The sequence below is a fragment of the Poecilia mexicana genome, unplaced genomic scaffold (assembly GCF_051168715.1).
Source record: "Poecilia mexicana isolate PSO_F unplaced genomic scaffold, ASM5116871v1 scaffold_9, whole genome shotgun sequence".
NCBI classification, from domain to species: Eukaryota; Metazoa; Chordata; class Actinopteri; order Cyprinodontiformes; family Poeciliidae; genus Poecilia; species Poecilia mexicana.
In genome coordinates, this window is record NW_028263378.1 from 30,426,400 (window position 1) to 30,570,578 (window position 144,179).

General features: G+C 40.6%; 3 protein-coding genes across 6 annotated transcripts; all 3 read right to left on the bottom strand.

Annotated features, from left to right (window-relative positions):
* Positions 1 to 21,745: 21,745 nt before the first annotated feature.
* Positions 21,746 to 45,359, bottom strand: LOC106912527 (dual specificity testis-specific protein kinase 1). Of its 3 annotated transcripts, XM_088009126.1 has the most exons (10): positions 44,631 to 45,359; positions 42,976 to 43,047; positions 32,919 to 33,112; positions 32,165 to 32,286; positions 31,687 to 31,735; positions 30,846 to 30,995; positions 26,923 to 27,096; positions 25,211 to 25,294; positions 24,722 to 24,808; positions 21,746 to 23,735 (listed from the first exon to the last, which is right to left on the bottom strand). In XM_088009126.1, the coding sequence occupies exons 2-10, from the start codon at positions 43,004 to 43,006 to the stop codon at positions 23,631 to 23,633; spliced, it is 996 nt and encodes a 331-aa protein (XP_087865252.1). In that variant the 5' UTR covers positions 43,007 to 43,047; positions 44,631 to 45,359; the 3' UTR covers positions 21,746 to 23,630. The 3 variants fall into 3 exon arrangements, with proteins under 3 accessions (XP_087865252.1, XP_087865254.1, XP_087865253.1); XM_088009128.1 differs by lacking the exon at positions 42,976 to 43,047 and having other exon boundaries at positions 44,631 to 45,357; XM_088009127.1 differs by lacking the exon at positions 42,976 to 43,047 and having other exon boundaries at positions 32,919 to 33,109; positions 44,631 to 45,354.
* Positions 45,360 to 48,659: 3,300 nt separating this feature from the next.
* LOC106933974 (beta-1,3-galactosyltransferase 2-like) lies at positions 48,660 to 52,632 on the bottom strand. The gene has a single exon (XM_088009129.1). The coding sequence runs from the start codon at positions 52,374 to 52,376 to the stop codon at positions 51,435 to 51,437; it is 942 nt and encodes a 313-aa protein (XP_087865255.1). The 5' UTR covers positions 52,377 to 52,632; the 3' UTR covers positions 48,660 to 51,434.
* Positions 52,633 to 54,764: 2,132 nt separating this feature from the next.
* On the bottom strand, positions 54,765 to 119,403 carry tncb (tenascin Cb). Of its 2 annotated transcripts, XM_015013563.2 has the most exons (23): positions 119,055 to 119,403; positions 99,825 to 100,387; positions 95,816 to 97,408; positions 92,590 to 92,853; positions 92,394 to 92,509; positions 91,771 to 91,924; positions 87,047 to 87,316; positions 85,715 to 85,900; positions 84,164 to 84,253; positions 82,606 to 82,869; positions 73,968 to 74,243; positions 68,676 to 68,948; positions 66,879 to 67,001; positions 66,217 to 66,360; positions 65,857 to 65,976; positions 64,489 to 64,632; positions 63,332 to 63,462; positions 63,099 to 63,231; positions 62,256 to 62,407; positions 59,934 to 60,030; positions 58,874 to 59,035; positions 57,203 to 57,366; positions 54,765 to 56,138 (listed from the first exon to the last, which is right to left on the bottom strand). In XM_015013563.2, exons 2-23 carry the CDS (start codon positions 100,321 to 100,323, stop codon positions 56,028 to 56,030), a joined length of 5,466 nt encoding a protein of 1,821 aa, XP_014869049.2. In that variant the 5' UTR covers positions 100,324 to 100,387; positions 119,055 to 119,403; the 3' UTR covers positions 54,765 to 56,027. The 2 variants fall into 2 exon arrangements, with proteins under 2 accessions (XP_014869049.2, XP_014869051.2); XM_015013565.2 differs by lacking the exons at positions 68,676 to 68,948; positions 73,968 to 74,243.
* Between the last annotated feature and the right edge of the window lie 24,776 nt (positions 119,404 to 144,179).

A 144,179-nucleotide genomic window follows, 5' to 3' on the forward strand; every position in this document is an offset into this window, starting at 1 on the left:
ACTCAAACAAGCATAGGCCTTTAAATGCTTTTATTCTCGATGTTTGAGTTTACAGTGAATGTTTATAGCAAACCCAAAAAGAAAAAAATAAATAAATAAAAGATCAACCTTTCTTGGACATATATCAATTTTAAACATTTTTTAAAAATCCAAGAAAAAAAAAGATGACAAAATTTCTGTAAATTCTAAGGAGCAAATGCCACGCTAACTAGCCTAGCATTCACAACAGGATCTAGGAAAATATGTTGTGCTACCAGAGACCGAGGGGGCAATGGGAGATGAGAGGCTGTGATTGACAGCGCTAAGACCCGCCTCCTGGCTCTGATTGGTTGTTTCTTGTTTGCACTGGGAGAAGACAGAGAAGCTCATTTTTTTTTCCACTGATTATCTGTCTCATAACAAACTGTCAAAACATGGTGACAGTTTTAGCATATATATTAGCTGATTTGGAATTAAAAAACTATTTAATGATTAAGCCGTACCGTAAAAAAATATTAGAAATTGGTAAATTTTTATCTTTTAAATTAAAGCACTTATATTAATATCTTTATGGCCCTGTAATAAGATAGAAATGTGACCTTATTGAGTACTAGTTCTCTTGTTAACAAGCTAGTTTTTTGTTGTTGTTGTTGTTGTTGTTTTATTCTGCTGGATCACAAAAGGAAGATGGCGACTGGCGAGCTTCCCTGTTGAACTAGAGTCATTTTGATTGGTCTGGGAGAACAAAGTGATCTTCAGGACTGCACTTCTCACAAACTGACTCTTTGCATCAGCCTGGACATTTATCTGAGCTCAGATACAGACGCTGTGTACAATTATTATATTTCATATTATATTTTCATAATGTTGAAAATAGAACATTATGAAATTTTGTTCATAACACAACAATTCATAATGTATTATTCTAATACCTGGCAACTTATTTGTGATTCCAGTCATAATTTTTACATCATATTGTTTACCTTAAGTAGAAAAGGCCTTTTCCTACCTAAGTATCCTTACTTTATGCTAAATAGGCCACAGTAGTTTCTTAGTTTTTGTCCTTCTTTCACCTTTGCATAGTAGTTTATTTGAGTGTTACTAGCAGTTGAGTGTTACTAGCATTAGTGAGTCTGTTGATTAAAGTATTTAACTGTAAAGCTGAATTCTTTTTATTAAACTCTTATATATCAGAGAAGTTGTTTGTGTCTTGCTTTTTGAAGAATTTCAGTGCTGGACAAATTCTTTCATCTGCTGTTATTTTAATATCTTATTCAGCAACGTGTATATAGATGGTAAATGAGACTGAACTATTTAGCTCCTATTATTTAAACCTTATGTTAGTCTTTTTTTTTTGTTCACTTAAATTAAAAATCCAAATGATTTTGGTTGTTGTTGTTGTTGCTGTATTAGCTTAACAGAAACAATACAACCACATTGAATTTATTGGATGGAAAATTCCATATTTGTGAAAAAAATGAGAAAAGCATGTTGTTTGTTGATTAGTGAAAATAAATCATTGGGAGAAAAAGTTATTCTTCCTTATTATTATTATTATTATTATTATTATTATTATTATTATTATTAATCCTAATATCATCAACTACAGGGTCCAACTGCCTCCATCCTCAAAGTCTTTGTCTATCCCACATCCACCACTGTTGGTTCACCTGCCGTCTCCAACACCTGCCGGCTGGATTCAGCTAAATAAAACATGAACATTTTAATGTATCCCAGTTTTCTGAAGCAGCCATAAAACCCTGACAGTTCCTTTCATGTCTCCACTGGGAATCCTTGAATGCAGGGAGCTGTCACCACACCATAAACTACTGACGGTGCTAGCATGTGGGGCAGAGGTCAACTAACAGCATGAACTAACCTCAGGCTGTCAGAAATCCCTCCTGCTGTGGCTTACGCAACAGAACAAAGTGACCTTTCAGGCCACTACACAGGTACGGGTTAGTCATGCATCTCCCAAACTCCCATAGTCTGGGAAAAGTCTCAGATTCCAGCTCCTGTTTTCTTTAATAAATCGTGACAGTTGGAGTAAATACAAACTGTGACTGCTGTGATCATCATCATCATCATCATCATCATCATCATCATCATCATCATCATCATCATTATCTCTATCTCTGGACTCACTTTATTAAAATAAATTTAAATGTTCCAACCATTTATTTCCTAAACCTGAAAAATACACTCAAAGCTTGGCACATATTTTATATGCAGTATTATATGAACCACACATTGATTCCAGTTCAGCCATTGTAATTTTATTCATTTTTTCACTCCCCTCCAGACGCTGACACCACGTTGTGTTCCAGTGAACAGGTCAGCAGAGGAAGCCCTTCCTGTCTGGCCTCTCTGACAAAGTTTTTCAGCCCTGCTGCTTTTCCTACTGAGATTAAAAACAACCTGATCAGGCAAAATGAGCTGTGCAATCAAAACTGTGAATTAGCAAGTGGGCACAGCTGGAAGAGACACTGAAGAGATTACTTTGATTATATCACTCAAGGAGAGTTTTATCATGACTCAGTGGAAGACGATTGTGGATTTGTCATCGGTGTGGCTGAGGGAAAAATGAGGTAAAGTCGTTTTTTAGGCTGTTGCCTAAAAGTGGGACTTCTGTGCCAAGTTTTCCCATCAGGAAAGAATTGAAGCAGTGGATACTTCCAGTGGCGCCAAGATACCTGCCTCTACAGGAACATGCCTTTTTAGAGTCTAATGAGCAATGATTGCTTACTAGATATGAAGTTACAGGGTGGAATAGTTTAAGGTTTTCAGAGATGAGAGAATATGACATCCTGGAGATGGCTTTTCAACTAGGATTTTGGTTTCCAAAAGAGTCCTGTTGCTAGTGGAGCAGAATATATGAGTGAGATCCACATGACTGAGCAGAGGAGGTCAGGTCTCAGAGGAGGGGGACCGTCGGAGATCCTTTCTTCTGGAGGAAACTCTCTCTAAACAGCAGGGTCCGGTTGTTTTCATTAAGGAACAGAAATACATTTGCACCTGTTTAAGCTTTAAATATTTTTTATTTTTATTTTCCCTAAACTGTTAGAGAAAGAGTCCTTTGACTGTCTGAGGTGTGTGATGAAATGTGCTGATCTGGAGTCTCTCCCTTCCAGCCACAACTTGGTCTGTTTCTGCCAATCTCTGTATGAATTCTGCTGCTTCTCTGAGCCATCAAGTGTGGAGTTGACAGCCCTGTGGCAGTCAAAGACATATGTGACTTCAAGGTGTGATGTAGCCATGACATATTACCGGTGCATCCAGCCAGATGGCAATGAGGACAAAACCACATCAGGAACACCGTGGCGTAGAGCCCCATTTGATCCGTCTCAGAAGGCGCTTCTCCACTTCTTCACTCTAACTGGTGAATGTCTGGTTTGGTTCTACTTTATTTAAGAATAAAATGCACATCACGCCAAACTAATATTATGCAATCCCGGAGTTTTACACCGTTGGGAATGTATGGAAGGTCATCATTAGGCACAAAGCTGTAGCTCACCTCGCTATTACTGCCTGTTCTTCATAGAGACATTCTGTCTGTACCTGCTGCCTCATGGTCACCCCACTGCAGAAGTTGACCCATGTTCTTCTAACTCTGCTCATGATTAAGCTCAACTACTCAGCTCTGTGATAGGGGACAGCAGGGCCAGATTGGCTTATTGTTTTCAGCTTTATATCAACTTTGGTTCTATAAGTTCTTCTTCATTTCTGTTTTTCCTGCTCCTGCTAGTTCACTGGTCCATCTGTAACAGATCCCCCAGGAATCGGCTGGCAGCGCTCCAAAGCGCCTGCTTCATCCTACACACTGTTGGCTCATTACCTCATTTTGGTTGAGCCCGAATGTACATCATTGGTGCACACTTCAACAAGATGATGAGCTGATATAAATCTATATGTTAAGGAAATCAGTACTAAGGAACCATTCAACCACACTGTGCTCTGAAACACAGGGTCATAAAGACATGAAGTGGAACAAACAATGAGAATATAATGCTCAAAATATTTTAATCAATGAAAGCAAAATGATTCTTATTAATGAATCAAATGTGTAAATTAATTTAAAAGCTGAATACTAGATAAGTAAAACCAGGGATAAAAGTAGTTTTAAATTCTTGGGGGTTCTATGACAAAAGAGCAGAAAATGCTGGAAGACATTACATTCTGTATATGGTTTACGTTTCCGCACCGTACAGAACAAATGTGTTTGAGTGGGTCGTTTACAACCCATCAAATATGGAGCGGCAGCATCATTTCTTTGGGATCATTCCTTATTCTATTTTTATAAATTATTAAACCAAAATTATTTCTTTGAAGCTCTTCTCCAAGCAGGCAAAATTTATTGTCACAATTTACAACAGCAGCAGCAAATGTGTGTAAGTTACATTTAATTTTACTTTTAAGATATTTTTAAGTCAAGTATGTTTCAAAATATTATACCTGATAGAATGATGAAAAAGCCTACTTAAATGAATGGTTTTAATATACTATCTTCAATTTAAACTTAGCATTTAACCATTAAAATCCCTGTTTTAATCCATAGCCTCCTGAAATATACCCTTCTGAAGTCTGTCATGGCGCCTCAAATGAATAAGTGACGCAGTTGCAAAGGGTTAATAGTTTGAGTCATGCAGAACTGATTTGACCGTTTCCATAGCAACGAACAGAAGCAAGACATTCCCCCAGAACTACAGAGACTCATCGTAGCTATGACCTCATCTATGACATAGATCAAAGAACATCTGAGGTTATGAATGCTTGGATCTCAAAACAGGAGGTTATATACAAGCAGCTCTTTGACCCTTAGCATGGTGTTTTACAAGGATTATAAAAGTGGAACAGGTCGCAGCCACCATGTTTTTCCCCCCGACTTTTGGCGCTGGATATTTGATCACCACAGGAGTGAGGAAAGTTATTAACAAGCTACTTCCTGGAATCACTTTTGAAATAAGTAGTTATAAGGACGAGTCCACTGAGTATGATGAGTTTGATGCTTATCTTTTCAATCCTTCCACAACTGGGAAGCAAATTTTCCTGACCAGGCAAAACTCACAGCAAACTTCCTCGGCTGGGAAAGTTTGCTGTGGCTCATCAGGCCAACGTGGGAGTTTAAAGACCGATCGGTCTCCAATGTTACCCTTGGAGAGACCGCTGTAGAAGGGAACGATTTGGCCAATCTTCCAAAAGAGCAAACTTCCTCTGACGTTTCCTCTGAAGAGATGAGACCTGACTATCAAACCTTAACTTCTGTGCTGCAGAAAAGGGAAAAGAAGAGGATATCTACAATGTTCGATTTCCAAACAAATCAGAATTCGTCGCCTGCATTGCTTGCACTCCAAGGGCTCAATATCAGCTCAAACATCACGCTAGAAATTCTTGTTGTCCGTCATCTTCACTGACAGCATGATACATCTGTGGCTAGTTCTCAGGACGAGTGCACTTTCTCTCAGTAAGATCTTTTCTATCCTTTTCATTTTGATGCTTCCCCGGCTGGGGAAGTTTTCTGTGAAAAGGCAACAGCTGAGTCTGAATACTCAACTTCTCCTTTGACGAAAACGGCACTAGAAGAGAGGACCCCTGAAGAGACCACTGTCCAGGTAATGATTTTTCCAATCTCCCCAAAGAACAAACATGGATGGACATGTCAATGAACAGTGAAAAAACTTGCGTAAAGTGTAAAGAAGTTGTAATTACAACTGTCCATCCATTTTATCCATCCATTTTCTTCCTCTTGGGTCGGGTCGCAGAGGTAGCAGCTTAAGAAGGGAGGTCCAGACTTCCCTCTCCCCAAGGCATTCATTGGGAATCCCAAGGAATGCCTTGGGGATTCCCCCTCTGGTGGAATCCTAAGGCATTCCCAGACCAGCCGAGAGACATGGTCCCTCCAGCGTGTCCTGGGTCTTCCCCGGGCTCTCCTCCCGGTGGGATGTGCCCGGAACACCTCACCAGGGAGTCGTCCAGGAGGTATCCTAACCAGATGCCTGAGCCACCTCAACTGGCTCCTCTTGACGTGAGGAGCAGCGGCTCTACTCTGAGTCCCTCCCAGATGACCGAGCTTCTCACCCTATTTCTCAGGGAGAGCCTAGACACCCTACGGAGAAAACCCATTTCAGCTCTTGGGACGTGGAACATCACCTCTCTGGTGGGGAAGGAGCCAGAGCTGGTGTGTGAGGTTGAGAGGTTTCGGCTAGAAATAGTCGGTCTTACCTCGACGGATGGCTCCGGTTCTGGAACCAGTCTCCTTGAGAGGGGCTGGACATACTTCCACTCTGGAGTTGCCCATGGTGAGAGGCGCCAGGCAGGAGTGGGCACCTCACCAGGGAGTGGGCATACTTATTGCCCCCCATCTCTGCACCTGTACGTTGGGGTTTACTCCGGTGAACGAGAGGGTAGCCTCCCTCCGCCTACATGTGGGGGGACGGGTTCTGACTGTTGTTTGTGCTTACGGGCCGAACAGCAGTTCAGATTACCCACCCTTCTTGGAGTCCTTGGAGGGTGTACTGGAGAGTGCCCCTCCTAGGGACTCCCTTGTTCTGCTGGGGGGCTTCAACGTTCATGTGGGGAAAGACAGTGAGACCTGAAGGGGCGTGGTTGGGAGGAACTGCCTCCCCAATCTGAACTTGAATGGAGTTCTGTTGTTAGACTTCTGTGCTCCTCACAGATTGTCCATAACGAACACCATGTTCAGGCATAAGGGTGTCCCTATGTGCACTTGACACCAGGACACCCTACGCCGCAGTTCAATGATCGACTTTGTCATCGTTTCATCGGATCTGTGGCCGTATGTCTTGGACACTCGGGTGAAGAGAGGTGCGGAGCTGTCCACTGACGCTTCACTGTTGCGTCTCAGTCCAATCTGTTGTCCAGATGAACACTGAAGTGTTTATATTCTTCAACCACCTCCACTTCTTCTCCCATGATGGAAATGGGGTTTGATTTGATCCTGTTCCTCCTGAAATCAACAATCACTTCCTTTGTTCTCTGGCCACAGTCTGAATTCATGACTGTTAGGTCAACTGGTCTCTAAATTCTCCTTCGGTATCAGTAAAAAATATATTTCATGAATAAAATATCAAAAATTAAACATCAGGGCTGCACAGTTGGTAGCACAGTTGCCTTGCAGCAGTAAAGTCTTGGGTTTGAATCCTGGCCTGGGTTCTTTAAGCATGGGGTTTGCATGTTATCCATGTGCATGAGTGGGTTCTCTCCAGGTTCTCCGGCTTCCTCCCACAGTACAAAAAGTTTTTGTGCACATTAGATAATAGATGGATGATATAATTTTTTTTATTTGTTTATAATAATAATTATTATTATTCTTTATTATTATTTTTGTTGTTCAGTTTGTCACCTCATGCCGAGATCGACACAAAACCTTCTGCAATCGACGTATTGCAGCCCTTTTCAAACAAAGCACGAACAGTTTAGAAACAATATGAAATGGGAAAGGAAACTATTTATTTACCGATTAAGTCGTGTTTTAGATTGTTCTTGAAAAACCAATCAGTCACGGCTGATTAGTGGGTGAACTCATGGCTGCACAGTGGACCCATCGATTTTTTTACATCAGACAACCTCTCCCCTCTCTTACAGGTACTGCACACCCCTTCTAAATCTTTTAGGGGTACGCAGTACCCGACCTTACCCACCTACTTTCACCCCTCAGTATAACTAAGACAATAATGCAATGAGTGAGTATATAATAAGAAAGAAAAATTTTTCCAGCACTACACAATCAAATCTGGATGAAAATTCAAAAGCCATCTCAGATACAGATGTTCTATTTTCATTTCCATTTGTCTCAAGAATGAGCAATTTTCATTTATTTGATTTTTTTTATCACCCAGCAACCGGTCAGCGGGGTCTGAATGAACAGAGTGCTGAGAAGCTCTGACTGTGCTTGTGAGGTCACGCTAAGGTCAGCGATGAACTCGCTGATGATGTCTCTGCTGATGGGAAAATGATGCCATACTGCCAGTGATGAGTCTGATCCTGAAGACCATTTTATTGTTGGAAATGCTCCCAGTGATGAGGAAAGTAATGAGCTCAGAGGTAAAGAGGAAACATCCATGAGCCGAATGACTGGATGTGACCAGACTCAATAAAATAGATAGATAGATAGATAGATAGATAGATAGATAGATAGATAGATAGATAGATAGATAGATAGATAGATAGATAGATAGATAGATAGATAGATAGATAGATAGAGAGATAGATAGAGAGATAGATAGAGAGATAGATAGATAGATAGATAGATAGATAGATAGATAGATAGATAGATAGATAGATAGATAGATAGATAGATAGATAGATAGATAGATAGATAGATAGATAGATAGATAGATAGATAGATTCGAAAAAGTTCAGACTGATCTCAGCACTGTGATCTACACTCTGGATTCAAGCTAATTAACCTTCAAACAAAGGGTGGAGTCTCAGAGAAAGGGTATCTGTTTGGAATGTGTGTGTGTGTGTGTGTGTGTGTGGGGGTGTGTGTGTGTGTGGGTGTGTGTGTGCGTGGGGGTGTGTGTGTGTATGTGTGTGTGTGTGTGTGCGTGTGCGTGTGTGTGTGTGTGAAGAGAGAGAGAAGTGTGAGTGTTGAAGAGATAAATGACTGACATGACTGGGTGGGGAAAACAAACAAGGCAAAGGTTAATCATGCTGACAGCCTTCATCAGCTGTTTTCTTATTGTACGGTCAGAACAGATCCTGGTGAACAGAGTGAATTATACGTGAATGGTGCCTTATCAGGCCCTAAGGCACAGGCAGCAGCTCCAGTAATCAGGTATTGATCCTGTTCTTCTGTCATCCCACAGTGTAGATTTATCTTATATGTGTGTGTGCAGAGTTCTGTCATTAGACTTACTGGTACATTAGGTGTTAGGTTCTATTTAAAATAGTTTTAAAGATGTAGGCAGCAATATGCTTTAAGGGTCTTGTGTCATTTCTAATTCAACGTCTCTTGCTGGCTGAAAGTAAAATAGTAATGTTCGCTTGAAGGACTCACACCAACACTTTAAACTGCATTCAATTCCACTTGAGAAAGCAGGTAAGAGAACATCATTTAAATCCTGTGATATTTTCACATCCCTTCACTGCAAACTACAGTCTTAACAAGTGTTTTTGTCTAGTTTCCAGTATAAATACATTAGAACACATGAAATAAGACAAAACCAACTTACAAGTTACTTTTCCACAAGAAATTGGAGCTTGTTTTAAATCTATAATTTAATGTTGATGAAAAAGTACTTCTTCCATTGGCAGATTATTTAAAAAATATTTTTCTCATAAGTGAATTAATCTGCCAATGAAACTTGTACTTTTTCATCAATATTAAGAAAATGGTGGCTTTTTCTTGAAACCACAGAATCTACCCATCAGAACACCTTCCAGGAAGCAGGGCTGTCAGTAAAGAAGAAACAGGTTGAGAAGGTCAGACCAGCGGTAAAATGTTTTCCACTTCACTGCCTGGCCTGTCATTAATCTGCAGAACGGTGCCATCTCCACCAATCAGGAAGGAGGAAGTCAACATTCAGCTCTAATTTGTATTCAGGATTTTTAGTTTTGCGTTGCTCCATCTTGTGCCTTTGAGGCCAATGAGAGCATGTTACACTATTCTCACTTAGAGAACGCTTCTCTATATTTGTGAGGACTGATGTAGCCGTAAAAAGGTCGTCACATTAATGGAGAACAGAGCCAGGGACATATGAAAGGCCGTAATGCTGTCGCTAAGCGATCAGTCCCAACCTGTGTGTGTGTGTGTGTGTGAAGGATGGTCTCTGAGCACGAGTGGGTCTGTACGGGTTCTGCGGGACTGTGCTGATCAGCTCTGTGAGGTCCTGGCAGACATTTTCAATGTATCCCTTTTTCAAGCGGCTGTTCCCGCCTGCCTGAAGACCGCGACCATCATCCCGGTCCCAAAGACATCCACAGTGATGGGTCTGAATGACTATCGGCCAATAGCCCTCACGCCGATAGTCACAAAGTGCTTTGAAAGACTGGTAATGACCCACATCAAAGCCACTATCGACGTCACCGTAGACCCTCACCAGTACGCCTACAGGAAGAACCGCTCCACAGAAGATGCCATTTCTTCTGTGGTCCATACTGCTCTCACTCACTTGGAGAAGAGGAACTCCTATGTTCGTCTGCTATTTGTGGACTTCACATCGGCTTTCAATACAATAATACCTCAGACCCTAATACATAAACTCTTCTTACTTGGACTGCGCACTTCACTTTGCAACTGGGTCCTGGACTTCTTGACCAACAGGCCGCAGTCTGTGAAGATTCATAACATCTCCTCCTCCACCACAGTCCTCGGCACTGGCTCCCCACAGGGCTGTGTGCTGAGTCCCCTCCTGTTCACGCTACTCACATATGACTGCTCTCCTCTCCATCCTGGCTGTCATATTGTGAAGTTTGCGGATGACACAGCAGTGGTTGGAAACATCACAAACGGTGATGAGTCAAGCTACAGACAGGAGGTGGAAAACCTGGAGGCCTGGTGCAGGGAGAACAACCTCTGCATCAACGTCAAGAAGACGAAGGAGATGATCGTGGACTTCAGACGGAACACACACGTCCATTCCCCCCTGCTAGTCGGAGGATCTGCGGTGGAAGTTGTCTCCAGCTACAGGTATTTGGGCGTGCACCTGTCCAGCAACCTCACCTGGAGCAAAAACACCTCCGTTTTGGTCAAGAAGGCAAATCAGCGGCTCTATTTCCTCAGGCGGCTGAAGCGTGCAGGACTGGGGAGCTCAGTCCTCACCTCCTTTTACAGATGTGTGGTGGAGAGCGTGCTGTGCTCCAGCATAAACGTGTCGTACGGCAGCTGCTCTGTTGCAGACAGGAGAGCTCTGCAAAGAGTGGTGAAGGCGGCACAAAGGACTGTTGGAGTCAACCTCCCCACCGCAACAGACATCTACGCCTCCAGATGCAGGAAAAGGGCCTCCTGCATCATGAAGGACCCTACTCACCCAGCACACTCACTTTTTGTCCCGCTCCCCTCAGGTAGGAGGTTGCGGAGCATCAAATGCAGGACAACCAGACTGAGAAACAGCTTCATACCAGAAGCTGTGCGACTCTTAAACTCCCATCATTCTCCCTTATTGCACTGCTCTTAGCTATACACTTTTCCTACCTGTAATATTGTGCTCTTGTAGCGACTTTATATTTTATATTTTATACTTTTATATTTATATTTTTATATTTGGATGTAACTGGGGCTGTGACTCTCAATTTCGTTCCACCTCATGTGATACGTGATGTGAATGACAATAAAGTATCTTGAATCTTGAATCTTGAATCTTGAATCAGTCACGTCACTGTGGTCGTTAACACTCATAATTTAGAATCTAGTTCATAACAAAAGAGAGAAAAAGAATAAATCCATCAGTTGGAACGCCTGGTGGGAAGAAAATAAGTGTTGGAATATCTGAAGGTGTTTGTGATGTGATGTGACAGATCCTCTCCTACGGCTCATCCCAAAGGTATTCACACCCCTTCCACCTTTTCCCATGTTGGTTAGATAACATCTGGAAAGTTCAATGAATTTTATGTGATGAACACATTACTGAGAAAAGGAGGAAAATGTTTTCAAAAATTATTTTACAAGTATGGTATCTAAGTGTACTTCCTTTAGGGTCAGTTCAGTCATGTGTCCTGATCTGTGTGGACCAACAGTGACTCTGATCTCTTATTGTTTTCACCTCCATGTCTTTAGTCCGTCTCCATGGTGGCCCTGCCAGCTATTATCCCTCAGCTCCTCTGACGGCTGTTCTGTGTTCACTTAATGACTCTCATCTGTTCCTTCTATGTGTAATCACTCCCTCCCTGAGCATAAATACTCCGCTGTGTTCCTGCTGTATCCACATCTATGCTCAGAGTTTTGCTCTTTGTTCTGCCTGAGTTTTAGTAAACATTAAGCTTCATCTGGATTCTACCTGTCTTCAGCCGATGTTTGGGAGAAATTCAAAAAGTGAACCTGGCGCTGCAGAGGTTTTGTCTCGCATAGCTTTGCACACCTGGATCGTTACATTTCTGTCTTTTATTTTTTACAAAACAGATCAACCATTGAGATTTGAGTGTCTGTTTGGGTTTTAGTTCAGACTGTGACGATGAATGACTGACCTGATGGTTTTAAAAGTCAGTCCTCAAAGATCGCCTGTCTTGCATGTTTTATATTTCCTTATGTTCCAACACACTGAAGTTAAGAGTGGTTCAGTTCCACGTCTCTGCAGAATACTGATGAGAATTTTGTTTTGTTTAAAAAAGATTGCTCTTTTCTCCTATTTTTTATTTTTTGCTAAGATAAATTTATTACTAAAAATTATCTAAACTGGGTTTAAAGTCAAATGTACAAAATATTGCATAAAATATTTAATATTAGAACAGAACAGAAATATTCTTTAATGTCCCAAATTCAGAAAATTAAAGTGTAACAGCAGCATCAAGATATGTAAGTTCATACAAAAGATCAAAAAAGGATCAAAATATAGAAAAGGAAGATTTACAGTAATAATATTATACTGCACAAGAATATAAATTAAATAAAAATACTGTGCAGTTATCAGAATAGAAATAGCATACTGTGACCTAATAGATGTGCAACTGAGCAGAGGAGAATTTGATCAAATTTAAGTTAAAAAAATGGACAGTTTATTTGCCATGCATGCATGTGAAGAGAATTTAATCTGGTATTTTACAACAAAATACACTGAAGATTGTTATGTCACAAAATAAAATACAGGCCAAGCATGAATAATTTTTCCAAGCTGTTTTTTGAAGCAAGAAGATCCTGGGTTCTCTTTCTGGTTTAGTTTTTCTTCCCATTGATGTATGAGGTTCTATCTAACGCTGGTCTGCTCCGGCTCCTGTATATGATCACATCTAATGAGCCTTGAAGCGCCTCACTGGCCTGTGAAGGCTGCTGTAAGGAAATGTGTACAGTCAGAATTTTAAAACGTCACGAGGAAAAATGTTGTTGTTGTACCAGAGAGGCTGCTGAGTTGAATAAAAATCAGCACAACAACACACAAGCACTGAAGGCATGATGCCGAATCTGTAACCTTCATCTCCTATGAACAAAGGTCTGACACGAAGCTGAGGTGGATGAAGACAGTCCAGTCTCAGCTGCCGTACAGAGACGTGTGTGTTTTCTGGCTCTCTTTTATTATTCATGACATGCTGGAGGGCTGCTGGTCCATTCACATCGGCATGTTGTGTGTGGACCGGCAGCCCAACCTTACCTTTGACCCCGCATCGGTCAGACACACAGCCAGCAGTGAGTCCAGTCGTGATTCAGAGATGTGCTCCTTGTGGATGTGTTGGGATGTCATCTGCAGCCTCAGCACATGTGCTGCCGCCATCTGTTGGGATAATAAAAATTATTGTTGTTATGTGCTGCAGAGACACAATGTGCACACACTAACAAAATTGTTGGTGCTCCTCTGGGACTAAAAGCCCCACGAATGACAATGAAATAATAAAAGGCAATAATGAATTTAGACTTACTGAAAATCCATCCATCCATCCATCCATCCATCCATCCATCCATCCATCCATCCATCCATCCATCCATCCATCCATCCATCCATCCATCCATCCATCCATCCATCCATCCATCCATCCATCCATCCATCCATCCATCCATCCATCCATCCATCCATCCATTTTCTTACACCCTTGTCCCTAGTGGGGTCAGGAGGTACTGGTGTCTATCTCCAGCTAACATTCTGGGCGAGAGGCGGGGTCACCCTGGAAAGGTCGCCAGTCTGTGGCAGGCCCTTACTGAAAATGAATCAGTGAAATTCCAGGAGCTCAACATTTGTGGTACCCTTTCATAAAACAGCAATTCAATTAATGTCTCAGCAGCACACCAAGGTCCTGATCTGCTCATTTATCTGCCTGACCCTTGAAAGTGCTGACAGAGCTGGAAGACAAAGCGAAGCTGCCTGACACAGGTAATGGATAGGAAGGAGATATCTGTAGGCTCCACAGTAAAGCAAGAGAGAAGCAAACTAGAGAGATTATATAGACTACAAATGACTTCAGTGAGCCCAAACCCGCCTGGTCTGCGCAGGACTTCCATCTGGATGCTGGCACCCATCCTGTTCTGCTTCCTGCAGGTGCCAGCAGGTTTGTACATTATTACTGTTTTCTGTAATTGGAGTGCAGGTGCAGACAACGGATTTAGTGGTGCGTCAAAAAGGAGCAGTTGATGATAAATCAGGATTGGCAGAACAGCAGCAGATTGTTGTCGAGCCTTTTTATGACAGAGTTGTTTGTCATCCGTTGACCACTAGTAGAAGCTGCAACGCCAGCAGGTCAAATGCATGCAAAAGGTGATGAAGTGCTGGAAGTAATGTCTGAGCAGCAGGGGAGGGGAGAGGGGCACACTGGACACTTTTTACATCGGCAAGTTCTTCATACACTGAATTTCATCCACGTTGGAAACAGGGCATGTTGGGATGCAGCTCATTATATTTTTATTTTTACATGATTGGGGTTGTTCATAATCTAGATGTTGTGCTGACATGTAGCACTGAGTGTGAAGAAAAGTACTTTCTGATAACTGTGTTCTACCCAACCATTTTTCAATAACCTTTGAGTTTTTTCCTGAGGACTCCAAACCTATGAGAAAATATCATTATTGTTTCACAATAAAACTTCTTACATGATTTAAAAAGATGAGCTACTGCTGTGCTTTCATTCTCTGTACACAAAATATTTTAATAATAAATATTTCTGACAGAATCCTATAGATGCAGATCTGCCAGCCTTTACTTACATAGATCTGTTTATTACCATTCAGTGTTCTGGAGGCAACAGACGTCCATCTCCAGCCCCTCACTCTCGGACCCCTCCTCCCCAGAAACATTGGAGTCACCGACTGAACAATATGGCTCAGAAAGACTTCTACTGAAAGGAAGTCTTTCAGTAGAAGTTCCCTCTTCTTCATCACTCCAAAACCACAGATAAATTGCTCACATCTTCGCTGAAATCCTCACAACCTCCTTCACTGTGTACTGAGGGCTGTTTAAGGTTTGACTTACCCTGATTACATCACAAGATGGCGCCGGGATATGACTCAGAAGGAAACCGCGATACTGTTTTTATTCTGTGAGAAATATTTATTATGAAAAGCTTTTGAGTACTCAGTATGAAAGCACAGGAGTTCATCTGTTTAAGTCGTGTCAGTGGTTTAATCGTGTCAGTGACACTTTAAACATTTCTACAGATCTGTGCATTGGCTCTTCTTCAGTAACCTTTTCAAACGCAGCAGCTGCAGCTCGTGTTGCTGTTACTGCAGGTCATCAATGTGCTGAGCCTTAATCAATGGTGAACACAGCTTATCTCGGTGTCAGCAGCAGGAAAAGGACAAAACTGGATAAATTACAGTGACAGCTGGGAGGAAACGTGTCAGTTTGGCCCAGAGGAATATCAGCAGGAGGAGGCTGGGGGTAGACCGTTTCTGGGACCACCTGCACACAGGCAGAGATATTTCTACATACTAATATTTGCACATTTTTATAAAACATGGAGGTGTAGCAGGCTGTTATGACTACTACATGTTGTCATAAACAGAACAATGCTGGCAGCAGCCAGGCCAGCCGACAGCTTTGCCTCATGGTATTCTGTTACTAGTGGGAAATGAATTCATATTGACCATTTACAGACATGATTTATAGTACTCCTCCCCCCACCTCCACTCCTCTATCTGTTTGTTCTGCTTGTTGGAACCAGTTCCAGAAGATATTGCTTCTGTAAAAGGCTAGTCATTACTGCTGTTAGGGTTGATCATTTGAATAAAATAGGGAATTAAACAAATATATATTTTTTCAATACATTTTAAAGGTCTCAATTTACCACTGGTTGCCCTAATTAAATGAGGAAATCATAGTAAAATTTTAATAAAAACAAATATTTCACATTTCCATATAAACACGGAGCTGAGTGCTGTGTGTGCGCGCGCGCGTGTGTGTGTGTGCGTTTGTTTGTAATACCTTGTGGGGACGATTTTCCTGACATATACTACGTTGTGGGGACCAATTGCTCCTCGTGGGGACCGGAGCCTGGTCCCCACAAGGGGAAACCCTGTTTTTGGGTCAGGGGTCAGAGTTAGGGCTAAGGTATGAATTGAGTTTTGGTTAGGGTTAGGAAAAGGGTAAAGGTAAGGTTTAGGCTGTAGAAATGAATGGAAGTCAATGGAAAGTCCCCACAAAGATAGCAAAACAAACATGTGTGTGTGTGTGTGTATATGTGTGTGTGTGTGTGTGTGTGCCCTCCTTTTCTCCTGCAGGGTGATGGCCTGCAGCTGGTGTAGCTCCAGCTGCAGGCCATCAACCTGGATGTGCCTTTAAATAGGAGCTGGATTCCTGTGATAGACACCAGACGGTTCTCCAACATCTCGTGGTAACCTGACCCCATTGTTTCCTCAGTCAGAGTACCAACCTGCTTCCGGTGCTGTCGTCCAGATTCCTCCAATTTTATTACAGTTTTCTCATTTATAAACATCAATTTTGGGCCTTTGTAATATATTCAATAGTGTCACTTATGACTTTCCATACATGCTAAGTGTTTCATTGAACAAGAACCACCTGCTTTGCTACTTCAAAATAAAAGTCCAAAGAGGAACTAGTTAATAAAAATAAATGCACAAAGATTTTGAATTCCTAACAGAGGTGAAGAAAAGATGCTGTTTGAAAGCTGTAATGATATTTTGGTGGGAAAATGTTCATAGAGCATTAAAGGTTTTGACGTTCCGTACACACCGTCCCCAGTTAATCAAAGAGCTCTCCCAGTGGATGACTGGTTTCCTACTGAGAATCTAAGGGTGCTTAAATATCCACACACTGGCTGCTGCTGATCCTCAGTCTGACTTGGACGTCCTTCCAAAAATCCCATCCTCCACAATCAATGTGTGCTTCACTCTCTGATATTAGGTCACCTTCAGCACCTCTCTCTCTCTCATTTGCCTCCTAGCCTACTTTCTCTTTACACTCCCACCCTGTTGTCACACATACACACGCACACACACACTTCAGCAGCTCGTATTGGGACAGCTCACCGATGCTCATCCACAGCTCTGGCTGTTTTTCTTAAAACATGGAGTCACTTCATGTTGTAAAGTTAAGTAACTCTTAATTAAATCCATGTGGGTTGTTTCTTCTGTCCCTTAAAACATCTCATCAGTTAAAGCAGCAATTAATTCAATCGGCTAATTGAAAGTCATGACTGTGTCATCAAAGATCATGACAGAGATAAATTTTTTAAAAAGTATTTCATCTGATTAACATCATTGCTAAAAACAATAAAGCCCACTTTCTGGAAAGAAGAAGAGTGATTTACAGCAAAATGACGTTATGGGTTAGACCTTCACCAACTGGAACAGAGGAGAAGATGATCAAGGAGTTCCAGCTGAAACCAGGATTTTACTGAATGTAAAGATTCCCCTGTCTGACATGAATTCAGACCAATTTTATTTACATCTTTGGGTCAGTTGGGATTTCAGCTCTGTTCTCTAGGAATGTTTTTTTCTAAAAGGGAAAAGTTTTAAACTGTCTGTCTGTACCTTGTGTCTACACAGGAACTGTTTTAGAAGAAGTAAAACGGTTAAAAAAAATAAAAATGTTCTAGTGTGAAAGTTACTTTCTTGTATATTCATCTGGACCTAGAAAACTCCTCTAGAATGAACTATAACCCTAAAAGAGTCAAACATAACAACAGTGATGGATTCCATGTGGTGCTGCAGTCGAACACTTGAAGAACTTCTGCCACATTGCAAACAGTTCTACTAAACATCCAGCTTTGTTGTTCACTGTTCTTGTGGACGCTCCCATCTTCTCCCATCTTTCTGCGTTAACCAGATTCCTCCCTGTAATCTGATTTATTCTGCATCACTTCTCTTTCTCAGACTCTTTCTGAGTCATGCTAAAACCCGTTGGCCTTTATCCATCTTGTTTTACTGATGGTACGTCCATTGTCCCACGGGACTGAATGAGAAGTAGGTTCAGTATCTCCTCATCCTGCTCATCCTCGGTCTCATCTCCCCCTCCTGTTATCACCTCCGTTTTACACACAACATTAAGCAGGAAGACACTGTGTCTGCTTTGCAGTGATTACTGCACTGATGATGTCCCAGAGCAGCAGGGAGACTCATAAAAAATCACATTCAGACTCTACAGAGCAGCAGGAGACATGATCACAGCCAAATTCTGGTCAGTGTGACATGTCTCCACTTACAAACTCACAATTAAATATATGCATCATGTCAGAGACATGGAGCAGGACGGCATGCTCTCCGCTTCACTTACAGGTTTCAAAGGTGAAATGACATAAATCATTTCATTATGTGTCCAAACTGTTGATCTACCATCATTTACCGCAACCATCAGATTAGATTCCTTTCATTATGACATGTGATAAAAGGTACTCTTTTAAAATAAAACACCATGATGATTCGACACATTAGAACAGAAAACCTCACATCTACCTTCAGTTTTAAACCTATTTACACATTTTGGAGATTTTCCTTCTTCCCAGTGAGTAATTCCACTCATAGGGAGTGGAGTATACATCCCCATGTTTAAAAAAACTAGTTTTTGCTTGTTTATGTTTGTTCATGTTTGATATTCCAGCTCCTTCGAAATTCTCTAATGACCCCAACAATTTGGTCCAAGTGGATCAGACATCCAAACCTGACTGATAACTGACCACTGCTGCCAGGCTTCTCCAGCGCCCAGCGACCAACAGGAAGCTAAAATGATGATTGAAGCAGTCAGGAATCCTCCAGATCACAGCTTTGCAGACGTTGGCTAACAGGCCCCAGCTAGCATAGACAGATAGCGAGTCATAAACCCTATTTATGTATTAATCTATTTCAAACTGTTTTTCTTAACCAATGAAAGCAAGTAAAGTAGAATAAGAGAAAACATGTGCATATAAAACTAACAACAATGTAATAACCTTACCACTGCTTTTCAGTTTGAAAAGGAGTAAAAGGAAGTCAAAACTTATTTCATTTTACCAGTTACCAGGTTCTGGGTTCGATTCCCGGCCCCAGGTCTTTCTGCATGGAGTTTGGATGTTCTCCCCTTGCATGGTGGGTTCTCTCTGGGTACTCTGGCTTCTTCCCACAGTCCAAAAACATGACTGTCAGGTTAATTAGTTTCTCTAAATTCTCCCTGGGTGTGAGTGTGTGTGTGCATGATTATCTGTCCTGTCTGTCTCTGTCTCTGGCGACACAGTCTGTTGCAACTGAACATTCATATGAATATCATGTTTTTATTTAGATATTTCTGATAATTATATATCATTATATATAATGATATATATAACGACTCAGTAATTATCATTAATATCTAAATAAATTCATGGTTCTGTGCTAAAGAACCAATTAATAAATTACTTTACATAAAAGCAAAATGACAAGAAATTGACTTTCATAACAGGACAAGCAAATTCACTGATTATTATTATTATTGATTAATAATAATAATAATAATAATAATAATAATAATAATAATAATAATAATAATAATAATAACAATTGTAAATAACAACTAACAGAATCAGAATAAGTGCCAAGTTTTTGGCAGTATACTATGTAATAAATCATCTCAGTTATTTAGCAGACAAATCAATAATAATAATACTATTAGTAATGGTAATAGTAACACATATTAAAGAAGGACAAGAGAAGCTCAACATATTTGTGTTAATCCTCTTCTTCCCTGCACATTGTATTGTAGTTTTGTATTTATTTTTAAACTGGTTGACTAACTTGATCATGTATTATTAACTTGTGAAAGATCAACCTGAGCTTTTATTGAAAAGCAGCCGTTGCTCCTCCCTGTCCTTTGTGATCACAGTCATCGTTGTGTAAATCAGAGGAAACATTCAGACACACAGATCAGTGTTTAGATAATCCATCCTCATCAATCTCACTCTTTAGATTCTGATGTAGGAGAGGTGGGAGGTGCAGAGTGTTGCCAAAGCCCTGAAAGAGCATCTAAATCTTTAATGATCTCTCTGTAACGGCTGAGCACTAGGAGCCGACGCCTGCTTGCTAGACTTGAGTCTATTTGTCAACTGGGTGTTTTTATAAAGACTCAGAAGAGGCTCTTTGTTCTGTTTCATAATAGAAAACATTTGTATTATGTTTTCATGCTGATTATGCAGACAAGTCGTGCTTCAAAGAAAAATAATGAAGTCTGGCTCTCTCACAGGTGTTAAGAGCTCCAGTAACCCAACATGAAAGCAGCCATGTTTCTTAGATCATAGAACATCTTCTGTCACATCCTTCCAGCAAATCTTCTGCTTCAGTCTGATGAAGAAATTACCAGAAATCAGAGAAGTTAAAGATACAGGTTTTTGAGCTTTGCATCATGTTAGAATGTTATTCCCTCCTCAAAAACATACCTGGAGTGTTGTCTTAATTGTTTCATGGATGTTTGAGAAATCATTTCATCTCCATGGCAACCATTCAGCTGTCCAAAACACTTGGTGGGACCTAGCACCACATTAGAGGACAAAGCTCCTCCGCAGAGCTGCAGATTCCAGGCTTCAGAGTTTCAGCCTCACAGAGCAGCAATCCCCCACAACTCCCCCACTCAGCTCCTTCAGACTAGCCAGCAGCAATTAGCAAACACCTGGAGGAACTGTGCATCTGCTGGGCTCATTATATGTCTATCTATCTATCTATCTATCTATCTATCTATCTATCTATCTATCTATCTATCTATCTATCTATCTATCTATCTATCTATCTATCTATCTATCTATCTATCTATCTATCTATCTATCTATCTATCTGTCTGTCTGTCTGTCTGTCTGTCTGTCTGTCTGTCTGTCTGTCTGTCTGTCTGTCTGTCTGTCTGTCTGTCTGTCTGTCTATCTATCTATATGTATCATATATATGTATCATATGTATGTATGTATGTAGAAACATGCTGATCAATAGTTCTACGTACATACATGTGTAATTTTAGGTATTCATGAGAAATAACTGAGATTGATATCTATCTGGCTACCTTTGACACTTTGATCTCAGTATGTAATTTTGTTAATCACTGCCTTTGCATGTATTTATAGTTTTCTCATAGCCAAACCAAACCTATGTCACAACACATGTCTTTAGCATCTTTAACAGAACTAGTCTGTTTTTCTTTTGTCTTTTTTTCATGTTCTGGTCTCACCTGTTCCAGCATCTGTCCATCATTTCATTCTCACTGATTCTGTCAAACATAACGCACAGAAAGTCAGTTGAAGTTTTATTTCTGGATGATATTCATCGGACAGCTTCTTTTTTTTTTACAGCAGTTGGTCGTTAGTAGTAATCCAGGCAGGATTCCTGTCAGTAAGGAAAAGACTGCCATCCAGTGGCATGTAGTGGTCTAACAGCAGAAGGGATTTTTTTTTTTGAAAAAAAAAAAAACTGTGAAGCTTTACATATTCCTGACATATTTTAGTGCTCAAATATATTTAGCAGATGTACCTGACATCTATGTTCCATTTGGCTGGGAACTCTACCAACCATCCATCCATCCATCCATCCATCCATCCATTGTGTTGATGGATGGATGGATGGATGGATGGATGGATGGATGGATGGATGGATGGATGGATGGATGGATGGATGGATGGATGGATGGATGGATGGATGGATGGAGCCATCTCAACAGGCTCAATGTGATCATGTTTCATCAATTCTGAACTTAAACTTAAAGCATTTCACAAAAAACAAACGATAGACAAAGAATATAACTTTATTTGTTCCATCACAAAAGTCTGGCTGATGTTAGGAATAATGAAACTATCTGTCTGTTGCCTTTTAGCTGCCTTGAAATTCTGATAACATGGAAAACCAAATTGGACCCTTACAGTACCAGACGAACAGAAAACATACAGAAAGCTCAGGTTTTTTAAAACACATGTTCAGATCCGAGCATGTTTAGAAATATCAGAGAAATATATAAAAGCAACAGGATACAGACAGTCTGGAGACAAAGCAAGGATTTGTGATTTATAAGTCTATTGATGCCTCACTTTGACAGTTTTCTCCAATCAAGCCATAAAATGTTTGCACACCCCTGTTAGTGGGTTCAAAATTAGACAATGATAAATCATCAGAACCTTTTATGTCTTTAATATAATTTTCAGTACTTCCTGTACAGTTCAACTGCAAAACCAACAAATCTGGTGCATTTCACATCTCCAGGAAGCTGGAGTTGAAAATTGATTTTACTTTTTTCAGCATCACACAAGGTTCAAGCAGACATTCAAATAAACATAAAAATGGCTTCATAAGAAAAAAAACATAAATTTCTGGCATCAGAGAGCAGAACTAACTCTGACAGAAAGCTTGTTGGGTCACCTGAAGAGGGCTGAGGGTCTGAAAACTGATTTCATCTCCATCTTGTTTCACCAAGAAAAGTAGAAATGTTGTTGAAAAGTCATGTATAAAATCCCTGTAAGGTTCTACCAAAAAGGTTAAATGCTGAAATGAAAGCAAAGGCTACGTCAGCAAATTATTGTTTTAATATTGTAAACACTAGAGGTGGGCGAATCCATCCAAGGTATCAATAATATGGATCCCAAATTGGTATCAGGACTGGATCAATAAGTTTCAGATTCACTCTTGTAATTTTATTTCATTTTCATGCTGTAGTTTATCTACCTAAAAAGATTTTGCTTTGATAATTTTTGCACTTTGTTTTATAAAAAAGTAAAGACAACTATTTTGGTTTTCTATTGTTTTTGTGTATCATGTTAATATATTATTTGAGCATTAGCCACCTATAAACCTGTAAAAATTCTGTCCCAGGTTTTCACAAAATAGTTCAAAAGAAACATAAAAACAACTTAAGGTCAAAGGTTTGATGATATATCAAACCTAAATAATAAAAAGTATCCATATCGGTATCGATATCAATATTATTGATATGGGACATGGATTTACTTTGATTTGCATCAATAACAAGTAAATAGGTTTATTGATGTGTTTATTCAGTTAAATTATAATTTAGAACTGTCACATCAAAGGCTGAAGGTTTTGGAATGATTTGATAGTCTCATTTTTTCTTTTCACTCTAACAGGGGTCGTCTGTACTCTCTGTGGCCTGTTGGTTTTTCTGTACATATGTAGAAACAAAGGATATTTTCTGTAAAACTGAGACAAGCTCTCAAAAACCTTGAACATGACAGTCTGAGGTTCTTCAGCTGTCTGCAGCTGTTTGGAGTCAAAAGCATCGAAGCAGAAGTCCTGACAGAACACAGAACAGCTAAAGCAGACACAAAGACCAAAACCTATCAGCAGATCAGATGATCTGTGTTGTTGATTCCAAACGAGTAGAAGCAGGACGAGGCGCGTATGAAGAGGAGGAAACCTCTGAGTCAGGAAATGAAACTGGATCTACCTCAAAGATTAACACTGATCACCTGGAAGCTACAGTAGCAAAGCGTTCAGGGAAGCCGTGGATTGGCTAACCGCTCTCAGAAAAGACAAGCTGAGCCTCTGGTGCCGAGTGAGAAAGCAGGAAGCGTCAACAATCAGGTCCACCTTCCTTAAATTCCCCATCACTTCGGCTTCCCGTCTACACTGCGATCAATAATCCCTGCTGCTGGACACGCCCTGCTCAGCCCGCCGTCAGGTCGGGCTTCGGCGGCGGCTCCAGGCCCTCAGCAGCTTCGCTCAGCTCATCCAGTAGCTCTGTGAAGGCCGGGCGCCGGAACGACTCCACCTGGGAGCAGCAGAGACAGGAAGCTGCATGAGGCCACAGTCAGGACAGATCCAATCTGTCACTGTGCCAGGATGAACCCAGATCATTCATCAAATTCATGATCTCCATTTTATTTGTCTTGTAATCACCCCATAAAAATAAATAAAGTTTTACACAGATACCATAACGCCATTCATTAAACCAGAATATTACTGAAATGCCCTTTTATTCCAGGAACTATCACTGAATCACATTGTATAAATGAATTCAGCACAGACTGGTGTTTTCCAGCTTACATTTATGTTAATAAACATGATGATTTTCAGCTTGATGAAAACATGACATTTAAAACTAGAATATTACATCAGACCAATAAAATAAACATAATTTATTACAAAAATGTGGGTTTAAAGGTTGTTCTTTGCAAAAGGTAATTTTAATCTGACAAACGAGCCTCATCAGAAAGAATACTCAATTTATTAAATTGGACTGTTAGATTCAAACTTTGCATTCAAGTAATTGATTATTCCGATGATTAATTGAATAATCAAGTTAAAAAAGTCGACACATCCTGCAGACATTTCATTTAACCATTAAGCCTTTTTATACATCATCAGAAGTAAAGTAAGAGATGCAAATGTTCTTTGGGCAGAACATACTTACAAGCAAAAGTTTTTCTTTATCTTAAATGCAAAATGTTTATTTTTTTTTGTTCAAATTTGGTCTAATTAAATCCTTATAAAAGGATGTAGAAAATACAGATAATTTTAATGAAGGGTTTCATTTGGTCACTGTAAAAACTTGTCCGTAGGAATGAGTGTGTGCATGGTGTTTTGTGGTGTGTGTCTCTGTGTTGTCCAGTAGTGGAGTGCAGATCTGTCCATGTCCCGCCATGGTGACCCTAAATTTAATATTTTAATTTAAGTTCCGATTCGGAGCAGACAAATGATCATCTGACTTTTTTCTTTCCTTCTTTTCTGTAAGGATAGTTTCTTCCATCTACATACCATGCAGCAGCTGGCTGCTAACTCCAGGAGGCGCTGTGGGCAGTCAGGAACCAGCTCACCAAACGCCTTCACATCCAACCCGTAGTCCTGAAACACACCAACAGTATCATCACTGTGGCCAGGCTAGAGTGCAGTGAAACATTCATGTCTGAGCACCGCTGGGTAATCCCTGCAGCTGGTGGTTCTGGTCTTTACCAGGGTTCTGGTTCTGGACTGTACCTGGGTTCTGGTTCTGGTTCTGGTTCTGGACTGTACCTGGGTTCTGGTTCTGGTTCTGGACTGTACCTGGGTTCTGGTTCTGGTTCTGGTTCTGGACTGTACCTGGGTTCTGGTTCTGGTTCTGGACTGTACCTGGGTTCTGGTTCCGGTTATAGTCTGTACCTAGGTTCTGGTTCTGGACTGTACCTGGGTTCTGGTTCTGGTTCTGGACTGTACCTAGGTTCTGGTTCTGGTCTGTACCTGGGTTCTGGTTCTGGTTCTGGTCTGTACCTGGGTTCTGGGGAGGATCTCTGGGTCGGCCGGGATCCTGGCCAAGATTTCACACAGAACGATGCCGAAGGAGAAAACATCCACCTGAACCAAGCAGCAGATTAATCAAACTGATGTCGACAACATAAAGCTCCACATTTCCATCTGTCAGTTCGGTCAGTTAACACCTAGTGGAGACCGAGAAAGGTTGACCTGGATGAGTCTTCTTACACAGTTACAGTGTTGACATTTACTTCATATGTTGTGGAATATTATAACATAGAAAATGTATCTCTGGCATTAACAGTTTTTAAAGGCTGCTAGTGGTAAGTGTCCACTTCTAACAGAGCGAGTTGAGCGATCATTTTCAAGGCTGGGTTTAGGCATCAGAGCATAAAGAGCTACATAACTATCACCTCGGAAAATCTAAAAATACAACTTAATACAATACATTAATTTGAAACATTAAAGCATTTAAAGTAGAAAGTATCCAGACAGGAAGTTTATTATGAATTTTGTAGGCCTTATCATAGACGCTGTGGGTTCCAAAACTTCCTTAGTAAGAGAGCAGACAGGCAGTACGACATGGCTGTGAATATCATGCATGAAGATTCCAAACAGAAGATGACAAATTTGACCTAATTTCATGGTAAACACACATTATTTTTGCTTCAGCCTGCAGCAGGTTGTGATAAGTCAAACGAGAATCCAAAATAACTCCTAGATATTTATAAGTCAGGACAGCAGAAGGAGGTTTGGTAATGAAACGTCTTTTTTTCTACATGAGAAAAAAATTCATGCACATAGTTTTTTTTTATAAATATTAATAGTCAAACAATTATCTTGTAACCAGTTGCTGAAGATCTCCATATAACTGACTGTTAACAGATTGAATATTTGAGCCAGATAAAAAAAAAAGAACAGTAGCATCATCATGTATTAAAGCTGCAGTACATAACTTTTAGAAAAAAAGTATTTTTATTTTTTATTTTTACATATTTGTTGAAACTGTCATCACATTATGAGACAGATAATCTGTGAAACAGTTGACCTTCTCCCTGTGATGACTAGAAACAACCAATCAGAGCCAGGAGGAGGAGATGTCAATCACACTGTGTGTGATTCTGCTCATTTTACTTCCCCTATGCTCTCTGATACACTGCAGCTAGCAGAGCCTGTGGTGATAGCTCAGGCTAGTTTGCTAACTAGCCTGAGCTAGTTTTTCCTGTAACAGTAAGTTTTCCTGTAACAGTAAGTTGTTTCTCTATCATTAGCATGCTAATGGTTGTTTCTCTACCATTAGCATATTTAGCAGTGAGTACATGAGGTTGATTGACAGTGCTAAGCCCCTCCTCCTGGCTCTGATTGGTTGTTTGTGTTCAGGAGCTTCAGAAGACAATATTAGCTCAAGGAGGAAGTGGAGGAGTTTGAGCTTTTACAGATGATCTGTCTCACAGCATACTGCAACAACATGGTGACAGTTTCAACAAATATGTAAAAGAAATTAGAGAAGCTACATACTTCAGCTTTAAAGTATTGGAGTGCTTATATATTTTGGGAAGGTCATTAATGTATAATAGAAAACACATTGGGCCCTAGGAAAAAACATTTCCAATGTAGAAAAGTTTAAAAGAAGTCCAGTTTTGTAGGGGAATAGAAGCTCACAGGAGGAATGCTTTAACTTCCTGCACACAGAACTACAACTCCTTCCTGGGAAATGACTGAGGACTCACCTTGCGGTCGTATGGCTCTCCTCGGAGCATCTCGGGGGCCATCCAGAAGGCCGAGCCCACCAATGACATCTTCCTGCCAGGATCCTTCACAGGCAGCTCCACCACTTCCCTCGCCAGCCCAAAATCTGTCACCAAGGCCTCCCAGCCCCGCGGAGTCACTCGGACCAGACAGTTCTGGAGGGACCGACGAGAAGAGAACCGCACCGTGAGAATCTGACAGCAGATGGCAGCATATATGTACAACTTAAAAAAATTAAAGCTTGATGGATTCATTATGTCATCATTGTTAGAGAGATGTTTTCATGGAGCAACTTCACATTTATCTGTCATCAAAGGCTAAGAGGTTCTGACTGTCAGAACCTTTTAACTTCACTAAATAATTCAACCGGACCACATGCAGAGGCCAGACCCAGTGGGCCGCCGTGGAGCAGGGAAACCTCCAGTTCACTGATCAGCTCTTCATCACTCATTTTGCTCTTTAATAAAATGCAACAGCTTTTAATGGAAACGGAACATGGGCTGTTTACAGTGTGGGAGCAGGAGGTGTGATGACAGAGAGAAGCAGGAAGTGGGAGATGTGATTGCATTACATTAAGTGGTCCCAGATATCTGTGTGATGTCTAATGGGAGCTTTTCATGTGGATTGATGGGTGAAAGCGGGTTTGCTCTGTGTGCGTTCAAATGACGTGGTTGTAGTCTGGCTCGGATACGAGAAACCTCTTCCCTCTGCTAACCTTTCATTACGAGGCCTGACGGAGGGAAAAACTTCACTTCAAGACCTGAGATCTAAATTTAGCAGATCCGTTTAGTCACTTCTTTGGCAGTAAAATCAACAGCTTTGGAGACAGAAATGGAAAGAACAGCAGACAAAAGGAGGAAACCCGAAATCTCCAAAGAGAAGGCGACTTCTCACAGCTTCACAGAGTCTGCGCCAGTTCAGGAGTCATTTCAACGTCACGAGCTGCGTTTCATTTAACAAATGTGTGCAAAACTTTGTCAACATTCTGCCAATGTTGGTAAAAACACAATTATGCAACTGCAGTGTTTCCATAAAATAAGAAACGCAATTAAAATCACACGGGAATAAATGTGTTCACACGATAAGTCATTAAAAATCATGCTACGCCGTCGTCCTCCAACTACTTCCTGTCATCGTCTTCTTCATGGTTTGCGCCAGCGGCAACATCTGATTGTTGATCATGTGATTTGTGTGATGCAAAAAAGTGTTTTCATTGCAGTTTTGCGAAATAAACTGGTTTACTTCACAATAACAATAACCTCATCCCACAAGTTTTTATTGAAAAACAAGAGTTTTTCCAAAACTGTCATGGTTTCATAAAGCAAATTTAATTTTGAAATTTTAAATTGCAGTCTATAGAAACACAACCATTGACATTTAGGAGTTTTGAAACCATGTAGTCTGAAACTTTATATATTTACCAGATGGTGATCAGAACTGGACGATTTTCTAGCCTGATTAAACTCATAGTAAGAACCTTCAAAATTCTGATCTAGTTAGTGTTTTGTAGTAAATGCACTATAAGTAAGCATTATCAGATCTAACAACACTCTTCAGTGTGGATGCTATGTCTAATAAAAGGACTGAGGTAACCATTTTCAAAATCATTGAGGTAACAGAGGTGAACACACGAGACTGAAATAATACTGAGCAAAAAAATGTGGTAATTTATTGTTTTTAGAGTTTAAACATTTTTGCCGCAGGAGCTGAGATCAGCTCAAAAGTACTTGTGGGCCCAAAAGAGTAAAAGTCAATGAGTAAATGTGGTCCTAGTTACTATGACAACAGAAGGAAACCAGAAATCTTTGAAAAGATGATTACTTTATGTTGCATCTTACATATTTGTAAGTACATTTTAACTGAAAAGTCAAACTTTTGTCAAAATGTATTAAATTTAATACTATGCTGTGGTCATAAAATCAGTCCAGGGGCCACAAATGGCCCTGGGGCTCCAGTTTGAACACAATGGTTTAGACCAGGGGTCCCCAAGATACGGCCTGCGGGCCGGATCCAGTCTGCCTCCTCATTTCGTCCGGCCCCCTGAACAATACCAGAGAGCATTCAGTGTTTTTTTTCATATATATGTGGATTTTTCTTCAACCACCAGGGGGGCTCTTGAGCAGATATGAAACTTGGTTTCCCTCAATGGAATATATACTAGTCAGTACCAGTCACCGTTTCGCTCACGGTTTATTTCCATTTGCATTCTGGGTAAAGATCTATCTACAAACGCGAATATGTCGTCGGAAGTAATCCAGTCCCCCGCGCCCCCCCCCCACACACACACACACCCGGTCAACAAAAGTTTTCTAAGGTTTCTTTCTTGAAAAACTAAGACCGGCCCCCAACCAGTAAAGGGAACAGTTATATGTGGCCCTCGCAGGAAAAAGTTTGGGGACCCCTGGTTTAGACCATTTTCACTTTGTCTACAGAAATCCAAACTTTCTATTCTATCTGGATCAGCAGGTTTTGCCTTGTAGAGGTTTGACGCAAACCAACAACTCTAGAGAATTAGACTGGAGCCAAGTGAGGAGCCACTGGGTGACAGCCAACAGTCTGCAGTTAGCAACAATCTATTAACATAACAACAGAGGCTGTCATGATGTTGCTTTGCATTTCTGGTGGCTTCTTCTGGAAAGCCTGGCAACCGGAGGAGAGTCAGCACCTACACACAAGTTCACCCACGCAACAATTTATGGAGGCTCTTCAAGGCCTCATACTTTCACTGAGAATAAACACGCAAACAGAGACTTCCTTCAATGTACAGCGAAGGGTCAGTGCTGGAATTAATTCAGGTAAAATGCAAAACAAACTATAAACATAGAGCTGGACAGATAGAGACCCCCTGTGCAAATATTCATATCTGTGTGCTTACTTCCAGTCTCAGAGCTAAAGTCATGCTGCGGGCAACAAGTGTATTATTTCCACAGCATATGGGTCACACTTGTTTCTCCTTAATTTATACAAGAACAAGCATGCGGCATTAAGCAGGTAGGGAATAGAAAGTAATCTTTTATTCAAAAAGAACAAAAAAGTCAAGATGCATCAGTTATTTTTTGTCATGATAGCCACGTTCTGAAACAAAACACCTGGGTGCATGAAGAGGAAGACGCGTTTAAGTCATGAACCAGAACTAGTGGAACATTACACAAAAGTAAGCCCAGCTGTTGTCTAATGTTGCCCTCAAAACATTAAGTAGACACTATTCTGTCCAAAGAACTGAAAACGTGTCTCACAAACACAACTGAACTTGTTCAGAAACGCAGTAAAACCATAGAAACATGAGAATACTGATGGTCACATAAAAATCTGCTTTAACAATAACTTCTGAGAATCAAAATAAAACACATGAAGAGAGAGCGGTGTGTGGAGCAGTTTGGGGTACAGCTAGCAACTGGTGGTGTGGAGGGGGGTGGCAAGGACCACTGAATAATGGAAGCCTAGGAAACACAATCTATTAGCCAAATTATTGCATTCATTTGATTAATTACTTACATATATTTTAAGACGTTAAATATTTTGACACAGTTAATGAAATGTTCTTTTTTAACACACAAAAGCCCTGAACTGGAACCTTTGTATTGTGTTTCTGTTACGCCTGAAAATCTGACAGTTTGTTAGTTTGAGTCCCCAATAATTTCAAGATGAATGTAGATTATTTTAAATTGTTTGTTATTTGTGAAACATTTTATTCTAACTAAACTGAAAGTGGACTTTTTGATTTTTAATACCTGGTAAGTAACCAATCAGTTCTTGTCCTGTCTGATGTGATGACTCTGATGTGTCATCACACCACCTACTTCGTCAGGTGTAAAAATATTTCCAAAACTCAGGTTGTTGGACATCGTCTCCAGTTTTGATGACAGAGCTGTCTGAGTTCTGGTTGCAGGTCTGGTGATCTCACCTTTGAATTCAGATCTCTGTGGTAAATGTTCTTGTAGTGCAGGTAGATCATTCCTCTGCTGATGTCACAGGCCAGGTCCACCTTCTCTCTCCAGCACAGAGGAACATCTTTCCTGGCCAGAAGCTCCTCCAGGCAGCCGCCGTTTACATACTGAAACATGCAGCCAGTGTTCAGGTTAAGGGCTGCGTAAAAAAAAACGCATCACACAAACAGAAGTTTACACCTAATGGGTGATTAGCCCATTATGTGTAACCATAACCATAATAAGTACTCATGCTGTCTGACAAGCCCTATCATGTCTGTCGTGAAGGCACCCAGAGAGACCAAACACAAGATTAATTGGACCAAGTGACCTAAACACACTGCATAGGTTGATCTTGATGATGTGGATGTTTTCACTAACAGAACTGTGAGACTCACTTCTGGATCACAAGTACACCACTTTAAAAAAAAGCTAAGAAAATCCAGAGGATTTGTCACTTTGGACAATGGAGTTAAACATGTGAGCTTTTGTCCAGTCAGTGGACCTTCATGGTCCACAGTGAAGACTTGCAGGTCATGACTCTCAAACCTTCATCAACAGACGATTATCTGCTGTCTGGCCAGTAAGGGTGCACCAATTTATCTGCAAGCCGATTTTCATAAAGAATTTCTTTAAAAAATGATAATGAAGAATTCACATTAAAAGTAAGAAACTAGAACACATTGGTTGGATGACAACAGTTTCATGGTGATCATAGTATATCAGATCAACATTTCTTATTTCTTGTCTTCGTAATAGAAAAAGCTAATAACAAAAACGTATTAACGGCAAACATGAGAAGCAGAAAGCAGAACTGACCTCCAGGATGGGGTACAGTTTGTCTTCTTTCACACAGATACCCAGATACCTGAAACAAAGAAGGGATTTTATTTGTGCCTTTATTCCTAAGCCTGTTAACTCACATACGGCAGTGCTGACTTTTGTCTGTCTGGTAACTATTAACATATCATATTGTCACCTTCCTAAAATAATGGCCCAAGTCATTTTTTTTTGCCAAAAAAGACTTTTTTCCCCCATAAATCATCTTTAGGCAAAAAGATAACATACCAAAAAAAACTTTATTTTAGACAGGTGACCATTTTATTAATACCGTGTCTCATATTTTTAAAAGAAAATTATGTATGTTGTCTGAAAGTTAAGGTTTTGTGTTTGTCATAATGGATAAGGAAAGGAAAAGGCCACATGTGGAGAGACTGTCTCAAACTACGTTGCTCTCAGCAGACTAAGGAGGTTTTAGATGAGCCGTGGTTGTTGAGCTGAGGGTCGGTGCTTTCACCTGACAACGTTGGGGTGAGAGAGCTTCTGCAGCAGGCTGATCTCTCGCACGATGCTGTCTTGGTCCACATCATTTTTGTAGATCTTCACTACCATCACCTTCCGCGTAGTGCTGTGAACCACCTGAGAAGCAGCGGCATGCTTTAGACAGAGGAAACCCTTCCTGTTTGCTTTCTGAAAGCCGTCTCAGTAGACAACAACTATTAATGCACCTCAAGAAAAATGAAAAGCAAAAGTAAGAACAAGAAGGACTGGTTAAAACATAGATTGGTACGACTGAGTGAGAATGACGCACTCCACTAAGTTGTAATTACATTTCCAAATAACAGAAGCAGGAAAAAGTAAAGTTAACTGTGATGAAGAATAATGAGGACGAAAAGAAGAGGCTTTAAAATGAAGGTGAGAAAAAAAACAGTTAGGACAGAGAACAAAGTCTGCTTCTCAGCCGAGTTCTGCCTGGACAAATTCAACCTCTAATTATTCCAAATGAACTCCTCAAACTAATTCCAGCTCATTTCATCAGCAACATTTCTGACAGCTTGCTCTCCCTGTTGCTGTGCAGCAAAATTAGCTTCAAAATGAGAATTATGTAAGGTGGGAGAATTTTGTGCCCACACAGTTTCTAAAGCTGGTGGGCCAATCACAGAATGGCAAGAATGTCCTTATTAAGAGGCTCAAACAAAGCCAGCTTTGATGGCAGCTCAGATGCAGAGCAGCAACGTGTAAATCAGGGGGAGGACGGCGAGACGGAATACCTTGTAGACTCTGGAGAAGAATCCGCTCCCGATGAGTTCAGCTCGGAAGTTTTCCCAGAACTCCAGTTTGCGTACGGCCGTGCGGAGCTTCTGCCAGCGGTCCACATGGCAGTACCTGTCTGAAGACTCGCCATACAGGGTGGGACTGCTGGGCTCCGAGGACGAGTCCACATCGCACATCCTGGAGACGTCTGCTGGGAAAAAGAGAAACACGCAGATGTGGGTCGTCATGTGCATACAAAAACTCTGCTGCACAGCATGTAAAATTACAAACAGGATGCTAAGTACATCAAGCAAAAAAAAAATCATAAAAGCACAACATGTTTAAAAAAAGATATTTTAATTATTAGTTTTGTGACAGTTTGAAAAACTGAGAATTTACAAGTATGTCGGCAAAGTTACTGGGGCCCTACACATGTGAAAAATGAACATAATTCAATTTTATTAGCATTTTTACTCAATCTGATGTCTTCATTGTTGAAGCAGAATTTCCACTGCAACTAAAACCGATCAAGGCGTCACAAAAGAAGACAAGCAAAAGGGCAATTGATGCATTTATCAGCATGAAAGCGACCCTGGATGAAAGAGAAGCTCATGAAAGGCCCGGCCTCACCATCCACTTATTAACTGCATAGATGAGGCAAAGTGCTTCCACTCTACAGGCAGAAACAAAGATGCTGCATCATGTGAGGTTTCAGGCAGAGACTTGTAGCTGTGATTTTTTTTATGGTAGCGCCTTGATGAAGAGGGGAAACGTTACGTCTCTGGATAATCTGGATAATATTACAAAATTATACATTTTTATTCAAAAGGTTTCAGTCTAAACTTCAGCATGTCTTTCCTCTCATACATGTACATGAGCGTAGATGTTTTGTGAAATTTATGTGTTTGGTGCTTGGATGGTTCTGAGTGACCTGGTGACATCATAATGTAGAGCTGTGTATCATCTGCATAGTTATGGCAGCTAAACTCATTTTGTGTGATAAGCATATAGATATTGAATAACAGGGGTCCACATTCTCCACGTGACTTCGATGAGATGCTTCATATTGAAACAGAGGACAGTCAAAGCTTTCAATAACATCCACATGAATAACATCCACCAGCACTGTGGATCTTCCACAGACTGTGGAAGATCCACAGTGCTGGTTCTGTTGGACCTCAGTGCAGCATTTGACATCTTATTGAAACGACAGGAGAGTTCGGCTGAACTCTCTGGTCCGGTACTAAAGAATACGTAATGCATAAAAGGCCATTCTCAGTACGGTGGTGAGTACAGAAACCAGACTGAAAGACATCAAAGCAGTTAGTTATAGTTTGAAAGCTATTTAACAGTTTAAACAGCTTCTCCAATAATTTTGCTGATGAATGGAAGGTTGGAGATCGGCCTGTAACTCTGCAGTAGGAAAGTTAAGGAAAGTTGTCAGCATGACATCAAGACAGCAGAAAGAGGAGCTTAATGAATAGCTTTTATATTTAAGTAGTTGAAATTGAGTAAATTTTTTCTGCATTTATTATGTCTGGGCATAGTATTGATATTCAATTTAGTGTGGATGGGCACATGAATCTTCTATTTTTTATTTTCTCTGCAAAGAAGTTGGCAAATTCATTGCAGGTCATTTTTGGTGGTTTGGTCACAGGAGGGTTTGTGAGCCTGTCAACTGTTTCAAATAAATCTCGAGTATTGTTAATGTGTGGTTTTTTTTTTATGAATTCCCCAAAGAATGTTCCCCTTGCATGTTTTAGTGTTGAGTGATAGCTTTGCTGTCTTTCTTTGTAGATTTCATAATAAACGTGAAGTTGAGTTTTACACCATTTACATTCGGCCCAACGACAGTTTGCACATCTCCATAGAGATTTGTTTCTACCAGACACCATCTACACCTCAGTACAATCAATAATATCTGAAACTTTAGAATGGATGTCATCTACCAACACACCTACATGATTATAGCATAAAGGTGAGGAGGAAGAGAAGATTTGATTAAAAGTTTCTGCAGTATTGTTGGGAAAAGAGCGTTTTGAAATAGTATCTGTTCTACTAAGTGAGTCAACAGTGACTGTACTTTCAAAGATAACAGAGAACAATTGTGCCTGGAAAACACTCAGGTTATCTTTTGTCTGATTAAAATGAGTTGGAGTATCTAAAACTTTTTTTTTCACAACACTCTATATTTCTTTGGTTATTCTCAATAAACCTTTATTTTCACATCTTTTTCCATGTTACTGTAATTTTTTGTGTGCCTGTGCTGAACCATTAATTGTAGCTGAAACGCTACTAATAATTGTTCTCCTCTCAGGTGAGTCCTGACCTGCCTTCATCCTGACCTTCGCTCGGCCATAGTGAGCTAGCGTGACAGCAGAGTAGGTCAGACTCTGTTCACTCTACAGTCACAATGACGACGGTGGAAAGCGCACGCTGACACGCTAACACAATCAACAAGCTTTTAACAATCAAGTCGGGGGACTCTCCCCCAGCTATTCATGCTGCTTTTGTTCATTTGGCTTCAGACTAAACAATTATAGCTGAAATGCTGTCTGAGAGAAATGCTTACAGTGCAGCCATTGAATCTGTCACTCTGTGCCTCTCTTCTCTCCTTTGTTTCGTCATCTTGCCTGCTTTTCTGTCCTGGCTGTTTGGTCTCCACTTTTGTTTTTGCTTTGATTTCTTCTCAAGTGATAACTTTTTGCACTTTGTTCATGAAGGACAAGATGCACACAAATATGTTTTTCTATTGTTTCTGTTTGTCATGTTAATATGCTAAGTAGCACCTGCAGCTGTACAGCTGTATGCACTCTGCATATCTTGAGATTTTCCTCTAAATAAAAAAAATTGGAGAAATTATTGTTATTGGAATTATAGTTATTGGATTTTTTTTATGATTTAACCCTCTTTACCATTAACAAAATTGTGGAGAAAAAAGTTATTTTGTGTCAAAACATCCTGTACATAATCCACATCTCTATGTGTCTGTAGGGTGGGCACCTGGCCGTCCTAAACATAAGTCTTATTGGTCAGTTTACTTTTGTTTATTAGGTGGCTTGGTGATCTTTATGTAAGCTAAATGTGACTATACAGTGAAACTAGCTAAAAATGAGTAACTGACTTGTCTCTCGCAGTCCTAAGAGGGGTTGTGTGAACTTTTTACGTTTGCGTGGTTATGGCTTGGTTGCCGGTTTCACACCTTTTTATTGGGGGAGGGAGGTTTCGCATACTGAAGAGCTGACGGGTCACTCAGTTGGCCGACAGTGACATCTGCTGCGCTCTTCCTGAGCATCGCGCTAAGACTGCAGGAGAGTTAAACTGTGTTCTTGTGGGTCAGGTGCAGTGATAGTTTTGTACCTATCCTCCCTTAATATCCTGCAGTCACCCCTGAATATGTTATTCATTTTTCAGACACCAATAACTTTGTCCAAATTCAGTACTATTTATTAACAATGTTTTTAAAGGAAGCCCATAAAAACACCAAGAGGTCAGAAGTTTAATGGCGTCAAACTTGAATTATATTAGTATCAGTAATACTGGTGCTATTTTTACCGACACCAAATATTTAGCATCGCATACCTCTAGTGTGAACAACAGAGCCTACTGCTTTCTGTTTGTGCGACTAATTAAATTCAAACGAATTAACTTTCTAAAAGAAAATAAGAGATTAATTTATAGAACAGTATTTCTACGTTTTGGTTTCCACTTCGTCTCTCCATCCAAACATGGGGACCTTATCTCTAACACCATGTCTGGGTCAGAAACTGTTCTTTTTTTGAAAGTTTGGTTCACTTCATACTGAAGTTACATTACACCCAAGTGGACTCTAATTGGTTACATGGTGACTTCTGAGAGCAATAGTTTGAAGCAAATTCCATTTAAGGGTGTCAAAGCAAAGAGGTCTGTGTATACATTACTCCAAATATATTTTTGTTCCATTTTTGTTGTGTCTGTATAAAATCCCAACAGAATAGATTAATGTTTTGAGGCATCGGATGGCCTGGCAACAGCTTGATCTGTCTGTTTTTCTTTTCTTTACAGACTGAGTGGGAAGGTTAGACAAACAGTGAGCACTGAGCCTGACCTGTCAGGGCAAACAAGTAATACCAAGGTTTTCAGAGACCAGATGGTGACTTCCTGGAAAGGCTTCCACAGCACCCATTAAAGTTCCACTGCCAACACCAAAGCAAGACTGTTTTCCCTGGAGCTAAGTATACAAACATGAGGACTATGGAGAGTCTTCTTGCATTTTACTTTAAAGTACATGTCCTGTTTGAAGTGGTCAGGGAACGTCACATCATGAGGTGATGTCAGGGTGGTTGAATCTAAAATTCTCACTGGAAGTGATCATGATACAAGTCAAGTGTGTGGAAAAAAAAACAAAAACAAAAAACAAAAACTAAGCTGTGTCTCGTTCCACCAAGAAGGTGTAAATAATACCAGCGGCACACATAGCACTGCCTGACTGCCTGGCTGTCGTCAGGCAAGAAGCACTTAATAGAAAATGTGGACTCTCAGTCCATCTTTTCTTAGTTAAGACACTGCAGACTGAAAACACCCAGCAGGCCGAGCAGTATAACCCTGAATCATCTACAGCAGGGGGTGCCCAAAGTGGGTCCTCGAGGGCCTTCATCCTGCACATTTTAGTTCTTTCCCTGGTGGTAGTAACAACCTTTTCAGTATGTCAATTGTTCTTCTTAGACCTTCTAATGAGCCATCAGTTTATCCAGGTGCGTTAAACCAGGGAGAGAACTAAAACATGCAGGATGCCGGCCCTCGAGGACCCACTTTGGGCACCACTGATCTACAGCCATGCAGTCTTAAATTCAAAACAAAAAATCTACTAATCCCAGAGGGAAATTGAATGTTTTAACTTATATAACACAATTTTTTTCCCAAACCGATGACTCATTTTGTTATAGAGCAACATTCATTCACTGTACACTTGCATAGCTAGCATACAGAGTGATTCAAAGCACTTTGGTGGTCATGATTCCCAACCCAGAACAATAGGTGAGAGTTGAACTTTTCAGCTCAGCTCCTTTTCCACCAAGGCAAACCAGAGCACTGCCCTGAAAACACAGCGAACTCTGTAGACCAAACGACACATTTCATGAGAAACAGGGTACCTCACCCAGGAACAGAGGACGTTTCTCGTACCAGGCCTGGGGTTGAGAGCATCCTAGTAACTTCCTGATGGTTGAGTCTTAGCTCCTGACTCATTTTGTTATAGAGCAAAATGAGTGAGGTCCAATTTAAGGCTGGCCCAGCCTTAAAAGAGCCACTGTAATCCATCTCCTCATGGGCCCACCCCTCACAAACAGAAACGTTGAGGTCAGCTGGAACATGAGCCTGGTGGCAGGCAAGGTCAAGAGGCCTGTGCCTGCCACTTCACATAATTACAAAATGGTTATTTGTGGATCTCCATGAGAACTGATTCCTCAGTAACATGAGTTATGTACAGGAAAAGGTGAACGGACCAGTCAGGCATAACATTATGACCTGCAGTGACACCGGTACTGGTGATGCACTGTGTACTCAGTAATTTGAACTACAGTGGTTTATCTGTTGGACCAAACCACATGGATCAATGTATACTCTGCATGTGCATCAGTGACCAGTTGCAGAAAACCTCATGAGAGCCGAGGTTCTGGAGATGTTCTGACGCGGGTGTTACAATTTGTCAACACTTAAAGATTTGAGGACAATAATCTCAACTAGATATAAAGGGAATTATAAATAAAATTAGTTATTCTTATTCATATTACTGTTTACTTCTTGTCTTGTACATCCAGTTTAGGTTAGGTTTAGATTAGGTCACACCATTTGCATCTTTCTTAGGCTACACCATTTTGTAATTTCCCTTCAACATTTTCATGTTTGGAGATTTAGAGATGAAATAATTCCCAGAGATTCCAAAACCCTAATGAGGATGGAAGCATTTAGACACAACTCTATTATGGCTGTAAAATGTCCTGCTCTGTGGTACACCAACTAATAAGTGGTTAGTGTTGCAACCCAAGCTCCATGGGAGACACAACAGTAGAAGCTATGGGAAGGAAATGCAGCAGGGATACACCGTGGGAATGTTTAAACAATTTAATTTTGAGGAGATTATGCTAGCTACCACACCCCTTAAATCAGTTTTGAAACCAATCAGAAACTTAAGAATTAAGAGATAGGGAAATACATGTGGACTTTAATGATGCTTTTGAGATTTCAGTACTGTTCTCTGAACGTTGCATATTGAGACTTTAAGACTTAAGTCCTGCATTTAGGAACAATGTCCTGCAACTTTCTGGATGTTTCCAAATTGAATTCAATTCAGCTCAGTTCAATTGAACTCAAAAGGAAGTTGCATTTTGACAAAAAATACTAATGCAGACTAGAGTGTAAAGAAAGTTGTGAATTGTATTAAACTAAACTGAATCACAGCAATAAAACACACCATCTATACGAGAAACTCCTTTTGTTCTGTTGGTGGCTGTAAACATCATAAACCAAAGGTTTTTTTTTTTTTTTGCGTTCAGGCCTTTAGGGAATCTGAGACTGTCCACCCCTGGCAGCTTCTATCTCTGTGGTTAGGCAGCGAGCTAAAAAAATGGGCAGATTATATTACACAACAGAGTGACGCCCCGACCACTTTGAGAATGCCAGCAGACAGAGTGGGTTTTTTTGTTGTTTTTTTTTCCCAGCAAAGATCATTTCTCTCTGATAAACAATACGTCACTTGTACAAAATGATTGAGTGGGATGGAAAGGACGTCGGAGGTCAGGAAAATTGCAGAGACCACACAATGTATCGCTATTCCTGTCAACAGTTTCTTACCACTATGACAGCCCAGACCTCACCCAGAACTCAAGCCGAGCTGCAAAGTTTGTCGAGTTCATGCCATGTAGGAAAAATCATTTTTCATAGTGAGGGCCAGTTCAGTTGGTAGTAATGGACCCAATAACCATTACTGGATCAGATTTCAGGCTGAGGCCACCAGTGACATCACTAATTGTGCATAAGCAATTAGTGATGTCAATAAATGCTTCAAATACAGCAATACAAATAAAATACGTAAGTATTAGCATATTACTGGTGGGCCTGGTCTAAGAAGCCGGGAAGTCAGTTGAGAAGGAAACACATTTATGATCTTTGTTTATCTGGAGTGATAACAGTAATAATAACTGAGAAAAGTCCATAACTCAACACAGGATTAGGATGGAGAGTCAGAAGGCAACAGGGAAGCTAACTGCAACACAGAAAGCAACTTTATTTTAACTTTAATATTTATCTGCCTCTAGGCAGAAAAAAAAATAGAAACATCAGCAGGAATATTCAAAGTGTCATAAAAACACAGAGAGGCTGCTGGTGGGTCTAAGCATCATTCATGGGAATTTATCATGAGGATAATAAATCAAAATTCTTATCATAAGAAATTTATCATGATAAATGATACATGATAAGATAAATGTCCACCCTTACTCAAACATCAAAAATTGTTAGGTTGTCCTTGAAGAACATTTGTACAAACTGTCATGACTGTCTCACCTTCACCAGTTCCTACATTATTCAATTATGACATATTGCAGAAATTCATGGATTTATTACCGTACTTGAGTTAAAAATCATACTTCATGTATTATTATTTATTTAAACTCATATACTGGATCCATTATATAGAATTTGTTGACAGTTGTTTTTTTGTAAAAACAAAAAACAAACATACAAAAAAAAAAAAACAAACAAAAAAAAAAACATAGTAATAATGCCAACAAAAAATCCCCCGAATAATTTAAGAGCTTAAGAATATTTTAGGAGGCTTCAGCCTCGTAAATAAACCTTGTGATGCCACTGATCAGGAGTCATAATCTATCAACTAGATAGAATGATCATTCTAGATCATTCTGATCTAGAATGAATCCACTTTATTCATTCTAATAAAGTGGATTAGAATGAAACATTTTTTTCACAAAATAGAGTTTAAATAAATTTTACATGAAACGTGACTTTTATAACCAGAATTCACAAGTAGAGTTCAGTACATAGAAAGATAAACTGATTCACCATGATTTAAGTGCAAATGAGTTTGATTATAAGTACAAAAGAAGTAGGATAGGATGAAATGGCAACGCATGGGTACAGCATGAGTGGGGGAAAAAAATCCCAGATCAGAGCAGCTTTAGGTCATAATGGAGCATAACACCAGGGGAGATCATGAAGGATGATTACTGAAAACCATGATTTCCTACATAAAAAGGCCACATCGTTATGAAAACGGGCCTGAGCGGAGGGCAGGTAACAGGACACTACTCTGACACAACGTCTCTGGACATGTTCAGACATGCTGGATGCTGAGCAAAATACATCCTATTTCAGGACAATGCAGAGCTAAACATATTTGCAGTACAGTGCGTTCATCTGCTTAAAGCAGCATTTCATCCTGATTAAACACTCAAAGCAGGCAGTGAGATGGCTGTGATGCAGAAACATCAGGGCCTGTCCTTTAACTAGGCCACAGTTCAGGGTCAGAGAGATGAGAGGAGCTGAGCATCAATCCAAATATTTTCTTTTAGACATTCCTGACAACAACACCTTTGGCTGCAGTAGAACAATAAACCTTAAAGTGTTTCACAGTAACTTTGTAGTATGGACCAACACGAAGTAAATATGAGAACTTTGACAGAAAAGTAAGACTTTTCAAACATAAAAATTAAAAAGTGTGATATCCAATTGTAGTCCTCCCAACCCAATCAAAACATTGTCCAACCAGCTTTCAGAGAAGTTACACTTGCAGGTACTTTGGGGTTTTGTGTACATCAACAGACTGATGTGCACAAGATTTAGATTCTCACTACAAAAAGTATTTAGCATATGGGCCAAAAATATATTTGATTTAAGTTTGGTCTCATCTGATGTTCTTCTAACAGTTAGCTCTCACAGCAATGCTGGTGTGTTGCCTTGATTCTTTCATGTAGATTTAAGAAATCTTTATTTTCCTGTGGCATTATGAAGAAGCCGTTCTTCAACAACTAATAGTAAAGGAGTGCTCACTCAGAGTGGATAAGTACAAGAAACCTTCATTTTTAAATTCCTGAGTTCCTAGAATCACCCTAGAGCTGCTGGAGTTTATTTTTTTAAGAAATTTCAGAAAAAATGTTTTATGTGGAAATAAACTTTTGATTACGAGAGTTTCTGGCTTGATCAATGTAATAAATGGACATTATCTTACACCCTCATTCCTAGTGGGTCACCAGGGGTGCTGGTGCCTATCTCTCATGGTCAGCAGGTGAGAGGCGGGGTCACCCTGGACAGGTCACCAGGCCATGGCCAATAATTGGACCTTAGACTATTTTATTTCAAGGTTTATTGGCTCTAGCAGCCTTTATTTGAGAGTGATTAGGCAGGAAAGTGGATAATGAGAGAGGGGGAAGACATGTGGCAAAGGTCACCAGGCCGGGACTTGAACCTGTGACATATGCATGGAGGACTTGGCCTCCATACCTGGGTTGTGCTTTGCCCCTGCAGAACCACAGCACCTGAACCTTTGACTATTTTAAAAGTGTCTCTGTGGACCTTTAAGATTTATATTTGAGTAACCCTGATCTACACGCTCATAACTTCACTGAATGAAGTGACAAGTCATGGATTACAAATTTTTGGACCCTTTAATTTGGATGAAACAACTGAAGTGCAAAAAATTGATGTCTATTTGAATTGTAGCTTTTTTTACCTAGCCATATTTTCAAACATTTTTTAACTCAAAAACATGGTGGGCCTGTAAGTGACCCTATCACTGGGCTTTGCAGGTTTTCTGAGGGAGACCCCGAGTATCAGAATAATTGTGGCTAAATACAAGTGAAGTGCACACCACACTTTTTATCATATTAGTTTATCAGTAAAAGAAATTGCAAATCATCATCATTTCCTTCTGTGTCACACTTATGCTCCTTAGTTTTGGTCTGGTACACAAAATCTGAGAAAAGTGACAAAATGTTTAAAGGTCTGAGGTGCAGGAACAGTTTTATAAACCACTACAGTGTAAGGAAAGGCTGGAGAGCGTGTGAATACTTAAGTACTTACTCCACTGATTTAACATATTATTCATGTGCATCCTGTAGATGGTGGGGGTGAAACCACAGGCCTCTGCAGAAACTGAGGAGGAACCACATACATGCAACAACAAATGAGGACAGACACACAACCACGAAGCTACCTAACACACAGCTGGCAGGCAGAACACAGTGACAGCGAGGGAGCAGGAAGGCTGACTGGCGTCTCACGTCTGCACCGTCACAACAGAGATGAAATGTGTTAATACATGAAAGAGACAAGGGCGATGTCTGCAGAGCTTCAGTTACAGTTCAGTTTGAGTCCTGCAGCAGCCCGGCTTCATCACACCCTCACAGCCACGGCTCAGTGACAGGAAGTGCTTTCATCACGCTACTTCATCTAACCGACTACCAAACTAACAAGAAAAAAGCCAACTTTCACAGAGACTAAGACAAATATCTGACTTCCATGAAAAAAGTAACTGTTTCCTATCCTGGACCTGGTTAAAATGTTAACTTATTAAAGAGGCAGTGTTATGTCAAATCAACTTTTGAGTTTTACATCCTGACATTTTATTTCCTTATGTGTATTGTTTTGTGTGGTCATCCAATAATCAAAAACACACATGGACTGTTGCCTTGATACTTTCGTGCATGTTTGAGAAATCTTTTAATCTCCATGGCAACTATTCAACTGTGCAACATGCCTGGGTGAACCTAGCCCCGCCTTTGAAATGTAGCTCCTCCTCAGAGCTGCAGGTTCCCAGCTTCAGAGCTTCTGCCTCACAGAGCAGCCCTCCCCCACTCAGCTCCTTCAGACTAGTCAGAAGCATGTAGCAAACACTTGGTGGAACTGCATATCATACAGGCTACTTCTCACTGCAACGCTGGTAAAAAAAAAAAAAAAAAAAAACATTGTTAGAAGGAGTGTAGTGATGACTTCCTGAAGGTGAAGTTTCAGAAAGAGAAGGAGTTTTAAAGGAGACAGAGGCCCAATTGCAAGGCATTAAATATTAATGTCAAATTTATTTTAGGTCATAATTGATATATGCAGCACTTTTATGACAACTGAAGGTAATAGTAACTTGATTGTGCTATATAATGGCACTATAATACATAATACTGCCTCTTTAGACTGATTAAATAAAACTACAAATCCAAAGAGTCAAGACTGAAGAGGAACAGAACAGCCAGTTAGTAAAAGATTTGGAATATTAGTCTGGTTTAATTTTGCCATGATCCCTTTCACATATCCAATGTACAAAAAAAAATAATCTAGGTTCGAGGAAGAAGATCTGCACTTGAGACCAAACTTGCAAAGAAGTTAGGATGTTGCCTTGCTTAGAGGAAGCTGTTGTAAAGACACAGGAGCAGTTTGCAGACATTTAAAAGTTTCAGAGTCATGCACAAATATAAAAATCTAAAGAAATTTATTCAATAAGGTCAGTGTCGGGAGGCAGAACCTGAGAATTCTCTCCTCCCTTTCCCCTGTGGTTGAGCTCATTCAGATGGTCCACTGTCTGCACTGGGAGCCACTGCTGGGCAGCGTGTTAACTGGTCTGTGTTAACTGGTCCTCTGCATCATGTCAACTCACTCCACTTTTCTTCCTTTTTAAGGCTGATCTCTCTTGTTGGAAATAAAAGCCCAGAGTCAAAAGTTGCCCTTCCGTGGCAGAGCAGACTCACCTAGAATCAGCCTGTGCTCCGGGTGCAGCTGCAGGAAGATGAGCTCGGCTTTAGCGTGTCGATGGGAGCGTCTCCTCTATCCGCGGCAGCCCGGTCCGTGTCTCCCCCAGCAGCGAGCAGGACGTCGCTCAGATCCCCGCTGCTGACTTCGGAGCGTTCTGTGCGGCTGACGGGCCCTCCTTCCTGCGCATGCATGCCTCTGCGGTTGCCTAGGCAGCGGCTGCTCGAGAAGGTCGGGGGATGGAACTCCGCCCACACGGAGAACAGGACGCCGGCGCCGGGGGGCGGCCAGGTCGGACAAGTGCGATCTGCGGGTCTGAGCTCATGGGAATTGCTTCGAGGTCGATCATGCACAGTTCCAAGTTAGATTATTTTATTATTAATTTTTAAAAAAAAAGAAAGTTTAAAGAAAAAAAGTCTATCCAGAAAGAAATGTTTCGTGTGCTGTAAGGTCAGCAAATCTGTAACAGGAGTATTAAATGGTAATGATGTAAAAAATAAATAAAATAAAATAAAATAAAATAAAATAATAAATAAATAAATAAATAAAATATTTTTTTAATTCATGCAAAATTAGACTTTTTGATTAAGTTAAAACCAGAAGTTTATATTCACCGTCTAAAACACACATATAATCTGACCTAGCTTACTTTGCTTTAGCTCAGTTAAGCACATTACTGGTTGAATTGAAGCGGCTGCAGGAGTTCCCCCTGCGGTTGCCGGTTTGATTCCCTCGTCGTTTTTGACCCTAAGCAAGACACTTCACCCACCTTGCCTGCTGGTATTGGTCAGAAAGCCTCACATATCAGACTGTCCCAAGTGTTGCAATCGACAAAGAGTGAATGAGCCTTTTGAGATTTCAATTTGATATGAAGGCATTATAAATAAAATAAATTATTATTATAATTGCCCAAATCATTGTTGTTTGTTTAAAAGCTACAGTTAGAGAAAGAATGTCAGGTATATATATATTTTTGTAATCATTAAAATACTAAATTCTACTTGACTAGGATCAATGAGAATGGAAGTGTAAAGGATTGAATTGACTTTTTGGAAAGGACCTTGAGATGGCATGTTGTGAATTTTCACTAAATAATTAAATTGAAAATAATTAAAGTTAAAAGTCATCATGGTCCTCCAACAGCCTGGTGGCAGCATAGCAGAGAACTTGAGATGAAATAAGCTACTGTATCTGGAATCTTTATCAAAAAGGATCATTTTTACACACTTTTCTTGAGCTCACATGGAGTTTGGAGGTATATAGATATACACTGTACAAAGTTAGTGACCTCTGCTATTCAGGTGTGTGATACTGACTGCTTTAGTATTGATCCAATACCAAGTAAATACAGGGATTGTGTTGCTAATACCAATACTTTTGATTTAAATTTGATATATCATCAAACTTCAGACCCGTTGTGTTTTTCCTTTGATTTATTTTTATTCAAACCTTGGACAGAATTTGGACAAAGTTTGTAGCTATCTATAAGATACTCTACTAACATATCAACATGATCTGTGTGCAAATTGTTTCCCAACTACACTGCAAAAAATATAACTTGAGAGCAAATAAACAAAAATAAAAGTTTAGACACTAGATAAAATAAATTCAATCTGAAACTAAAAGTATTGATCTTACCATCCCAGAATCGATACTGACTTAGTATCAGTATCGATATTTCGGATCGATCCCCCCACCTCTACTCTTCAACCCAAATTCTCATCTTTTCCCAGAGCACCTTGGGAACGGAGTAATCTCCTGAGATGTTTAGTGAGATAAGCTTCTAGGCAACAGGTGAGTTCCATGTCTAGATGAGAATATATCAATCATAAGAAGCAGAAAGCAGTGGCAGCTGTTTGTGTTGATCAGGATATAAGAGGTGGGAGCATTAGAGAGTTAAACTCCCACTCAGTCAGCAAGGGAAATGATTACAGTCTAGCAGAGAGCACAGAAACACCACGCAAACAGACACTGTGGACAGGGATGAATACAAAATATGGATCAATTAGGCTAATGACTTGCAGGGATCATATTTAAATATACTGGATTCTTCTGAACCAAGCAACAATAACTTTGAGGAGGGAGGACATTTCCAGAGCAGGTACCTGTCTCCTGTACCCAAGTGGATTCAGAGCTGCCTGGCATGTTAAAGGTCTGCTGAGGTTCATGTCTGCCAACACTCAGTCACTGTGGTGAATAATGAGTCCCGAGGCGTTTGTTTCTGAGCCCACTCACCGGTTACGCCGCTGTAATCATCAGCAGCAGCTTTTAAAGCTGTTTACCTTTTCCCTTTCTCCACATCTCCATTTTATTTCTAATGTTTCTGTAAACATTAAGGGCATTTCTGTAAAAACAGGCAGAGGAAAAAGACAGTACACCACTTACATCCTATGGCCAACACAATTCCAGGATGTTTTCAGGTAACTGCACTAATTATTCTTCAACTAAACCACATAAACCCACAAGAACCTTTCTGTAGGAGACAGGAAGTATCATACCCATGTCAGTGGGTAGATGATGCTTCCTGGCAATTGGCTTCCTTCGCAATTTTCCCATCGAGTTTGATTTCTGCAGTTGAATGTCTGTGTTGACCACATATTGAACAGTGTCAGTCGGAGCAAGAGGAATGTTTAAGACATTTTATTGCTGGCAGAGCTGTCATGACCCAACTCCCATAAGGGTTGTTTACAACACAGTTTCTGGTAAGCTTCAATGAGGTGGTGCATAACATACACCATGGCCAAACATTACCGATTGGGTAAAATCAGATCCAGTTGTTACAAACTTCAACAGCAAGCGATCATTTCTCAATAGCAGAGGGTCCAGATCCTCTGGACGATGTAAAGGGTATTCTTGGAACAAGTAGCTGTTTTTTTTTGTTTGTTGTTTTTTACCAGACTTTAAGTGAGCTTACACATGGCCAGATATGAAACTATGTCACTTCCTTTGACACAAATGCAGCAATAATGAACTTGTATGAAGTCCTTTTACACATTCAATGTGATACTACAGCAGTTATTTCAGGATTCCCTCCCAGGTACATTTACAATAAATACTAACTGATGTTAACTCCTCTGCCAACTTCACCATGTCTTTTCTTCTTCTGTAAATCAGTGTGGTGTCAACAATAATAAATACTACAATTAGAATACTTCCCCTGCGGTACATAAAACCTCTAAGAGTTACTGGAGAAGACATTTCACAGAAAATCTCCACATTCACTGAATCCCTTTTTTAACAACTCCAACTTTCATTTACCTTTAGATCATTATGGAACTGAGAGCTGATGGGAATGAGTTGGACGGACAATTTTATTATATTTATAAATAAGATGTTTTGAAATCTGTTACCAATGGCCAACATGCAAACTTGTGTAAAAAATAAAAAAAGAGAAATGAAATGTGGTATGTTTCGAAATATTGTACTGAAGTGCCCTCATGTGGTGAAAATCGAACATTGCAGCCCTGTCAGAGGGTCTGAAATCACATCAGAAAAAAAATTGCTTTGCATGTTCTGACTTGTCATGGCTTCTTTCTGCCAGAGCAAGAGAAATTCAAACCACTTTGACATGTTCCTCTAATTTATAGAACACATTTCATTCCAACAGGACTTATTACACCTTTCAGCTGGATATTGACACTAGAGGGAGTTATACAGAACTATAATGGAATATTTTAGATAAGAGTATATTTCTGTGTTAGAATGGTCGAGTAAAAGTTCCAGTTAAGAATCTGTGGCAGTGATTGATGCTTACAGGTGTTTTCCATTGGAATGTTAGACATGAGGATGGTAAACACTTGACTCTTCCAGAAGCTTTCTGTTATTTGTGGAAATGAACCCAGTACCTCAGGCTGCAGGTGTACTTTCTTGTTCCTATGACGATCAAATTGAAGCAAACTGAATGAGATTGTAGAGAATAACATTTTATAAAATGAAAGAATTTTTCCAAGAACATCTCCTAGAGCACCGTAGATGACTGTTAGGAATGTGTGACATTGAAACAAGCTAATAAAAACCAAGACTGAGACTTATGCACAGTTCCATTTATTTACACTTATCTTTATCAACCAGATACAACTTTACTCTGCCAAGGCGGAAACTTGCATAAGAAAACTGGTTTTAAAATGTTCCTGAGGCATTTATTTGGTGAGTTAGGAAACAGCATTTATCAGCAGACCTCCTGGTCAGAGCAGAACAGCAGCCAATCACAGATGATGATGTTCCTTCACCAAGAAACTGAATGAGATATGATGAAAACCCCGATGTATAAAATCATGAAGCAGTTTGGTTTACAGCACAAACACACACAATAACAATAATACATTTTTTTTTCATTAATCTACCTAAGGCATAACTTCCTTGCAGGTGAACAAATGATATGAATCAGCAATCTCCATTTTATCATTTGGATTACACCGCCACCTGCTGGTTGTTTTTATAAACCCCAGTGAGTACAGCATCTGAATATGCAGTAAATGCAAAGATAGGTATCAAACCTGATGTTACAGCAGGTATGTTCAAATATTCTGACAGAATTTTTCAGATTGTTTTAATATGCTGGGCCTCATGCAAGAACAATAATGTTTATATTCAGCTCTGCTTCAAGAAAGACTAAATATATGGGGACTCCAGCTGTCTGCATTGAAATATAAATGTTTAACATGGCCTAATTGTTTTAATATTTCCAGACAGTCACATTTGTTTTTGTTGTTCAAAAATAAAAACGTCTTTTACTGTTGACTGGCAGTGGGCAGCAACTGGTTGGGGAGGGACAGCGCTACATCACTTTATGCTCCTAAAGGATTCAAACCACAGGTACGGAAAATGTGAGCAGCTTTGAAATCGGAGCTTTTAAAAACCTTTGTAAACCTCGACGCTGCAAGATATGAAAAAAAGCAGAAAGCAGAGATATTCCTGTTGCATGTTGCCATAATCATAATGACTGTGATTAAGCTATATTTTCCTCACATCTCTTACTTTTGCATCATCACAAAGTCCTTATTGTCCTCCTTGAGCTTTAGCATCCTGCTCACTGAGGCTTATTTCATGTGTGTTAATGAAACACAATGAAAGACCGTCCAGTTGACCTAATATATTATTGAAGAGAAGAGTTTTATTCCACCTAAAATATAATTTATCATATATTGCATCCAAGCAGCAAACACATAAGTCAGCTGAGCTGGTGACTGCAAGTTTATAAGCTGAGCAGATGTACTTTACACCAGCAGCAGGTCTAAGCATCGTCTAGTGTGGCGACACTAAGGTATGAATCTGATACTCTGCCCCACATAACCAATTAAAAATATCAATGCTTTAATAGAATAATCTAAAAGAACCCAAGGCTGCTACCTGCAGCAAGGCTGGAGGGCACACAAAACAGAATGCTCCAAAGTAAAAAAATTAAACCAAAAAGACCCAAAACTAAGAAACCAAACGAGACAAAACAAATTAAACAAAGCAGTTACAAAAATGAAACAAAGTCAAACAATGAAATAAGGTAAACTAAACAAAAAAATGAAACCAAGCAGTGAAACAAAACAGCAGGGTCTCCAGTGAGCTGCAGCAGTGTCGGAGCAGAGCTGGATGACTCCATCCCAACCAGAGAATACTTTCCGGCCCACAGCGGGAGGATCAGCCATTTTACGTTAAACTGCACTGGGGAGGGTGAATTGGAGCCACACCCCAGTACCAAGCAGGAGACTTCCAGTGGTTTTGATGTTAAGAGTTTTAGACCTGCACGCTACACAAGCGACCTTCCCAACGACATGTGACCAAATGCCAACATAAGGCAACCAGGTGAGAGAGTCTCCCTTTATACTGTCCACCCATCATGAGGTGATTAGGGGCCCAGGTGTTTTGAATATTGGGGCACTAGGAACATTAGCTCTCATTTTCAGGTCACTTTTCTTTCTTCACCATCTCACACAATGTCTCGACCACTTCCCCTTGAGCCTGACATAGTGTGTGCATTAAAAGAGAGAACGCATCACACTTCTCCTAAATATTGCATCAGAGCAGTCTTTTTTTTTTTTGCAGTACTGTACACACAGATACTGTGATGATAACTGCATTTCTATATATTGTTCAGCTCTGAATGAAATGGAACAAGTGTTGGGTCTTTTTACTCCAGCTGCCATGTTTTAATCGTTTCTACTTTTGGTTTGTCCATGTGTCTATTTCTACCCACCAAGAGGAAGCTTCAGTGTAATGAAGTAATTTTCCTATGCTCTACTCACAGTCAGCTGTAAGTAAATAGTCTAAATCTGTTGGATTTTATTAGTCACTGAACCCAACAAGGATTCAGAATCAGAACACACGACTAGAGAATAAAGACAAAGACAAAAACATTCAGAGAAAAACGAATGATAAAGGAAACTATCTGAACACGTTCTTCCATGAGGCCCAGAACTCTCCTGTTATCCATCACTCAGGCACTTAAACACAGGTTCACACCCAAACAAAAGGCACACGCCTCATTATTATGCAATAGGTAATCTCTAAAAGGAAGCTTTGTTACAGTCTTTGGTGTAAAATAAACACACTTGCAACAGGAGGAAGGCACGCTGACTTACCAGTCACACAATGAGTCACTGTGAAAAGTTAGTAAATGCAATTCAAGTCCTGGAACTTGGGAGTGGATTCATTTTAAATGGCTTTTCTTTACCTCATTATTCATTATTCCATTTCGACATATTAAATAACTGCTGTCAACACATTTAAATGACTATCATAATTTTTTATGGCTTTTATCCTTTCCAGCCAGCTATTAGTTGGTTTCACAGGGAAGCGAACACTGTAGGCGGTCAGCAGGCGGCATGGCCTTTAGAAAAGTCCTGCCACACTTGCAGCAGCTCTGATGGCTTAAACTTGTTCACAATGATGAGTCCGGCAAAGGTGCACCTGTCATACTCCAGCTTTCGGACCTCAAAAAGACTCCTGAAGCGTGGCAGGCTGTAGGAGTACACTGGCCGGACCCCCAGCACACGCAGACACAAGCCCACGTAGACGTCCTCTAGAGGAATCACTCGTACAAACCTGGAGGCCCAGGAGACCCTGGCAGCCAGGTCTGTGGAAAACACATAGCCAGCTCCAGACACGTAAGGCGGGAAGCTGTCTTCGAGGTACAGCTCCTTAGATAGATACCACTTGCTGCTGGGGTCCCTCCTGGGGCTGCCGTCCCGGATCACCGACCCGGTGATGAAGCCCACCCTGGGGGAACTCCTGAGGCGTTGGATGAGGTAAAACACATTGACGAAAATGTCAGAGTCCACCTTCATGGCGTAGGAGGAGTTGGGGCAGTGGTCAGCCAGCCACTTCATCATCATCATCGTCTTTATCGTCAGGTTCTGGTAACTGTCCAAGAAGTCCATCTGTATGATGTCTCCATGCTGCTGACTTTCCTTCTCCAGGACTCTCTGAAGGGGTGTCAGCAGCGCCCCCTTTGGCAGCCCCAAGAAGAAAAGGGTGAGAGTGTCGCTACCTGGAGCCCCCCATGTCCTCCTCACGGCCTGCCTGGCTTCTGCCTCTTGAGGCGCGACCGGAACCAGGAAGACCAGAAAGGGGTTTCTGCCCAGGCACACCTGCGGCTGGTTCAGGAGGTAGCGGTAGGTGAGCGGGGAGATGAGGCGGTACTCCTCCGCAGGAAGGGGGTTCGTCTTGGCGGTGTGTCTGACTGAACCGAGGAGGTAGAGAGCGGAGAGGAGCAGGAGAACTGAGGCACAGAGGAACTTCACCAACCTTCGCATCGCCGCGAGCTCCTCAACCCTCCGTGCGCGAGGCTTTCATGGTTCCCAGAAAACTGCCGCGAGACCGGACACGCCCACGAACTTTTTTCGCTGTCCTGTCCAGTCCGGTCCGGTCCGACCCGACACGGAGAAACAGGAAAACCTCTGCAGGCGACGCAATATCCGACTGAAGCAGAGGGAGGAGACCTTTGAGCTCAGGAAACGGTTGCAGCTGCTGCCGTGGGTGAGGCATGCCCACAAGCTATACTTCCAACTCTAGAAACACAGGGAGTCACTCTCATTTCAGATCAAATCAGTCAGTAGAGTACTGCACTGCTTTTCGAAAATCGTTTATGCTAAATTAATGGAGGAAATGATGCGTTCAGAAAAAAACAAAAAAACAAAAAACAAAGTAAAACAACATGAGAGATATGATGTACACACCTCTAAAAAATAACATTTATTTATTTATTCTCAAATAAATGTTGAAGAAAATATCAGAAAAGTAACACTAAGATGAGTAATACATGAAATTAAGGTATTTGTCATGAAATACCCTGATTTCTCTCTTTTTTCTTTTTTGTCTTTCTTCGTTTCTTTGTTTCAAGACTAACACTGGAATCTCATTTTTTCAGGAACCTTATAACTAAGTGAAACATTAAATAAGTTGCCTATACACACTGGAGTTGTCTTTACTCCTGTTGATTATTATGGTTTTTTGCTAACAGTTGGTGAAAACATGACATTTAAAATAATTTCAGATCAAAAAAGAAATAATAATAATCACAATACAGGAATGTGGGTTATTTTAAAATATGCTTTTAATCTGACAAATAAGCCTCATCAGGAAGCACCTTCAAAATTAATGCATGTGACTTTCTGGAAACCTGCATCTGACATTCACTTCCTTTTAATTAAATCTAATATTATGGATATAAACCAGCACCACAGTTCTGGTTTATATAATAATTTAGAGGTAATATTTTAATCTTGTGATTCTAAATTCCAGTCACGTTAATAAGTGATACTCAAAAAGTGTGACATTTTTTTATGAAATAAATCCTGGACATTTGAGCACTTTGCTACTCTAAAACACACAGATCAGTACATAATACACAATGTCAAGATAGAAAGATATCAGTAATGACCTAAGTGAAGCAGCTGCTGCTCTTCATCAGTCTGAGAATGCTTATGCAATCTGAGGTTCTTTCGTCTAGAGAAAGAAAGAAGAGTTATGAAAATGGTTCCAGGAAATTCACCCCAGGGTCAGACCATGCAATAATAAGATCAGACTCGGCTGCATGTTGCATATTAAAACACATGACAGGACATGTAGAGAGTCAATAATCAGAATGACTTGTTTGGAAGCATTTCCAGGAGGTCTGCTCTGAAAAGGATTAAGGTTTCTGGAGTGATATCCTTTAAACATATGAGATAAAAATTTGATCCATGGGGCCATGTTTGGAGAAACAAATATATGCCTGAACAATCACCTGCAGTCAATCACCTGCAGTCATGAGCTCTTGTGCCTTTCTGTTATCGAGCCAACCCTGAATTCTGCTGTAAGCTAGAGTAAAATGTGAGATCATGTGTCAAACAGCTGAAGCTCAAACTGGGTCAGCTTTGTAAATAAAGCAGCAGGTCTGCAACTGAGTAGCTGAAAAAGAAAATAAAGTTACTTCAAGGCTGGAATACTGTGATTCTTTACTATCAGGTTGATCCAAAGCGACTGGATCAAGAAGAGACATCAGATTTGAAACGTTCCTTCTCACTTGTAAAGCCCTTAATAATCAGATCCATCACAACATAGATCTGATTACTTTAGATGTTCTTGACAGAAATAAAAATGCTTCTACAAGCTATTTCATTATAAAGTGCATGTATTCCTTTTCCATTTAACTTTATCTTTGTTTTTTTTAGCTAATAATACAGGTTGGAAAATTATGTTTTTCACATAAGATTGATTTTAAGATACTTTACCATCTAGTAAAGATCAGATCTTAGTGGAACGTTTTTAAAGGTAGAAGCTCAGAATATGATACATCTCCATCTCTTGTCATTTTTAAGGGAATCTTAAGAGAAAAATCTGTGAATGATAAATAATTCTTAAATTTTTAGTTTTCAAATGGTTCCTAAGTCTTGATGACTCATCTATTTAATAATAGATTAAGTAGAATCTAAAAATGTTTTGGCCAGTTAAAGTTTTGTGAAGGTTATTTGTCATATTTTATGCCTTTTTGTGGCTTTACTTGGTTTCAGTAGTAAAATGATCATGTTACCTGTGCTGCACTCTAAACTGCTGTTAGTTAATCGACAAGTTCCTACAAATGTAGTAAGCTGTATTTGTGGGAGGGATTGTGATGTGTAGGTAAAATTGCAGAAATAAAAAAGCAGAACTTGAATCAAAAATCAAATTTGTCTTTCAACCAGACGGTTTTATTCTTTAACAGTTTACAGAGACACACCTGTAGTTCACCCGGTTCTAAACAGACGAAACAATCAAAACAAACTTAATTTACACAGGCATTCTTTAGAAGGTCAGTGGTTTAGTGTCCTGCAAGAGCAGGAGGGGGGTTGGGGTGATGGAAGGGTACAAAGATTAACTAGTTTACTAGTTTTGGCCGGTCCAAACACTAATCTTTTTTTTTTTTTTTTTTTAATATCCAAAAGAATCATGGAGACTTTACTATGAACACTGAAATTTAATTAAAATTGGCCTTTTTAAAATGTTTACGTTTCAAGCATCACAAAAACATTCTCTTGATCCACATATAAGTACTATATTCACATTTTGCAAAAAAGATACAACAAAAAAAAATGTAATCACCGCTTGCCATTATATACTGAGTGATAGGTCCTGCCTCGGATTCATGATAGAAAAAAAAACATACTTCTTCCTCTATTCTTCAACTTGTTTTCAAGCAGAATACTGTAGTTGCAGCGTGCCGCCTGCAGGGGGCCAGGTCAGGAGCAGAAACGTTGTTGCCTTTCTTGAGAAAATGGGAGGAGACCTTTTTCATGATTGTTTTTTTGATTTATTTATGTATTTTTTGGCTGCTGGGGGAGGGAGTGGTAGCAGGTTCTCTGGGAGGAATGAAATGAAACTGATTTAGTTAACGTCACATGAAGACAAACAGATGTCGAGTCAGGTGAAGCTCTGTGTGGTCTGACAAATATCTGTTTTCAGATGTGTGAATCAGACATGAACAGTTTTATACAAGCAGCAGAATGAATCACCCAAACTGTGATGTAAACATACAGTTCTGTTGTGTAAGACTCCAGATGCGTGAGCGTAATGAGAGCTGGTGTCGATGACTCTACACAACGTAATGCCCGAGTTGTTGGTGCACATCCCCGCTAACGCAGCAGAGTGGGTTAGAAACTGCTGAGGTGGAGTTACTGTCTTTGGTGTGAGAGTAGACGCTATGTGGAAGGAAATTAAAATGCATTTTTTTTGCATTAACAACCATCTTTAACAGGCAGACCTCTGTGGGGTGGGTAATGGGGTGGGGAGGTACGCTGTGTTTGGAGGGGTCTTGTTGAAGGCTTTGGTTGCTGCAGGGTTGTTGTGTGTGGAGAATGTGTTGGACAGGTGGAGGGGCACACACAGATGTAGTGTTTTGTTGTTGATGATGATGGTTGTGGTGGTGGAGGCGGTGCTCTCCGGGTCATTTAAGACCGTTTCCTCCTTCCTTCCAGATTTCTGAAGTTGGACGGACGGATCTTCATCTCGGCAAACTCGATAGAGTGTTCGTGGCCTTTCCAGTGGAACCAGTTTACGCCCTGAGGAAGAAAGGGCAGGGTAGAGGGATGAGCAGGAACTGAGAGAAAGCAAAGTAGCTTAGTTTCTTTTACAGGTACATGTTTAGATTAGTAGAAGACAAATTGCTAGGACAGCTTTTAGTGCTTTGGCAGCCTCCGCTATCAGTTAGGAACTGCAATACATGCACACTGACATGTAAGGTGTTTAGAGAGGAGGTGACCTTGAAGAGAAGTCAGCAAGAATTTCTTGAAGACACCAATCCTCCTGAATGCTAAAAAAATTGCTAGACTGCCCACACACTCACACAAAACTGAGTAACATCCTGTTCTTAAACCACTGGGTCTACCATACTACCAGGCCACACTGTGGCTCCTCTAGAATTACTTCCCATAAGGCTTAGGAGTGGCTTCATGATCATTTTTGACAATTCTTTCAGAAAAGCATTTGTGAGGTCAGACATTGACGTTGGGTCAGATTTATTAAATCTATTTGAGGTCAGGACTAAGGATGATCCAATCTACTTTTTTCGCTTACGATACTGAGCCGATACAGAAAAACAGCTGACCTTTCTTAAAACGTTTCTTGTTTTAAACACAGCCATAAATGTACTGAATCACACATTTATCTGACAATGCTGCACCAGTACAGTACAGTGAAATACACCAATAACTTCACAAGCTTGATCAGACATGTGAAAACAAGACAACTTTAATATGTTCTATCAGTGCAACCAGGAGTAGATGAGCCAATGTATAAATAAATAATAAAGGAACTAAAACTGACAAAAACAATCGGCTGTTAGTCAAACATGTAAAAAATTCACTGGAATTTCTGAACCATTTGAAAGAAGGTTTTTGGAATTAAGAATTCTAAATATAATGTAAAATTAGCATGACATCACTCAGAGCATAAAGCGTAGAGTTAGTCTGAATAGATCTGTCCTTATGGATCGGGTACATTGTCCCTAAACAGATTTCATTTTATTTTTGACTTTGTTTGACCTTTCTTTATATGAGTTAATTGAAAAAAAAATTAAATAAAATACAAACTCAATCTGTCTGTGTTGAACTGAACCCTGCTGTACCTTGCTGTGGCTGTTGTCTCCATAGCGACCCATCAGGTTGACCCGGTGACAATTTTTGTACCAAAAGGCTCCCTTATAGGACAGAGCACAGTTGGTCACGGCAATGTCGTTGTCATGGTCATAGGTGGAGAATGGGCGGCCATGATGGTAGGTCATAGAGTCACCTAGGAAACACGCAGATTTTATAAGGAACACATACAATAACATGAAAGTATCTGAGCTGCTCCAGTAATAGATGGCATGTTAATCTGACGGCTCATCAGCTGTTCAGAGGACTTAACCATTGTTCTTTAAGTATTGAAGCCAAAATAACAAGAGACTTTGTTGATCAGTTATCTTATCTGGTAAGTGCGTACTATGTACGCTTTACGATTGTCAGTATGATGTTAACAGAATGATGTTTCAGGAGAAATGATTTGGTTCCATTAAATCATATAGTTCAAATCAAATAGTTTACATTTATTGCACCGTTTCACAGCAAATGTGCTCTTGAGGCATTTGCAAAAAAAAAAAATCATTTAAATTTAATCAGTGGCAAAAATATACAACATAAGGCAACTGAAGCCTGGTGAGCAGACAGTCGGGACAGAACACAGCATGGAGATGTGGTTAAAAAGAGGTGATAAAGTTTAAAACAAAGAATCAAACAAAGTGAAGGTGTTTTTAGAAGCTTCTCGGAAAACATAAAAAGTAGACTGCTGATGCCTCAAGTGATGGTGGTGTCTTTAATCTTTCGTTCTGCTGCTTTGTTTAACCTGTCAGACTGCATTCCTCTGTAGCCTGAGTTTGTCTCTGATTCAGTAGACAAACTCTCATTCACAACCACTCTGATATTTGTTGACCCACTCCAGTGATTTGTCTTTGATCTGTGACCCCAACACAGGGTTTTGCTGCCTGACTTTGAGACTATTCTGACTGTTTCTTCCTGACTGAAGTCTGGGCTCTCATGATCTAGAACCATTGTGATTAATTATAAGAAAATAAATAATTAACTGATTTAAAACAGAAGTGGGCCCCAGGGCTAGAGCCTGGGCCCTATAAGATCTCTGTAACATCTAGCCCAGAGCATCGTTGTTGATCCCTCACTACAAACTAGACTGACTGGCGAAAACTCAATTTTTAATCAACTACAACTAGATACACCAGAATGACTTCAGCTGTTGACGGTAACAGTTAAATGCAGGCTGAAAATTTGGCTAAGCTGAAAGACTTGTTCAAAAATTTTCAAGAAGAAACCATTGCCTTGCACAAACAAGTAATAAACACAAAGATAAAAAAGGCCCAGAGTGTTCCTATGAATACAGCAGGAAGCAAAGTTTTGTAGATAAAAGGAACAGCGACTGCGCCACCTGGTGGCAGATTAAGGACTGAAAAGGACCTGCAGCAGGACCTGCTGATAGGTGGAGCTGTGTACCTGCCATGCCATAATAACAGTGTTAAATCCTGCTGCCATAAATAAGTCTGTTAACTGGAGCATCAAATGTGGATTAACTTGCTATTAAAAATGCTTCAGTGTACAGTTGTCAAAAAATTCCTCACAAATTGGACTAGACGGTGGTTGGCCCAAAAATTCATGTCTGTTTTTAAGGAGAATCCGACTACCTGGCCTTCATAAGTGATGTAGAGACGTCAGAATAAATGGAAAGTGCAGTTGAAAGCCAGGAGCCCTACCTGCATTGCCACTGTATCCTCCCACATGGACTTTGTAGCGGGTCCGAGGTTCTGAGACAGAGAACCTGTCATACTGAGCGAAGGCCATCTCTCCTTTGTCTCTCAGGTCGACCCGCAGCTCGTATTGGCCTCCAGATGTGATCTTATGCAGGTTGGACAGACCTGAGGGAGGGAAGAGCATCTTACCAGAGTCAGTCACCGTGGGAACCAGACTGATGATGCTGGGTCCCTTCTTCTTTAAGCTCCTCCCTTTAAGCTCATTCTACCTTCAGCATCATCTGTTCCTGCAACCACAATCCTCCTCTGTCGTCTTCCTGGTCTGCTGCTACACCATATTCAGCATCTTTGTCCAAGATGTTTACCACAACCAACATCCCATCTCCCCAAACTGACTCAGTCTTAACGTCACTAACTCTGTCTCCAAATTGCTCAGCTGTCATTACTCATGTCCTCATTTCAGTGACTGTGATCTTGAGTATCACGTCCAGTCATGGTGTTAGTTTCTTCTTCTCCAACCCTTCCATCAGAACAGCTTCTACTGACATCATTCTCCCTCACAGCTTACCCTTTGCCAATGATTACTTCGCCTGCCTCCATCCTGCCATCTTATAATCTGCATGTTGCTTTGATTGGTTGACCCAGGTACTTAAACTCATCCACCTTTAGTACCCCAGCTTCTTATAGCCTCACCAGCTGCGTTTCCATTAACCATAGAATTACGGATCACGAGTGATGTCTGTGTATGGGACATAAAACCATAATTCTGCTTATTTATCATCACCTTTTTTCCTAAGAATGGAACCCCACAATCACTCACCATACATGGTTAAATTCTAGTTTGTAGAAAATACATTGCTTTACACTAGTGCTAAAAAAATAGTGTAATTACATAACAGTAAAGCACACACTTTATTATTATGCCATGACAACACATCAGCAGCACATTGTAAGGAATTCCATTTTTAATTGACATCAGTCTTCTTGAACAGATCTGATCACATGATTCAGCCCAAATCTCTAGGGAATGTAATTAATTTACTATTGATTTGCAATAACTTACCAAGCCAGAACTCATCGTTCATGTCACCAAAACCAGCCGTATAATTCTTCCAGTTGCGGAAGAACTCCAGTCTGCCACTCTGACGTCGCAGGAAAACCTGCAGAACAAACCCCGTATAAAAAAGGATGAACAACCTTTCAGACATAACTGTTTTAATATCTGTGGTTTCTAAACAACAGCAGAGACAACAATAGCTCTCTAAGATGTTGGTATTTTGATCAGTTTTTCTGCGTGATCAGGGATTTGTGACAACCAATCCAGCAAATTTGTTTTTCCTTGTTTTTTTTGTTTTTTTTCACTCTGTGACTATTTTGGCCCTTCAATATTTCCTCATGATGTTCTTTGCTAATGATGCTATCTGTTTTGTAATTGCAGTTTTCATTCTGTCTGTTCTACTAGAAAACACCCACACAACATGACGCTGCCACCACCATGCATCACAGAGATGGCTGGCATATTTCCTTCGATTTCCTTCAAATGCAATGATGGTTACTATGACAAAATTTTGTTTCAATTTTATCAAATTACAAGACAAGACTTTGTCTCTGAGCACGTTTGAAAACTGGATTTTTATATGTTTTTCTGTTTTTCTTTCTGAATGTCCTTCCAGCCAAAGTCATATCAACCGATCGACCTGAAGCTATGTGTTAATGCTGTTGAGTTTGCTCACTGACGTTTTATGCTGGATTCTGGTTCATTTTGAGAGAAGAAACAATAGAACCTGAATCCTGAAGTCCTGGGCGACTTCAGGATTCAGTCACATCCAAAAGAGGAGATTTTTAAAATGTTTCCTTTCACTGCAGAATCCACTTCTTAAAATGAATTTTGGGCCAAATCATAAAACTCTCCTACATAGGCACTGGAATATACCTTTATCACATTATTAGGTATTTGTCATGTTTTTAATACTTGGGTAAGTCAAAGAAAATCATGGTATGAGCATTGCAACATAGAGATTCCATATTTTGCATATGTTCATGCCACTGCTGCACAATCTGCATAAGAGCTACTCAAATAATCCAGAAGTGACCCAATGATTAGGTCACTCAATGTTATGCTACATTATGCAGATGCTCTGTCTGCACATATGAACACTCAGATCAACTTCTTCTGATTCATTCAGTGAATTATTTATTTCATATGGAGGTACTCTAAGCAATACCTGAACTCCATAGGTCAGACAGGACTCAATTTGTTCTTTTTTTTTTCTTCCATTTTTTTTTCCACCTTTTTAGATACACCAATTTTCATTTCATATAAGAAATGTAAATATTCCTAAATATTCTCAGCAACTGTTCAAGCACAAAACCAGAACAAAGATCCAACTAAAACCATTGAAAGGTGTTTCAGAACCGTGGAGAAAAATATTCCAAGACTAACGTATTTTCCGCACTATTAGGCGCACCGGATTATAAGGCGCACCTTGAATGAATGGCCCATTTTAAAACTTTTTTCATATATAAGGCGCACCGCATTATAAGGCGCATAGAATTGACGGTACAGTTAGGGTTGCCACCCGTCCCTTTGTTCCGTACTCTACGAGTGTGAATGTGTAATAATAAAAACAAAAAAAAAAAAATTGGTACCGAGTACATTATATAGTCGGCTGCCCCAGTCATTGTTTCACTCACGGTGTTGGTGTTGCGATATTGTGCCCAACTGCTTTCTGGGTAACACAGACCAACCGACACGCTGCCGCCGCAGTCTCTGTCTCTCTTTCCCCGCTCCCTCCCGACTTTAAATGTATAGGTGCTGGTCCCTTGGTAACCCTAGTCGAAGCACCCCGGATGAATGTCTAAAGCCACTTTGTTGACATAAGGAATGTCAACAAAACAGTCTGACTCCGGTCAGCGAAGAGAGCCTTCCGCGACTGGGCCGGGGCGTGGCCGGATGATGGTCACCCTTCGCCGTTTGCGCACAGCATGTTCGTGGAGAACGTGGTGCTAAATGACCTGTAGACACCTGATTATCAGGTCGGTAGGTAGATAGGTCTGTCAAACTTTATTAACAAACCAGCGTTCTGACAACTATCCCAGCATGCACCGCGCGCTTCTTCTTGGGCGAAAATAAAGTCGGCGGCTGCTTACCGTAGTTGCTAGACCTGTTGTGGCTCAATATTGGTCCATATATAAGGCGCACCGAATTATAAGGCGCACTGTCGGCTTTTGAGGAAATTGAAGGTTTTTAGGTGTGTCTTATAGTGCAGAAAATACGGTACTTTAAGTTATTAGACAAACTGGTTGTGATATAGATGACTCAGGACTTTTAAATACTACTATTTTATTGGAGAACATTACGTGTCCAGAATGATGATAAACTTACGATCCATCCGCCTCCGTCGGTGCTCATGTCGCAGTAGACTTGCAGCGGTTGGTTCTCGTCTCCACCCAGGTAGATGGTGTGCATGCCTGATGAGGTGTCGCCGTTCAGCAGGGCCTGTGAGCAGTCTCTGGGGTGTCTGTACAGCACGCCGGCTACATGGACACACACATCACATACTAATGCAGTGGCCATTAAGGTCGTTGTGTTTCAGTCTGCATCAGGCAGGTGATCTAGTGACAAAAACCTCTGTTTACAGCAAGACTGCTTCACGGTAATAATAATAATAATAATAATAATAATAATAATAATAATAATAATAATAATAATAATAATAATAATAATGATGATAATAATAATAATAATCTTAATTGTCATTTTAGAACCATGCAATATTAACACGACAAATTCATGCCTTATATAGAGAGAGTCATTTATAAAGTTACACAGTAAAAAAATAACAGCAATAATTTGCATTACTTAGCCTGTGATAGAGAAAAAGTATGGATGTTCATTTTTCAGTCATGTTTTCATCTTATTTAGAAATGTCAGAGTTCCAAATTAAATATTTGATTGTCAAGCTAAGTATTTAGTTTTTATACAAAATATTTAGTTTGAAAACTAAATATTTAACTTTCATAAATATTTAAATAACAGTCTCAATATTTAGTTCCCAACTAAATGTTTTAATCTGAATCAATTATTTAGTTTATAAGCTAAATAAGCAGGTACAGACTTATATTTGATGTTGTGTTTGTACACTTTAGTGTCTTACTTTTTAAACTTTCTTAGTTTTATATGTACATATGTGTGTACTTGCTTCGACACACAGAGGGCTGTACTCACTGGTGGTGAAGACAGTAGAGATGACTTGGCTCCTCTTGGGACCAGCGAGAGCTTCCAGCTTCACTGAATATTCTGTTGATGCGCTGAGGTCGGCCATGTTGTACGACACAGCAGTGGGGCTCAGGACCACCTCCTGAGGGAAGAGAGACTCGCTCGTACATTTGATTCCCCTCACAGACCGCCGTACATCACCTGAACAAGCCAACTTGTGTGGAGTTCTGCTGTGAACTCACGTGGATGGTGCCGACAGCAGACTCAAAGTGGAGGAGGTAACCACTGATGTCGGCCCGGGGAGGCTTCCAGGTGAGCATGGCGCTTTCCGTCTGGATGTTGGTAGCTGCCAGGTCCTGAGGAGCGTCTACATCTGGAGACGAAGCAGGAAGCCAGAGCGGCCTGTTGGTGTTAGGATGCTGCAGACTCTACCGTCAGCTCAGTGTCAGTACGTTACAGCTACATGTTATTTATAGATGTCACCAATGGAGTTTCAAGTAAGTTAAAGCTTCAGTATGTGACTCCTATGCAAAATGTTTTTTTACATATTTGTTATAACAGTCACTATGTTTTAACAGAATAGGATGCGACAATCTGAAAAATCAAATTCTTCTGCCGTCTCTCAGTGGACCTACAGGCTTTTACAACCAATCATAGCCAGGAGGTGGATCTTAGTGCTGTCAATCACCCTCTGTGTGGCGCTGCTATCCCTCCCCCCATACCATGTTGCTCGCTGAAACGCTGCAGCTATCAGAGCTTGTTTGTGAATGCTACTGCCAGTTAGCATGGCCACCGATGACAGTGGATAAACGGTTTTCTTGTTACGGTAACTTGTTTCTCTACCATTTGCACATTGAGCACTGAGTACATGAGATTGACTGATGATACTAAGCCCCTCCTCCTGGCTCTGATTGGTGGCTTTTGGTTGGGAGCATTAAATTTTTTCAGACAGCAACAGTAGCGAGAGAGAAACAGATATATGGAAAGTAAGAGAGAAATTCAAAAAAATAAAGACTTATTTCCTGATTAAATCCAGCACATGGAAATGTCTTCTTAGTCAGACGACTTCTAAAAGCAACTGGCTGGACTGGATTTGAAAGTCATGCATCAGTTTCTTTACTCATCACAGTTATGCAATACTTTGTGTTGGTCAGTCATATCAAATACTAAGCACATATTTTAAAGTTTATGGTTTTGAAATCAAAAAATATATTGTCACCTTCCTAAAACAGGCGCTTAAATGACTTAGATCACTACTTTAGAAACATGACAATATCAGACAAGTTCAAGGGGTGTGAATACTTTGGCAAGACACTAGAGAATGAATGTTATGAATGAACTGAGGTCAATAGGAAGCAGACTGTCTTTGTCTTCATGTGAGGCTGGACGTCTCACTGACCTGTGGTGAACTCTGTTGTGGTGGCTGCACTCTTGGCCAAGTCCCTCACCGCGTAGACCTTCACAGTGTAGAGCGTAGCTGGCTTCAGCGAGCTCATCTCAAACTCCACCACGTTTCCAGACACACGCTCCATCACTGGAGTCACTGGGAGACACACGAGAGACAGGCTCTCACCAAGCACAAGGACATGGATGTGTAGGAGATCCAAGTACTCCTGTGATTCTGTTACCAGTGAACTGAGTTTAAAGTGAAGATAATTGAAGACGGGTCTCCAATGTTAAGCTCAGGTAAAAAACAAAAAAAAAAAAAACATAAAACGGTAAATGAAGACGAAGAAAAGATTCAGTTTCTCAATGAAACACCTAAACTTTCTAGTGTTAACACTCAGTGGGGGACTTCAGCTGCAATATGGCAACATGGCCCTGCAGAGGTTAGAGTTCATGATTTGTTTTAGGGATCTGAACATCATCAGCTTCTCCCCACATACACTTTAAAGCTGCAGTATGGAACTTTTATGTGAATTTTTTTTACATATGTGTTAAATCTGTCACTATATTGTGACAGTACATTACAAGACAGATAATCAGTGAAAATATATCAAGCATCATATGATATGCTGCAGATATCAGCATATCATATGATTCCGTTAAAGGAAAACTGGACAAACAGTTTTCCTTTAACGGTAAGCTGTTTCTCTACCATTAGCATTTTTAGCAGTGGGTTCTTGAGGATGATTGACAGCACTAAGCCCCTTCTCTTGTCTCTGATTGGTTGTTTTTGGTAAGAGCGCATTAGGAACTCAGAGAGGAAGTAGAGGAGATCGATCTTTTTACAGATTATCTGTCTTATAGTAAACTATCACAACATGGTGATAACTTTAACAAATATGTAAAAAAAATAAGAAACATATTTCTCATAAAACTTACATATTGTAGTTTTAAAAGACTAGTACTATATAAAATAAGGTGTGCATTATGGTATAAAGTTATACCATAATGAAAAGACTTCAGCTTGTACTTCTACAGGAATAGGCGCTGTTAAAAGTTATTTTCTCAAAACCATGGTCAACGTAAAGCATCTTAAACCAACTCAGGGATGGGGTTGCTTCTACTGCAGCATGGGTCTGCCCAAGATCACTGAGTCAGAACAGGGATCAAAACATCAACTTACTGCAACTTGGATTTTCCACAAGTGGAAAACTGATCAGAAAACGACTCAGAAATGAATAAGCCGCCTGGATCTGAATCCCACTGACCAAACAGTGTCGTTTCTCAAAACGTGGGCAGATAAATCAAGGCCACACACTAATATGACAGAATGGATCACCATCAGTCAGGATTAGAGGTTAGGTTTTGGATGTGTACGTACCAGAATCTGCGCTGTATGTGATGACATAACCGTCTACAGTTGCGATGGCAGGTTGCCACAGCAGCAGGGCCTCAGTGTCTGTGATGTTGACTGCGGTCAGTCCACGGGGCTTATCCAGAGCTGTAACACACACACACACACACACACACACACACACTGTAAGCATAAAATAACACTGAGGCTGATCCAACTAAAACCCAGGAGGCTTTTATCTGCACTGTCACAAATACGAGCTGTAAAGCGTTTCATTCTGTCCCTTTAGACTGGCAAGAACTTGAGCAATTACTGTCAACACAGTGTAATGAAACGGTGAAGTTCTGTGTTAACACTGAATCTGATGTGAAGCTCCATGTAGCTAACCTGTGGTGACGCTGTCAGATCCAGGCTCACTCTCCCTCTGCTCCTTCACGGCAACGATGGTGACCTCATAGGTGACCCCAGGCGTCAGGTTCGGCAGCACTGTGAGCGACTGCAAGCCGTCCACCGTCAGCGTCTTCGCAACACCTGGGAGTTCAAGCCATTTAAAAGAAATCTCTATTTACTAATGCATTTTATATATTAAAGTCATGCAGAAAAAGATGGATTTCTCTCTTAAAGTGACCAACAAACTAACATGGATATAGATTTATGGTTTGTTGTTTTTAATAAACTCTTGTTTTTATTTGTGTTCTATCTATCTATCTATCTATCTATCTATCTATCTATCTATCTATCTATCTATCTATCTATCTATCTATCTATCTATCTATCTATCTATCATCATTTATTTCATGTCGACTTTTTATATCAAGTGGTCAGCAGGGGGCAGCATCAAGCCACTTTCTGAGGCAATGATGTTGGTGTGTGTGCGTTCAAGTCTGGCAAGAAAATCACTGATGATTTAGAAAACCAACTAAGCTGTTATCAAACTGTAACAGTATTAATTTTAAAACTGATTTTTAAGATCTCAATACCTCTTTAAAAAATAAACTATCAATAACAATTAAGTGTGAAACCACGGGTAATGTAGCAGCGGTATTAACCTCCATGGGCAGGCATGTAGGTGACCTGGTAGTTGTCCACCCGAGCTCTTGGAGTCAGCCAGTGAACGGTGGCCGATGTGTCGGTCACTCCAGAGAAGCGGATGCCCTTTGGTGAGCCCAGGTCTGGCAAAGATGGGACAGAAACGCACAAACGGGAGCAATGACAAGAAAAACAAGATTTAGTCAATATGTTCTCTGAATGCTGAGGAATGTAATGTTTGAGGTGTTAATATTTGCAACAAACTGAAGCAGCAGAAAGGAGACGACACATAAATTCAGTGATTGTAGCCTCTGCAGATCCTCCAAAGGAAGGCAAGTCATTTTACACAAATGGAGCAAGAGAGAGTTCCAGAGACAGACAAAGGAGACCTGGGGAGGTTCCGACTCGCAGAGAGAGACCCTCGCAGTTAGCAATGAGCCACAGTATCTCGCGTGACAGACCTGAAGAGATTAACTTGGCCTCATTTCATGGAACACACAAAAAGTGAAACATGCACCACGCAAACCCAAGAGCAAAGCCTTGCCCTCAGGGAGGACAGGGGACACAAGGACAGACAAGCCTTTTATGTGACATGGACAACTAATCACCCACCCAACAACCGTCACCACCGTCGGCTCCTTTAGAAAAGCAGGCAACAGCACAGGGGCCAGGTAGATAAAGACGACATTTGGGAAGATGAGGAGAGAACGCACAATGGGAGGAGCAACTAAATGTTCCTTTACACAACTAGTTAGAGCTGGTGTAGTAATAATCCTGATTAACAACAGATCTAAACAATACAGACTATTGGGCCCTTTAAGAATTTAATCTTTCTCAGAATGTTTGTTATACAGCAAAACACAAGTGAATTTTTAAAAACAACAATTGGGTGCATACTTTTGAAATTAATATGGATTTTCCCACAATACACAGAGGTCAAAATTCATAGGTTTCCACTATTTTTATTTTTATTTTTTATTATCGGTATGTATTTTATAATCTGCTTGCTTTTATGTCAAGGTGACCTTGGGTGTCCAGAAAGGCGCCTACAAATAAAATGCATTATTATTATTATTATTATTATTATTTACATGAATTGTTTTTAAGTTGCAGAAAAACTACAGCAGTTTTACAATGATCAACAAAGTTCTGACATGATTCTGTTTGGATATCTGACCAAGGCTCTTCTGAGAAATGTTAGTAGTTGGTTTCCTGGCACAGACCCGGGTGCAAAAGATCATTATTCTGTCAGAACATCTGAGTTCAGGTATCAACATCTAGCTGCTGATACAACAGGAAGTAGAGGAATTTAAAGGCAGTTCTTCAGTAACACCAACACCAGGAACTATAGTTGTTTCAATACTTTCAAGTATAAAAACTTCACCTTAACTCCTTCAAACATGGGTTAATAATAATAAATAGAAAATAAAATAATAACCTTTTATTGATTGCCCATAAAAGGTAAAAACTGAAGTAGCTGTTTGTGTCAGTAATGCTGAAAAGTAAAAACTTGTTCAAATGCTTTTTTAAAATCCTTAAACTAATTTAATGTTCTAAGTGTAAGCTTCTGTTCAGAAATATAATTAAAGACCAAACCAGCTTTCAGACCATAATGAAGCCTTAAAATCAGAGTACCAGGTTAGTATACAAACAGACAACACTTGGTATTACGCTCAGTTATTAGAACACATTTCATGCTGTCATGGAAAAAGCTAGGAGGACAAGACACCATTCCATATGAAGTACATGTTGACGAGACACTTCCAGAGGCCCAGTATGTCAGCAGAGCTTCTTGCTTCCACCCGGTTACCATGTACCTGTTCTCACCCCGTCTCTTACAGACTTGGAGCGTCTTCCCAAAATGAGCCCAAAGATCTCAACGGTGTATTCTGTGTCCTCTGTGAGATCGCTCATAGTGACGTTTCTCTCCTCGCCGCCCAGCACCACCTCTCTTGGTTGGCCTGGGTCTTTGACCTCGCTGAGCATCAGGACAAACGTGTCAAAGGCATCCTCCTCGGCCGTCCAGGCCAGCACAAAACTCTCTGGAGTGATGCTGGAGACTTGTAGAGCCTGCACCTCCGGTTCAGTCTCTATGTGACATTTAGAAACAGTCAGTTTTCCAGATGTGTCTACTAAAAAGTGTAGTTGGACACATAAAGACCCTTTAAAACGCAGTATGTAACTTTTATAAAAAATATATATTTTTTAACATATATGTTGAAACTGTCACTGTTGTGACATATGCCTTCTCCTAGTGCTAACTAGAAACAACCAATCAGAGCCAGGAGTCGTAGTGATGTCAATCATGCCCATTTAACCCCCTTTTCCTTTTTTCCTTTCTGCTATGATAAAGCTTCTTGACATGAACCTGTCGTGAATGCTAACGATAGTTAGCACAGCCACCAATAATAGCTTCCCTGTAATGCTAAGTTGTTTCTCCTCCCTTAGCACATTTAGCAGGAAGTACATGAGGATGATTGACAGTGATAAGCCCCTCCTCTTGGCTCTGATTGGATGTTTTTGGTTGGGGGTGGATCATTTCTTCAGACGGCAATGGTAGCTTACAGAGGAGGTGGAGTAGATTGACCTTCTCTTGGATTTTCTGTCATATTACACTGTCATGAGATGGTAAACAAGTATGTAAAAATATTTATTATAAAAGTTACATATTGCAGCTTTGAAGAAAGAAAGTGTATCAGCCTGGGTCCTCGCAGGGAAAGTAGAAAAGTTTTGGATGTAAATGGAAGAAGGAAGTTTAGAGTACAAGATGCTTTTTGTGGAGCAGCACATTGTCAAGCATCTACCTAAAACATCTAACAAATATGTAGTTCATCTAGAAGCATAGCTGGGAAAAAAATCCAGTCTGAATGAGATGAGTGTTCATCTTTACACCCCCTTCACCCTGGACAAACACAGCCAAAAACATTGATAGTCTTCAAAAAGCTGTGGACCATCCATTATAATAGAATGTATGACAAGTCAGAGACATTTCTAGATGTTTTGGGGATTTGTTACCGTGCTGCCAGGGTTTTGCTGTGGAGACTCTTAACAGCATTAACGCTACAGCTGCCTTGTTTCTTTAACACTTCAAATCTGCTAAGAATCCCCACTGCTGGGAACTGTGGTACTTTTTATGAATCATAATGGACATAAATACTATAACAGATTCTAATTAAAAATTTTTAAACCTTAAGATATTACTTAACTGGAGGATTTACATTATTATATCCTTAAATTTCACTCGTGCTCAGAGCTGGATGGCAAACAGATTATTCTTTTGCTTGCCAGAAGCTGGTGTTTGTGCTGCTGCTGCCTTCAGCTTCATAAATGAAACGATGAATGACACGTAGCTCTGGTCGGACCGTGTGAGTAGTTGTCGTGTTCTGTGCCCCATCCAATCTGTGGTCTGGTAACAGCTGTTTAGGGTCCTGTCTACAGTCGGGTGTTGGGTCTATGGTTACACATTCAGTGCCGGCGGCAGTAGCAATAACTTTGTTATAATTTAAAAGAGCTTCCAGCATTGCTGAGTTGATGTTTCTTCCGGCATCGTTCACTCACTAGGCAGTGCCTGGGTTATACGTACTTGTGGATAAAAACTGTTGGCACTGTATTTGGTTTTAGCTTGCGAGGGTAATCTATTTGCTCCTTCATTAATCTTGCTTGTAAAAATGACTGTCTTCTGGAAAGAAATGTTGAGAGCACAAACGTAAGTTCTTCAGAACTTCCACTCTTCTTTTTTTTTTCCCATGTGGGAAACGATGAAGACACTTCATTATTTCTTTTTTTTTTTATTATAGTCAACAGCGGCGCAGTGTGGCATTGTCTAAGTTTACACCAGTCAAATGAAACATGACAAAAACAACTCAGGTAATGTTAGTCCTCTTGTGTTTACTTTGCAGATTCCAGTACAGAACCAATCTAACCATGTCATTAAAAAAAAAAAAAAACTATAGGTGACAGAGATAATGATGGACATTGCAATTTTTAAGTATTTGAATTTTTACATACAACTAACAGCAATTTTTAAGTTAATAGAAAAATTACAACATATTTGGGCCAATATGTTCTACTAGTCATGCATGCCTTTAACGCCTTGAAATTGGGCCTCTGTCACTGAGAATCAGCTCTTATAATGAGCTCAGCAGGTACCCAATTCCACCAGGTGTTTGCTAACTATTAGTGGCTAGTCTTAAGGAACTAAGTTGGGGAAGTCATAGGGTGGGCTGCTCTGTGAGGCATAAGTTCAGAACCATGGAAACTGCAGCTCTGAGGAGGAGCTGCGCCTGTGAAGGTGGAGCTGGGTCCATCCAGTCGTTTTGCATAGCTGAATGGCTGCCATGGGAAATTAAAGGATTTCTCAAACGTGCAAAAGTATCAAAGCAACACTCCAGGTATGTTTTTAATAGGCAGATAACATCACAACATGATGTAAAGCTCAAAAAAGCAGATTTTCCATAACACTGCCCCTTTACAGACTGCTGGATGAGCCATTAGTTTTGAAAACAAACATGGCAGTAACAACAGGACAGCAGAAGTCTGTATCTGTTGGAGGAGAAAGTTGCTTTTTCAGAGGATGAGTCTGCCTCACCTTAATTAGCCAAAGAAACTTCCAGAAGCAGCAAGATGCATACACAGACTGGACAGAGCTCTAAAAGCAGTCTGGGTTAAAGCAGATATCGGTGAGCCCAGGAAAGGCTCAATAAAGCCCAGCGCCACTGCTCATTAAAACACTGCTCCAAATGCGAGGGTCTCAGGGGTCCTTGAACTAGCCTGAAACCCCCTTTTTTCATTGTGAGGGTGGAAAAGCGTGAGGCACTGCTTGTGAGAAGAAGTGGTGGAAATGAGAAGCATAGCCGACAAATCCCAGAGAGCTGTCACTCTTCATTAGCCGCCGAGCGGCTTTAACTGGTCAGTGGAAGAGAGGGAGGGCCAAATCCATCAGCTAACATGTGCTAGCTTGCTGCTGGTTTCACCCTCCTCTATAACACCCCCCACCCGCCTCTCAGGACCTGAGGGAACACAATCCCTGCTTACAAAAAGGAGCCTGTTAATGGAGGAGGTATGCGCCAAAGCCGGCTAACCTTCTGAAAAGGGGGTCTGCAAGCAGAACCTCAGCTCTGTCCCAGTCTCGCCTGATAACTTCAGAACAGCAGCTAGTGGTGGTATGAATCACAAGTGAGTGGAGCTCTGAACAAACCGCAGTTCTTTGTAGTTCAACCAGTCAGTCAATTACACGTAACTCCCTCTATTTTACTCAAAGTTTCCCCCACGTCCCCCTGGGCCAAGAAGGTTCGTTTGCCTTCGGCGTCTTCCTCCTGCAGACTGACGACAAACCGCCGCGCATAATGTGATCAAATTAGTCCGAGGTCGCATTCACAACTTGGAATGTTTTATGGATTAAGTGATGCTAATGAAAAATGGTACGATGGCTTCACCCCATTGCCATTAGCATGCAGACAATGGGCCATGTTGAGCACATGCCATATTCCGCATTGCCCCAGAAGCCCCTGGCACCACAGCACAAGAGCCCAGGGGCAATGGCAGCATGAGAATGAGGAGCGGTCCAGGCTGGAGGGAAGTGGGGATGCATACAGAAGAGAGGCCTCACACAAAGTGACAAAAGAGCCTCTGGGTTTTCTTTCCTCTGTCAGTACCCCCATCTTTCTTCCTGTTGACTGCTCTTCATCTGTAACATGCTCACTGATAATGCCGCAATTAATGTTGACATAAAAAAAAATGTGTCAAAGGCTTCAGATCTGGTTATTTGGACCTTTTAGAGTTCAAATTGTTTCATGGAAACAATACACAGAGCAGGAAACGGGGCCACACGGCATGACTGGCAGATGTTGATGTCGCAGCTCACAGTCCTTTCATTAAGCGCGTCTTATGAATAACAGCATGTTCAAAGCTAAAAATGACTATGATTAGTGTTGTGGGAGGGGAGGCCGGAGCACCTGTTGTGCTGGGCAAACAGGAACACTAATTTGATGTGTTTCTGGGCCGTTCACACAACAGCCTATGTGCTGTTTCAGACTGGACTCGTACCAGCAGGCAGACAGGCGGCTTAAAGGTGGAGAAAACATGGATCCAAGGCTAGTCTCATGTAGACTGAAAGGGGTTTTGTGAGGGAGCTGCTGCAGAACATTAGCCTGTTTCACGATCCCCCCTGCATGAAAGGAAGGGGAATGTGTGTGATCGATGTCTGTGGAGGGATTTGGACCCTTCATGCTCTCTGGAAGCTTGGAGAAAGAATCACTGAAACTGTTGGGTAATTTCACATTATTCTATAGAACTTTTTTTTTTTCATGTTTTTTTTTTTTATGGAAAATATTTAGAGGTCTTGAAAGAACCTACATCTTTCTTTCAAGTGTTGTGCATGTATTACTGAATGTGTAATACACACTGGAAGGTGATGCATCATCAAAAAATATATAGGATGTAAAAAAAACTGAACATTTTAAGGTGAGATTATACCATATTTTATGAAAAAAAATGTTTTAAAAGTTTTAAAACTCACAGTCTTGAAAATTAATAAAATTTCTTAATGAAAATATACCAGGATTCATTTTTAAAAAATCTAAATAATCCCACATTTCTGCAATTAGACATTAGCAGGCAAATAATTTCAGAATAATTTCATAGCAGTAGTGAAAAGAATATTGAATACTCCAGTTGAAAAATGTTCATGTTGAATCCACAGCTCTTCTGCAATATCGCCAAGTTCCCCAAAACGTTGTATTTGATTCATTTTATTATGTCCCACTGCATAAGAGAGCTTCTACACTCCAAAAACACAAAATTTGACCAAATATTTTTGCTACAGTTTTATAGTGACAAATAAGTTTTATTTATATAGCACTGCTTATCGCAAGAAACTATTTCTATAGCTTTTTCTTTATTTTTTTATTTTTTTTTGCACAAATTGTAGTTCAAATTGCAAATATCTTAGTACACTTGAAACAAAACAAAAAGAAAACACACAGTAAGACTTTGTGTTTTTGCAGTGTCATTTAGAAAAGCAGCAGGGAAAAGTGGCAGTACGTTTCCTGAGTGCAGCAGGAAGTGAAGCAGAGGACAGAGTGAGGCCCCAGAGCTGACTGCATCTGTACCTGTGATGGTGTCTGCAAACACAGGCTCTAAGAGCGCCCCTGTGTGCACCCCGTACAGGGCGGCCTTGTACCAGGTGCCAGGGGAGAGGCCCGAGACGACGAGGCTGCGAGCGTCTGCGGGCGCCGTGTGGTTCTGCCACTCGGCACCCGTCTCCGCATCGGTAACCTCGATCAGAAAGGCGTCGAACGCCCCGTCGTCAGCAGACCAGGACAGGAGGAAGCTCTCCCACGACACGTCGCTGACGGTGACGTTGGTCACCGTCGGCTTCTCCTCCGCTGGCCGACGACAAACACATCAACATCATACAACACAAACACAAAGTGTTAGCATGGAGTTTCAATGCTGAGGTGATCAGATTGCATCGCTACAGAACTGGACTACAGATAAAAACATTCAACTGAAAATCAAATTGCTTGCAGAATGTGACTATAACAGGGAAAACATACACATCGATGCACATGTGAAATACACAAAACAAACATAGCAGAACCTTTGCCAAGCGTCACACTGAGGTCAACAACGGTGGCATCTCATTTGGATTTCAATTATTTTATTTTGCTCTCAGGACAATAAAGGAAAGCCTTTACTTTGTCTGTAGTCAAAGTATTCCTGGATTTCCACTACAAAGGCCAAAGGGACCAAACAGCCTCATTATCAGCAGCTGCCTTTAGCCGTCTCCTCTATATTACCATATAAGTGGGAAGACATAATGATAAAAGGCAACATGCAGACATGCTGATGCAGCTTGTGCCCATTAATGGCTGTGAATGAGCCATTAACATCTGAAGGTGCGGCGTAGCCAGCCTGGTGAGGCTGAAGTACGCTGTCCACTTCAAACCTATGGGGAGGCCAAGCACAGAGCCATGCAGCCTGGAATTGAAGCCTGTTCTATGTGCGAGGTGAGTGTTAAGAGAGCACTCCAGAAAGAAAACAAAATCGACGGCACAGGTAAACATTACAGCAGCCATTACGGGCTGAATGCCACAGCAAGCTGGAGAGGACAAAGGGAGTGTGATTGGATGTCAGGAGAGACGCTGATGATGGAGACTTTCTGGTGAAAATTCCTCTAAATAATTCCCCATTAAACCTTCCCTCCATCTTTCTAAAGGGGCAGTATCATCTACTTTTTTCAGCTTCATAACTTTCAAATTTTTTTTCTCATCAAAAACATACCTAAAGTGTTGTCTTGACACTTTCATGCATGTTTGAGAAATCCTTCAGTCTCCATGGTAATCATTCAGCTGTGCAAAACGTCTGGGTGGACCTAGCGCCGCCTTTGAGATGAAGCTCCTCTTCTGAGGTGCAATTTCCAAGCGCCAGCACTTCAACCTCACAGATCGGCCCTCCCATTACTCCTCCACTCTGCTCCTTCAGACTAGCCCACAACATCTGGTGGAACTGAGCATCTGCTGAGCTCATTATAAGAGCTACTTCTCAGTACAACACTGGTAAAAACATTATTAAAGGAATGATAAAGGAGCCATGTTGTGATGACTTCCGGAAGACGGACTTTCAGAAAGAGTAGGAGTTTTTAAAGAGACAGTGGCCCAATTTGAAGGTGTTAAATTACAAAATCAAGTTGCTAAATGTTGTATATTTGGTATATACAGCATTTAACAACTGAAGTCAACATTATTTGATTGTGCTACAAATGGCACTATGTGACTGGAAAACACATAATACTGCCCCTTTAGTAAGTGTGTAATAGAGGTGTTTCAACAAGCTCATGCGGTTAACGAGTCCTGACGTATGAAACAGTCCCCTCAGATATCTCCTCTATAGCTGATATCTTCCATTTCACACACAGGCTTGTCTGCTGCAGGCTGCGGATTACAGAGAGACACACACCCTGACCCTTCCACCACTCACACACCGCCTGCTTTAAGGATTTATATAGCTTTTTTATATTTTATTACCTCACAGCTACAAACTTCAACGTATCTTTTTGACATTTTAGGTGAGAAAATAACACAATGTAAAACATTCTGAAGTTGAAAGAAAGTAACACATGGATTACAAAAATCTAAAATGGCGTGCTTTTGTTTTCACTCCCTGTTCCAACAGGGATCCAGGTGTTTTGGGGGTTCATCTCTGACAGCTTTCTTTTGACATTCTTTTCTCAAACTCAGTTTGGACAGTGTACCTGTGAACATTCATTGTTCTGTATTGAAAGATGGACTAGTCCCCAAATCAACTCAGGAAAAATAAACAAAATAAAAACTCAATAGGTTACTTAGGGTTCTCTCTTTGTTTCTGTGAAAATGTGGTAACACTTTATTTGAAGGGTTGAATAAGACTGTCATGACACTGTCATAAACATGACATAACACCTGTCATAAACATGAATGAGCCTTCATGAATATTTATGACTGTTGTCATAAAGCGTCATTCGGTTAATTATGACACTTTTAATACAAAGTTGACATTATTCAAAATATCTTTGTTATGACAACTTGACATTAACCAAGAAATCATTACTGATATAAATTTGTTATAAAAGTATTACTGATTGCACTTTAAAAATTAGGTAACTTTATGTTATTAAAGGTAAAGTTTAAACAGTAATGATTTATTGGTTAATGTCAAGTTGTCATAACAAAGACATTTTGAATAATGTCAACTTTGTATTAAAAGTGTCATAATTTACCGAATGACGCTTTATGAAAACAGTCATAAATATTCATGAAGACTTATTGATGTTTATGACAGGTGTTATGTCATGTTTATGACAGTGTCATGACAGACTTATTCACCCCCTTCAAATAAAGTGTTACCGAAAATGTACTTATAGTTGTGCAATATTTTGTCTAAAACTATCCCTTTAGGTTAAATGTTGCCTAAACAGTTGAATTTTCAGACCACAGTTCTACCTTCTCCCTCTGCTGGTCATTATACATGGCCCCGCCCCTCCATGACTTTTGGCTCCACCCACATGAGGAAATTTTTCTACATTTGTTAGTGGTTATTCTTCCACAGAGGGGTCAGTTACAAATTAACCACATCCATCCTCCTAACAACTCTGACCTCCTTCCTGCAGCTCTACTGCAGTTACTATGGCTACCTCGACTGCTCCTCTGACTGATTCTGTCAGTTTGGGAGGACAGCCATGTCCTGGTGAGTTTCAAAGTCCACCATGCATTTTTCATTGTAAGATGTCAAATTGATCAGAGCTCTGAGATGTTCAGATCTTGGTGAATCGTTTCTGCTTTAACCGTCTCCCAGACTTCCAATCTGCTGGGTTAGCTTGGTCTTCATGATGCCATTTTGTTTCTGATATTCTGTGAACCTCTGAGGCCAGAAACAAAACATCTGGACCTTCTGCCATTAAATGGCTCACAGGTGGAGTTTGCTCACTAACGTGCTAACTCCTGAGGACTTTTAGTTGCAGCAAATGTTATCAAGCAGTTTTGGAAAGGCGAATGAAGACAAAAGCAAGCCACACTTTTCATGTTATTTGAAAAACAAAACAAAAATTTGACTTTTTTAAAACATCATGCAAAATCCTAATAAAATCTGTTGAAGTTTGTGGTCAATAGAGGGAAAAAAACACTCAGTGGGTTTAGCCTTTGTCAAGGCGGTGCACTTTTGAAGTTTTTGAGACAATCTAGGGTCGTACATGCATGTCTTCAATCTGTCATGTGTACAGTTTCTGTTTTTGTATTAGTATTATTTAAAATGAAAACCAAAAGTAAGAAAAACCCAATGAAAGATTGCTCTCGATATTCAGAATGAGCTATCGACGGTAATTTCTTTCTGTACTGAGGTTTGGTTCTGATTTGAAGGCATGCGGAGTGTTATGACATACATTGCGGCTACAGATTAAGTGTAAGCTGACATTTCAAAAGAGAAAAAAATATTATTCCTATTAATTTCAGATGTACAATACAAAAAAAGAAAAGGCTGTATTAGAATGAAAGAAATCATGAAAATAACTTATCTCTGAGGCTGATGTAAAGGTATGTAAAATCTGCTTAGTTACCTCATTTCTCTCTACATACTTTTTTTTTTGCTTCAGGGGATTTTTAGACCACTGCCAATATTCTTCCTCACCATAAACTGACTAAGAGCTCAGATAAACTTGGTGACTTTGATTTTCAGCCAAATGGCTGACCAGGATATGATCAGACCTCGAGATGATATGTGGAGATTAAAACCACTGGTCAGAGAACCAAAATGGCTCCAGAGAGACGGAGAGGAAGTCTTTGCTGACTGCTGTTGGTCCTTTTCAACATGACCACAATAATAATTCACAAAAAGACAAAAAAGAATACTGTCATACAAAGAATGAACAAAGCTGTGTGCTGTTTCAAGAAGACAATGGAAAGCTGCCCTTTGTACTCATAATGAAGCCATGACTGAGGAAGAAGTGGGTTCATATAAGGACAGCACCATGGTTTCAGATGCGGCGCTCAGTAGAGATCATGTGAAGAATCCAGAAACGGCCCCCATGCTGCTGACTAACTGAAGACAGATTTACAGGAAGAACCCCTCAGAATAATAAACTGAAACGCTTCAGGGTTTGCTGTTCCCACTGACAAAACTGCTTGTAAATGTTGGGCGTTCGAACATCAGCAGCATTAATGAAAAACACAACTTAACCTCAATCTGCATTTCTCTGCTTCTTCAGAGCAGGTACATTTGAACTGATGTCTCAAACCGCAGATCATAAATGTGTGTTGCTGAAAACGAACCAAAAAAATATTTGGAGAGAAAATAGACTCATAATATCTGTGTGTATGGATTTGTAAAGTCTGTAAGCCTGTTTGCATGTAGCTTTGGGGATTGGTGTGTGTAAAGTATGATTTGTAAATAGCAAAAAAACATTTTGTGCGTGACCTTGGTAACTTTCAAATGTGTTTTTTTTAAATGCACACACCAATATAGAGAAATTATCAACATATACAATTACAAATGACAAAAAACCTCAACAATGTGCTAATTATATATAATCTCCAAAACGGTCCTACGCATACAAAAGGTTAAATTCATGGACACAAGTCATGTAATATGCACAAATAAGACGACATGCATGCACAAATCATTTTGATCACACCACCCGGCAATTAAACGCACCACCCACACACTAACCTATGAGGCTCTTGACATGAGTCTCAAAAACCCTCCTTCAGTCACAAAAGGACGTGAAATTGGTGTTTGAATTTTAAAACACGTTTGAAAGTTACCAGAGTAGCGCTCAAAAAGTTTTTGCGGTTTACAAATCATACACTTACAAATACCCAAAGCTACACATAAACAGGCTTACAAAGTTCACAAATCTAGGATCATATATGAACAGATACCTTGAGTCCATTTTCACTTCGCTACAAATCACAGAGTGAACACTCCTACTTTCCCTTAGGATCATCAACATCACAGGAAAAATGGCTGACCTCCTTAAAAAGTAAACCAATCACAGTTTTCGTCCCTGCCAACTCGGTGGAAACACTTTTGGGCCCAGGATTATGAAACCGTTAGAAACTCGTGTTCACATGAAGGAACAAGTCAAAGCTGAGGGACCAGGACAATTCTGGTGGAGTCAGCAGCCAGACCATCAAAGCAACCACATGTGTTGTTTGTAAGCATAAATTTCTCAGGATAGGAAATGCATTGTTGATCTGTGGATTTTACTTTTCATCTTTCCACAGCCATTACAGAGTGTCTGCTGATGTCCACAAACTCATTTACCCAGTTAGATGAACTATTCTCTCTAAATCTTCTCTTTCCATGTTTCCCACAGTAAGTAGCTGCAGCTGTAACTCATTTTTTCACAGCGTCTAATGAACTACAGAGTTTTTTATTATTTTGACTTCCTTTTCAGCTGTCAGATGTGCAGCATTAACTTAAAGGGGCTTTTTATTGCCAAACATAATCTTGTTGTGAAATCTACCTGCAGGCAGATCTGTGTGGTGTAAGGGCCGTGACGGATGGTTTGCATAGAAATAATGTTTTTACAGCTAAGTGAAGTTAAAACCTCATGTGTAAAACCTGAACTCTGTGGAAAGCCGACCCCTTCAGATGCTTCCACTTAATGCGGCTAGCTGCACAATATAAAATAGGTTGTTCTTATCAGTGGCAATGCTGGGCTGAAATGAAGCAGACCCAGTAAGTCATATTTACTTATATTACTTCTATACACTTTCATCACTATGGAAAAATGATCACAAGCCTGACATTGCTTCTTTGCTTCAATTAAACAGCTCACAGTCCTGCAGTCACATGACCAAACCAATACCTGATGGCCAAGCCCCTCCAATCAAACGCCAACAGGATGGAAATAAACATTGGTTGTTAATATTGACCCAGATTTACTTAAACGACCAATATCGATGTTAATGCAACATGTTGTGCATCCATAACAATAATAACAAACTGTGCACAGTTTTTTATTATGAACAAGTTGGGTTTTTTTGTGTCTGGTTTTGGAAATCTGACGGGATAGATCCCCCACCAACCACACTCTTGCCCGCTGTCTGACCGTGACTTTTCCACGCTCCTCCTGAGTGTTGCTCTAAGACCGCGGGAGGGTTGAAGAGCCAGTAATCATTCAATCATTCTGTATGTAAACGTCTTATTTTTAACATACCAACCATAAAGTTAGACCCCGAAAAACTGTGATTTTTTTTTTTTTTTTGGACTCTCTGAAGAGCAACTTTCAGCCGTGAAGCACATTCTATAGGCAGGTCACCTCAGAGACAGTCGATTGAGTCTACTATCAAATTTCCAATCCTAATCCTTGTCTGTGATTGTTCAGGTACTACTATAAACCCCACCCCCCACCCGTCTTCTGTCTGCCCGTCCCCTCCTGCAGAACCAGCATGATCCATGTTGGTGGAGATGATATAAACCTCCAGGCTGTGGATTAGGCGGCTGCTGATTGTGAAGACAGCGATTTAGCAGGACTCCCAGCATGTGTCCCTTTATCAGACGGACCCACGGTTCATCGTGGTCAAATCGCACAAAACCCAGAGGGGAGCGGGGCTCAGGTCGCCAATTAACACATGAATGAGAAACGCACAGGGCTGCACACATGGCCAGGCTGTTTCCCAGCAGCACACACACATTACCAGTCTGCTCTAAGGTTCCTCTGAGACTCCATCTTTGAAGCAAATGGGGGAAATATCTGCAGCTTAAAGGCAGATGCAAGGCTTGTGATATAGTGCAATACCGAAATGCTCACATAAATCCTGTGACTTGCTTTTACCAGCTGCAGCAGGCATGCAGCTTCTGATCCCCAAGAAGGAAACACACAGAGCCGCTTCCATTCAGCGATTTCTGCCTACAGCCACCAGCTTAACCCAGCACCAGGATCTACCTGTGGGATGTTTGTCTTGGCAGCACACTTACTGCAGCACACTTACTTAAAACTTTCTTGTTTTAAGTAAAAAAAAAAAAGTGGGGAAAAAAGAAAGAAATATTTCTATGTGCTATAAATGAGCCGTAGGAGAAGGAGACACAGTTACATTGAGAAATAACAATGAATGCAATTCATTGCCTTGGTTTGGCCACAGCTATGAAAAAAGGGGGTTGGGACATGAGGGTGCGGGGGATTGTGAGAAGACCCCCTTCAACTCTGCACCATCAGCTAAAACCCTCCTGGAAACAGTGAGCTACAGTTACACTGTCGTATGTTTTACCAAAACAAACCTCTCCATTCTTTCTGATGTTCCCTGAAATGTTGAGAAAAGATTAGTCTGTTTTGTGTTTTGTCTTTTCTTGATCCCACGGCTCCGGCTCTCTGGGATTTAGACGGGAGATTCCGACATCCAGCTGGATTTGGCACATCATGGATTCAGAAACATCAGCTACAAATCAGACTTCTTAAACTACAGAGTCGCACAATCTGCATTTGGATTTTGAACCCTTAAATTGTACAGTGCAGTTATCTGCTAACTACAAGCTAACAAACTAACTGTCTGTCTGTCTGTCTGTCATCACATGGATGCTGAAGGAGAAAAGCAGAATGCGTCCTTGGTCTATCTGAAGCATTTAAGAAGGAACGAATCAGCCTGGTGCTTTTTCAAAGCTGGTTCAAAGCTGCAGATCATGACCTGATGAAGCCAGTAGGACCACATCATCTGCAAAGAGCTGAGGCGAGATCCCAAGGCCACCAACTTGGATCAACTTAGCACCTAGAATAAAAATGATGAGCATAATCGGTGACAAAGGGCAACATTGGCAAAGTCCAACTCTCACTGGAAACAAGCCAGGCTTACTGCTGGCAGTGTGGACCAGACTCTCATACAGGAACCCAACAGCTCATATCAAAGGGCCTGATACCCCATACTGCCAGAATACCCTCACAAGGTTCCCTGAGGGATTCGGTCCAACACCTTGTCCAAATAGGTTGGGAGGATTTCACACACACCCTCCAAGACCCTACTGAGTGTGGACAGCTGGTCCAGACTGTACTCCAGGATCAGAACCAGAAACACACTGCTCTCCCTGAATCCGAGGTTCGACTATTCCCTCATAGTCACTGCAATACTGCCAACACAACGCCACAACATCCAGGGCCTTAAGGAAGGCCCTGCATCTCAAACATCAAGTAATAAACGCCAAGAGTCTAACAACTGTGCTCTGTTGTTTTCCAACTAGGCACAGCAACTTATTTAGGAGAAAGCTGTTGGACGTGCTGACCTGTGGCAGCTGAGACAGTGGCGGGCGCGCTGCTCCTGCGACCCCTCTCGGCGGTGACGCTGACGGTGTACATCATGCCGGGGTTCAGGCCCCGCAGGGTGTGAGACTCTGAGCTGCCGGGGACAGAGTCTTCAGCCCTCTGACCGTCAGCCGACACGTAGACCAGCCGGTAGGAGTCCAGCTTGGCCTGAGGCCGCTTCCACTCCAGCATCATGGTGGTCTCTGTCACCTCTGCTACAGTCAGCTCTCTGGGGGCGTCCAGGGCTGGTGGAAGAGAAGATCGGCTTAGAAAACTAATACAAATAAAGCCAACAGATTTGTTCTCTGCCACATAAATCTATCAGAAATATTTTTTGCTAACTCCCTAAACTCTTCAGATGAATGTACAGGAAAGTCCTTCCAGCATTTCAGGCATGCAGACATAAAAAAAACCCAGTACTTCAAAGATATTCTGACAGTAAAGACTTCATCTGGTTTTCAGAACTGCTCACAGTTACAATGGATTTATCCAGATGTTGAACCAGTTTGAAATCCAGTCACAAAGTCTGTGCTGATCTACAGTCTTAGGTTTGTGATTTTTATCAACTTATGGTGATAAATCCAGATGCAAAGCCATCTGGGATTCCAAGGTAACACCTGTTAATATGAACTGTTTTGGATTGACATGTAAATCCTTCCATTATCCAATCAAAGCTGTGAAGTTTTTGTCTTTGCAGATGGAGCAAAATACATCACCTGGAGTTCTATCACCACCAGGATGTTTTAGATGTTCTCCAAACAGAACAGAGATAAGAGGCGACTGTGGCTCTGCTACTACATGACATCTTTAGACCACAACTGGCTACAAATTAGACCAGGGCTCTGCAGCCTGCGGCTCTTTGGACCGTCGACAATGTCTCTTAATAACTCGGGCTTCAAATCATAAAGAATCAACTGTTTATACATTTAATAACAAATGGTAGTTTTAGCAGTTTTCATGGGATGAACTGATTATGAATTACTCTAAAATACTAGTGATATTGTTTTAGATCATGTTTTTTTGTCATTTAACTGGAAACTGTTTTTTTTTCTTTTTCATTTTCCATAAATTTCAACATTCCACATAAAAAACTTTTTCATTCTCGTTTCTGAAACAGCGAAATGTTTCTCTTTATTTTAGAACCTTTAACAATGACAATTTTGATATTTATTAAAAAATATAAGTTGTCCTTTTTCTTTTAAAGGTCATGCAGATTTATATCACATTTGAACAAGTTCAGTCAGTTTAAAGTTCCTCACTAACATTTAATTCTACTTTAGATCTGTTGTGTTCATCAGTTTAGTTGACTTTCACTAAGATTCTATGTTTTTCATTTACTATTTGTAACATGAACAGTTTTGTTGCTTCATTTTATTAAGCAGACTTTGGGTCGGGGTAGGGGTGTTAAATGTGCTTTTATAGACCTACTAATGGGAGAAAGTTAATATTTCATCATAAAAAGCAGGTGGATGATGTTGGCTGCAGCTGAAACATGGGAGTGAGAGGTGATTGTTGAAGGTCTCGGTGGAAACATCTGACCTGTGACTGCGTTGGTGGTGGTGGGCAGACTTTCCCTCTCATCTGTCACCGCGGTTACTCCCATCCCGTACTCCGTCCCCGGTCTCAGGCCTGCAGAACACCAGGAACATGCAAACTATGAAAAAGCCCCTCTCCTGTTTTGTGGAGGTGTCAACAAATGAACTGAGGGAGTGTCTATAGTCAAGTGGCCAGCTGTTGCAGCTAATGGCTGCGGGGCCACAAAAACGCTCTCTTGTGGCTTGATTGCACAATAGATTGGTGCCTAATTGCGTTTCATGGTATGCTTGTGTTCACTGTGGAACATTGGTGTTGTATTTGCATTGATGGATCTATAGAGCCCTTGTTGCAGAGCAGGAACACTTGCTGCAGTGATGCAGCGGGCTCTGGGGGCTGTTTGGTCTTTACAATCAGCTCCTCTCTCACACTGATCGCTCCTAATTCCTTTATTAACTCCCACAGAGGTCACAGCGCGCAGGGCTTTCCTGCATGAAATTACACCTAAAGCCCAGGAAGCTCATTATCAATAAAATCACGAGCGTGAAGGCAATTACAGATAATAAGTGTGTGAAAGAAGTGCTGAGGTGTGTGTGGACACAAGGGGGTTGGGGGTGGGTGTCAGCTGAATGGACACAGTGCTGTATTTTCATTGGACAGGCCATCCAAGGACAAAGAAGTGGGTCAAACAAAGACTCAACTGGTTTATTTTAGAAGCTTTTTTTTTTTTTTTTTTTTTCCTTGTTTGTTTCTAGTGTTGTGTAGCCATGCTGTACTGGAGAACTGCAGAAGAAAACAACCAGACACAGAAACACATCAATGCATGGCTGGATGTGGTCGCTGCTGCAGCAGGAGGAAAAACCAATCCCTGCCTTCAACAAGAGCATTCTCACAGTCCGCTTCCTCATTCAGGACCGAAAGAAAGCAAAGCACTCACTGCTGAAGTTTTTTTGTTTGTTTTTTTACACAAAACAAAGTGTTACTGTGTCCAGGCAAACATTTAACAAGACAAAAGAAAGGAAACTGAGTTTTTGAAAATGAACTGGGTGAAAATCCTGCTGACCGTTTTGAAAAAAGCCCCCAAAACTCCTTCATTTTCAAATTAAGCCATTTAGTTTCTGTTATAACTGCAAACTACATGTTGTTCAGTTCTTAGTCATTTACAAGAGAAAATACTAAAATGAATTTATTCTATTAAAGGAAGGAAAGAAGAAAGAAGAAAGGAAGGAAGGAAGGTGTGTCTTTACATTTAATAAAAAAGGATCATACCAGTTGCTGAAATGAGTGAAATTATTTACTCCTACTTTAACTGTTACATGCCAGTGAAAGGTATTTAAAAGGTAAATTATTTGTGAAATAAATAATCTCTATTATTTATTTAATAGAAATATTTTTGTTAAATGCAGGTTCTCATATTTTGCATGGCAGAAGGTAAGGATCAGGACTGCTCCAATTCTGTTCTGGCGCTTTAATTCACCACCATGCTTTTTACATTCCACATCTGCCTGCTGACGGTAGCTTGGACACGTGTGTGTTGGTGTGTGTAGTCTGTCGTACCGGTGATTTTGGCCTGGGTGGAGTCCCTGGCTCCGGGCGGGAAGAGCAGTTCTCCGTGGTCGCCTCCAGACAGCGGGCCGTACTTGATGCGGTACTGGTCCACCTGAGCCTTACTGTTCCTCCACTCCAGAGTGATGCTCTCATCTGTTATTTCCACCGTCTGAAGGTCTCTGGGAGCATCCAGGTCTACGGCACAGAGACAGATATAAGGCAGATAAATATTATTTAAACCATTTGTTTGAATGAGATTTAACCTTCTGCTCCAGATGATCAAAGAATCAGGAAGAAAAATCTAGACAACTTAAATGTAGGAGTGGGACATATAGATGAAAAAATGCCATGTATGCAAAAGCCTGACCTCTGAACAATGAATTTATAGTCTCTTATATCTCACTGTAAACAATTTTATTTCAGAAAACACCACTTCGCCTTCAATTTAAAACTGTAAATGTGGCAGCAAAGTTGCCTTAGTCTTGCTGTGACAAAGACAAAATGAAAACGTCTAATAAATTGTTGTGCACATTGATATGAACACAACACATTATGATAAACCATTAAGGCAAAAACATGCCTCCATTTGACAGGATGCATGCTGGGCCAGTTGGTGGCGCTGCAGCTCTGTCTGCCACAGAATGATACAAAAACACTGTTCATGCATGATGAAGTCATGTGACACAAAGCAACAGCAATACTGCTCTTAGCATAAACACAACACTAATAGCACAATGTTGATTTGTGAGAGAGAGGCAAATGTCGATTACACAGGTGGAGCATGTGCTCACTGAAACATTAAATCTGCATTTTGGTCATTTGTCCATCTGAATTTGAAAGGCCAGAACTGATCAAAGACGATCAGAACACCAGATCCGTGTGGACACACTGCCTGGACGGAAACATACCTTTACAGACATTCCTGATCTCATCTCTATGTGGACGGGGTCTGAGTTTGTAACATTAGCTTAACAAGAAGATCTAGTTCCAGAGTGAAGTTCTGAGCTTAATAGGGACAAACTGATTCTTAATCTGGACAAGAAGATGTTTGTTGATTCCCACTGTTGGAAAGGAACGATCAGTTAATTAAAAAAATTCTCATAATTACCTAACAATGCCTTTTTAAAATCTATAGATTAATATTATTCTGCTGCAGCCACCAGGAAGTCAACAGGAGACAGGTCCAGCAGGGGCTTATACTAGCAGGGGGAACTGAGTCAAAGTTCAAAGATTACATGCATCCATTCTCATAAATACAGCAACAGGAACATCTTGTGTGGTCCCCAAATCCCTGGGCGTCTAATGAAAGCTGTGAAAGGAAGAAGATTCCAGGAGTCTTACCTGTAAGGAAGGAGTCATACACTGGTATGCTGCTCTGCTCCCCCCTCTTTGCCGTCAGAGACACCTCGTACCGCGTATCAGGGCTGAGGCCAGCCAGGTGGTACTGTGTGTCAGCAGATGACAGCTCCACCACGTTACGATCCGCTGGGTTCAGGCTGGGCCCGAAGGAGACGCTGACCCCGTCCACGTGGGCCACCGGATGGAACCAGGTGACCAGTGCCGTGGTGTCCGTCACATCTCGCACATCCACCTGGCCGGGAGCATCGATCACTGGAAGGACAGGTGAAGGAGGAGTAGTTGTAAAACCAATCAGGCAAAAAGAGGGGCAGGATTCTGTGTTTTCCAGGCACATACAGTACAATGAAGAAAGTATGTTAGCTTTACTTGGTAAAAAAAAAAAAAGTTGTATATATCAAATATGTCATAAAGAAAATTTTACTTTGTAAAATAATGGCTTGTAGTCGAGTCAATGCAGCAACATAGATGCTCTCAATGAGGCAGATTGCTTGAATTTTCTGAGAGTCTGAATATAATTTACATATAAAATCCCAGCTCCATGAAGGTTGACTTTTCACTGGTCCTTGAATTGATTTGTCACACACAAACATGTTAAAGAAAGTAAACTCTCTGTAAAGGGTTGATAAAATGTGGTCTTCATGTGAGCCTAGCACAGAGTTGGCTACCAACATGGCTGCAGGGTGTCATTGGGGTGTCAGGGTTGTGTTCTCCTGGAAGGGCGGTGTCCCTCTGAGTGTGTCTGCATGAATGAATGGTGCTTCCCACAGATGGTGAGGGGAGAGCGGAGAATTGACATTCTTTAAACCATGAAACCCCCCAAGCTAGAGAAACAGGAGCCTTTAATAGACCCCATGTGTCCCAGAGGACTCAGAGCATCATCAGCCAGGTATAGATGACAAATATGTAGAAGCAAATGCCGGACACAGTGACGAGATCCTAACTGAATCCATGCATCCAGTCAGTCAGCCATGACACTCTTTACTCCATCACAACTATTTGAGGATGGGGATGTCCAAAGCATTCCCAGGTTATAGAAAATCCCTAAACTGAGTTCTAGGTTTGCTCTGGAGTCTTCTTCAGATGTCCAAATCAGCTGGTCTACCTCCTCTAGATGGAGAAAAGTTGTGTTCCTGCTGAGAGATGTCTAATGTTGATGACTGTCCTAAACTCACTCCACGGAGAAAGCTCAGTTCAGCAGTTTGTTTCTGAAATCTTGTTCGTTTGATCAGAGGAGTGAGGTAGTTCAGAGATTTGCTTTTTAGCTCAGTTCTTATTGGGCCATGACTGATTTTAGCAGCACCTTCACCATTGCTGATGAAATCTTGAACATTCTGCCAATACCTTTGAATGATAAAAGATCTTGGATTCCTCTCTGACTCAGGTACCCTCCACTTGAGACAGAGCTGACACTGAAACAGCTGGAACAGTTTTGCTGCCAATGAAGATTCTGGTCTGACACATTGACATAACCACATCATGAATAAGCAAAGCATATATGAGACCACGAGGCCAACAGAGCAGACACCCTACACTCCAAACTGCTCTCCATGATCATCTGAACCAGGATCAGTGACACAAGGCGGACCTATGCCCAGAAGGAGTATGGCACCAGGAATGCAAGCTGACACAACTCTTACTTTGATGATACAGACAAAAGCATGGTCTCTAAAAGTAATCCACAGCATGTCATAGAGGTTGGGGAAGGTCACTTTTCCAAAACAATAGAGTGGACCCATGCCAAGAAGATCTGAGCTTCACACAGAGAACAGAGACTGATTTCTAACTTCTTAATGCACTGCATTAAGGAGATCCCTCCTCCATGAAGGACTGCAACCACTAAGAAACGCAGAATCCTAATAAATCTGATCACTCTGCTGTCCTCATGAAGAGGATGCTCAGGGTTGTACATAATTTAATGTTTACTGGTTTTCTCAATTGTTTATTGTGCATTTCTGTGTTTTTGTTTTGTGAAGCACTTTGAACTGTCTCGTTGCTGAAATGAACTTTACAAATTAACTTGATTGAATTGATTGCTTGATCATTTTCTTGATGTTCTAGAGAATCCTTCTTTGCACCATCATCTCCAGAGGTTCCAGCGTCGTCCCCTCACCACAACCACAACTTCATTTTCAGGTCGTGGAGCTTTTTGAGGTCCCTGGCTCTGATCCTGCTGCCCCAACAGATTTATACAAGATGCTGCAAACACTGAAGGACTTTAGATTCCTCAAAGAGTCCAGTCTGCTGTCATTTAATCCCATGTTGTGAAATGTGCTGCATCTGCATAGATTCTTCTGTGGGTACGCTTGTGTACGACGAGAACAAGGGGAGAAATAATAAATGTGTTGCAAGCTGATCGTTATTCATCAGTAAAAATAAATATATTCAGGTTGAGGTTGTTTTCTTGTTCTCTTACAGAGAGGTCATAGTATTGATCTCCAGCTCTGAGTTTCCTAAAGTTTAAGGATTTATAAAGTAAACAAGTGGAGGGAGTATGTCATTACTTGTCACCAAGGACTGGAAATCCATATCAGCCTTTTCGCCTCTGGTAAATCATAGCTTTGCAGAAATCTCTAATGAGCCAATCAGTCAGGCCTGACATGAACACTTCTCTGCTTTCACTGACTGCAAGATGGATGAGCCAGGTAAAGAAACTAATGAGCCTGTATCTAAAGGTGAAAGCTTGGTTTGACCATTACGTTTGAACTTAAATAAATCTTTTATTTTATAAAACCTCTGTGTGAAGAAAGAAAAGCGTCCTTCTCCTTGTGTTTACTGCACTGGGTTCAAATGTTGAAAGTGAAGCAAATATTTATTCTAGTCCTTATATCAGGTTGATAGAATACACGGTTAGGGTTTGAATTTACAATTATTTGATATCAATCTTTCAATTTCTGTGGAGTTACAGAGTGTATAGCTTTGTCACCCAGAATCCATCAGTTTGTTTTTATGACCTGCATCTATACGTGTGAAGGGAGCAAAAACACACTTGATTATGGACATGAATCAAAAGTGATAAGGCTCAACAGAAGGGTGGTCAGAAACACACGGTTCCTCAGGTCGGTCACCTTTATCTCATCTCATATTTCCTTTGTGTTCCAGCTTACCTGAAGGTAAACACATTACTCACAAACAACAGGGAGGATATCTGATTTCTGTTTTATATTTTATCAGATGTGACAACTGGCTCTCAGAGGGAAACAACAAGTAGCTGCCTCAGCACAGCTCTGATGGAAAAACAAAACACCAAGGAGAAAAAGGTTCCAGAGTGGTAACCAGAACGCACATTTTCTAACGAGACGACTGACGAACCAGTCGTGGACGCTAAACAACAGAAGTAGGTTCATTGTTGCAATGAATAGTTCAGGATATGATTTGATAAGGGATACTGTGCCTTGCAAGAGAATTCAAACTCCTTGAACTTATGATGGGATAAAAACTATTTTTAACACTTTTACTCACAAACAACAGGGAGGATATCTGATTCCTGTTTTATAGTTAATCAGATGTGACGACCTTTTAACAGATGGAGATCTGTAAAAGTGTAGCCTGCTTATGTTTTCAGTCAGTTCTATGTAGTACCATGTTTTGCAGCAAATGCAGTTACATGTTATTGGGGGCATGTTTCACCCAGCTTTGACTGGACCATTCCACTGCAAAAACAGAAAATCCTACCAAGTAATTGTTATGTTCTGTGTTTTCTGTGTAGTTATTTTTGAGCTTTTCTGTGTTTGTTCCTGTTCCTTTCCTGTCTTCCCTGTTGATTGCTTCCCAGGTGTGCCTAGTTACCTGATTACCCTCCCTGTGTATTTAAGCCCACCTGTTGTCTTTGTCTCTTGTCTGGTCCTCGTCTACTGTCGTCGAATGTCATTTGTCGTTTGTCTGCCTGCCATCACAGTCGTACTGTAAAGTCCTGTGTTGGTTAGCTCTCTTATTCAGTCTTCAGTTTTTCAGTTACTACCAGTAATTAGCTGTGCGCTGACTCTCTGCCGTGCCACCTGTGTTGGACTGTGTTTGAGCTCTCTTATTAAATCATCATCATCGTCATCACCATCATCTGGATCTCCGCGTTCGTTCTCACCAAACCACACTACACATCATGACAGTAATTTTGGCCTACCTTCTACTGAAATTATCTTAGTGAGTAAGTAAGACAAACTAATTTAAAAGCAACTTTTTAGCAAGATATACAAGCTTGTTTTAACTAGATATTCCTTTAATATTGATGAAAAAGTACTAGTTCCACTGGCAGATAAATTAATGTATAACTAGGGGAAAATCTCTTGTTATAAATGAAATATTCAGGCAACAGAACTATTACTTTTTCACCATTATTAAGGAATTATTTACTTAAAAAAGCTCCTATTTCTTTGTTGAAAAGTTACTTGTAAGTTAGTTTTGTCTAATTTCTACTGAACTAAGATATTTGCACAAGAAACTAAACCAAAAATAGTTGGTAAGATTTTGTGTTTTTTGCAGTGTGTACAATGACCACTGAACATCTTGGTGTATGAGAGCACACTGTTATCACACTGGAGGAGATTTTCTGTCTAATGAAGATTTTTCTTTCCTGAACACTGTCTCTTATGCAGAACAAATCAATAAAAAAATATACATTCAAGTGGGAGGCTTTTGAAGAACTTAGTATGTTTTGACCACTGTGTCATGTCCAGTCAGCATCGGTGTGCAGCAAGGCTGCATGAACTCACTTGTGACGATGTTCTTCGAGGCAGGCGGCCCACGCTTTTTGTTCTTCACCACCTCCAGTTTGACCTCGTACTCCTGGCCTGGACCCAGACCCGACTGCTCGAAGGTGGTCTCCGGCCGGCCCAGAGAGTTGAGAATCTCACCGTCCTCCTCTTTCTGCCAACAGCAAAAAAAAAGAAAGAAAAAAAATCAGTCCTCAAAGAGTAGTTCTGGCATAAAGTATGCAGAGACGGGTATAAAAGCAGACATAAAGACGTTCTTAGTGGTGTTTGGACTGGAAAGGAGGCAGGGAGTTTCTCTAGTTGAATGTGGCTTTGTGCAGATCCCCGTAGCTCCCTTTGGAACAGTTTCACTCAGAAAGTCCTCAGCCTCCAACGCTTGTACAATGATTGGATCTGTCAGGCCTTGCTAATAACTTTAACTGCTGTGTTTCACCCTCTGGTTTGGCTAGGTCATTTTCCATTGGGTTCTCAACATAATGTATGCAGCATGCTCTAATGGGAGGTGGGGGTTGAAGTCAGGGTTTTACAGCAGGTCAGGCCATATCGGGTTTCGGCTGGAAGAGAATGTGTGTAATTACCAAAACCACAGCAGGTTCCTTTCATTGGGAACTTAGAAGACTCACTGTGTTTCTGAAGATGAGGTTCCAACCATCAAATGGGATATCCAGGGGGTCCCACTGCACTTCCACTGACGTCTCTCGAACTGACTTAAACTTAAGACCCTCGGGCTCGGGGAGATCTGAACATGACAAAAACTCTTAACGCACCTATATCTTCCGAGCTGCATTTTGGGAGCCTCCAGGAAGAGCTTTCACTTACGTGTTGCCACGCGAGCGCTGACAGGAACGCTCTTCTTGTTGCTGAGTACAGCATAGACACTGATCAGGTACTCCACACCAGGTTCAAGCTCCTGAATGGTGGCCTCCTTCTGGTCCCCAGGTACCCGCATGTCGAGCTCCAGACCGCCAGGGGCCGTGGGCACGTAGGTGATCAGGTACTCTGTCACTCGCATTTCATTCTCCCAGGATAGGTCCACCGTCTCAGGAGTCACCTCCACAACCGTCAGGTCCTTGGGTGGTGAGACTGTGGAGAAACATGGACGATCAGCAGTGGTGGACAGTAAGGGAGTAGACTTACTGAAGGTCTGTACTTAAGCACATTTTTTGAGTATCTTTACTTGCATATTTATTTTTTGGGGTGGAACTTATGGCTTTCATCGCCACTACATTTATAGAAAGCTTGCTGTTACTCCTTCTATTTGCTTAGCTTTGTAGTTCACTGTTGCTGTTTTTATTTACTGAAATGCAATTGGCCACACACTATGCTCCTTGCAAGAAGGGGAACCAATCACAGTCACCGCTCTCTTTGAATTACATCATCATCCCGCTATCATTCAAACAGAAGTCAGTAATGGAGACGGTTAGACAAACATCAACATAGAAGTTGATGTTTGTCAACTTCTATGTTTAGTACATCATTACTTATAGCTACCAAATGTTGCTATTTGTGGGGAGAAAAACTGTCAGTTGTCATGAATAAATCATGTAGGCAAACAGACACATTCCATCATGTGCTTCAACAGTAACCAATAATCTACCCAAAACATGCAAGTCTCTAGAATTTAAGCAGGGTACTTTCTCTTCATCACTGATCTCATGAAGATCAGGAGAAGAAGAGTGGGAGGGGCGGGGGGTCATTCAGAAAACACATCCCTCTTTTCTGAATGACCTCTGCTGTCCTTCCTATTTTGAAGAGTAACGTAGAGAAATTAACATCTGTGTCACATTTTTAACCCAGGAAAGCAGGAAGATTAGAAATAAATGGTTTTATATTTCATTCTCAATGTCAGTTCATGATCTTGTTCTATTTTAACGATTGTGCGTACGAGGACTGAGGCAAATGAAACAAGTGATATAAGTGTGGGGTCGGTTGGACCCCATTTGTAAACACAAGGGTTAAGGCTTTTTACATGTCTCTACTGGGGGTAAAGATTGTGGAGGATTCTGGACATTTCAAGCTTTTATAACTTTCTGAATTGTGGACACTGTTGACTGGTAAAAACCTGCGGACTGTTCCCTCCACTCTCATTCCGGATCCCTCATCCCAAGCTGTTTTCCAGAACCACATTTTATCATTTCACCACATGAACTTGCAAAGCCATTACTGGTCAATCAAAGCCAATGTAAACCAAATCATACATTTACTGCATAGCTGGTCATATGAGGAAATCAACTCCAAAGTCCTGAGCTGACAGCTTCATTACTGAGACAGATTTTAACTGAATGCTTTATGTTGGATCTTGGACAGATTAACTTGTGCAGTCAAATGAAAACTTTTCTGCTCTGATTTGCCAATGTAAGTCAAGCGACTATATTAAATTGGATTTCATCCAAACAGTGTGGAGTCCACTGAGATGACAGTGGTTGTACAATGGCACTGCACAAAACAAAAGAAAGCTGTGTTCACTCTGCTAGAAACCACATAGAGCAGTTAGAGGTTTCATTTGACAGACAGATCAAACAGTAAATGCACAAAAAATATCCAGTTGATTTGCAGTTTTATATGTTTCTATAAACAAAGTAACGTTTTTCCTTCTAATATATTTTTTCTGCAAACAGTTCTTTGTGAATCACAGATATATTTTGTCACATTTCTAAAAATGATACCCAAGTCAATTTTTTGCCAAAAGAGATTATATTATTATTATTATTATTATTATTATTATTATTATTAATTTATTTTTCCCCCTAAATATCTTTTTTTTTTTTTTTTCAAAATCACTTTTAAGGAAGATGAGGATGTGTGAATCCTTTTCTTGATTTAACTACAAGGACCCTATTATTACTGGAATAGTTATATGTGGAACCACCAACACAAAGACAACAGCAAAGACTCGTTTGTCCGTCTGATCTGAACAATTGTTTATCAGCGGAATTTGTTGAACAAACTAAAATGCTGAGGAGGATTCTCAAGAACTTTCCTTGCACTCAAAATACTTACTGTATTCAGACTAGTTGCATGATGATCTCCATCCCACTAGAAAAGAAAAAGTTTCTTTCTCCAGAACTTCAAGTTACCCCGTTTTTGTTGTTGTTGTTTGTGACTTTCTTCTGTGGAGCCTAAAACAGGCCCTAAATTCAGAAGATGCTCAGACCTAACTATTCTCACTCCAAAACTATCAGCTGAGGTATTGCTCAGTTGATGTATTTTGCTGTAATTTTTCAAAATTTGCCAGTGCGCTTTAGCTTTCAGACAGGCTTAGTTACACTTAATCATAGGATTCATTTCAGTACTTAGTGCAGTCCTTCCCCTTCTCTCTCCTCTCCTTCTGGTCTAGCTATGAATAAATAAAGGCCACTAGAAATGCAAAAACATTCAACAAAACAACAAAACCCCATAATATATTATTTGGATTCAAATAATTTCTCCCTTTTGTTGCCACAAATGGTTGTAAACAGATGTCATTGTAAAAATCTAATTCAGTTGAAGTTAGAAAATAGAAACTGCAGATTATTTTAAATTCATATGACTCCACCGTTACATTTTATGAAAGTTTTTTTGGGCCTTTAATGAACAGTAAATTGACAGGAAACAGGATGCAGCGAGTGGGGGAAGACATGTAGCATGTGACCAGAGACCAGAAATCAAACCCAAGATACCTCTGTCGAGGACTAGCCACTGTACATGGTCCTCATGTTCTACCTACAAAACAATGTCAACATTTTTGCTACTCTTGTTCCACAAAATTAGTTCTAGCTTTCTCCAAGGAAATTTGTCAATGCTAAATTTCTACTCTAGTAATCAGATTTTAAGGATGAGAATTGCTAACCTACAAAAAGATACAAGTAAAAATGTATGCTTAATATGTGTTAACTATATTTAAAAAATCTCCTTTCTATCCTTCTGACATAGTCTTTTCCTGTTACTGAAAAATAATGCTACTGTTACTTTAAGGGCTTTTAAGAACTCTGTGTTTGAGAACTGATTGTAAGAGTTACAAAAATGCAAATATTTTGGAAAGCTACACATCCATGGTCCAGCTTACCTTCAGAGCAGTCCTCTCCAATGAAGCCTTCGTCACAGACACACACTCCATTTTCACAGCGCCCCTGGTGGTGGCAGTCTTCTGGACAGCTCAGCGCAGAGCAGTCCAGCCCCGTGAAACCTTCATAACATACACAGACACCGTCTCTGCAGTGACCTCTCTCTAGGCAGTTCTTAGGGCACGTCTTCTCACTGCAGTCTTCACCAACGAAACCCTGGTGACAAACACACTGACCGTCAACACAGCGGCCTCTGTCGTGGCAATTATTCGGGCAAGTCTTCTCACTGCAGTCTTCGCCTGTGAACCCTTCCTGACAAACGCACTGGCCGTCCATACAGCGGCCTCTGTCATGGCAGTTCTTTGGGCACGTCTTCTCACTGCAATCTTCACCTGTGAACCCTTCCTGACAAATGCACTGGCCTTCTACACAGCGCCCCCTGTCATGGCAGTTCTCAGGGCATGTCTTGTCATGGCAGTCTTCGCCTGTGAAACCCTGGTGGCAAACACACTGACCGTCTACACAGCGGCCTCTGTTGTGGCAGTTCTTGGGGCACGTCTTCTCACTGCAGTCCTCACCAGTGAAACCCTGGTGGCAAACACACTGGCCGTCCACACAGTGACCGCGGTCCAGGCAGTCATTCGGGCAGGTCAGTTCGCTGCAGTCTTTTCCCGTAAAACCCACAAAACACACACATTTTCCGTCTACGCAATCCCCTCTTCCATGGCATTCTTTAGGACATGTCTTGATACTGCAGTCTTCACCTGCAAAGCCTTTCTCACATATGCACTGCCCATCGACACAGCGGCCCTGTTCTTGGCAGTTGTTGGGGCAGGAGAGCTCACTGCAGTCTTCCCCTTCGTATCCTATGTCGCAAACGCATTCTCCATTAATGCACTGACCCCTGTTGCTGCAGTTGTCAAGGCATGAGAGGACTGAGCAATCGTCACCTTCAAAGCCAGGATCACATATGCACTTCCCATTAAAGCAATGGCCTCTCTCATTGCAGTTTTGGGGACACAGAAGCTTTGAGCAGTCCTCTCCACCATAGTTTATCTCACACTTACATTGGCCGTTCACACACTTGCCATGTTTGCTGCAGTTTTCAGGACAGCTGAGCTCTCCACAGTCATCTCCAGTGAACCCCTCTTCACATTCGCAGGTTCCATTGATGCAGCGTCCTCGGTCGAAGCAGTCGTTAGGACAGATGAGCTCAGAGCAGTCAAAGCCCGTATATGGCTCATCACAAACGCACTCGTCGTCAACACAGCGCCCACGACCCAGGCAGTTGTTAAGGCAGTTAGTCTGAGAACAGTCTTCACCAATGAAGCCTTCTTCACAAATACAGGACCCTTCAACACAGTGACCATAGTCGCCACAGTCCAGCAGGCAGAGCTCAACACCACAGTCATCCCCGCCGAAGCCCTCAAAGCATTCACATCTCCCATCCACACAGCGACCCTGGTCCTGGCAATCATTGGGGCACTCAGGCTCCGTGCAGTTGTGGCCCTTCCATCCGGGTTCGCAGGAGCAGCTGCAGGTCTCCGTGCTCCAGTTTCCACGTCCGTTACAGAATGGCTTTGTAGACACCTCTCCTAATGGAAAACAAGATGAGTAAAAAGGAAGTTTATTTCAAAGCTATTCAAGTATGTCAGTTGCTCAAACATGACAGCTTGCTGTGGTGAGTTTGCCAGTAGCCTTTGCTGAAACCTGCTCTGGGAAGACTATAATCAAAGACCAGCCAAGGAACAAGAGTCTTAAAACAAAGGCCCAATTCAAATCTGCTGAATTCTTGCTTAAAAGAAAAACCTTCTGTTTTCCCAAGTTACACACACTGGTTGTAAATGTCATGGATGTTTTTTTTTGTTTGTTTTTTTTACTAACAAACAGACCAACTACTTTACAGACTTTTACTCATGAGGTACTTGTAAATACCTCAAGATATATCCAAAACACATAAACGAGTGGTGCATAGCTTAGCATCTAGAAATGCATAATCACAAAAACAAATTCATTTACGTTTCCTAGTTGTTGTTTTTTTATGCTTTTTGCATGCTTACTAAAAAAAAATCAAAGTTCAATTATCCATAAAGAAAGAAGACAAAGTACAAACTTAGAACACATTGTAATTTCCACTTTGTTTCATGCTGACATTTTAATGCATTCTGTCCTCTACAGATGCTTCCTGCCATCTGAACTTCTCTGCTAACTGTTGGCTGCACCTATAGTAAAACCAACAGCAAATTCTACAGATATCCACATTAACGTCAGGATACAAATTCAGATGACTCCCTTAGGAGAAGATACATCACCAGTAAAATGGTTATCTGGTTTGGACTTGCAGTTGCTGTTTTTTTATCTCTTCCTGTAACGTCATTTTCTTTCCTACTGGACCATCATTGGTTAGGTTAGGGAAGCGTTTTAGGGCATCAAATACATTTTATTGCTGTCCACGTACAGTGCCTCACATTGTTTTATGTGTCCAACAAAAAGTAGTGCATACAGTGCACCAGTACTATCAAAGTATCACAACACTTCACTTTTTCCACATGTTGTTATGTAACAGTCTTATTCCTAATTGTATTAAATGAATCACTTTCCTCTCAAATACCGCTTTATGAAATATGGAATTGTTTTGAAAATTTATTAAAAATAAACAAAAACAATTACATTTTCACTAGTTTTCCCAGTGTTTGTTGACAAAGCTCAATATTGCTGCGTCATCTCTGATAAGCCTTCAAATGTTTCTACAGCTCAACTGGAGTCTGTCTGTGGTAAATTCAGTTGATTGGACTTGGTTTGGAATGGCATACACCTGTCCATGTAAAGTCAGAGGTCAAACAGCAAGCACTAAATCAGAGGAACTGTCTCTAGACCTCAGAGACAGGACTGTATTGAGGCATAAAATCTGAGGAAGGATCCAGAAACACTACAATGCAAACATTACGGCCTCCAACATTGGTCAATGGAAGAAGTTTGGAACCAGCAGGACTCTTCCTAGAGCTGACCGGCCGTCTGAACTGAGTGATCGAGGGAGAAGAGACCGAGAACCTGATGGTCACTGTTAGAGCTGCAGGATTCATCTGTGGAGAGAGGATAACCTTCCAGAAGGAAAACCATCTCTGCAGCAATCCACCAATCAGCCTGTATGGTAGGGCGGCCAGATGAAGGCAACTCCTTAATAAAAGGCTCCTGGCAGCAAGTCTGGAGTTTAGGAACAACACCTGAATGATTTCAGACCATCAGGAACATTCTCTGGTCTAATGAGACAGAGATTGAACTCTGTGGTATGACATTAAGGCATCATGTTTGGAGCAATCCCCATACTCTGCAATGATACCAACACAAAGTGGTGGGATCTATAAAAGCTGGTCAGACAGCTCCAGCATGCAAAGCATTTTTTGCAATGCACAAAATACAATAAATCATGTGTCACCTGCACAACCCACTGGTGCAGCTAGCAGGTGGTGTTGTACACTGTTATGGAACAGTATACAAGTGGAACATTGTTGGATAATGTCATGTTTCTTGCTTTTTTGTTGTTTTATGTTTTCATCTTGTGAAAAACCTTGAATTTTTTTGTTGCTGACATGCGTTACAGACACAAACTTGCCTTGCCAACACAAAGCAAAGACTGAGAGACACAAATGTACCTGAGCTGTCAGAAAGTATCAGAGCAATGTTCTCTTATTCACAGATTATGTACCTGTGAATAAGTTCAACCATTTGCTGGTCCAGGTTGAACTGAAGCTCACAAGTATTTCATTCAGAGCCAGTGGTGCAGAAGTATTTGGCAGATTCTTTTCTTTTGATTAGTCTGATTGTTGGTGATTTATTGTCCTGTTATTTCAGTTCTAGGGATTTCATCAAACATAATGGACAGTGGAGAGGGACAGGCAGGGGGTCATGTTTGCAGGCAGTCGGGTGGAGTGGGTGGCGTTGTTGCTCTATCACTTAATCTTAATGGCAATCTTTGATCTTGGTTTGTGTATTAGACAGCTGCAGACGTACCTGTAGCCTGAGCTCCACAACAGCCAGCTCCACTGGTGCACTGCTCCCTCAGACTAGACAGCTCAGACTCCAACATCTCCAGTCTGTTCAGGATGTCTTTGATGTCCGGCAGCTGGTTGTCACAGCCACAGGCTTGTTTGGGGATGTTGATACGGTGAGTGAAAACGATCTGGTTGTCGCCATCGACGGTGTGCTCCATGTGTTCGGTGCTCTGCATGTCCATCGAGGCGCTCTTGTGCTTGACACCGCCCCCTCCAGGCGAGTCGAGGTCCACAGAGCAGAGGGAGGTGGAGGGGACGTTGATGTTGTAGACGTGGTTGAACACGACAGGCTGGTCGGGATGGGGGAGAGTCAGGTTCTCTTGGGTTTTCTTGGGCATCAGGGTCTCCCTCCGGTGGCGGATGACCGTCTTGACCAGGCCGGCGGTGGAGAGTTGGATCAGTACAGCTGTGGTGAGGCAGCTGAAGAGGAAACCATTCGTCCCCATGGTGACACCCATAGACTGCAGTCTCAGAGAAGGTAGCAGATGAGTGTAAAAGGGTGGCTGTGCACTGCTTTTAGATCTGTAGAAAAACAGGACAAACACATGGAGACATTACTTTTAGCAAGCAGATAACTTTGCAGCAGCAACACTGCTCAAAAGTTTCCATGCACTCATGATGGCAATGAATGCATTTTAATGATGTATTTGAATCATTCAATTTTATGGTAGAATGACTATTCAAGGGGCAGCATTATGTTTTTTCCAGGCACATAACGCCATTTTATAGCACAACCAAGTAAATATTTCACCATCAGTTGCTATAAATGTACTATATACATATCAAAGATGTTTTAAAAGAAATTTGACTTTGTAATTTAATGCCTTAATATTGTCTCTTCAAGAAACTCCTTCTCTTTCTGAAACTTGTAGCAGGATATCTTCACAACATGTCTTCTCTATTAACCTTTTAACAATGTTTTTACCAATGTGGTACTGAGAAGTAACAGTTCCACAAGGTGTTTGCTAATTGCTACTGGCTAGTCTGAAGGAGCTGAATGGGGCAGCTACTCTGTGAGGTGGAAGCCTGGAAGCTGCAGTTCAAAGGAAGAGCTGCGCTTCGACGGCAGAGCAAGATCCACCTAGGTGTTTTGCACAGCTGAATATTTGCCATGGAGACTTTAAACATGCATGAAAGAATCAAAACAACACTCCAGGTATGCTTTTTATGAGGGAATAACATTATAATGTAAAGCTCAAAAAAGTCCTTTTAAACATACAACTTCAGTGAGTTTTAAGACCAACTCTTGGGTGCTCATGTTTTATTTGTTGGTGATTTTGTTGATCCCCAAATTTAAAACACTCCTCAGGTCGACTTTTAGCCTCTTCTCATAGCCCCAAACCACTTCTGAAGTATTCAGGAACATCGTCTGGCTGGTAGTCCAAACCGTGTCAAAGTTTTACCCAAAGTATTACCCTCAGATTAAACACGATGGACCACATGGTGGACCAGGGGCCAGATGGAACCATGAAAAAAACAAGACGATGTTGTAACTCCAGTGGTCCTATCCACACTGCAGTTTGGAATCAACATGAACTGCGAAGGTTTCGACTGTGAGAGGAAATAAAGATGAAACGACTCAAGCATCATCCGACTGGACAATGATCCCAAACACATCAAAACTGCTTTAGGAGAATATGTTTTTAGTTGTTTTTTTGTAAAAAAAAAAAAAATATATATATATATATATATATATATATATATACAAACAAGAAATTTAGAACACTGATTTGTCCAAATTACCTAGGGACGTTAATGTCAAATATCATTCTGGATTCACATATTTATTTATATTTAGTTATGTATGTAACACTCTGAACCTCTGTGTCTGATAAGTAACTTAAACTTGTTCTTTAAGTACACACCCTGCATGGTGAAACACATTTTACACAAACTATGTTGCATGTTTTCTTTTCTGGCTTGTTTTTAATCATTCATTTTTACAACACTGCCCTCAATCACACATGTTCATTCCTCAGCAGGGAGAACAGCTGGAGTGAGACATATCCCACTAAAAACAATTAACCTCCATCTGTCCTCCCTGACAAAGGGACACCTCTGATCCCATTCCTGCCTCTGACCCATGAGACGCCCCTGCTCCCAATGGAGAAGACACACATTTAGTGGATAAAGTCTGATTTTCTCTTCTCAATTCCTTCAAGGACAGAAAGCAGCAATTACTTCAGTTGTGGCATGTTACCTGGAAGCTCTATGCAAAGACTTATTTTTTCTGACTAGGTTCAGAACAGTTGCTGGGACAGAAATAGCCACGGCAACACCTGCAAGGCAACGAGCCTCTTCTGCTCTCTCAGGTCCAAACCACAGTCCAAACTGGCAGATTAATGTCGGTGTGTGGTTAAACCATCTGTGGGCTTCCTGTAAATGCAACAAGCGCTTGTTAATGCCACACACCGGCTGCTGAGCATTCCTGGACCATTTCACAAGGCTTCTGGGTTCCTCTATTAGCCTGTGAGCCCAAGATGATGGTCATTATAGCTTTACAGGAGACATCTTTACTGGACTTCATGCATGAATGGGATGAGGCTTAAAAGGGCAGTATTATGTGTTTTCCGGTCACATACTGCCATTTTAATAGTACAATGAAGTAACTAGAAGTACGTTAACTTCTGTTATTATAAAATGCTCTATAGACCGAATATGACAGAAAAGAAATTTGACTTCACAATTTAAAGCTTTGAAATTGGGCCTCTTTCTCTTTAAAAACTCCTGCTCTTTCTGAAACTCTGCCTTCAGGACGTCATCACAACATGGCTCCTCTATTAGCCCTTTAACAACATTTTTACCAACATTGTACTGAGTAGCTGATATAATGAGCTCAGAAGACGAAGAGTTCCACCAGGTGTTTGCTAATTGCTACAGGCTAGTCTGAAGGAGCTGAGTGGTAGGAGCTGCAGCTCTGAAGCTTAGAACCTGCAGCTCCTTGAAGGGAGAGCTGTAGGTCCACCCAGGTGTTTTACACAGCTCAATGGTTGCCATGGGAGATTAAAAGATTTCTCAAACATCCGTGAAAGAATAACAGCAACACTCCAGGTGAGAGAATAACATTATAACATAATGTAAAGTTAAAAATAATTGACATAATACTGCCCGTTTAAGCAGGTGTTATACTACACTGTTTTTTCTATATGCTTGTTCTTTTTCAGAAATGTCAAATTCAGCTTTGCAAAGAGGTTAACATTTAAAGCAGCTACGTCTCTATAGTGTGAATCATAATTGAAAAGTTGGACATCAACATCACAAACTGTTTGTCAGAAATGCAACCACAGTGTGGAGAGGAACTGAGCATGCAGACCCGATTCCTCATCATTTTTTTCTTGAGAAAACCTGGTTTCCATAATTGTACTCTTTATACACCTTGCAGAGACGCTGACTCTGATCGTTTTCTTCCTCCAATAAAACTGCTGTGTGCCTTGGCAGCTCTAAAGGTTAACAGCTGCTGCCAGCAGCCAGCTTAAAAATGTCCTCCTAAGCAGACAGGAGGTAGGCTGTGTATACTGGGCATTGTTCATTTTAAGCCTGAGGTGGAGAATGGAAGATTGGATTTGATTTTCTCCTCAGCATCTCATGACACCACATATATATATATATATATATATATATATATATATATATATATATATATATATATATATATATATATATATATATATATATATATATATATATATATATATATATATCTCACCACCACTTCATTCTGGTCTCACATGTGATTAATGCAGCTGAAGAACCTCACAGCTTCAGCCTCCTGTCTACCCAACCCCCATGTTCCTCCATCTTCCCCCGCTCCATGAATATGCAGGCAAGAAGAAGTGGGCAGTGTCTTTACATTTTGACACGTTAGATTCACAAACTGCAATATGTTTTAGCCAATAATTAGTGTGACAGAAAAACACGATAGTGAATAATTGTTGCCATGGTAAATACGGTTTCAAAACATTAAAAAAAAAAGAAAAATCTGAAAAGTGTCTCAGACCTTTGTTTTTAGTCCTACTGAGTTCATCTAGTCTGAGACATACATTGATCAGATGAGTCTGATGAACAAAATACCACACAGAGGACAGCACACAACAACTATGTTTAAGTTTGAAGCACTGAATGTGTTTCAAAAGCTTAGATTAGGAACCCAAGCTCAGCCCTGAGGAAACCCCAGGCAGGGTGTCAACCTCCAGTCCTTGAGGGCCGGTGTCCTGCAACCTGTCAACGTCCCCAAGTCCAACACGCCTGAATCAAAAGATTGAATTAACCTCCTCATGCACTAACATTCTACAAAGTCCAGCTATGACTCAGATGTGTTGAAAAGAGACATCTAATTTGCACTGACCCTTGAGGACTGGAATTTGATGGAAATCCTCTGCAGAGACACTTTCCTTTGATTCTGCAATTCCAGCTTCATCAGTTAAAGGTGGAGCAAGCGCTACGGAATGTTGTTTTGTTTTCTTAACACAGGTTTTCCTGCTTTCACACCACATTTCAGTCATAGACAGTCCAGCCTATTATAGGAAGATAGGCTGGACTAGCTAGCCTAGACTATCTAGTTTCGGGAGTCACTGAAAAGACCCAGACTAGCCCTTTATTTTTAATACTGCAAAAGGCTCACATAAACAGTGATCTTAGTGAATTACCTTTATTATGTAAAGGTGAGCATCTTCCAGGGTTGTACAAATTTAGCAACGATGTGGACTCCAGGAAGAGTAGCCATTGTTACAGCAACGGCAAATAGGGATCCAAATAAATAAACCAATCCGACTCTAAACTTTGTAACTGCTGCGTCATGATGCTGCTTGTTCTCTAATGTTATCTAAAGAGAACAGATGAATTAATACAGAGGTTGCTGATAGTAGTCGTGTTCTACACTTTGCTTCATCCAGAGGGTCTGGGGTCTCTGCTACTGAGAAACAATTGCTTCCTGGAGTAATGGAGTCTAATGAGGTTTTAAATTTTGCCCAATCGCTAACATTTGGTTGTGTTGTAATGTAATGTGCCAGTTCGACGTTATGATGCTTAATGGAAATTGCCTGCGCTGTAAACAACCATCCTCCACTGGGAAACCAGAAGTGCTGATCTGAACGAGGTAGCTATTAATGCTAATTCAATGTTTGGAAGTGTGGCGAACACGCTGACAATGCTAAAACTAGAGACAGGCTACAATTGGAAAACAGCTCAGAAAATCAATTTAATCATTTACAACTTCTCTGATTGGCCCAGTAGAAATTCTACCAGAGAGAATCCAAGTCAATGGGAGAAATCCTAGATTGTCTGTAAAGCCAGATTTGAATCGAATGCAATAGGCCAGGATGGAAATGAACAGGCTAAAACAGAGACCAAACCTTTGAGTTCCACCAGCACTTTTTCTATCCTAGACTGAGCAACACACACAAGAACAAAAGCAGTCAGAGCCCAGGCGTCACAAACGAAGGATTAAACAGCCAGAAAATTGCTTTGAGTTGCTGCTCAGGTTTTAGCTCTGGGAGGATGGTTGGCTTCTCCACTTCTTCAAGGCTGGCTGCTCTCCACACGGACTGGAGTGCTAAACCAGCCCAGGGGGAACGAGGCATGCTATATCTGTCTCTGTCTGTCTCTGGTAAAACTGCATCGCCCAGAAACAGATAAAGAGAAGAAACGTCCAACCCAAGAGGATATTTTGATTAGATCTTTTTTCTCTCTCTCCTGTCTGTCATCAGCATCTCCATAATGTGAGGAAGAACAATATGATTGTGAGAATGTGAGTGTGACCCTGAGAAACACTGAGCTGATCCCTCTGCTTGGACTTCCTTCATAGGCACCCCGTGGCCCTGGCAGTATGCTAATGCAGCTGGTTGCTGGCACCGGAGACACAGACTTGATGCAGTCTGACTACTGCTTTGTTGCTCCCTCACTTGGTTTTGTTTCATAGTTAGCTTAGTAAACAGCCGCAGAGCCTGTAGTGCACCTCACAGTTGGATTTGAAGAGAATTTTAACGGGGGGAAAACCTGCTGGCACGCATGAATCTGCTGCCACTGATCTAAACAACCCTGTTGTGATTGAATTCTGGGCAAACACTTACAGTTTCATACCCCACACAGAGGAGGGCTGGGAATGCTTCAGCTAGGCTCCGTTTCAGGAGGAATTGGGTCTGTCAGGAAAGTAAATGGATTTTATGGTTTTAAAGTGGATTAAAGCAAATAGGTGCAGCGATCAGACACGCCTGTGTTTTCCATCCAAACCTTAACAACTTTCCTAACACACAATGCATCTAGGGTATAAAGCAATCAGAAATGAATTATAGTAGATTTTATAATTAAAGGGGAAGTATTAAGTGTTTCCTAGGCACGTAGTGCCATCTTATAGAACAGTTAAGTAACTATGTTAACTTCAGTTTTTAAAAAAAAAAAAAAAAAAGGTACCGATCAAATATGATTAAAAAGAAATATGAGTTTGTAATTTAGGACCTTGAAATTGAGCCTGTGTCTCTTTAAAAACTCTTTCTGTAACTCAGTCTTCAAGAAGTCATCAACACATGGCTCCTCTTTGAACCATTTAACAATGTTTTTACCAGCTCTCCACTGAGAAGTAGATCCTATAATGAGCTCAGCAGTTTCACCAGGTGTTTGCTAAATGCTACTAGCTAGTCTGAAGGAGCAGAGTGAAGGAGGTGCGGTACAGGTTGTTGCTCTGTGAGGTGGAAGCTTGGGAACTGCAGCTCAGAGGAGGAGCTACGCTTGGAAGGCGGAGTTAGAGCCACCCAGGCATTTTACACAGCTGAATGGTTGCCATGGAGATTCAGGGATTTCTCAAACATGCAAGAAAGAACCAAAGCAACACTCCAGGTATGTTTTTAATGAGGGACTAACATTATAACACAATGCAAAGCTCTAAAAAGTCGATTTTACATAATACTGACCCTTTAATGGAAGGGAAGTTTTTTCAATCTGGAGAACAAAGGTATATTAAAATGTCAGCTCTGTAAACACTTTCAACTTTAAAATAATAGCAGTCATGGTAGAAAAATTTTTGACTATTCTTCTATCGTCTTGGAGAAAAAATCTTCTGAAATCACTATCGGCATTCCAAAGCTTTACAAGACCTTTGCATCTCGTCTGATCTTTTGTTCAATAAACTTCAGGAATTTAAATCTCAAATAAACACATAACAAACATATCACACTATAAAACCTGCTGTATTTCTGCTGCTGATGCCTGTTGCTATGACTTTATAATAGCATTGCATTGGTTATAGTTTTAAAACTTATTGTTGGTCTCCTGCGATGTATAAAAGTATTGATGTGTTTATATGCATGTTGCAGCTATTGCTGTTTAAACTGCCTGCTGACTTGGCCAAGGAACGCTCATAAAAGAGATTTTAGGACTCAAGAGTCCGATCTGCTGGTTAAAAAGTTGAATAAAATAAATAAGCAGCCACAGTTTCTTCACCAGGGAGACATTTGAGGAGCTTTAAGGTTAAACACTTAGAACAATGAGCTGCAGCAAGGGGAATTCTAGCTGGAGATACAGGAAAGATATTTTTGAGACAGTTTGTTTGTGGAGTGCTGACGGCTGTCCATCTAGTTACGGAATATTTACATTTTTAAATGTAAATGTTAGACCTCCATTTTTAGAAAGCAAATGTGCTAAACAGCAGTGAAACATTTACTGTCCTCTCACAACACAAATGACCCTGTCTTTGTATTTGTGGAAATCTGTGTCTGTAAAGTAAACAGGTTCTGGTTCAGTCCCAGGTATCAGGTCAAGGTTCAATTTTTAAGTGATTGGTGTCAGAGTGAAAAAAAAAAAACACCCCGACCCACTGGTTGTTTCCATTCACCATGAAATAGAACACAATGAAATTACAAAAGTAAATTTGCTTAATGGAAACAAGCCAATTTAAAAAAAAAATAATTAAAAAGTGGATGATGAGGTTTTTCAGCTATATCAAATTAGATATATTTCACAAAATTGCACTGGAAATACGTTTTTGTTTTTTTCATTCCAAACAAAATGCAAAGCTCATGAAGCAGCAGGAAATATGCTAACTAAATGTAATTAAATTAATGTGTGGGATGAATTAGCAACAAGTCATATCAAAACAAAGACAAACATAGACCAGCTCAGCCGAGCAGCAAAACTGCTTCAGATAAAAGATTGAAGATGGTCTTTGGATACTTCAGTTCAGCTTCATCTGCAGAAATAAATGATTAATCTCTGCGTCTTAACTCTGAGTTGGAGCAGCAGATTGTGACGGACCTGTAAAAATCCCTCAGGGAAAAATATCTGTTGCTTAGAGGAAAAACAGCAAAAGGAGGGACTGTAGGGTTAGGAATATCACTTTTCAAAAGGTTAGATTCTATATAATCAGAATATTAATACAGACCATGATGTGTTTTATTCTACAGTATATGCGGAGCATGATTTAATCAGTTATCAGATTGGGATTTTGTCATTTTGTTAATGTGACAAACGATATATTTTCCAGTTCATTTTGATGTTGGCTATCATCTGTGATCCATGAGTCACATACAAATATATATTTACACAAGAGTCAGAGCCAACAAATATGATCTACAAAGTGTAGTGAGTGCAAATCTCCCACTTGAGTCTGGCCTGAAAGATCTGCAGGGAAATAGAGGTTGATCTGGTTTCCATTTGGATGAGATTTCTGCTACGGAAAATAATGTCTGGAAGGATGATGACATTAGCAGCGGTATCCTTCCCTCCTACTCATCTTTTTGGGAAGATGAGTAGAAGGGAAAATCAGTTTGCTTTTGGTTGGCTTAAAGATTGATGAGCAGACGTTCCGTGTTCCTCCCGAAGAGATACGCAGCAGTCCGAACTTTCTGTCTCAGCCAGGACCCCATGCAGACTAACTTAATCATCACCGTAGTGCACCTTTTCTGAGAACTCCACCATATGGCGGCTCTAAGATAAATCAGAACAAAAAATATCCCTCGGCAAGCATTCAGCAGAAGGTATCTGTGCTGTCCTTTAGAGGAGAAAATGCTCAGAATTGAAACTTCGGAGAAGGATGATGTTATCATTCTGCTTTGTGTAGGCAGGTCTTCTGCAATGCAGCTCAACCGTCACTGTAGTTGTTTCTATCGTAGGGGTAAAAAAGCCCAGCTCAGCAGCCTTCAGAGTATTTTAGCAGCAGTGTAAACAGATCCACTTTTTAACTTGACAACAAATAAACTGAATAATAAGGCGGCATGCCCCACTTGGTGTGTTAAAGCTCTAAATATTCAATGACTACAAGCACAACTCAAGTCCCAGGACTGCATGTTAAACAGGCTGATAGGAGGCTCCTGCTTTCTTCCTATTTGTGAAGAATTTATCAGGCTTCCCTAGTTTTATAGGTCAGCCATGACAAAAACTCAGCTTGTCTTCTTGATACAGAATCCAAATCTGGGTCGCCGGTACAGGGACTGAAGGAGGGGGTGAGTGGCTGAATCCACTGTTACCTTGAGATGGGGTCACGGCGCAACAAGAGCGCCAAATGAAAGAGAAACGGATCTAAAGCGAAACCTTCTCTTACCAAAAGATTTCACCTGCTTTAGCTTTTTGTCACACTTATTGGTTTCAGATCTGACACAGAGAACCTAAGCAAATATTTTGATTTCATATATGAGTGGTAAAATCTATCCAAACCAAGTTGGCCTTACGAGAAACCAATCGTGATTTTCAAGCTCTCATCTTCAGAAACTGTCTGGTGATGTTTTTTATTTTTTATTTTTTACCATTGTGTTAAGATCCATGTTTCCACTTACCTTAATGTGCTAGTGTGACACCTGAACTTCTCCACTGTGGGACAATACCTTATATTTCTATTCTATTTCTAGTTTTAACTGATGAAATAATTTATCTGTATATATGGTCCACTAAAAACCCTTTGAACAACGAGGCCTCATTAACACGAGAACTTCAAAATTAGGAAATCATTTGAAAATGGGTCTGACAGCAACCAAATGATCACTAAAAGCAAAACTTTATCATTTCTTTTATAACCTAAAAGAAATTCTCAAGAAATTCAAGAAGAGATGAGAAGCAAAGTCGTTGACATTCATGAATCTGAATCTAGTTTTAAAGTAATTTCTGAGGCTTTGGGTCTCCAGTAAACTAGTTAGAACCATTAACCATTTACTAATGAACCAGTACTGGTCGTCATACTTTACCCCAAGTGCAAATAAACAAATATAAATTTATGAATCGACAAATGAAAGAAATTCCTAAGACTGACATTCAAGGCCAGAAAACCCAACAACGGTCTATTTCACACTTTCCCCTAAAAATCATGTGGATGTTCTGTGAAAATATTCCATGAGACAAAAATGCAGCGCTTTGGAAAGTGTGCGCCTGCTACATCTGGTAAAACAAATAACATGACATTTCAGTAAAATATCATTTTACCCACAGAAAACGTGTGACAAAAAAAGATCCGAAGGAGAAACCTAGCAATCAAACTTAAATTTTGCAGCAGTACTAAGCTCTACAAAGCTACAAAAATGAAGAAGAGGAAAGGTTTTGGAGTGACCTAATCAAAGTCTGGACTCAATCCAACCTTGGTGCCAGATGTTTCCGCCAATGGTAGTAGAATTACTCAGTTTATTCACCATTTTTTCATATAATAAAGGCCAACACCATAAGAAATGACTATCTATTTATTTCTGTCTAATTATAAAACATATGTGAAATGAAGCATTTAATGTGATAAAACATACCAACCCAGCAGAGATCTGCAAGGAGACCAATTGTCTTCCACAGCACTACAAATCATGAGAACCCAAAGCTCAGTGCAGAATCAGAAAATACTTGCTTCTTTAATAACTTCTTTCGTATCTCAAACGAATGCAGTAGAATGTGCTGATAAACTCACAGTCTACCCACACAGCCGTCCTGGAGCAGGGCAGGCGAATATTGATCTGTATCTCCACTGTCTGAGGAAAGAAAAAGTTGCTGAGGACAGCATTGCAGCTCCAAGTTACAATCACCAAGAACAGAAATGAATTTCTAAGAAGGCGCTCAACCAGAGTCGGTGGTCCGGTTTAAGATCGATGAGACTGTTGTTACTGCGTCTGAGAAAAGCTTGATTTTTTTATCACCTCACTCTCTGGCAGACCGGTGCTGGTTTTTTTTTTTTTTGTTGTTCTTTTTTGTTTCTGCTGTGAGGAATTCTCCGTCGTGCTGAGCTCTAGAATCATCGTGAACAGAACAATCATGAATCAAAGAGCAGACAGTTTCAGTTGTGCCGGGGTAGAGCAGGGTTAGGCTTTAATGTGACACTGATGCGGTCAGGTCATGACCTCAGGACGCAGCTAACTGGCTACAGACAGGCAGCCTCGCTGTGCGCTCCTGTTGGAGCTTTTCCTCATTCTGTTTTGTCCGGGTCTTAGTTTTTTCCTCAGTTAGTCACACCATGCTTCACTGACCCACAGATAGAATCCTCAGAGATGTTCCTCTGCTTTAACGATTCTTTAACAAAACTTTTGTAAATATGTGTTTTCACTGCCACTTTGATAGCAGGGGACAGTGAAGTGTTTTCCTTTTAACGGGCACCATTATGTGTTTTCAACTCAAATTCAAATTTAAAACTATTTTATTGATTCCAAAGGGAAATTAAATTTTGTTGTAACTCATATTAATTCAATTTCTTCAAAGAGTTATTGTGGATAGTAATGGCTGTTGGTAGGGAAGACCCCCTATAGCAGTCTGTATTACAGCAAATTTGAAGAAGCCTCTGATCGAAGATGCTCTGTTTTCCCATGACAGTCTCATGAACAGAGTGGTCCAGGCACACAGTGTCATCTTATAGCACAATAAATTAACTATGTTACCTTTGGTTGTTATAAAAATATGACTTACAAGAAATGTGACTTCAATATTTACCACCTTGAAATTGTGAAACCGAAGTACAGGAGATATTTGAACCTCAAATCATGTGACGAAGACATGATTTTCATTCTGTGAATCAGTGTAAAACAGTAAGGTGCTGCACTATGGTGTCTTCATTGCTATGGCAACCAGGTTAAAAAACTTCAAAAAGTGGATGTAAGAAATCTTTACAGACTTCTTTAGTAAGTGATGAATGGTTGGAACATAATAATGTATTTCTGGCTTGAATAAATCACTTAACATTACTTTTCAGATGCTGTAACATGAAAAATATGGGAAAAAATTAAATTCAAAAGTTTCGAAACCCAGAGATTCAAGATGAAATCCCTGGGCTCAGAGTGTGGTGTAGTTGGTGGTGTGAACACATGCAACTTGAGCCTGAGCTTGGAATGTATTTTTGTAAAATAAACTGTTCCCACATGTATAATCTACTCATACATGCAGTTAATTAAAGTATAACAGAGAAACGACATGCAGGAATTTAAATGCCATCTTTGACGTTGATAAGGCTGCTGTGATGCCTCCAGTACCGCCCTGAGCCACTAGAGGGGGTCGAGAAGGAGCACAGGAATGCTGCTGGCTCTGGCGTGGCACGAATAAATCAGAATTTATCTTTCTCATATGGAGTGAAATCAGGAATACGTTGCTATGATGGATGGAAAAAAAAAACAGGCTGGTATCATCAAAGTGAGGCTGTGCTCATCGGCTCTTAACTGTGACCCCGTTGGCTCTGATGACACAGATAGACATGGGGGGATGTGGGGGGGCCTGTGTGTTCCTGGCTGATAAGGTGGATAGGGAGGCTGGATGTGAGATGCCAGCAGAAACACTTAACTGGAAGCGTGGAGAGAGCTTCCTGCCAACACTCAGAGGTGATGCTTTTAATAACAATAAAAAAATCATAATAATAACCCTGTGTTGATACGGAGCCAGAGCGGACACGTATGATTGATAGCAGTCCAAAAAAAAAAAGAAAGAAAGGATTTCTTCAAGCAGAAACAATTTCCAATTTTGACACAAAGATATGAAGAAAATAAATGTTGATGTTCATTGGGGCCGACAGAAGAGCTGAAAATCAAATCTCAGTCCAGTTGTTACAAGACAGCTGGCTGGCAGTGAGACCATCAGTGTGTTTAACGTTTTCACCGGCTCCAGATGGAGATGCTGGATGCTGGCTGTCTGTTCAGCATGTTGTGTGCTGGTGACCCACCTGCACACCAACTGTTTTCTCAAGACATGTAATAGATAGAAGTTCAACCGTCGTCCTCCTCGGTTTTCACACTGCACTGCAATTACTGTAAAAATTGTGCTTGCCTGGCAGCTGCCTTTGTAAAGCTACACAGTGGGATTCATGTTACTTTAAGCAGCTAATCTAAACCTACCATGAAACTAACACCTTGTGTCTCAGGTAATCCGCTGCAAGGTGAGAACATGCTCTCCTTGCAGCCTCAAATGAGTATTGGTGTGCCTTTGTTTCCACAGCGGTTACTTTCTCTGAGCTTTCAGGGTCAATTTGTGGACTTTACAAATTGTAATGTTCACATTACATCGACAAACAGCTGTCACTGAGATGAAAAATGCTTTTTATAAGAGGAATCTGGCCAAGAATGGCAACAGCAACACACAGACAATTACTGTACCCGTCAATCGTAAAACCGCAGATGCCAAAACCAAACCAACATGCAGTATGGTAAATAAAGCAGGAAAAATACTAATGAACAAACAAACCCTTAAAGGTACAAGTTGATGTCCACCAAACATTTACTAACACACTTTTACAATCCAAGAATGGCTGTAAATACATTAAAAGAGACCAGCTTCCTCAACTTGATGCTGATTCCACTCTGAGGGAGCAGCAGACCGGAGGGAGTTCTACCATGATCAATGTGAACCTCAGGTTCACATCAGGAGATGTTCCCGTCCATTCCATTGTCTCTAGATGGGTCAAACCTCCAGCATGATGGAGCAGCACATCAGTGCAGACCTGGACCAGGCACAGCCAGAACCAGAACCGGTCCAGACCTCAATCCCCTCACATAGACTCCATCTCCAACCAGAGACAAAATGTCCACAAAATGTCCCAACCCTCCAAAGATCTCCAATCCCTCCTTCTATGAACATAAAGTCCCCCACTACAAATGCAACATAGTGGAGCAAATACTGCAACACTACAACTTTCAACAGGAGGTAAAAATTAAAAATTTCTAAAGATAAATTATGTGACTGATTGCAAGACTCTACAGTTAGATGTCCTTGGTAATCTGGAAGTTAAAATAAAGAGTGGAGAACTTTATGCTCACAGATTTGTGAGAAAAGTTTAGCAATGGCCACTTCCTGTTCATGAATGAGCACCAGCACACAAAGTTTGGTGTGAAGAAACCTGGAGAGAACTGACCTCAACCTGGTAGAACACATTTGAGACGAAGTAGAGAAAAGACTACAAAAGAGTCTTTTTTGCCCAACATCAGTGTCTGACCTCAAAAATGTATTTCTGGAAGCGTAGAGGTAGTTCTTACTTTTGGCAAAACAATGTTTAAAATTGTAAGTGTCATTCAGTTCAATTTTAGTTCAACTTTCAGAGGTTGCAAGGATTACATATCCACGTCAAATTCAGAGCGAGACAGTATTTCAAAGTTATAGATATTATGTTTATATGGGCTGACATATCAGGTCAGCCCATTTATGCTACAAGACATGTTATCAGAGGGGGAAAAAACCCATGATTTTTAAGTAGCTTAACAAGTTAAATAAGAGCAAAAAATGTTTTATTCTGAACTTTAAAGTCTCACCATAGCATAACATAAGGGGAAACTGCTTCATGTGAAACTTTGTGGAGGGGCCAAGGCATCATATAATAAATTAGAGAAACTGTGACATATTTCATTTGTTTGAGCTGCAGCTCAAACATTGGAGAAGGGCAGGGGAAGGATCTGGAAGAGTAAATGTAGACATTGAGTAAAAATGAAGGAGAGCTTTCACAGTCTGCCTCCTTTAGCCCAATGCTGGATGTTTATTGGTTACTTCCTTTCAAACAGGATGGAAAGGAGTTTTTTTCCTTCTTCTCTGTGCTACAAATAGAAGCATGTTGGCTGTGATACCCGGACATCTGTTTGTCCTTGTATGTCTGAAAGCCTGAAGCGTGTTGCGTGTCCAAATTGCGAGTGCCTTCCATTCATACACTTGTATGAGCCTAATGACCCCGGTCTCTGAGGTCGACTCTTCACCGGCTTCCCCGGGTTTTTTCTTTTTATTCTCTATCATTTTACTCCATTTAAATAGTCTACCCTTCTCAAAGGGTTCCCATCTTGTCCAAGAACATTATGGCTCACACATTCCTATGTGGGAGGTCATTGCTGGAGGTGTAGAGTAGAGGGTAAAGAATCTGCCACGTGTTCATCAGTTGGCTCGCTCCTATGGTGGCCAAGGGAAAACAAAGACGTCCCGGAACCCCCGGCTTCCACTCCTTTGGCTTTGGACATTAAAATTGGAGGAGCATCAGGAAACCATCTGGAAGGGCAACAACTTTGGATTCCTTTGAGATGGACTGATGACTAACGTAACTGGTCTTCAATGGGATGCAGAAAAATGTCCTACAGGACGGGTTAATATTTGTTTGAACTCCAAATCTGACTGATGTTTTAGTGAAATTAAACTGAAATTATAGTGAATATCATCTTAAAGAAACAAATAATCAATTTCCCTTTTGAGAATACTTCGTACAATTATGCTGAACGTTTTTTTTAATTGACAGTATCCTATCAATTAGACAGTTTATGTCAATAATTTTTATTTCTAAATTCAGTTTTTAGGAGACTGCTGTTAGATATTAAGAGGTTGTTTTTATTTTCATAACTGAATAATTCCAGGCTGCATGGTGGCACAGTTTTTAATATTCATGCTTTAATAATGGTTCAGTCTTTGTGATCCAGCTTTCCAAAAACATTCATGTTAGATTATTTTTGGCTTGAAAACCTACATCTGTGGATTCTGGGTCAAATCCATAACCCAGCCCTGTTGGGGCCATTTTTGAAACAAAAGCTTTCAGAGCGCATCTTCAACCTCGGAGCTGGTTGGAACTATAAATCACAATCAATCACCTCCTCTGAAAAACCTTTTGGACCACAGATGGCCACAAACAATACATGTTAAGATAGTTCAAGAACTACCCTTATCTTACGTTTATGATGACTGAAGTTTTTACACAGCAAAGCCAGCGACGACATTAATCGAACAAATCAAAGGAGAAAAACAAGATGACATAAGAGAGCAGGAGAAGAGGCGGCAAACAAAGATTGAATTAAAGATGATGTTGACTTAGCCCAGACAAAACCTTCTCCCGAGTCCTGGCCGACATGGGTCATCATGAATACATGATTATAGTACGCTCTGGATCACCAGTGAAGGAGGTAAGTGGGGTCAGAGATAGTCGCCCTCTCTGAGAGCTTTGTAGGGCATGAAGCTCTGGGAGCTGACAGCTGTCCAAACAAAGGCTGCTTTTCCCACTCATCGCCATACCAAGTGTGACTGTCGGAGGCTGCTTATATGCATAGCCGACCCAACATGAAACATTAATGTGTGAAGTTTGAGCTGTTGTACCATGAGGCTATGTGCAATCCTCTCAGACGGAGGTCCTCAGACCATGTTTGAAATGTTTGTGACAATCAAAATTGGTTTTCAAAAATCAAAATCTTTTTGGAGACATTTTAGACAAATCTAGCAGAGTATCAAGAAACACAATTAAACCAGACAAAGGTTCGTTCATCTGCAAGTCACTGCCAGTCACCATCTAACAAGAGCTGCCCTGGGATCCTGATGGTCTTCCTCTCTCTCTTTTGGTCACAGACCACACCAGTGTTCAACACCAACACAACAGGCATACATGTGAGCTGATCTGAATAAAGTATCTATGCAAAAATATTTAGTTTCACGTGAAAAAAATTCAAAGCACAATCATTTTGATGAACATTGAAAGCACAAATATGTAACATAGTTGCTCAATGCACAGAGTGAAGGAACAAGATAGGGTTATTTCATTTCGCTTTTTTTATCTCAACAAAGACGTTGAAAGTGTTGGTCATTTTAACCACAGCCAGTCACCTTAAGACCACATTTAGACATCAGTAGACATCTTTCCTGAAGGGCTTATGAAGGGGTCGTGTTATGAGTTGGAAACTGCAGCTCTGAGGAGGAGCTGTGTCTAAAAGGCGGAGCTACATTCACCCAGGCAGTTTGCACAGCTGAATGGTTCCCATGGAGATTAAAGGTTTTATCAAAAATTTATGAAAGAATCAAGGCAACACTACTGGTATGTTTTTGATGAGGGAGTAATGCCATAACATGACATAAAATAAGTTGATGTAAAAGCTCCCATTTTTCAGCAATCTGTTCAACAGCATCGTGTCTGCCGGGTATCCTCAGATGGAAATGTGAAGTTTGCTCTAATGACCTGATTTCTGAATGCAGTGTGGCTGGAGTGTGTTTGGAATATCGTTACGGCTGCAGTCAGAAACTGTCTCACATGAACAGAAATGCAGAAGAAAGTCATTGTCAATTTTTTTCTGGTTTTCTGACTTGCATGGTTAAGTTTTGAAAGAAGTCATTATGAGATCAGAGAAAATTACAAGGCACTATATGCTGGTATATTTTTGACAAGCACGCTGTAGGAACGGAAACGGATCAGCTAAAGATGTCACGCTATGAAAAAAATATACATCCTCAGTTGGACTGCGATGTCTAGTGGCAGACTTGTCAGGTCTTTCTTTGTTTTGTTGCTTACCATTCTCATGCTGTTCTCATGTCAGTGACAGTTGTGTCCACAGACCACCGTCTTTTTGTTCTGAGAAGAAACACCCGACTGGCAGGGCTCCAGAAACGGCATATCTGCCACCAACACCCCCCGTCAGTGAATGCCAGTTTTATTTCCTAATCTGTCAGACAGCCTCGGCTCCTCTTTCCTCCTGGGACCACCATGACACCAACCTGGGGATCAGGGAGAGCTGCCGACTGTGTGTGTGTGCGTGTGTGGGTGTGTGTGTGTGTGTGTGGGGGTGTGTGTGTGTGTGTGTGTGTGTGTGTGTTAGAGAGGCTGCAACTTTCCAGCCGGCAGTGTGTGAGGCATGGAGATCTGGGAGAGGACCCAAACCGGCAGCTTCTAATGCGGAGCAGCTGTCTGTCTCTGTCTCCCGGGTTACACCAGCCCAGGCGTCTGCCGGTAACCGTAAATTCTACAGCTGGACCTGTAGTCGGCGGCGAGCTGCACTCATGTGCACTCGGGTAAGTGCACATGTTCAGACTGTAGCCTGTCTCTGCTCTGCAGAACCTCGACCCAGCATCAGCCTTAATGCAGGCAGAGTAAACCAGCAGATCGTCACAGTCTGCCTGCCGAGTCCCAAGACACTGAGGCAACATTTTTCTTTTGCTGCTTTCACATGTTCAAGCAGAAAAGCAGTGGCAAGTGTTCGATGTTACGGCTTCTGCAGCATGGAATCAGCTCCAGCCTGAACTCAAGATGTCAGATCTTATTTCATTGAAATTATTTTGAGCAGTTTGGTTTTATTTACTTTAGTTTTGTGTAACCGGGTTGGTTTGTGTTGCGGATTTTTTGCCCAGATCCGTGTTGCAAATGAGATGTGGATCTCGATGGGGTTTTACCTGGTTAAGCAAATAAAATAATAATAATAATAATAATAATAATAATAATAATAATAATAATAATAATAATAATAATAATAATAATAATAATAAAATGCTCCTCCACTTGTTTTCCAAAGCAAAAAGGAGCAAACACTTTCTCCTATAGGACATAAATGACTCCCAGGTGAGTGCAGTAAAGAGTGTAATTAAGGGAGTCTGAAGTCCTTTCTCATTAATACAAGGACCAAACTATTTTCCTGCAGCCGTCACATACATCGTTATCTTGATGTGTGAGAAGTGTGTTCAGAAATGTTAATATGATAGAAATGTCATGGGAAAAAAAACAGAAATCAGAGAACTTAATCAAGCAAACATCTAAACTTTTGGCCTATTTTTAATACTCAGACATTACAACTTTCCTGTTTGACATATTTGAATAACTCAGCGGTAAAACTGCTAAAATAAGTCATTCCTTATAACACCTATCACACGTTTTAACATAGTCGCATCTCTCCAAATGAAGGCATTCATATCGACCGATTAAAACTAACAAGAAAAAAAAAGTGGTGAAAGTTGTTAGCTTTTAAAAAGTGTGAGCGCTCTGTGTCAGTGAGGTGAACCCATCAGCCCGCTCGCCCCCAGCAGCTCCATGCAGGTAGAGAAGGTGACTTACCTCGTAGAAAACGCTCACAGCCTCTCAGCTGACGGGGAAAAATGGAAGCAGAAAGCCTCCTCAGCCAGTCAGAGAAAATGTTCCCACCGCTCCGTGGCTCTCAGAGTGCTGACAGCTCTGTCATCTTTTCTCTGTTCTCTATGAGTGTTTACTCTCGTCTACCTAGAGAGCCAGCTGATGTGCTGCAGCCAGTGAGGAGACAGAGAGACAGACAGACAGACAGACAGAGGAAGAGAGAGAGAGAGTGAATGAGAGAACTCCCTTTTCTCTGAAACAGAAGACCCTCTGCAGTCAGACTCCACTCCCACCTACTGCTCTCTTAAATGCCCCCTCTGCCACCCCCACCCCACCCATTCAGACCTCTCCACAGCATTGTGACTGAAAGCGAAGGAGTTGAAACGGGACGCCTCAAGGCTGGAAAGAGAGAAGCAAAGAGAGAGAGAGAGAAAGTAGGAGAGGAAAATGGGGGGAAGGGGATGGGGAAGTGGATGACAGAGGGAGTGGGGTGGAGGGTAGGGGGGTGCAGTGGTGGTTGGACCATTAGCAGCAAATTGCGGCGAGCAAGCCAATGGAAAGCAAGATATAAGTGAATGCAGGCTCCACATTAACATAGCATTTAAGAACTTGAAAGCAGGGAGTGAACAAGGCCTCCATTTGTTAGACTGATGAGGAGGCAGATCACCAGCAAACAATTCCCCCAAACACTGAAAAGATATACAAGGTTTAAACATAACAACCTGGAAGGAATGGTGCTACAGTTTGTTTTTTTAGTGTTTTAGAAACCCTGTCTGCACCAGAGCAAGGCGCTAGAGTTAAGCATCTTCACACAACAGGCAGAGCAAAACCTTTCCACTGAGGCAGTGAGCAAATGTTGGGGAATGTTTGCTGTTGCATTCACAACAAAGTTGGAGAAGATAATGTTGCAGCCCTGACGGAAGATGAAGCTCTGCAGGTTTTCTCTCAGGGTTGGTCTCTGGCTCCATCCTAGTGAGAGTAGCACCACGTAGACGGATTTTTAGTCGGATAAAAGTAAAAAAAGTATCCATCCATAAAACGACACAAGAAACCGTAAAGGTATTTCTGAAAAAGGAATACTCAAGTACTGAGTAATTGATCATATCATCGCATTTAATACTTTAGATTTATGTTATCAGATGAAAATATGACCTTTTGCGCAAATCCTAGTAAAATAAAGATTAAAATGAGAACATATAATATAATTACAAAATAACAAATATTAGGCAGGATAAATACTTTTCCAATTCAATTTTCAACATAAAACTTATAAGATTAATACTTACAGTAGGTCACGTTCATGTATGTTAGAACAAGGTAAATTATTTTCATTGACAATGTGCTCAGCAGACAGAAACATAAAACCAAGCTTGTGACACCTGGTAAAAACCAGCTTTATTCTACACTTTGCTGTGTCCAGAGGGTCTCAGCAATCAAGGTTGCTTCCTTGATTTGTGAACTCTGTTAAAGTTTTAAATTTTACCTGTTTGCTAACATGATGCACGTAATTGACCAGTTTGGCGCTAAGAAGCTTATCAGCAATGCACTGCACTGTAAATAGCCTTTCTCCACTCTGAAGAGTGAAGAGGCAATCCGAACGAGGCAAATGTTGATATTAATTTAATATTTGAAAGCATGGCCAACAGACTGAACAGCTTCATTCATTCCTCTGCTGCTGCTGCAAAAAATACAAGCAGACTACAACTCTAAAACATCACAGGAAATCAATGTCATTGTTCGCAACTAATTCTGTTTGCTGATTGGCCCCATGGAAAATGTTATCAGAGGAATCCAAGTGAAGGGGAGAAAACCCAGACTGAGCTGGAAGCAAGAACTGCAACTATAAGGAAGATGGATCAAAAACTTACATTGCTGGCAGCTTTAACTCAAGTACTCCACGAAGAGAGTTTAGGTTTGCTCTTTTCATTTACCGATGAAAAGCCCACATAGCCACACCCCAACCCAGAGCTCTACCTGAACTATGACCGGTGTTCTGACAATGTGCTCTAACTAGTTCAATTTTCGTACAGTAAAGCATCTAAATAGCGTCTTATGTCCATCTCGCCATACAACCTTTAGAAAGCTGCTGCTGTTATGTTTACATGCCAAAAACCATGGCAGTTAGTGTTAATGTTAACCATAATCAGCGGAAACATTCTTCAAGAGCCTCTCACTGAAGTGACAAAGCTGAAGTTGGAGAGTCCGTCTAATTTTTTACTGTCTTGAGCTTTTTTAATCTGCTCTAGTTTAAAAACTACAACTACTATGTCAAAAATAAACTAGAGAAGTCTACACTAATAGCAAAATTGATAAAACCCAGTTTGTGATTTGTTATGCGTGTTAGGCATTAAAAATTATTGTATACATGAAGCCTCGGCAAAAGTTCAATCTGTAAGGCTCTTTAACCTCACCTGCCTCATCAATCAGTGCCTCCCTCTCTTCACCCTGGACCTATCAGCGCTGGTTCAAGCCACGTCATGGTCAATCATCGATCAATCTCCAGTTGATAAGGACCTTCATCCACGGCCTCCTCCGCTTACCAGCTGTGATCAACCCACCTCCACCTACTGCTCCCGGCTCTTCAGGCCACATCCTTCTTTGACCGCCGCCACCAGTATAGCCCCCAGGGGGATTACATTCCTATGCAGCATCAGGAATGTTTATCGAGCTTATCGAAGTTCTAGCTCGACATCCCCAGCCGGGGGCCTGAACGCCAAAGGACTTTAATGTTTATTTGTCATTAAACTTTCTTTAATCGCTTTCTTTCTCCGTCTGAGTCTCTCCAGATTGAAGTGGCATATTTCTAAATATCCTAAATTCAAGTAGACACCTTAAAAAGATAGAACATCTCCTTCACCCCTCTCTCCCTTAGCATGAGCCATTCTAACTGTTTAGCTCGGGTGATATGCTCTGGCTTGATCTGCGGCTGCTTTAAGAAAAATAAAGTTGCCTTGTTTGTTGAGCATTACTTCATCAATATTGTTGCTGTTCAGGTAATTTTACGCCTCGGTGCTCTTGTAGTCACGCAGGTTCTTGCCACGAACGACTTTGGAAAATATGAGGTCATTAATAATGCTGTTGTGGCTAACGTCCGGCCACAGTTTCATGTCATCTCATTGACTGGATGTCCAAAAGAAGTGACTGGTGACACACTGACCGTGAGTTGTCCTCATCACTATTTGAAACATCCTTACAGTGTATTCACCTCTGGTGTGTTGGCATTTATTACAGGTAAAAGAAACCGCAGAGGGAAAAGCTTTAATCAACAGCAAATGTGTAACCCAGCAACCGCAACCGTAAACAACAGCACTAAGTAAAAAAAACTGGATTTCCGCTATGAATCAGGGGTAATGGCATAAAGTGAGGAATAATAAAAGCCACTATCTGTTCTACAGTCTACAGAATATCTCACCTTAGTTAAGGGTTCATCCTAGAGTTAACATTGGATTCTGGGCTGCTTCCTTGAATGATGCTTTCTTTGCTGAGCTTGTCAGCATAACACTGTGTTGAAAGCAGACATTTTCTCAGGCTGTGTGCGGGGGGTGTTTGGTAGTCAGAGTATCACCTGTAAAACTTAAAGTGAACATAACTGGAAGGTACAGTCAGGAATTAACACTACCTAAAATGCAAAAAAAATATTTTTCAAAACAAAATAAAATATAGAAAACAATCACTGACAGAAACACTGTGTGCATATGCGTTAGTTTACCAGAATCAATAGTCAGCAACGGCTATGAGGCTGTCCAGATCAGGCACCAGAGGGTGTCAGAGCTGCCGTACATAACTTTTTCAACATTTTTTACATATTTGTTAAACTAACTATGTCCCAACAGCATGAGACAGATTTTCTGTGCAAAAAATCTAGCTCTTCTCTTCCGGTGGTCCTACTGACATCTGCAGAAATACACCACTGAGTTGGAAAAAACAAATAAGAGCCAGAAGTAAGGTGTTCCTGCTGTCAAACAAGCTTGTGTACGCGCTGCTCACATGCTCCCCTTTTCAGCTTGTTCAAGCTCAAGATTGACAGTTTGTTGCAGCTGTGGTAGTGGCAGAGAAGGTACCTAATGTTACAAGAAAACTATTTATCCACCATAATTGGTGGCTGTGCTAACTAGCATTAGCATTCACAGTAGGTTCCGCTGTGGGGGAGGAGCTTCAGTGTAGCAGGAAGCAGAAACCCTCATGATAATTCATTCGTTTCCACTAAGCATAAAATTGAAATTATGAAAATAAATTTGCTTAATGGAAACATGTCAATTTAGAAAAAAAGCTCACATTATTTTGAAAAAAAAAAAAAAAAAAAAAACTTATGAGGTGGCTTTTCAGCCATTTTGAAATAGATATATTTCACAAAACTGCAATGGCAACACTTTTTTTGCATCACATGAGACACGTGATCAACAGCTGAATGTTACTACTGGCGGAAACGACAAAGAAGATGACAGGAAGCAGCAGGAGGATGATGTTTTATTTTTGTTTCTTTTTCATCAGCTGGCTCCACAGAACCACACAGTTTATAAAAGTTGTGTGTCATTCCAACGTGTTCAATCCATAACTATTCCTCAAAATCACACACTGCAATTTCCCCAAAAACGCCACATACGTTCACAAGTAGGCGGGGCTTGTTGCTCTAACGCCGACGTCTCCTCTGATGGATGACAGATGATGAGCACTAGCGCCATGACTGAATTCTTTTTAATGACTTAATCAACAGCAAATGCGTAACCCAGCAACCGTTTTTAAACAAACTTATTCACATGTGATTTTAGTTTTATTTATTATTTCATGGAAACACCGCAATTGAGTAATTGTGTTTCTTCGACATTAGCAGTACACAGACAAAGATTTGGACACATATGTAGGGAAAACACAGCTACTGCCTCCTTCGACTCTATTCATCAGCTTTTATCGCCCCGAGCCATCTGTTAGAGTCCATCAAAACTTACAGACGACTGTAATGGTTATTTAGACGAAAAAGCAAAGTTTGATTTAAGTGACTCATCTGTTTAACTGCTCAGGCAACGACCACCGTGGAAAGCCGACAGCCTGGATCAAACAGTCCTGTCCGCAACCACCTCTTGATTAGACTTTGCTTGGGGTACCAAACATGTGCTGGCTGCAATTACTGGGCATTCTGCGTGGCGGAATCCGGTGTAACCGGGCAGAACCGCCGGAAATAAACACAGGAACAAAGAACTCAGGAGGAGTCGGTGTTAGGCGGATCTGATCCATCACTCCTCTGTTCTGTGAGATGGATAGAAGCTGCCACTTCAAAGCTACATCCACTGCGTAGGGTGACTCATTAAGTCTGAGTTTGACCCCAACCTCACCGTGCAAGCTCTCACTGGTGGCGATAAGTTGAAGGTAGGGATTTCTTCTTTTTTTTTCTTTTTTGCTTGATGTATCATTCAGCATCTGCTCAGTAAAATTCTTCATGTAGATTCAGAGGAAGATGTTCTTTTGAAGCTAAATGAATATATCTCTTTCTAACTGATGTAAGGCAGCCTTTAGGGAAATCTGCTCTTCCGATATCAAATGCTCCACATGTTGATGAAGAGTGGAGGGATATGACTGAAGATCCATACTGAACATCAGCAGGGGGATCGTGTGCTCAAGAGCTTTTTTTTTTTTTTTTCCGACTGAACGCAGAGCTTTTCTCAGCGGGGGGAAACGGTCGTCGTCGGAGCAGTAAGAAAGCCGGTAGCCAGTCAGGCAGAAAAAAAGAGATCCAAACTAATCCTGTATGCAGCCCAGTGGCACATGTGCAGCCAGGATATGTGGTGATAAAAAAGCAAATTCTGTGTCTTCAGGGGCCTTAAATTCATTTTTATCCTCCCTCCCCGGGGAGATTGTGGAAATCTATATAGGCTGGAGAAAAAGGATTTTTTTTTTTAATGACTCTCAGCTGTAATGATATCATTTAGATGAAATGATGGGCTGGAAGCTCAGCTATGTATAGCACCTGTTTTAAATGACTGGAAATGTAGATTCTCCACATCTCTCCATCTGTTCCTGTTCTCACCTTCCTGTCGCTCTCTCTCTCACTCTCTCTCTCTTTTTTTTTCTTCTCTCCTCTTCTTCACAGCCCCGGCAGGCTTCATGGAGAATTGCTGTGGGAGTTCTCCACCTCCCTGTTTGCGAAGGTGTACCTGTACGCCGACTTTCAGAGCAAGTGAGCTGAGCAGGTTTGATTTCCCAGATGACACCTCATACATGCATTCTCGCCTGTCATCCAATTTCTGCCACTCCGGTACGAGGCGCCTGCTTGAGGGAGCCCATTTTCTTTCCATTAGAGCACAACAATGTTCAGTTTTATCAGCTGTCATTTGGCATATGGGGGTAAAAAAACGAATGCTGCACTAACACGGCAAACAAAAATAAAAGCAAAACTAAGAAAAGACAGCAACTCTATATATTTGTGTGTGTGTGTGCATGTGTGTGTTACAAACTAGGTAAAGAATAACTGAATACCTGAGATTCACTGATCTGAGATTTCCCGCCAAATTCTGATCTCTGGCTTCTGTACAGTTTTGACCTAATAATGTCAGTTCTAGCCGAGTCAAATTTCTCTTCAAGGGAACAGTTTGAATTTTTAAAAATAGGTTTATGTGAAAGTATTGTCAGTTATAGTTCATTTGTCTAAAGTCACAGTAAGCCACAGTCAGTCACTCAGCTAGCAGGCTAGCTGGTTTTCTACGGGACTAAATTAGAGTCAAATGTTTTGTCAAAGCAAAATTGTAATTGATAAACGAAAACTTGAAATTGAAAATTGTCTAAAACTTAAAAAACCCAACCATCTTTTTTTTCAGTTTTACATCTAGCCACAATTCTTCCAGTACCTTTATTCCTGAAGGCAACATGACTCGAGTCTTCATCTTTCTTCACTCCTGATTCCGCCACTCTCAGCTGAAACCACTCCCACTATACAAAATTTTAATTGTTGATTTTTTGTGTTTTTATGATATAAAGCACTTTGAACTGCCTTGTTACTGAAATGTGCAAATAAACGAAATGGTTAGGATTGCAACAGGGAGCTGAGATCTTTCTATTGCAGGTAATGGAACCGATACTGATAACAGCAAAATATAGAATGACTTCAAATATTCAAAACTATTCCTTCCAGGCATAGGATGAACAGCACTTTATGTGTGATCAAACTCCAATAAACATTGTTTAACCATTTTATAACAAAGTCATCAAGTTAATGTTTTAAACTGTCTATCAACAATGTTTGGCTTAACAATCTGTGGACAGCAGATTCTGTATGTATTCCCTGCAGAAGATGATGTAGATGCTGATATTAATCCTGAGATTTCCAAAAGGTGACAAACATTTCTAGATCCAACATGTTCTGCTGCAGGCAGGTCAAAGGTTCAGCAGGATTAAACTTCGCTCATTTCTGTTTGCTAAATGATGTTTTAATATGCAGCTTCTTTTGTACCGGAAATGTCGGGTATAAAATGATCAAAATGGCAAAAGTGCATAACTGGTTCAGGAGAACAATGAAAGACTAGTGTTTTGTTGTAGTAGTCTCAGTGAATAGCCAACATGCCCCAGTAAAATATTATGTGTAACTGCAGTAACCAGTTTTACACTGAAGAGTGTTGTTTTCAGCCATTGCCTGTTGTGTTTAGGTGTGACGTGTTCACTGATCGGAAAAAAAAGATTGAATTATTGCACTTCCAACTGACCAGGCACTGATCACGGCCAGTTATTTATCCATACAAACACCAGCAGCTTTATTCTATTATTCATAAAAGGCCAGCATTCATCATGTTATGATGTTATTCCCTCATCAAGAACATACCTGGAGTGTTAACTTGATTCTTTCATGTATGTTTGATACATGAAAGAATCTCCATGGAAACCATTCAGATGTGTGAAACACCTGGGTGGACCTATCTCCACCTTAGAGGACACAGCTCCTCCTCTGAGCTGCAGTTTCCCAGCCTCAGAGTTTCACCCTCATAGAGCAGCCCTCCCCAGGACTTCCTCACTCAGCTCCTTCAGACTAGCCAGCTGCAATTAGCAAACACCTGGTTGAACTGAACATCTGCTAAACGCATTGCAGGAGCTACTAAAAACATTGTTAAAGGGTAGAAAAAAAAAAGAGGAGCCATGTTGTGATGACTTTCTGAAGGTTGAGTTTCAGAAAGAGCAGGAGTTTCTTAAAGAGACAGAGAAGTAACATAGTTACTTAATTGTGCTGTAAAATGACACTATGTGCCTGGTAACCACATAAAACTGCCCCTTTAAATAGTTGCTCTATAAAACATTTACAATTCAATATGTGAGCACCAAAGTGCAATAAGATCAACTCTATGAAAATATCTAGTGATGTATTTGTAGCGCTGGTAGTTGTGGTGTGCACCTCACCTCTGGGAAGTTCAACCTAAGAGGAAAAGTAAGGCAAAGGCTGCCGGGAGCACTTCTAATAAGGTCTTCTTTCCACTGTATAATTGGTGCCATCTGACTTGAAGAACAGAAGAGGACTCAGTGGGAAGTGAGACACGTTCTGTCAATGACAGTGAGGCCTAATTATGCTATACAGGCCCTGCAGCCATGGTGGATGTCAAAATGGGCAGCACTGAGGTAGGCGACGGGGAAGACACACCATCCGGCATGGGTGTGAGTTTCTGAGCGTTCAGGTGACCTGGAAAGACCTGTTTACCTCATTAAAAATGAATCACAAGGTAATAAGGGCCTGCTTCCACTCCTCCCTACCAATGCCTGTCCTTCATCCATTATGCAGCAGCGAGGTGGGATGGTGGGTTAACTCCTCAGAGAGGGTCACTTGGCCAGAGACTTAGCCTGCCTTCTTCTCCCTGAGCCACTGAAGCCTCTGCATCACGTAATTTAATAATGAGACAGTAAAATTGTGATCAGGAGTGTGATGTTTGTGATAAGAAGAGAGTAAAGAGAGTCCAAGAAACAGCAGCCATCGGGCAGAAGCATCTGGCCACAAAAGGTTAAACAAGGGAGAAAAAGGCTATTAACAGTGATCCATAATTCATAACCCAGAGAATAGATGGGCCCACTATAGCTGTCATGAAATAGAGTGTTTGGGTATCGCTTTTCTCAAGCTGTTTGTAGCGCTATCTGCCTTATGTTTGTGAAATAAATTGCCTTCGCTGCGAGGCATCATATCAAAAAGGTTCATGGGAAAAACAAGCCAGAGATCCGTCAAATCTAAAAACCCAGCAGGACAAACATCTCCAGCAGAGACTAATGGAATACTGCAACATTTTGTTAAGTCTGTTCCACTTTGATTTCTGCACACCTCAGGTGTCCGACTTTATGTTTGCGGAAGTTTTTTTTGAGCAACGTGGCTTTAATATTTTACCATAACTAATAATTTTGCACTGACATATGACAGAATGTCAAAGAGGGTTTTTTTGGGCTTAACCTATAGAATCATCAAAACACTTGGTGGAACTCTGCATCTGCTCAGCTCATTGTAGGAGCTACTTCTCAGAGCAAAGTTGGTAAAAATGTTGTGAAAGGGTTAATAGAGGAGCCATGTTATGATGACTTTCTGAAGGCAGACTGTCAGCAAGAGCAGGAGCTTTAAAAGAGACAGACACCAGATTTCAATTCTTTAATCAGGAAGTAAAATGTTTTTTAGCTCATATTTGATCTATGCAGCATGTTTATGACAACTGAAGGTAACAGTTATTTGACAGTGCTGAAAAATGGCACAATGTGCCGAGAAAGCACATAATACTACAGTTTAGGAGAAACAGTCTTTCCATATGACTTGTCCAAATGACATGCTGTGTTTATTTAGGTGATATTTCTCTCCCTTAAGATGCTAATGCTGACAGAGAAGTAGCTGCAGTAGACCACACACAGGCACAGCCAGTCGGCCTAGCTGAACAAATGGGTAGTAAATGTTGCAAACATTGTGACAGGGGTCTGTGTCTGTGCTGTGGCCCATGACCTCTGACCCGATACCCACTCTTCACCTTCCATTGTACAGCTACAGTTGGCGTCGTGTTTCCTCTGCACGACAGCTGCTTCACTTCAAGCTAGCGCTGCACATTCAGCACATTTACAAGAATGTCTCTGCCCAAGATGACAGAGTGTAACAGACCTTTATCAGATGCAGACTGTCTTATAGCCTACATGTTATGTGACACGCTCTCCTCGATTATTTATTTGTTATGCAATTATTTATATTCCGCCTGTTCTTTTATTAAATGATCCATTTCAACCCGCTGAGCAGACATTCTTCTATAAGCAAATGGAGGATTCACAGAACACTGCTGAATATATCAAATATGACTTAAAAGAAATGTGACTACTAGCGATGGGAAGTTCAGCTCTTTTCCAAGGCAACACTCCAGGTATGATTTTGACGAGGGAATGACGTCATAACATGACAGAAAGCTCAAAAAAGCCGTTTTTACACGATATTGCCTTTTTCATATAATCAACTCTGAGAAATCACTGAATTTAACATGCTTATTTGAGTTTAGAAGAACAATCCATTCTCATCATCATGTTGTCAACACAGCAGCTCTGCAGACATTCTGCTTCTCTCTCAGCAGCTCATCTGAAAAATGATGGCCGACAGTCAGAACAGTGAGCTAAAGCAGCCACAACATAACTAGTACATGGAGAAGAGAAACTATTTCCCCTCTTTATTTATTTAAAAGAAACAGTGTTATTTGGAGCAATTTATCCTATGAGGCAGACACAGGAAAACCCAAAGGGTGACGATAAACTGATGGAAGTCAAACCAGAGTGGTGCCTGCAGAGTGGATGAGCTCTATAATTGCACTAGTATGGTGCAGCCCAACGCTCTGATGCTTGAGATGGTTTGTAGGTAACACTTTATTTGATGTGGTGTGCATAAGACTGACATGACAATGACACTGTCATAGACATGGACATAACATCTTTCATGAACATGACTGAGTCTTTATGAATGTCTATGACTTGTCATGAAGTGTCATTCTGAAAATAATGACACTTTTAATGCAAAGTTGCTTTGAACGTTGCATTAACATTCCATTAAAATTCCATAAAAAGTGCCAATTTTGTGTTATTTTGTAAATAATGACGCTTTAATGCAAAGTTGGACTTTCAATGCAACTTTTAGAGCAACTTTGCATTAAAAGAGTCAATATTTACCGAATAACACTTCATGATGCCAAAGACATTCATAAAGACTCCTTGTTCATAACAGGAGTCCTGTTTGTTTATGACAGTATCATGCCAGTCTTATGCACACCTGTCAAATAAAGTGTTAGTGGATTTTAAAAGTTGGTCGAGTTCCCATGTCTCATGCGCAGCAAAGTATTGAACATGGTGTTCTGTTTAAGCTGTCTTTACCTGCTTAGCTATTAGCCTCTTACCAACAGAATAAACAATGTGAAGGAACTAGATAAGTTCAACAAATATAAAAATGGTATTGTCTTTTAGTACTTATTTTGATTTTTTTATGATTTTACACATGCACATATGCAATCTCTCAGCAATCCATTAATTCATTGACTGTTGTTCTGCTTATAATGTGTATGGATTATTACATATAAATACTCTAAATGGATGAATAATTTCATCCATATATATTATCCTGATATTGGCCTTAACAACATATTTTGACTTGTTGGTTTCGGTTGGATTAACTGGGAAAGTGGAAACAGTGACAGGACAGTTTCATCCGGGAACAAGCTCCAGCTCCCATCGGTAATAATTATGGCAGGAAGGAATCCTGAAGGGATTCTGCATGTCTGCTGGCCTGCTGTAGACACATGGAGTGAAGGAAAAGTGAAGAAAAATGAGGCTGTTTTGGTGAGGAATGATCATTTTCTTTACCTCCTAATTAAAGTGCTTATTAATTCAGTCAAGAGTTTCCTCTGTGCCGGCTTTCAGCCGCTCATCAAGTCGGATTACACCCAGGACTTCACTCCAAACATGGCTAATTGCTGAATCTCCCTCTGCATTACTGTAACATAAATTATAGTACTGTACACATTAAAATGGCCACACTGGGTTCTTATTTCGGTTGAGATATTTGATCCCATATATATATATATATATATATATATATATATATATATATATATATATATATATATATATATATATATATATTTATTTATTTATTTATTTTTTACGGCTCCTTACACGAGCCGTAAGGAAGGAGGCAGAGGACTAGTGAGTGTGAGAGCCACTGTCCAGGATGAAACATCCAAGATCCATAAATACATCAAGGACAAAGCCTCAATGGACGATGTGCTCAGCGAATGTCTCAAACAATGGGGAACAGAGGACGAGGTGCTGGAGGAACCATCATGGGAGGACAAGGGATGAGATGTACCACCGACAAATAACTGAAGTGGCTGATATCAGGAAATCCTACCAATGGCTGGAAAAAGCTGGACTCAAGGACAGCACAGAGGCCCTCATCCTGGCCGCCCAGGAACAGGCACTAAACACCAGAGCAATAGAGGCTCAGATCTACCACACCAGACAAGACCCAAGGTGTAGGTTGTGCAAGGAGGCCTCTGAGACAGTCCAGCACATAACAGCAGGGTGCAAGATGCTGGCAGGGAAAGCGTACATGGAACGACATAACCAAGTGGCGGGCATAGTGTACAGGAACATCTGTGCCGAATATGGACTGGAAGCCCTGAGGTCAAAGTAGGGAACACCCCCAAAGGTGGTGGAGAATGACCGAGCTAAGATCCTGTTGGACTTCCAGATCCAGACAGACAAGATGGTAATGGAGAACCAACCGGACATTGTGGTGGTGGATAAAGAACAGAGGAAAGCCGTTGTGGTGGATGTAGCAATAGCAAGTGACCACAACATCAGGAAAAAGGAGCATGAGAAACTGGAGAAATACCAGGGCCTCAGAGAGGAACTGGAGAAGGCCTGGAAGGTGAAGACCACAGTGGTGTCTGTGGTCATCGGGGCCCTCGGGGCAGTCACCCCCAAACTGGAGCAGTGGCTCAAACAGATCCCAGGAACAACATCAAACATCTCAGTCCAGAAATGTGCAGTTCTAGGCACAGCCAAGATACTGCGCAGAACCCTCAAGCTCCCAGGCCTCTGGTAGAGGACCCGAGCTCAGAGGATGAAAGAGACCACCCACGGAGGGTGAGAAGGAGAAGAGCAGTTTTAATCTGGTCTGGAGTCATTTTATAAAGGTAAAGGCATTCATACCCATTTAATAATTTCACAGTTTGTCTCATTACTGCAAAAAACGTTTGATGTATTGTACTGAGATTTTATGTGATAACAGCATACCTGTAATCTGGAATGCAAAAAGTATCCATGGTTCACCTTTTTACAAATGAAAATCTTAAAAATAGTTTTATTCAGTTTCCTATGCTCTGACACTCCTAACCAAATTCCAGTTCTGCCTTCAGACATGACTATTATTCTGAGAATCAGATAAGAGGTTTATGGTCACTCAAGAGGAGCAGCAGAGATCCACAGCTCAGGTGGAACAATGTGTTGAGACGACAACTGTAGGTTTGCTCTGAGCTGATGGGAAGATGGATGGATCTAAACAAAGACTGAGTTAAACAGATATGTGACTTGTGTGAATGGATCAGAAGGATAGCACATAAACAAATCAGTTTCTAAATAAGGTCATTCAATAACATGCTCTTCTGTCACATCGCTGTAAAAAAGAAACTCATAGAGGATGTAGGTCTGCTGTCTGAAAGCTCCGTGCATGACTGCCAACTGGAAACAGAAATTAGCCATTTTCCTAGTTTTTCTTTCTGTTCTTTTTTTCTTTTTCTTTTTTTTCTTTTACAAAAAAAGACCCTGTTAATGAATGAGTAATTTTTACCTTACCCAAAGAAAAAGTGAGCTAACTTTCTAAAAGTAAAGAAGAAGCGGATGAAGGGGATAGATAGCTCCTCATCCTCCAGAAGCAGGTCTGTTAACGATCAGAGCCTTGGCTTCAAAGGGCAACATGTTTTGTTTTTAAGCATAAAGCTTCTGGTAGAAAACTGTTCTTGTTACACTGTCTTGGTTAAGACAAAATGTTTACAGACATATATGGATTAAAAAGCTTACCGTCTTCAAATGATCCCCTTCTGTGTTGTTACTCCCACCTCCTGAGCAGACTAAGAGTAGGAAAGACTTGTAAGTGTCCTTAGTATAATATTTTATTAATATTGTGAAAGATGCATCAGAAAAATATGTTTTTTACATATTTGTTAAAACTGTCACTAAGTCGTGACAGTGTAGTATGAGAGACTACCTGTGAAAAAATATCGAACTGCAGAAATACATAGCTCGGACAGAAACAACCAATGACAGCCAGCAGGGGGAGTCTTAGCGCTGTCCATCATCCTTGTGTACACCCTGCTCCCTCCCTCCCCTTTTCTCTCTGCTACACTACAGCTGGTTAACCCGGATCTTGTTCTGAATCCTAAAGCTGGTTAGCATGGCTACTGATGATGGTGGATAAACAATAAGTTATTTATCTGCATTAGCACATTAAGCAATTCATACTAGAGCATGATTGACAGCACTAAGCTCCTCCTCTTGGCTCTGGTTTGTTGTTTCTGACAGGTTGTGGTTTCTGTAGATGGTAATGGGAGCACTGGGAGGAACTCACCCAGATTATCTGTTTCAATTCAGTTTATTTCTATAGCATCAATTCACAATAAGTGTCGTCTCAAGGCTCTTTACAAAGAATTCCTACAGTCCAATCATACAAATGATCAGAGTTAACAAACATTACAGTGAAATCAGTTTTTCAAAAGTAGTTTAAAAAGTTTCTATCTAAGAAAACCCAGCAGATTGCATCAAGTCATCTGCAGCATTCACTCCTCCTTGTCTTGTTTGATTAAGTCATTATTATGTAAATTTCTGCCTGGGTATGAACAAAGAAAAGGCAAATGATCAAAATGAAAAAAGCCCATTTTCAGTTTTCCCACAGTGAGAAGGATGGTATCAGCTCCCCACTGTTATGAAAGGTTCTGGTTCTGCTTAAAGCAGTGGATTTCACTGATGTGAAACCTTTCATAATCTTTCACACCTCACGTTCTACTCGGAGACAGCATCTGCCTGCCCCAATGATATTTTTAAACTTCTCAAAGCTCACATCTCTGAAGACTTGCTTCAAATCTCGTCTAATTTAAGCCCTGCAGCAGAGGCCCTATAGCACAGTATGGCAGCTCCCACCCGTTGCCTTTTAGCTGAACCCCCCGTTTCATATTCAACATCACACAGGTGGAGCCAGATACACAGCTACTGTATATGTCAGGCTGTGCTGCTTTGTAGATTAACATGTTGAAGAGTTCAGACTAGTTTTCTACAAGCCTTTAAAGTCTGAGCTGTAATATGGATTATGGTTTAAACATGATTGGATTCGGATTCCAAAACACTACAGAGTGTTGAAGCTGCAGCATTCAAACAAAAATCGTTCATGGATGCTGTTATAATTCTTTTTGGCAAATCTTGCAATGACAAAAACATCCTGCTTAAAGTTAACATTTGGCCTGCCATGTTATTATTATTATTATTATTATTATTATTATTATTATTATTATTATTATTATTATTATTAATAATAATTTAAATAAATTGCCAGATGTTTCTCCTATACAGTGGTGCCCAAAGTCGGTTCTGGAGGGCCGGCATCCGGCATGTTTTAGTTCCCTCCCTGCTTTAACACACCTGAATCATATGATGGCTCGTTAGAGGCCTAAAAGGAACATTGACATGCTGAAAAGGTTGTTACTTCCACCAGGGAGAGAACTAAAACATGCAGGATGCCGGCCCTCCAGGACCGACTTTGGACACCCCTGTCCTATAAGATACAAACATCTTTGTATGTAAATATGTTCTTTCCAGAACTCCTGAGGTCCCATAGTTTTATCTTTGTCTGCATCAAATTCTGTAAAAAAAAATAATAAAAAAATCTCCTATTAAGCACCTTTTGCTATTCATTTATTAATTATAAGGAGGGTGGTTTGTTGTGTCCTTGTGTGGTATTCTTTTCAGCTTCCACTCGATTGGTCCAATTCTCATGTTGAATCCTGGTCCACTCACTGTCTCTGTATATTTGCAGTCTGCCATTCCTCCTAGACCATTCCCTGCCATTCCAGGAGACCTAGAACCTCCGGTTCTCTCTAACGTCTGAATATCTTGACCTCAAGCAAGTTTTTAGTAAAGACGTTAAAGAACACATGCTCGCCTGCCACATCTGTGCCTGCAATAAAACTGGTAACCAACCTCCATCTGGTCTCCTTCAACCTCTCGCCATACCTAAGCGTCTCGAGGCACCAAGGTGTTTTGCACCGATGAGTGGTTGCCTCGGGAATTTCAAGGATTTCTCAAACTTGCATGAAAGAATCAAGGCAGGTACAGTTTTGAAGAAGTTTTAACAAGATCTAATGTCAATTTTTCATAATACTGCCCCTTTAACTTATTACAAAAACCCAAATTAAGAAGTTGCGTCACAGTTTATAAAGCATAGAACTGACAAAGAGCCAGGGGATTGTTTTCACCATGGACCGTCCATTTTACATGATGTTGTTTTCATTGTGTTGTCTTTATTTAAGTGCTTCCACATGTACTCCACTTCCTCCAGAGCTGGTGTAGACGGGGACGGACGTCTTCACAGACAGAGGCTATAGTCAAAGCAAGAAAGCTCCCTATCCATCCATTCAGGTCCCACATCTCTTTATGGTCGCTTTACCAAAGACTGTCTGGGCAAAAGAGTTCAGGCCTGTGTCTTTTCTGCCTTTGTCTGCTCTCCTGGGGGGAAGTGAATGGGAGGTTGGGCCCTGAACAAAGGGCAGATCATGGGTCTATTGGGGGGGACAAATGAGCTTAGTTTGGGTAATGGCAGCCAAAAGGGAAGGGAGGACTGGGGAAGTATTGAGGTTCACCTAAGACCGGAATGGGAGGAGAGATGACTACCGCAGGATGGACAGCTGAGAGCCTACTTCTCACACTGCACAGCACATGCTTCGTCACTACACGACTACAAGAAGATTCATACTGTCTACATGCAGAGGGGAGTTTGGGAGTTGGGAGTGGAGGGGGGGTATTGTAGTAAAGAAGTAACAATCTATTTTGAGTTTCTCCGCATCAACATTTAGCCCAGATCAGAGAAGTCTCTCGTTAAAACAGGCCTCACAATGTCCTCTTGCAACTGACCATCATGATAATCAATGTACATTCATGATTGATGCAAAGGAAGAACATTCCATAGTTCATTCAGTCAGTACGCTTGTTGTCGGAGAGGCTGCATTTGCTTTTTAGACATTAGAAAGGATCAAACTTATATATCATTCCATTTTATCTCACAAATTCAAATCTTAAGCTGCAACAATACCTTTTTGCCCCCTCAGGATCCAGATAAGACCTTTTCCTTAAAAAAATAAAATAAAATAAAATAAAAGATGGAGCAGAGATTTTTCTAAATGTCAACTTATCACAAAAGCCATTCGAATTCCATCCTTCCGCTCACCTTTTGTGCTGCTGCACTTTTTTTTTTTTTTTTTGGTAAAAGTATATTTCTTTGTCTGCACCTTGCTTCCCCTGTGCAGACACACTCAGAACCATCCCCATGTCATTTCCTTTAACTCCCTTGTGATTTTCCTTGTCTGCTGCTCCTCGTCTCTATGGCCTTTCTGAGTTTTCTCAATCCTGCAGACATAAACAGCATGCTTTGCTGAGACCAATACCTTTATAAGCAGTCTGTCTGCAGACACAGCCAAAATGAGTAAAGGTGCATAAATCTGTCTGCTATGACATATTTCAATGTGTTTAATTTCCAGTAAAGATTTATAATAAAAATACTGAAGATGCTAGCTATACCTGATAAGAGTGTCACAGTCAATAATGGAACAAGTTTTGTATCAAACTGGGCTGAAAGGCCACTCAGAGAGGAAGAGGTTCATAAAAAGCCAGACTTTACTTTGCAAATGTAATGAAAAGACAAAAGCTTTGATTTTTAGAGACACATGCTGAGGTCTGATGAAACTAAATTTGGAGTGCAGAGTCATTATGACCATCATTACATTTGGAGGAAAAAGGCAGGAGGTACAGAACATCCTGCCATCAGCATCTGCATTTCCGTTAGTCATAAAACAAATTGGAATTGTGAAAAAAAATAAAATAAATTTGCTTAATGGAAACTCCAATTTTGAAAAATACTCACTTTTTCGATAAGATTTTGAACTAGGTTGATACATCGGAATGAATGTATTTTTTCAAAACTGCAATGGAAACACGTTTGGGCATCACATGAGTCACGTGATCAACAGATGGTTGACAGGAAGTAATCTTCTCTTTGGTTTGCAGTTTGGGTGTTTTTTGGACAATGTGCAGCTTGATGCACCAAAACTCTCACAACATCACATAGTTCATATCTAGAAATTATCTAGAAATATTGATACATCATCTCAAGACATCAGTCAGGCTTCTAAATTGACTTTTTCCCCCCGGGTCCGGATGTTTAATTGATAAGCACCATGCACCTGATCTATACAAATACAAATACAGGTCACACGTGTGTGATGCATGTGGTAAACAGCAACATCACAACACATCTGATGGTCAGTCAGTGGCCACACAAATAGGCTGAAAGTGATGGTGCAGAAAAACAGTGCATCTAACCCACACATGGCCCAATGTGCACAATAAGACAGTCACACACATACAGGCATGCCTGCATAGCCTATTGGTTACAAATTACATAGAATAACAAATAGGAAAACAGATGCTGCCTGTTTGAAGTGAACTCTCCTCCTGTTGGAGACCAGGCTCAGGTCTTGTGTCTGTAGCTGTAGTAAAATCCAATTGTCGATTACGTGACTCGTGATACAAAGCAAAAGTGTTCCCATTGCAGTTTTGTGAAATGCACCAATTTCGATATGGCCAAAAAAAAAAAAAAAAACACCTGATCCTAGCACAAAATTTTTTAATCAAAAACATGAGGGTTTTTTTAAATTGTCATTTTCATTAAGCAATTTTTTTTTTCAAATAAAAGGAAATGCAGCTTGTGACTTCCAGAGGAGAAGGTGAAGTGACCTTTGCTTCCATTCTACTCTTTTTGACAAACGTCTCAATGAGATTTAACTGTTTAAAAGCATGTTTGTGAGACAGCTTCACCACACAGTCACATTTCATTCATGGACAGAAAAAAAAATTCAGAATTTTGTCAGCAATAAAGAAAGAAAAATTTCCAATATTTATAAAACATTGTTTTTAAAACACTCAAAGAAAAACCTCAAGGTACCACAAAACACGTACACCTGCGGCTTATAGATAAGTGCGATCTATATGTATTTTTTTTTTTTTTTTCCTTTTCAAAGTTAGTAGGTGCAGCTTATACTCAGGTGCACTGAGTAGTCCAGAAACAAGATCAGACACTGGCAGGCAAACGAGGGCAAAGAAGGAATGCTGGAATGCTGCTCACACAAAGGCTTCTAATGACTGGGAAGTAGAGACTGAGGGGTCCTTCAGTGGTAGAGAGTGCAGGTGAAGGCAGGGAGTTGAGTAGGCAGGACAAAGGTGAGCTGAATGAGACATGATTAACAGGTGAATAGCAAGAGCAGCATAAAGATTAAATAAAAAAGTTTCATATATATAATTCATCATACGCACAAAAACTTTCCATTTCGACCGAGACGTATAAAGTTTTCATATGGACTGGAGTGTTCAGGTTGCTCTGAATCAGCGTTTCTCTAACTTTTTCAGGTGGAGAACCACTTAAGCCATTTAACACTCATGAGCACTTAACTTGAAATTGCTTCTGTAATAAAACCACATTATAATATATAACCTGAAATGAAAATATTAGTTTCTTTGCACATTAATTGTTATTTTTTTTTACTTGAAATCTTTCTGAAATGAAAGTACCTTAATATACTTTATATGCAATATGAAATGAATATATTAGTCTCTTAGCTCACTTATTGTCTTTTTTTTCCGTCCAGATGTTTGTATATACTGGCCCAGAAAACCCCATGAATAAGTGTTTTTGGGGGCGATTTGAGTTATTTACACATTCTAAAAATTTGGATTCTAATCTTTGTTTTCTTTTAGCCCGATGTAAGTAATTATTTTATTTTGGGCTTAGTCAGCATGGGGCGCAGCGGTGGTCACCTCCTCGTCAATGTCTTACAGAATTCAGCACAGCTGCAGCAGTTCAGCCAAACGCCGGGCAGACCTCCATCTATGTGGACATGTTTTTACTTTACATGTCATGTAAAGTAAAAACAAAAGTTCTGCAACTCACCCTGAGAAAGTGGAAAATATTCCTGCAGACATGAACTGCTTTAATCATTGAAAGCAGTTCTAATAAAACAATATCAAAGAAGTGAAGTTGCAATCAGCTGCAGACCTCTGCCTCCTGGTTTTTGTTTTTTTTTCATTAAAAAGACATTTGACATAAATGCTGAAATATTCTAAGATAACATGAATGCACCAATTCTCATTATCACATAATCACCATCTAATAGCACGGTGTAAAACATGAAGACAGAGCCCAGAGCCAATTGATTTCTGATGTCAGCGATGTGACTGATGACCAACTGTGACCTTTGGGTAGATAGCCTACTGAAGAGCTGACAGGTGACGTGCAAATTGACAGGAGATGAGCTGCTGAATAATGGATCCTTGTCAAGGCTTTTATTCTTTGCTTTAGCAGTACTTGAACAGAAGAAAAAGCAGCCCAGGCTCCCCATGATTGATGCCCGCCTCGGGTGTGATCTCTGATAGGCTGCTGGTGGTCCCTGAATAAGAATGAAACGTGGCTCTTGTTTCAGTCATGTCACAATTTCACTGCCATCAACGAAATCTTCATCTGCTGTGGCAGTGACGGTATTAAAATGTTGGGTTTTGCAAATGCATTTAAGCTCTGTGAGGATATCTTTGACAGAAACTGCAGGCAATGCATTTTAATGTGGCCTGTGCTCCTAGAAACACATTAAAGTGCTTTCCTAATGGAAACTGAGGAGTTGGAATGTTAAGTATACAGAATACATGCACTGCTGTTACACACCAGCAGAGCTGGAGGGAGGCTTCTACTTTAATACTCAACCTCCATCTTTTACTTTGCTTCTTGTACTTTGTTCCTGTTGTCTCCATTCCACTCAAGGTTTTTGTCAAATGGTAGCTGTGTTTCCATTCTCTAATTGTGCAACATTCCACAAAGGAAATGTCAGTTTCTAAAAAGGCTCTTGTTTTTTGACAAAAAGCTTTGGCACTAGGAGTCACATGATCGCCAACTGGATGTTACCACTGGCAGAAACCAAGAAGAAGATGACAGGAAGTAGTTGGAGAATTACATTTTTAAATGACTTGTTCACATGGAATTTTAATTGTTTTTTTGTTGTTTTTTTTATCATTATTATGAATGAAAAGACTGGATTTGGGAAATTGTGTTTTTTTTCAGCCTTAGCAGAATATTTCAAAAGTTTTGAACACATTTGTAATGAAACACAGCTAGTGAGAAGAAAATTAATCTGCTCCAGCATTTATACAACTTATTCAACTTGAAAGGCATCAGGCAGCACTGTCCAGGTTAAAACCTGCAGAGCAAGAAGCAGCTCTGTATGTAAGGAGGACACAGCCGTCCATCACAGCTGTGCAGCAGCGCAGCAGCTGTGATGGGGAGAGGTTAGAGGTGAAGGCATGCAGGTCAACACTGAGCAGGAGGTCAGCTGGACAATGAACTGCATGAAGTGGCAGCTTTAAGCAAATGACAGAGGACAACTGTGATAAGTCTTTTTCTACATCCTGCATGTTTTTTTTTTGTTTGTTTTTTGTTTTTGTTTTAATTCCTGAAACAGAAATGGACAACTGTGTTTATGTGTGCTTTGACCACAGAGACATGGTGGTGAGGCAGGGAGGGTCCATCCTGCCTACTGAGCCACAGTCACCCCAGAAGCAAAATGTTACATCTTATTCATGAGCTGATTTTTTTTCTGCTTTGGAAATATTTGCTCTGAACGCATCATATCTGGTATTTAAATGTGTCCTGAATGGATTAATGTTTCCAGACTTTCTCATGGAGGTTTGTTTGGCTCTAGTGGCCATTATTTGAAAGCTCTTAGACAGGAAAGTAGGTATGAGAGGGAAGACATGGCAAAGGTCACCAGGCCAGGATTCAAACCTGTGACGGCCACGTTGAGGCCTAAGGCCTCCTTATGTGAGTTGTGCTTTAACCCCTGCACCACCACAGCACAATGTTCATGAGGTATGCATAGAGAGGGAGGGAGGTGAGGGTGCTGCATTATTTATACAATGTTCCTTCATCAAGTAGCCTAATAATAATTACTTACGAGGGCCATTTAGTGAGTTGATAGTGAAAATGCTTTTTACTTTTATTAAAACAAGAAACCCAGTTAAGACAATTTCACATCTCTACACTATAGCCACAACTGTGCCACAAGTTGTGAGGACATTTCAGAATTACATGTGATTGTTGATTTAATCAATTAACTATGTGAAACTGTAGTTTAGCCAACAAAAAGATAGGAAGTTACTCATTTGAGTCACTGAATGACGCTGTGAAGGCAGGATGATGTCTTCACAGCGTCTGAAGAATAACCAGCCTGTGCAGCAGAGCAGGCGCTCAGCCAATCAGATGAGATCGCACAAAGATCAAATCTGATTTATACTTCAGCTGAAAATGTTTCCTGCTGACATAAACAAGTTCAGTCTCCTGCTGTTTTGTATTTCAGCCGTGTACACGTTGAGGTTTTCCTCAGATTGTCTTAGAAAAACCTGATCTTTGATCCTGGTTGTGTCGGTGTGGATGTAGGCTCATGCACAGTTCCCTGCTCGGTTTCTAACACGGAATGTAAATAATTTCTGAGTTCCATTTAAAGATACTTGTTTCAGATAACAAATGAACCCTTCATTAACTGCAGTGCATTTAAACTGCGAGACCCTGTAATCACGTATTGTCTTTTCTTCTTCATGCTTGCCAAGAAAGGAATTGCAGTTAATGATTCATCGAAGATGAACAGAAGCAGAGCTTTAGGTATGGAGGGGAAATGGGGAAGTGCTAAGTGTTTATTAATGATAAACTAGCTTCAGAGACTCGGCGGGGCTCAAGGCATCTCATGAGATGTAGAGCCTGCTCTATTTATGCTCACAACCTGCCAGCCGTTTCAAACAAAGAGAGATTCTATCTGGAGCCTTGCTGTGCTCACTCAAGGAGCGTTGCAAATGTGTATTAAAGATTATATGTTTATGTGACTTTAAGTGAATGTGAAATATTGATGGAACAAGACGGATGGATATGGTTCAAAATCATAAGCATCTGTTAATTTGGTCTAACAAAAAAAAAATGTAGATATATTTTTTTTTAATAGAGAAGCTGGAGTGTTGAACTCATATTCTTCGTCTTAAGTACCAAGCTGTATTTTGTTCCACTATGAATAATCTGTTTATGTTTGAACATATAGACAGTGATAACAGGAGCCATGTAGACCAAGCCTGATACCTCAAAAGTGAAACATCCAACTAAAATTTCAGGTTTTTAGGATTTAAAACTGGAGGTGGGATTTGATTTAAAAAAGAAAATTGTCAACTTAATTGATAATTTAATTAATCACAATTAATCTAATTTTATTTGAAAATCACATTGACATAAAAAACCCTTTGCTCCTAAATTATTGAATAAATAGACATATGAGTTATTACAATTTAAGATATTTGTTGTTTTTAATCTACTCAACCATCAGAGTTTTATTCCAGCTGTGGAAATCCTTTAGAGATGTGGACTATAAACACTGGACATCTCAGCTCCGGAACACGTTTAGCATTGAGATTCTATTTCAGGCGTGAATATCTTAGCTGATAGCTTAACTTCCTTTAGTACAACATGAGTACAAAAACAGTCTTTACCAGCGTCCCATTAGATCAGTCTAGAAGCAGAAATGAACTGCCAGGGGAAAAAGATAAGCAGCTTTTTTTGTATTGTTTTATTGTTTTCTGACGTCAGATGTGCATCAGATTTATGGGCGTATCAGAAACAGGCAAACTCAATGGTTCCGGTTTTAGAATTTTGTGTTTTAGAAAAAGAAAAGAAAACAAATTGTGTTAAAATTTTTTAAACACAATCTATGTAACTAATGGAAATTAACATGTTGAAGTTCTGACCTTATGTAAAACATTTAGACCAGGGGTCTTCAAATCCAGGTCTCGAGGGTCTTTTGAGATGCATTTCTGCTTCAAAACACCTGAGTCACATAATGAGATCATTAGCAGGACTCTAGAGAACAATTGCACTGAGAAGATGATTCAGTTATTTGGTTCAGTGTGTTCGAAGTCTAAAAGTTGCAGGACACTGGCCCTGGAGTCCTGGATTTGGAGAGTTTTTGTAAAATTTTTCCAGTGAGAACTGACAGAAAAAGAAAAGTGCTAAGACATTTTTATTCAAAATATTTGGTTGTTTCCTGTTTGTTCCACATTGTGTCATAAGTAGCTGTTCTTCATTCAGACAAACACAAAACAGACAAACAACCGTGGCACTTATGACAGTCATACACATTCAAGTAGACACAGAAACATTCTGGATGCCTAAAAGCTATAAACAAATGACTGGTACTTCTGGCTCTTCATTTATTATTATACACCTTCTGCTGAGGATTCAGTCTTGTCAACATGTTCACATGTTCTCAAGAAGAGAGATTCCTTTAGAGACATGATGCGATTCAGGCTGTTTGTTTCCTAAGGCAGCTGTTTGACTCATGATCCCGATATCCTTTCAACACACTTCTGATCCCAACCATTGAGTTTTTAAAGTAACTTTAGATTCTGCAGTTGCTTCCTTGAACTCTCAGTGCCTCTTGGTAAGGTTTATACACATAAAACCGAGTGGTTAACAGTAGCAAAACATCTTCCCTCGCTAAAAACAGAATATGCAATTAGATAATGCATCAAAACAAGATTTCCCTGGATTGCAGAGTGATGAGTCTCCTCCTCTGGGTGAAACTACGAGCCAAGCGAGCGAAATGGGATGAGCAAGATGTTCTACTGAAGTACACCACTTTGAGAAAAAGTATAAATACATAACATTCATGCATATCTTCACGTGAAGTTTGGGGTTCTGCCTTGAGCTTTAAGGCTATTACACATCTCAACATGAAAGCAGTACCAGTTACA

Excerpts from the sequence above, each read along its gene's own strand:
- LOC106912527 (XM_088009126.1), bottom strand. The coding sequence starts at position 43,006 with ATGCACATGAATAATATGTTAAATCAGTGGA. Across the intron at positions 30,996-31,686 it reads AACTGTACCCCATCCTGGAG|TATGTAAACGGCGGCTGCCT; the intron begins GTCAGTTCTGCT and ends TGCATGTTTCAG. Across the intron at positions 27,097-30,845 it reads ACAGAGATCTGAATTCAAAG|AACTGTCTGGTCCGAGTGAC; the intron begins GTGAGATCACCA and ends CGGTCCCTCCAG.
- LOC106933974 (XM_088009129.1), bottom strand. The coding sequence starts at position 52,376 with ATGCGAAGGTTGGTGAAGTTCCTCTGTGCCTCAGTTCTCCTGCTCCTC.
- tncb (XM_015013563.2), bottom strand. The coding sequence starts at position 100,323 with ATGGGTGTCACCATGGGGACGAATGGTTTCCTCTTCAGCTGCCTCACC. Across the intron at positions 63,232-63,331 it reads CTGCTGTCGGCACCATCCAC|GAGGTGGTCCTGAGCCCCAC; the intron begins GTGAGTTCACAG and ends CTCTTCCCTCAG. Across the intron at positions 57,367-58,873 it reads AGGATACAGTGGCAATGCAG|GTGACTCTATGACCTACCAT; the intron begins GTAGGGCTCCTG and ends CGTGTTTCCTAG.